This window comes from Homalodisca vitripennis, chromosome 1 (assembly GCF_021130785.1).
Source record: "Homalodisca vitripennis isolate AUS2020 chromosome 1, UT_GWSS_2.1, whole genome shotgun sequence".
Classification (NCBI taxonomy): Eukaryota; Metazoa; Arthropoda; class Insecta; order Hemiptera; family Cicadellidae; genus Homalodisca; species Homalodisca vitripennis.
Genome location: NC_060207.1, coordinates 237216315 through 237351771, shown reverse-complemented (window position 1 = coordinate 237351771; position 135457 = coordinate 237216315). Strand labels below are relative to the sequence as shown.

General features: G+C 32.9%; 5 protein-coding genes and 1 long non-coding RNA gene across 11 annotated transcripts; 3 read left to right on the top strand and 3 right to left on the bottom strand.

Annotated features, from left to right (window-relative positions):
• Positions 1-17272: 17272 nt before the first annotated feature.
• Positions 17273-29475, bottom strand: LOC124353183 (stAR-related lipid transfer protein 7, mitochondrial-like). Its single transcript, XM_046803055.1, is given in 9 exon segments — positions 17273-17433; positions 18160-18362; positions 20971-21028; positions 21030-21056; positions 21501-21683; positions 23875-24035; positions 25310-25399; positions 25787-25902; positions 28798-29475. Coding segments are annotated over 8 exon segments (1338 nt in total). The 5' UTR covers positions 29301-29475; the 3' UTR covers positions 17273-17433; positions 18160-18162.
• Positions 29476-58153: 28678 nt separating this feature from the next.
• Positions 58154-63916, top strand: LOC124353182 (transcription initiation factor IIA subunit 2). Its single transcript, XM_046803054.1, has 4 exons — positions 58154-58588; positions 60099-60203; positions 62745-62874; positions 63794-63916. Exons 1-4 carry the CDS (start codon positions 58517-58519, stop codon positions 63826-63828), a joined length of 342 nt encoding a protein of 113 aa, XP_046659010.1. The 5' UTR covers positions 58154-58516; the 3' UTR covers positions 63829-63916.
• A 4802-nt stretch (positions 63917-68718) lies between these two features.
• LOC124353181 (protein D2-like) lies at positions 68719-90387 on the bottom strand. Of its 2 annotated transcripts, none has more exons than XM_046803052.1 (5): positions 90192-90387; positions 78180-78303; positions 75758-75895; positions 71519-71594; positions 68719-68957 (listed from the first exon to the last, which is right to left on the bottom strand). In XM_046803052.1, the coding sequence occupies exons 1-5, from the start codon at positions 90372-90374 to the stop codon at positions 68816-68818; spliced, it is 663 nt and encodes a 220-aa protein (XP_046659008.1). In that variant the 5' UTR covers positions 90375-90387; the 3' UTR covers positions 68719-68815. The 2 variants fall into 2 exon arrangements, with proteins under 2 accessions (XP_046659008.1, XP_046659009.1); XM_046803053.1 differs by lacking the exon at positions 90192-90387 and adding an exon at positions 81794-81986.
• Positions 83133-85937, top strand: LOC124353180. The gene is made up of 2 exons (XM_046803051.1): positions 83133-84387; positions 85111-85937. The coding sequence occupies exons 1-2, from the start codon at positions 83612-83614 to the stop codon at positions 85733-85735; spliced, it is 1401 nt and encodes a 466-aa protein (XP_046659007.1). The 5' UTR covers positions 83133-83611; the 3' UTR covers positions 85736-85937.
• Positions 90388-94002: 3615 nt separating the features above from the next.
• On the bottom strand, positions 94003-118149 carry LOC124353179 (DDRGK domain-containing protein 1-like). Its single transcript, XM_046803050.1, is given in 9 exon segments — positions 94003-94118; positions 94120-94190; positions 96292-96397; positions 111957-112085; positions 112088-112141; positions 112143-112223; positions 113812-113942; positions 115816-115920; positions 117940-118149. Coding segments are annotated over 9 exon segments (843 nt in total). The 5' UTR covers positions 118028-118149; the 3' UTR covers positions 94003-94040.
• A 7375-nt stretch (positions 118150-125524) lies between these two features.
• LOC124353178 lies at positions 125525-134934 on the top strand. Of its 5 annotated transcripts, none has more exons than XR_006921575.1 (4): positions 125525-125634; positions 128855-129692; positions 130343-130460; positions 134656-134934. It is a non-coding gene; the product is annotated as an uncharacterized LOC124353178 (long non-coding RNA). The 5 variants fall into 5 exon arrangements; XR_006921578.1 differs by lacking the exon at positions 125525-125634 and adding an exon at positions 125723-125864; XR_006921576.1 differs by lacking the exon at positions 125525-125634 and adding an exon at positions 125778-125926.
• The last annotated feature ends 523 nt before the right edge of the window (positions 134935-135457 follow it).

The following is a 135457-nucleotide window of genomic DNA, read 5'->3' as shown; positions in this document are numbered from 1 at the left end:
TTTTATCCGTTTCCCGATTCAGGATTCCGCCCCACTGGTTACAGAAATACCCGTAAGAAATGCATTGCAGCAAACATATGTTATTAAGTGAAAGAGTCTTTTCAAATTTTTAATCAGCTGTTCTTTGTAAACATATATAATGCGACAAAAAATATATTTATATATAAATTTCTTTACACTTATAGTTTTTAAAGCATAGAGTAAGCTTAAGAGAAACGACAAATTTTGTTTAAACTGTTTCTGCAATCATAATATATAAAAATGAATGTTTGTGTGTTTGTCCTTTATAGACTCAGAAAACTATTGGACCGATCACTATGAAAATTTATATTTTTCTATGTAGAAGGTTTATACGCAATGCCCATTGATGTAACTAACCACCAGGCTGTACTGCAAGATATAAAAGTTATCAAAGCGCCTGCACATTATAAACTGCAATTACAACACAGTAGTTACGTATATTAAAATATCCAAACACTATTTGAAGGCAAAGAAATATACGGGCAAAGCTTAAGAGACGCGTGCGAAGCCGCGGGAAACAGCTAGTAATAATCTATGTATATACAGATTCCCCCAACAATGCTTACTTGAATCTTTTTATATAAATTTGATTTCCTTTGTGATTTATTGTGCAAAAAATACAAAAATATCCTTATTGCAGGTGACTTAAACATAAATGTTTTAAATAAGGATAAAACTTATAATGCCTTTGTTAATATTTTACGTTCTTATGATCTCGAGTATAAAGTAGATTTTCCTACCCGAGTTACATCAGAATCTGAAACTGCAATAGATAACTTTATCACTAACATTAAATGTAAAAAGTTAAAAATATCGGGTATAATAACACACTTGTCAGACCATGATGGACAGTTGTTGGACATTTATGGTTTGGAAAATGAGTTTGGTTATAAAACTAAAAAATACTGTTGGAAATTTACGAAGGCTAACACAGATTTATTTTTTAAACGTCTGGCACACGAAAATTGGTTAGATGTTTATCAAGCTACTGTTGAAACTAAATACAGTGTTTTTCATTGTAAATTTGCTTATGCCTTTGAAACTAGCTTTCCCAAACTACTAACAATAGAAAAAAATAACATTGTCCATTTTTAAATGGATTTCAAATGATGTTAAAATTAAAAATGATGAAATTGTGAAACTTGAAAAAGAGTATAGATTGCTGAAAACCGATATTTTAAAACAGAAAATCAAACAGTTAAGAAGGGAAGTTAAATTACAAATTAATAATGAAAAAAAAAATAATTTTTGGATAATAAAATAATGAATTCTCCAAATAAATCAAAATCTACATGGCAAATTATAAAATCTGAAGTTGACAACACTACTAAAACAAATGAAAATATACATATTCTTGTAGAGGGCAAAACTGTATCATAGCCAAACCTTGTCAGCAATATTTTTAATGATTTTTTTGTTGTAAATGCTGTAGATAATTTAGTAATTCCAAACATCCAACCTAAAATTGTTAGTGAGTTGTCCTTTAAAACACAAAATTCAAGAAGATCCACTTTTCAATTTGTTAATGAAGATGCAGTAAAAAGAAATTGTTATGGCTTTTAAAAGTAAATTTTAGACTGGTATTGATGATATTTCTTCAGTGGCTTTGATAAAAAAAAATCGTTCCCGCTCATCTCCAGGCCACACACGCACATTATTAATTCATCATTAATTTCTGGTTTTTTCCCATGTCAATTAAAAATTGCTAAGGTAATACCTCTTCATAAAAAAGGAAACGCAAAAGACCCGTCAAGTTTCAGACCTATATCATTGTTACCCGTATTCTCAAAGATTTTTGAAAAAGTAGTTTATAATCAGCTTATGAAATATTTAGAACTAAATCAGTTACTTGATAACGAGCAACATGGTTTTCGACCAGGCAGATCCGTAGCTACAGCAAGTGTAAAATTTATTGAATCGATTATAGACTCAATTGACAGAAATAAAAAAGTTATTGGAATTTTTCTTGATCTTACCAAAGCATTCGATAGTGTGTCACATGATGGGTTGCTTAATGTCCTTAGTGATTTAATATAAAAGGCACGGAATACAATTGGTTTAGGTCATATTTGAAGAATAGACAGCAGTGTACTCAAATTCAACTCATTTGAAACTATGCTGGAAGTCAATATAATTACATTAGAACCTATTTTTCAAAATTTAAAAAGTAAAACATGGCGTTCCTCAAGGTTCTATCCTGGGCCCTCTTTTATTTCTCTGTTATTTAAAGGGGCTCCCTGGGACGGTTCCAGGTGGAGGCTCAATATGCCTTTATGCTGACGATGCAAGTATTACGGTTTCAGGTAATAAACAGGAAGACATTGAGTTTTTATCTTTTTTAAACCTTCTAACTGAAAGATTTCCTGAGTTCCAAAAATCTCTTGCTAAACCCAAATAAATCAAATTTTGTATCGTTCAGTACCAAATAATCAAGATTACAATTTGAGCTAACTTCAATCAAGTAGACAATAACAAAGTTTCTTGCAATAATATTAGATCGGAAATTTAGGCTGGGGGAAACATGTTGATTATGTGGTAAAAAAAATGTCCTCCGGTCTATTTGCTTTACGCCCAAATGTCAAGGGTGTGTAGCATTGAGACATTGAAAGCCATCTACTTTGCTATGGTAAATTCCCATTTGTCTTACAATATAGGCATATACAGAGCCACAACTAAAAGAAATCTGGACAGAATCTTATTACAACAAAAAAAAGCTTTAAGAATAATTTTGAAACCTAAAAACAAAGAGATACAGTGAAACCATTACTTTTCTCAACTTCAAATTTTGACTGTATATGATCTATACATTTATGAAACTGTTTTATACGTAAAAAAAAATACAACAACCCAATTAGTATTTTAAATCATCATGATCACAATTTAAGACGTAGCAGATATGTGGAACATAGGCTGAAGTTTTATGAAAAAGAAAACTAGTTTCATCGGTTTTTTTTTAACCTTCCTCTCAATATTCAAAATTATGAAAAATTAAAAATTCAAAAAACTACTTAAAGATTATTATTAACGTTATCCTTGTATTCTTTTGAAGACTTATTTTGTTTCAATATATAAATAACTTTTAAGTATTGTTGGGTATGTTTAGAAATGTATAAAATTCCCTTAAATTAATAATCACCTTAATTAATAACTGCCTTGATGTAAAAATTGCTTTAACTTACTCTGTAAAAGGCTACATAGCCAAATCTTACTTTTTTAGTGAGTGTCAAACTGATTTTTATATTTTACTATATAAATGATAAATTTATATTGCGATTTATTGTGACGCCGTTCTTGTAATCTGTTACATGTCTGAATAAAGAAATTTTGAATGACCTTTATCATGGTATAAAGAAAGAAAATCTTAAAAATACCTTATACACTCAAATTAGGTTCAAACTTTTTTTTTTTGTAAAAACTGAAATTTTTATAAAGCAAATTTTGTTCCTAACAATGTCTCATATTTTTCATCTCATTAGAAAAAAACAACAAACTTAAGAAAATCTCTTGGATAGTTATGTTTTACTACAGCTATTTTCCCAAAAGCTTATACAAAAAAAAAAACAGCCTGGCACTTTATGCATATGACTTGGGGAAATGCCAGCGGCACTCAAAGGGTTAAAATATATTTTAAGTAGTCAGATGAGAAAATGTATTGACTGATTTAACAAAGTGATCGCCAAAATCTAATTTATTTACATACTTGGAACTCTGCATTTTAGTTTACATATACAAGGAGATAACTAAAATGCTTTTAGACTATTTTCAAAATTATATGAAATTTAGTATACCAAGTTTTAAGTCGAAGCCCTTTTATCAAGAGTTATGCCACAGATTTATAGAGAAACAGACCAGATGGACTGCCCTTTACCTTTTGATCCCAAAATCAATTAGGGTTCCTTTTACCAAGAGCTGTTTATCCAGCTGTGACAAATTATATTGAGTGCTCTACAACGTTTTATATTCAATCTCTAAGCACTGAAGAGCAACCGAGTTTTCTACACAATGTAGTTGGGTGGAAGGGATTGATTCCATGTGAATGTTGGGTACTCCAGTTCACTTTTCTCTTGGTGCAGCATCTGGAATGTGGCGATGTCACAGTCTTCACTCCTGGAACCTGCAGTCATGTTCGTCTAAAGAGATAAAAAAGGGTTTCTTTGTTGGCAAAACGTCATTTTGAGCTTTGCCACCGACACGCTTTTAAACTTAATTAAATTGATTTTATTTCTACTAAATAAACTCGTTTAAACAGAGTTGGGAGCTGTAAATAAACAAGTTTTTGAACTTTGAGGTATATTCATTTTTATACTATTGGACATATAGTACCAGATTTTGGGTTACTTTTATGCGAATCATAACATAAAATATTTCAAATTAAATCTTTTATTTCTTCAAAGAACAGAAAATAATTTTAACCTTTGGAAAAACAGATTTTCTAAATATGGTAGGAATGAAATAATTTTTGCTGATGTTAATAGGACAGAAATATTCCTTGCAAAATAAAAAGTCGTATACTTGTCTCACCTAGGAAATGTATCTTAAGTGGCTGAAAAACTTGCAGGAATTTGAAAAAACCCAACTGTTAAGTCGCCCAGTCACTTGAAAATGTTGCCCATTCTATACAAGCATTCCACACCGTTTTGGAGGGGTTAACTGGAGACCAATTCTAGAGTACTCACTTAAGAGAAAAAGTCTTATAATCAGCAGAGAGACTTGTGTGTTGTAGACGGTAAAGGAAGTGAAATGAATAATTTTATACTACTTTGTTTATACGATTACATAAAACATTTCTGATGTCATTGTTAGGTGCTATGGGAAAACCTAATGGCTTAAAAGTTAACAAAACATAGTTTGAACTTAAAAAATGCAGGCCAAGTTTTTTAAATTTTGCCTCTGTATATAAAGGCTTTTTAGTTCTGAGCATTTCAAGTATTATACCTATGCAGGTCTTGATGTAAAGTCTGTTGCCTGGAGGTTGCCAGAACAATTACTTTGTAGATGTAGAGACTCGCCACTGTCATCAACTTCAACTCTGAAATACCCTCTACAACTTTCTATCCCAGCCTCGCCGCTTTTCTCTGAACAATGAATATATGTTCTACGTTATGCTGAGAATAAGCAACCTCATGTTGCTCTCAAAGAGTAAAGTATTGATATTAAATTTTGTTATATATACTACTGTATACATTTCTGAAAACAGCTTAAAATTTGGGGTTAATTCACACTCTTCAGAGCATTAAAAAATGTTTTACATAAAATACTTTAAAAAAAGAATTTCTCTGTTTTTGAGACAAGTTTTGTATAATATGACATTTGGAGCATTGGTTATAGTTTATATAAACTGTAGAAACGTACATGAACGAGTACAAACACCTTACCACTATAGTAAGTTTTTGCTTGTCACTTCTAGGGTTGATTCTACAAAGAAACATGTTTGCGAAAACCTTCAATTGTACTAAGAACACTGCTTTTTGTGGAGGAATTCCCACACAAATTTAAATTGTCTTGTAATTATAAAGCCTTGGTTTCCAATTCATCAAGAAATATTCCCTTGTACATTTTTCTATTTACATTTTTTTTCCAAAATTAACCCTTGAGATAAAATCAAATTCATGTTGAAAAGTGCCAAAGGTTTTTGGACAAAAATGCAAGGTTTTAGAAAAAATGTACATAAAATTTATTTTTGATCATAAAAAGCTCCTTTTTACTTCTTAATACAGGTAAATTGAATTACGTACCAAAAACCATTTAACATTCAAATTTTTATATAATTTTTTAAATTTAAAAATCACTTTAAACAGCAACATTTCCATGGAAACAAAATAAAAATAGAGTTTGAGGTGAAATAACTTTACTGTTATGAAAAAATATTTTGAAATTTCAATACTTTCATGATAAAGAGAATTTTAAAACAACCCAAAATCATGTGTAATAACCTAATATTGTACCATAAACAAAATTTTTTAAATATTTAATTGCTAGAGATGTTTACTCAAATGCAAGGTTTCAGATTCACCTAAAATTTACTTTTGATAATTAAAAGCTTCTTTTTAATTCATTTGAAAGGTAAATGAATTGTCCATCAGAAAATGTATCACAATAAGATGTGTATATAATTTTTAATAATCATTAGACGATGACTTCAAATCAAAATCAAAATGTCTTTATTACGTGAACATTAAGAACAGTAATTTGTCAAAATATAATACATAATGCAAAGTTAGATAATTACAGTTTAATAGTGTCATCATTGTGAGTTTAGGAGGTTTATGCTTCAATTTTTAAAATCACGTGGTTCCAGTGTTAGCAGATTCCAGGAACTCTTCAATGGTGTATACAGGTCTCTTCAGCAAAAACTCTCGAAGTAGGTTCTTTAGTCTGTTTCCTGTCAGGCTGCGGAGGTAGTCTGGTAGAAGGTTTTTAAATTTCCGGCCAATGTATGAAGGTTTCTTCTCGTATAAAGCTGTTCTGTGTTGAGGTAGGGTGAGCCTTGAGGCATGGCGTGTGGGGTAATTATGGAGGTCCATGTGAGTCTGCAGATGTAGTTTATCTACGTGCAAGATGGCTTCATAAATGTAAAGTGCAGGTACTGTAAGTATGCCTAGGGTCTGGTAGGCCTGTCGGCAAGTTTGTAGTGGCTCAAGGTTTGCAAGGGTCCTGACTGCCTTCTTTTGGAGTACCAGAACTCTCTTGAGGTTTCCTTGGGAGGTTCCCCAGACTATAAGGCCATACCTAATGTGAGACTCTATTAGCGCATAGTAGGCTATTTTTGCCGCTTCCAGAGAGCCTACCCATTTAATACGTTTAACAACGTAGATGCCTGTACTAATTTTATTGCATATGTTGTTTACATGATCTGCCCATGTGAGTCTGCTATCGAGAGTTACTCCCAAAAACTTGATCTGGTTAGCCACTGGTATATTGGGAATGCTTGCTGGTACCTCTTTCTTCTTGCTAAAGTGTATCTGTGTAGTTTTGTCAGGGTTTATTGCTAAGTCATTTAATTTACTGTAGATTATGGCGCTTTCTAATGATGTGATAGAGTTACTGTACAATTGTTCAGCTGTGTCATTTCTTAGAAGAAGAGTGGTATCATCTGCGTACATTATGCAGCTCGTACTTTCATTTTGAATTAGAGCTGGGAAGTCGTTAGTCAGCAGAATAAACAAAATGGGTCCCAACACAGATCCCTGTGGGACTCCTCTAGTAATTGGTTGAGGACAAGATCTGAACATGCTAGTGACGCCAGATGTAGTATGCTGAATCTCCACAATTTGGGATCTCCCTTTGAGATAACTATCAAACCACTTGTTTTCCAGACCTGTTACTCCCAAAGCTGTAAGTTTTTTAGAGATGAGGCTGTGTCCTAAGCAATCAAAGGCCTTACTGTAGTCTAGGAATAAGGCAGTGACAAATTGTCCCTCCTCTATGCTGTCAATTATAGATTCGACCAGACTTATGATGGCAGATAAAGTAGATTTTCCCTTCTGGAAGCCATGCTGGCAGTCAGTAATTAAGTCCTGTTGTGTAAGATGCGTCATTAGTCTCTTCAATACTATTTTTTCAATAATTTTTGAAAACGTTGATATTAAGGAAATGGGTCTATAGTTTTTTGGGTCAGTTTTTGGTCCTTTTTTGTGCTGGGGATAGACCTTGGAGACTTTAAGCTTTGTTGGGAATTGGCCCAGGGAAAATGATTTATTTATAATTGATGCAAGAGGATGAATCAATTCCACTGCGCAATGCTTTACAACTTTTGATGAGTATTCGTCTGTACCACTCGATGATTTGTTTTTTAGGTTGTGTATTACTTGACTTACTTCTTCCCATGTTGTGGCGGTCAGATCAAATGGTTGTATTAAAGGGTGGTTTAAGAGGTTTAGCTCCTCTTCTAATCTGCTGTCTCCTGGCTGTTGGTTGTTTTGCTGTAATGTCACTTCTGCTATCTGAGTAAAGAAAGTGTTTAGTTGTTCAGCTACCTGAAGAGGATTGTCTACCACTGCATCGTCAATGTTTAGCTTAGGACACGTTTTGCTAAGTTGTTTGGCATTGGTCTCTGTATGTATTATGTCCCATACAGCTTTGGATTTGTTGTCAGATGTCATTATTTTCTGTGTATTTGCATTTTGTTGCAACATCCTTAGTTTTCTGTCGTACTTCTTTTTTATGTTTACCATAGTTTCTTTATCTTGTGCCCTTCCGGTAATTTCATAGGTGTTTGAGGCTCTTAAGTAGGCAGCTTTTATCTCAGCTGATTCTTGGTCATAGTAGTGAATTGGTTTACTCTTAGTTTTATTTTTGCTCTTCTTGTGAGGGCAGGAGATGTCAAGGGCAGTTTGCAGCACTCCTTCGAATATGTTATATGCTGTTTCCGCATCTTCAGCATTATAGACAGTATCCCAGTTTTTTATGGAAAGCAGTGACTTGAGCTGGTCAAGGTTTCTCCTTCCCATTTGTCGCCGAAGAGTTTGCGTGATGTCGTCATTTTTACAAAAGTCCAGGCTACATATTTGGGCGGTATGATCCGATAGTCCAGTTTGTAAAATTGTTGCACTAAGGTCATGTTCTGGAATATTAGTGCATATACAGTCAATTGAAGTGCTTGTGTCAACTGTAATGCGAGTTGGTGGCAAAGGGAGCCTTCTTATGTTGTGTGTTGCCAATTCGTTGTCAAACATCAGGCTGTCCGGGTTGTTGGGTTTTAATCTGTCAATGTTTATGTCTCCTGTCAGAATAAACGACCTATTATGCACTTGACTATTGCCCAGAATGTTTGATAGGATGTCCAAGCTATTTTGAATGTTTACCCCGGGAGGGCGGTATACGCCAAGGAGAAAGAGATGCTTCCCTTTGATTATAATATGTGCCATTGCAGCCTCAAATAGTTTTTCTTCGCAGTGGTTACTCATGTCTATGGCCTCTATATTGTTTATTAAGTTGTCTCTACAATAAATAGCAACCCCCCCCAGTCTATGTTCTTTTCTGCAGTATTCAAATACGAGAGAGTATCCTAGAAGTTTTGTGGTTTCAATATCGCTTTGCTTGAGACCGTGTTCTGTTAGAACCAAGAGGCTGGGGCATACTTCACTTAGTAGATGGTTTAGCCGGTTTATTTTTGTATTGAGACCTCTTATGTTTTGATGACATATTGTCAGGTAGTCATTTTTATCTGCTGAGTGCTGCCTAAAAAACAGTTTGTTTCTGTTGAAGATGACTCTGAGCATTGCGGAATTTTTATATTACTATTGCAGCTTGACATGTTGGTATGGTCTAGAAAAGAATTGGAGTGGTGTACGTCTGCTTGCACCAGGATCTGATGTCCAGGTTCCTGTGGAGATGGTGGCGGTAGAGGAAGGTGATGTTTAGGTGTTGCCAGGGCTATTTCATCTGTCTCCTGTCCTAGTGTTTCCAAGAGAACTGGTGAGATCTGAAGCAGTGCCTCAGAAGAAGTCATTGGCATCATGTTCCTAGTGACTGCAGAATTTTCCTGAGTTTTAGTCATAATCTGAAGGTAGAATTGAATATTCATTGCAAAAAACTCATCCAAACTTTGATTTTCAGGCTTCAGTTTTGCATACATAGGTGGCGATTTTGTAAATTGTGTTTTTTCCTTGTCTGACTTACATAAAGCTGAACTTACAGGGAAGATGTGTTCTCTTACTTTAGTCAGTATGGATTCAGTGTTGTTAACGCAGATTTGTCTGGCTTCTGCGGTCAAGTTGTGGTGAGGCATAGTCCTGGTTGTCAATGTTGGTTCAGTGTTGTTAACGCAGATTTGTCTGGCTTCTGCGGTCAAGTTGTAGTAAGGCGTGGTCCTGGTTGTCAGTGTTGGTTCAGTGTTGTTAACGCAGATTTGTCTGGCTTCTGCGGTCAAGTTGTGGTGAGGCGTAGTCCTGGTTGTCAATGTTGGTTCAGTGTTGTTAACGCAGATTTGTCTGGCTTCTGCGGTCAAGTTGTAGTAAGGCGTAGTCCTGGTTGTCAATGAAGGTTCAGTGTTGTCCGAGGTCAAGTTGTAGTAAGGCGTAATCCTGGTTGTCAATGAAGGTTCAGTGTTGTTTACGCAGATTTGTCTGGCTTCTGCGGTCAAGTTGTGGTGTTGTTCAGAAGTGTGATTCACACTTTGAGTGCTAGCTTTGTACTTAGCAGCTTGGAGTGATATACTGAACAGGTTTTGTTTTTGCAAAGTGTTATCCAGTTGGCTGTTCTTCATGGTCCTGGTCATGTGACCTCTAGCTGAGGAATGTGGACTTTCCTTTCTGTCCAACATGGATGTAATTTTATTATTCCCTGGTTTATTTAAGTGGGTATTTGAGTCAGAGTTCATAAAGTTGTCAAGGAATGAATTTGTGTAGACTTTAAATTTGTTTATCAGCTCAGTAAATCTAAACTGGTTTTCCTCTACTTCTTCCTCCGTTTTTGACAAAATTACTTTATAGTTCTGTAACTCTTGTTCTGTCTCTTTCCCTCGTGAAATTAATTGAGCATTTTCATTTCTGAGAATGAGAATTTCATTATCTGCCCATTTTGTGGTTTTAGCTAATTCTGCTTCCAAATATTTTATTTTTTCCTCTGACTTAGTTTGCAACGTTTGCAGTTGTTTAAGTACAGCATCACTACTTTTCTTTTCTTCATCTGCCTGTGCTAATAACTCTTCTTTTAGTCTTTGTTCCTTAGTGAGCTTTCTGCTTAGGTGGTCATTATTTTCTGAAAGGTCGCGAGTAAAGTCCGTTAGTGCTGACACTTTATCCCCCAGTTCTTCTATTTTTCCTTCCATGTCTTGCTGTAATGAGGATTTAGTTTGATTTGCTTCTCTGAGCTGAGATGTAAGTTTGTCATTTAGCAGTTTGAGGTCAGTAATTTCAATCTTTAGAATATTGTTCTCGTGAAGTAGAGCATTCCCAGCTTCTGCTGCTAAAGTCAGAGACGTTTCTAGGTCAAATTCATCAGTTTGCTCATATTTTCTGATTTTGTTTTGGACATGGTTTATGTTTATGGTATCTTCAGACTCTATGGAGATAGCTACATCAGAAGGATTACTAAGAGAGGCTATATGCGTTTTTGTTACTGAACCTATGGCTGTGTCAGCTTCTTGTAGCGCCTTGTTAAATATTCTGTTTCTAGAACTATCTGTCTTGGGTAACCCATAAATATATTTATGCTTGACATACAGGAATAGGTCTTTGGATTTTATGTCAGCAGTTTTGTTATCACCAAAGAAAAGAACGTTGTATTTTGGAGATTTTTCTCCAATTTGAGGAGACATTCCAATTATTTTTCCAGGCCAGTGTGGGTAGCATTTAAGCTTGGCAAAAACAATGTCTCCAACTGAGAAAGAATCACTGGTTGTTGCCATTACTAAACAGTGCTACAGATGAGTATAGGATTTGCTAGAATGAATAATTATCACAGCTAGCAAGGTGGTCGAGGCAGAGCAGTTGTGTGTGGTCAGGTGCTGAGGTTGCACTGTCAGCAGATGCTGGGTCACCGCTCCCGTCTGTGACCTCGCTCTGTACTGTATGCTTCTGCTGTACAGCTGGATGCTATTACAAAGTCTAATACGTCACTATTTCTTGTGAGTTGGCTGTCCTAATGACGTCATTAAACCATTGTATGTGAGAAATGGTTAGTTGTCTTATATCTTGAGTCACTGAAGTAATTTTTTTTTTCTTTAAATGGTCTTGATAGTGTGAAGAAAAGAGAGAAATTGTTGTTAATTGTTGTTAAGAGAAGTATTAATAACAGTTTGTGGGTTATGGCAGTTGGAATGCCAGCTCAGTGTGTAGCAGTGATTTATGTTTTTTAGTGATCTTTATGTGAGTATATAGTGATAACTTATTGCTAGTTTAACTCACAGTCTCTATGTAAATCTGAGGTGAGCATTTTGTGTTCCCTAGACATCTTTTTCTAGCTTTAAAACTCACTTTTCACTGCACTCACTAATTCTTGATGTTTAATAGGCGGCCATGTTTGATGATTTTCTTCTATGGAAACAAAATAAAAATCCAATTTAAGGTCAACTAACTAATACAATACAAATTTATTAGTGATAAAGAGCATTTAAAATCACTAAAATCATGTGTAATAACCTAATATTGTACAATAATAAAAAATTTTCAAGTACAGAGGTTTTAATGGAAAAGACATTTTTCATACTTCAACATTAATTAATTTTAAAAGTGCTTTCGCCGGTTAAGGCATCATCAGTTAAATATTGTTTACAGAAAAAACATATGTGTAAAATAGAAAAAAATACATATGATAAAATAGAATAAAATTTAAAACTAATTGTAAAGACCAAAACTAATAAATTATAAAAGAATTATGTAGAAAAATATGGTTTGTAATTCATAATTTTGGAATGGATTTCTTCTTTTACTAATGATATAAAAATATCACTGAAATTTACGGAAGGTTGGGAAATACAATTTATCTTTTAAAAACTGTCATACACACACTTTCAATTTTATTTCTTTTGGTCCAGGAAGATTTTTCAATGTTTATTCAATAATTATAAATATGTTCTTTTAGCCATTTAATGATCTGTCATTATAATGAGTACATTGGAGGAGTGGATATAGCGGATCATTACATTGCCACATATTCTTTTTCCAGAAAAGTCTATAGATGGTGGCGGAAAGTGTCTTTTTGGGCATTGGAGGTGTTCATTGTAAACGCCTAATTTTGTGTAATAACAGACCACCAGGAGCTAAGCGCATTCAACAAAGACATTTTAGAAAAAGGTTGATAGGAAACCTAGTGGTTATGTGAAAAACATACTTCACACAAAAGAGGATTATCTTCTATGGATGAGGGAACAGAAAGATTAAATGGAAATTTGCATATCCCTGTTATTAGAGGCTAATAAATCTAAAAAATGTGTAGTTTGTAGCAAGAGGACAGTCCCGGGAGAGTAAAAGGACGAGATTGTACTAAGAAACCAGGACTACATCTGGGTAACTGCTTCGAAAGATGTCACCCGTTAAAAAAGTACAAAGTTTAATGACTGTGTTTGAACACTAATAGGTTAGTTTTATTGCCTTTGATTTGATTTGTTGCTATACTTAGCTAATGTAACCATTTTTTTCAAATAAAAGTTGAAGTTTTCATTGTATAACTTGACTATTCCTCCCCACCAAAATAACATAAATATAAAATAATTTATTCCACAATGCAAAATATGTAACATTACTAATATGATAATAATAACACCTTTTTTTTAGTACACGTGATATTTAAATTGGGCCTTTTAAAATGTACATTTAGATCAGGTTATGCAATGACTTGTACAAACATGAAGGGGTTCAGGCAGCAGCATTGGTCATTTAAATACATTACTGTACAAGTAAACAACTGTGGCCTGGTATCATGGACTGAGAAGTGCAACGCCCTTTAACCCTTTCAGTATCCTCTGAGTTTTTCAACTGCCACCAAAACACAGCTGATGATCAATTCTTTCTTAGAATATTTTTTTATTCAACTTGAATTAAGAAACCAGTTATTTAAAGTATAGACAGGTAAAAAATGGACAAATATTTTACGTAATTCATTTTATTAAAAGTAATGACAACAAGATCTTTGTGTTCTAACAATCACAAGAAATCTATAATACTATCTATCTAAGTCTATAGAGGACTAAACTATAAGTCATTTGTCCCATTCTGCTCCTTACTATTATAGACAGACTTGTACTGTGGCTGATCTCACCACCAGAGAGTAATGCCCAAGTTTACGTCACACAGAATTAATTAGATATTTTACTGCAGTAATTCAGAATCGTTCGTACAACACAGCTTCCTTTGCACCGGTAACCCAAGGGATTTGTCCCTGTTTAATCTACCATTCACAAATTGTCCATCTACAAGTAAGACTTTTCAGTTCATGTTAAAATGGAATGCTTCCTAGGAAATTGACTGGAATTTCATTCCACCCTCATTCATCAATTACTTAGCCAAAAGGATCAAAAGCAAATTTTATCATAACTGCATAGGAAAAAAGGCGCTATTCTACAAGTTAAAAAGTTTAAGCTAAGGCAAGGTTGATTGAATTCGTAGAATTTGTGTTTTTTACTTTAAATTTAGCCTGTAGAATGATAGGAAACGTTTACATAAAAATGTGCACTTAAAATTAAGTTCCCATTTTTAGTCACTAGTCTATTTTGCAACTATTATCTGCAATTTTGTGGATTATCTGTCGATCAACTATTGGAATAATCAAGAATGTACTGCATCTTTAATTATTAAATTTTACTACTGATAGTTACAAACCAGATTTGTATTATTTTTATGTTTATACATTTTTTAAGATTAATAAATAAAAAAGGGACTAATTCTGGCATGGCTGAAAAAAAAATTAATCTTAAACAAATTATTATATTATTCTAATTTGGAATAAATCTAACCAAGATTATTGTTACAAGTAAGACAATTATAAATCAATTTTGCAAAAATAAACATGGCGCTTTAATATGTCAAACAAATAGTTTACATATATTTAGATACTTGATCTGTTTATTTATTGACAGTACTTACAGTAATGGTTAATATGACATACATTACATATTTCATACATATGAGATCAGCAGTATTGGGTAACAAGTGAATACTTTGTTTGTTTTGGCCATTATTCATATTTTATTTAGATTAGTTTATCTGTCTGATTATAAAATCTTAACATATTCACAGTACGGAATTATCATCTTCAAATCCTGTGATAAGAATATTATTGCAACCGATTATTTTCCCAATTTCAAACAGTGCTTTTATATAATAATAAATTGCAGACCAAGAGTAATAAATTAAACATGATACACAATACATCATAGGAACTTAAATGTACACAATATTATGAAAGATTATGTGAATAAAAGAGCAAAAACTCTGTGTAAAGAATGTTAGTGAGACAACCAAGTGATGAATATGAGATTAACCCAACAACTGGCAATTGGACAATCTCTCTTGGCAGGAAATTCTTTCTAACTTTGAAATTGAATTTTATCAAAATACTAAACAGTATTCGACTAATATAGCTTGTCATGTATTGCTATTTTAATTTTTTTTACTATTTACGTAAAATATATTTTACGAATCAATTTAGTTTTGAATTATTTATTTTATTCAGGGGACAAGATCATGCCCACTAAATTGTTATAAATTTTATTAAAAACGTAAAAACTAATATGTATGTATACAGGTTTTATTTTAAATGTTGGGATTTTGAGCGGTCCGTTAGTTAAAGATAACTAAACGATTTAAACCTCAAATTGAAGTTGAAATAACTACATTTTGTTTTCCTTGTAGCATGGGAGGAAACATTGACCTTGGCATGCACAGAACAGCTGTGCAATGGCAGTATGCTATTGTGACCAACACCCCTGGTGCCAGTCGCCAGTACGTTGTTTAAGGCGCAACAGAAGGCACAGTGTTGATAAAAATTGTTAGTGAGCAGCGTCAGTTTCGAGTATCGTATCGTTTAACCAGTTTCATTACACAGGAGTGTACTGAAAGGACATTCAACTGGCCGGCTAAAACTAGTGATGACAAAATAGAATAAATCTGACAATCTTGCATCAGAAGCCCAAAATAGATTGTCCGACGAAGTCCAGTTAAGACATCAAGTATCCAAATTGTTGGATAGGCAGGGGTGCACCCATTCTCTAGCCTCCTAGGAGTCTGGATTGAACTCCTTTGGACTTTTTTGGGAAGGTTACGTAAAGACATTGTTTATGCTATAAATTTACGTAATTTGGCACATCTACGTGGGCGAATTTCGGAAGCAATCGTAAATATGACACCAGAGATGCTACATTACACTTTGTGAGAAATCGAATACCACTTTGATATTTCAGGGTTGCTACAGGAGTCCAATAATGAAATTCCCTGATTTCCAAACCAAATTTTTCATTTTTCCCTGACTTTTTTCGACGCAATCCCCAGGGTTTTTGGCAATTTTTGGCGTCGTCTGCAGGCTTGGACTCGGTGCGGCGGCAGTAAGTTTATTTGTGTAAAGGGATTTTATATTTTTCCCTGACCAACGTCGAAATTCCCTGACTTGAGACCGGATTCCCTGACTTTTCCCTGATTTCCAGTCCTGTTTTTTTCCCTGACCTGTAGCAACCCTGTATTTCCAGAACTAGAAATACAGGTCACATCAAAACGTATTAAGGTATGAAATAAAATATGTTCTTTTCTCTTCCATCTGATGATAAATTGTTTAATTATCTTGAATAATTTTTAAATAACAGCTGTTAAAAATCCCAGCATTTTTTTTCAGAGGCCCTGTATATAAATCCAGAAAAAGTATGCATATTGATATAACTTAAGATGAATCATTTTTCTAAAAACGTTTTTTGCTCTAAAACATGTAAAATATGATAAATATGATGTATTTGTTTATTGTTATATATTTAAAATAAATACTACACAATACATTCAAAATTTCACTAAATAAAACTGCAAATCATGTAAGTTATTTGCAACACGAATTTAAACAAAGACACTGGAGGTTAGAAAAGAACACATCAATAATGGCAAGACAAAAAACAAAATTCCATTTTTCTCTGTCCAGTCTTTCTATCGAAGGTGGTTTGAATACTAGAAAACTATTTGAATTGACAAATAAATAATTAGATAATTCTTCAGCAAAGATAATCGTTAATATATTAAGTAGATATTTTTAGTATTATTAAATTAAGTAATAATATATTACGTGGCAATGTTTGGCCATAATGTTTGTGATCCTAGTTGTTGGGTAAAATAATGTAATACTGACATTATGGAGTGTACAGTTATATTGATAAAATATTTGAGACAGCATTGTTAAACAATAAATATTTCTAATTGTTAGATTTATGCTCAAACATTACAGTACCAATATTTTGCTACCTTTAGGCAATATTATATTTTAGCAAAATAACACTATCATACTATGGTAAGAACAGTTTTACAGATTTTCATTTCTTCTGCTTTATGGCACAAAACTACTAATACAAACTACTTTCTAACGTTATTTTTACAAATACCACTTTGTTACCCCAACACGAATCAATAAGGCAAGCACTTGTTTCTGTTTACACAACAGAACATTATTTATTTTAGAATTATAATTGTGCAATTAAGACGAATAATGAAAATGTCTTCATTAAATCAAATATAAGTTATGTAATCTGTAAAAGTTAATTTTAAAATTAAAACATGATAAAACAATATTATGCATGACACAAACATTCGTCATCTGTAGTGAAATGAATCAGAAAAAATTCACATGTGATTTCACGGACTGTTTATTTTGTACATCTGGAATAATAACTGTTACAGTAAGGAACATTTTTTTTGTTGGAAATTAACACCAACTTGAATAAATGCTGGGTTATAATGACTTGATGATGACTAGAAGAAACAACTCATACTGCTCAATTGTCTGAAACAAAAATGAACTCATTTTAACTCATTCAAATGATTAAACTCCTAATCATCTCAGAGTTAACTTAAAGCCAGCTGATTGAGGAAAAACAAATTAATAAGCAAGTGTGTTACTTACAAAATATCATTCCTTCTTGAAATTCAAACATGAAATCCACATTTAAATCCATATTTGATAGTAAGGTACTAATTAATATCTCTAAAAACATTAAAAAAACAAGTTGAAAACTAGAATTTATATTTAGAGCAATAAATTCTAACAAAAGCAAAAAAACATACATATATATTAATATTTGGTGAGAATAAAAATTATATTCTTATTATTATTGTTATCTATTTTTAGTTACTAATAGTTAATAGTATTGTAATTCATTAACGAAAGGGCATTAAAATTTTGGTGTAGTTCTTATTTTTCTACTGATACTGTGATTACATTTCCTGAAATGTTTTTATTTCTTGCAAAATTATCTGTAATTAGTGCCCACATATAATGATACAAAATTTGAAACCAAACTGTAATTTAGATAAATAAAATATTTATGGACTGAATGAATGTTTTAAACTCTCAATTTCTAGAAGTGCTCTATGATTGATCAAAAGTATTCAGAAAGTACAATTGTGTGGAATGATCCCTCGTTCAAGAAAAATGGAATGTTTTGCATAAAGTTAGCTGGGGAGTATATGAAAAACAAACCAACGTCTTCTGTGAAAATCTAAAAATCACCTGTTAAAACAAGAAGAGCGTGGCTCTGAGGCTCTCCAGTAGCGTGGCGGTTGAGGAGACTTGCTGAACATGCGCGAGGGTCATGGCAGCTTCAACCGCACATACGCTGCTGTCTCGGCTAGCTAGAGGGCTTGGCGCATTTCCACGCCGCTTTGCTACGCCCAGAGCAGCCAGCCTTAATTTCTTCAGATAGTCCGGCATACCTACAGATCAAATACAAATACATTAAGTATTGAAATGATGTCAGGTAATTTAAACAAAAACAAAATTGTTTAAGTAGTGGTTCATTGTCTTCTTTCATGGAATTCAGCCACTGAGCAGAATGGATTGCTGATTAACCAATCATAAAGAGCTTCTTCAATCTTCCTCCGGAGAGACGTCTTATTTTCTCTGGTAGTAGGTTATGCAGCTTCATGCCAATGTAAGAGGATTTCTTCTCATATTTGGTGAGCTGGAAGATGGTATCTTGTGCTATATCGGGTGTTGTAGGTATTAAGATCTCTACTTTGTGTCAAAGATTGTCCAACAGCATACATTAGAAGTTCTTTTACGTAGAGGTTTATTACAGTCAAGATCTTTAGTTGTGCAGAAAGTTTCAAGGTATTCAGGCAAGCCATTTTAAACAGTATAAATAATACTGATCCCAATACTGAACCCTGAGATACTCCTAGGTTTACAGGTAGAGATCAGTTATCATCCGCAGAATCCCGCCATATATATTCATTAACCCATTGCCATACCTCCCATACCTGGTGGTGCTGGGCCCTGTTAAGCCAGCAAATATTACACAAATTGTAGTGTTTTAGATAAATAACCGTACAAATAGTAAATATTAACATATTTACATAAAACTTTTACTAAATTGTTCAGATTTACACTGACTTTTATATAGACATCTTTAAAAATTATTTAAGAAAAAACTTTTTTAAATACACAATTTTACAATTATATATTTTGAAACAAATTTTTAAAGCAAATATTTTTCTTCTACATTGAAAATAATATATGCCCTTTAAAAACTAATTTATTTTATAAATTAAACATACTTTTATGTAAAAACAGGGCACAAATGTTAATTTTGCTATAAAAAATATTTTTTAAACATGAAATAAAAATGTTTGCGATTTTTTAAAAATTCAGCCTAACTTACACATTGTTTAGTAAACTAAAATTTATCATTCTCAAAATCTCTTCTTATACGTTTTTGACTCATTATGAAACTCAAAATAAAATGAACGTAAAACAATAACATAACCTTGTTAGCGCGAACCGGCAACTAGAACTACTGAATTGCGATGTAGACGGCAACACAGCTGTCCGCTGCTCTCAGCTGACCTCGGCTGTTGCATTGTTTATACTTTATTGTTCTCATCAATGACGTAATTTATTTTGTTTACAAAACCTTTTTTTAATAGATAAAGTAATGTAGATTAACAGACAAACATTAATTTTTATGTTTTTGTTTGTATTAATAATATATATTGGATTTTATTAACGTATTACACAACTACGAGATAACTTGTAGTTGTAGGCCAATGGGTTAAAATATAACCGCAGGAAATAAAAATTACATATAAAAATGACAATTTGCAAATTTCGTGCATCTTTTCCTCTTCTTTCCACAGAAGAAATTAAAAAAAAATAATTTTTGAATGTAAATTCATAGCATTATAATATTAAAACATGGACTGTTTCAAAATGAAAACAAAATAGAATGACAAAACTTATGAAGTATACACATTTAGAGAATATAGACTTTTAATTATAATTTTAACACAATATTGAACATATATTAGTACATTCTCCCATTATTTTGAAATGGTAAAGGTTTCCATTTTTTCTGAGGTCCTGTCAGTGGAAACTTAAAAAAACTTGTTTTTACTTCAAAAACATCCAAGATCTGAATATAGGCCCAAAGAATTATGCTATAGTATGCATATTACCTTAAAATGGAGTCTACAACATAAACGAAGAATATTTCCTCATTGTTTTTGCATTAATCATGAAATGCTTCAATCTAACCTATTAGCTATTGGAATCAAAAATACAGAAACAAAAGAATAATACTTTTAACATTGGATGATTGGTTTGTAGTCAATAAACTCCATGATTATGTCTAAGATTTTTAAGTACTGGAATAGAATTTAAAACTGGGATTTAAAATGTATAAATTCTTATGGAATTAATATATAAATTTAAGAGTCAGCGACTTTTCTTAGAACTGACCATAAATTAAATTGCCATTCTTCCCATATTTCAAATTCGACTAAAAACTTGACATTTTTCAAAGTTGGAAATTGCGTTATTTAACATTAAATAAAAAGGTACTGTATAGAAAAAGTGTTAAGTTACTTGGTATAAACACTATACACACCACACAGGTGACCTGTCTCATCTTTTAAAATCATAGTTAGAAATTTGCCCTAACTATCTTCAAATAAGATATGCAATAATATGTTTATGAACATTAAAAGTTTTAAAATAATTCAGGCTTCTGTACAGCGAAATTTGAGTTTCAAATGAACTGGAGGTATAGGCACACACCTACCCTCAGTAGCAATCAAGACAACAACGGTAGTTTGTATACAAATTGAAAACAGTGATCTTTGGTAACAAGTGTTCCAAATTTAAAGAGCTCTTTTGGAAATGTATTCAAATTTGTTTCACAATAAAATACTTTGATTCCTTTGATCTAGATTCTAGAGTGAAAGGAGATCAGATATTAGCAATCAATTATTATGTCTAAAATACATTTCAGTTTTTTCATCAATTTATTTAGTCACAAATTAATTTTTATACACAGAAACCTACCTGAAACAGTCACCCAGAAAGTGAGCGAGGAAGGCACATTCAGTCCAGGGTTGTCAAAAATAAGTCAAACTGAATTCTATACCAGGCTGCAACACAACAAAACATTGTTACAAGTAAAATCAATAAATAATTAAAAATATCAACAAACTGTTAAAATAGAGACAGCAAAAAAGGAATAAAACATGTGACAGTTAATTCAATACAACTAGTGTGAGAGTCGTAAACACAGTATATTATGGATAAAAGGGACGTTATAATAAGGTAACAGAAAGATATATCCCTCTATGTCGTGGGTAGGGTTAATTTAATTACACCACACCTCTATAGACAGACAGACAATAGACAGACAATATTCTTTATTAACATATTCTTCAAGAACAGTTTTGCGTCAAATATAACATGTGGAATAAATTGTCCCTAGAGAATGTATTCTAATCTATTCCGTTTAACTAAAATGGCAAACACTGTTTTTAATATCAAAGATAAATGATTATACACTTAATACTGTCAAGTTTCCTCAGAGTGCTTACCTTGTCAAAAGTAGTCTGTGGCTTAATGATCATGTATGACCAGTACTCAGAGACTCTCTGCTTGGATGGCACCACGGGACAGGATGGATGTTCTGTAATTCGATTCACTAAGTAGATCAGATTCCTCTTCTTGTCTATTCTATAGCGACGCTTGAACACGTAGTCTCTGTTGCTGAATAGTTTCTGGAATAAATTCATTGTATAAACTAGTGATTCCTACATGTAAAGCGGATACTGTACACCTAATATTCTTCTGTGTGACTGTTAATACAAGAAAAATTGTGCTTAATTTACGTGGAGATATAAGTTCAATCCATCTTTCAAAATGTAAATTATGTTCCAAGTTTTCTGCTTAATTTTTCTACATTCTGATTTAAATAAAATGTGTACAAGTCAGAGCTAATCAACCAAACAATTCAAGATGTAAACACTTTCCACTTATCAAGATATTATCTGATCACTTACAATGAAAATGCGGCTATAATTAAATAAATTTAAGTACTTTCCAATGAAAAAAATATAAATTTTGAATACAGTAAAACCTCTCATATCCGGCCTCGGTTTTACCGCACCTCGGTTTATCCGGCCACTTCCCGGAAGCCAATATTGAAATTTATTTACCACGGCTTGCAGACGCGCAGTTGCACGCACTAGTCTCCCACGACTCTTGCGTTATTTTGGTGTATCTATTTGTTTACATTTTCCTGTGTTGTCCTCAGTTGAGCTAATAGGTTTAACCTGTAAACAGTTCGTTGATTATTTCCAGTGCGGTTAGTACAGTACAGTACAAGTGCTGTGTACTGTAGGTTGGTTTATCCGGCCGAATCGTTATCCGGCCAGGGGCTCGGTCCCGTGGTGGCCGGATATGAGGGGTTCTACTGTACAAATAAATTAATAATAAGTAAAAAATTTTAAATCAACTTATTCATTACCTGCACAAAGAAGACATTACCTACTTATTTTTCTTTATTCAGATAATATTACTTATGTAAATTTTTAAGGGTAACTAACAATAAGGACTCGTAACAATAATAATAAACAATAGTTTGATAGCATATAGAGTGTTAACCTCAGTACTCCAGCCATGCTAAATCTCTTAGGAGTCCGGTTTTTTGTGAATGATGCAAGCCTTTTGTAAACAAGTCGCAAAAAATACTGGACCTATTTAATATAATATGCATTGTAGCACATAATTTTTTCCTCATGAAATGTAGTTTTAGAATCAGTTACTAAAATGTTATGTTAAACTATGTGTTGGCATGAGAAGAATGAAAACCGGGAAAACGTTTTTTTATCAAAAGTTTAACTTTAAACACTTTTTAGCAGTTAAAAAAAAGATGTAACAAAAATTCCAAATAGCGACAATGTGTAGAATATTATGCAGATAAAGAAAAAAAGAAGTAAAATTAGAATTTTCTGTAATACATTTTGTAAAATACGCATAAGTTATAAAATTTGTTAACATTTTACTCTAAGGTTTTTTTGCCAATATAGAAGTTACTATTATGCCAATGGAGGATTAAAGAAAATGCAGATAACCTACATTTTTAAATTGAACTTGGTTAGAGTGTTAAAAGTATTTGTCAACAAATAAAAAATAAATTTGCCCCAAACAATTGGAATTTTCCTATAGGAATCCACCAACCCACACATTATGGAAGAATGGACAACTGTAACTCACAGGCCACTTAGTCTCCCAGTAGATGACATTATGGAAGAATGGAGAACTGTAACTCACAGGCCACTTAGTCTCCCAGTAAATGACATTATGGACAAATGGAGAACTGTAACTCACAGACAACTCAGTCTCCTAGTAAAATATTACATTATGGAAGAATGGAGAACTGTAACTCACAGGCCTCTTGGTCTCCAAGTAAATTACGTAATGGAAGAATGGAGAACTGTAACTCACAGGCCACTTGGTCTCCAAGTAAATTACGTAATGGAAGAATGGAGAACTGTAACTCACAGGCCTCTTGGTGTCCAGGTAAATTACGTAATGGTAGAATGGAGAACTGTAACTCACAGGCCTCTTGGTCTCCAAGTAAATTACGTAATGGAAGAATGGAGAGCTGTAACTCACAGACAACTCAGTCTCCTAGTAAATATTACATTATGGAAGAATGGAGAACTGTAACTCACAGGCCACTTGGTCTCCAAGTAAATTACGTAATGGAAGAATGAAGAACTGCAACTCACAGACAACTCAGTCTCCTAGTAAATATTACATTATGGAAGAATGGAGAACTGTAACTCACAGGCCACTTGGTCTTCCGGTAAATGACATTATGGAAGAATGGAGAACTGTAACTCACAGGCCACTTAGTCTCCCAGTAAATATTACATTATGGAAGAATGGAGAACTGTAACTCACAGGCCACTTGGTCTCCCAGTAGATGACGTCACTGTTGGTTGATGGCTCGGAGTCAATGAGCCTCAAGTCCACCGCATGAGTGTCCCACGACTGCCTGTACTCCAGGTCCACCTGAGCCTCCAGGAAGTCATATGCAGTCACATCTCCGTATCGCGCATACACTACAACGTTTAATTAATTTAACTGCTTGAAAACTATAATTCTGACATGAAAGTTTAGTGCTACCAACATCACTATTAGGTGTAATAAAATATTTCATTATCCAAATGCAATATATATTATAATTCTTTATATTTTTTATTTGGATATATTCTGAGTTCTCTATAGACAAAGTCCTCCTGCTCCTCAGTGCTAAACAAATTGAAAATAATGTAAAAAATCTAATTGAATGATCATTTCACTGATATGTCCAGTAATAAAAATTGATAAAATGTCCTAAACAGGCTGGCTAATGGCAGTAAAAGATGGTTATAAAATAAGCAAATTATAAGAAACTAAAATGTAACACTACAAGTTAATTAAAGCTTTTTAACCAATAAATAGAGTTATTCATTTGATCTATATCCAATTCCTTCTCAGTTGTACCTTTTTTTATACATTTCTTTAGTATAAATCTCACTACAAGAAATGAACTAATTATCAGAAATTTGTAAATTATTAGTAAACATAAATTTAGACTGGAACAAAAATATGAGGTGTAAAATGGCTTTTCATATCAGGTGAAGAATCATGTATATTATAAGTAGTTTTTGTTAGATTTTAACATTTAGCATTTTTTTTATGTAAAAAATTAAACAATTTGAATGTAAAATACTAGCCTGACACAGTAGCCTAAATATTAGATCTTTTTCTTTGTCCTACATAGAAAAACTTTGTTCTTAGAAAAAGCTTGGATTGAGAATAACTAACTAGGGTGTTCCTTCATAAGAGCAGTTTTGAAGAGTAAAACTTACAAGACAAACTCAGAACTGCTCATATTTCTTATTTGGAACGAAGTGGAAGCACTTTGTTTCTCTAGAATTAATAAAAATATAAAAACTAATAAAATCAACATAACTGTAATCCTGAAAATAGGCATGAACATCAAATTAGTGTTAATATTTACAAAACTCACTTATCTCGCGAATTTCAAGTCTCTATGACATAGTGAAGTGCCTTTTTTTTAGTGAGTGAACAAATCTAATTCTATAATAATAAATACAATGTCAGAACAACATTTAACCGCCAAAGTAAATCTTTTTAGACCATAACATTTTTTCAGTTTTACACCATCACCATTACATTTCTCAATCAGAAACAAAACTAGATTATGTCTGGATCAGCTTGGAATGAAGTAGATCAGATCAGTGTAGTTTTAGATCAGGATACATAGAAGACTTAATATATTTAAGGATATAATTATTAGAATTCATCACAAGATTTTTAAGATACATACTTTTGTAACAGTAAAGACCTTGGCCCCGATGATTGATGTCTTCTCTCTTCCAAACCACAATATCATCTTCTTCTACGAATGACTGCCACTCTGCGTAAAGACTATCTACGGTTAGAACTTACAATGTAATAACCACAGTTATCTACTACATCCAATATATCAATGATAAGATATTTTAAAATAGCTCCTGAAGTAAATAAATTCTTTAATATTAGTTAAAGTTTTTTTCACTTATCAATTTTTCTTCCGAGAAATAGAAAATAAAATTAACTTTGGCAAAGTCTATTTGCTATTTAACTATTTGTATACAGTACATAAAAATATTGGCCAATATTTCAACAAATTCAGAACTTCCAATGATGAAAATTGTAGTTAAAAAAGAATTGAGAAAGAACTTAAAATGTATTTGACCTGAACACAAGATGTTTTGAAAGCTAAAAACTTGATCTAACGCTTCTTGATCACCATTGCACAAACCTGAATCAGTTGCAGAGCACACGGAACAGGTACAATCAGCAGGTCGGCTGTTGCCTTTCAGACAAGCTTTCCTCTTGTCTCTTAAAAACTCTACTAGGCTCATCTCTGCTGAATACCTAAAGTACACAAATGCATGTCAGCAACCAATGAGAATATTGTAATAAATTAGGATGAAGAACAAGGAGAAATCTAACTTGACTTCACATAAAATTTGAATCTGTGTTCAACGCTACAAATGGTAACAGTCGCCTTCCTCCAGGGTGGCGTCTGACCTCTCACTAAGTAAACCGACGTCTTCTTGGGTTATAGGTCTGTCGTTGTTGGTTGGCTGAGTTTTAGCAAAGCCTGTCACTCAAGGGTTGTATCTTGAGAATAAATTGTGCTATAGGATTGAAATTTTTCATAAAGTTGTGCAGAGGACATATTGGGTTTCATGATATGGGCTTTTTTGTGACGTCATTCCCACAGGCCGTGTTATATAGCACAGATACATTCACAGGGTGTTAATAAAGTTCCGCACAGGCTTGATAATTCCCAAATTATTACAGGTAAACCAATAAAAATTAGATCATTACTGCCCCTAAAAATCTACTTTTTGAAGTAACTACCATATTTTTGTCATGTCATAGGGATGGCCTGCAAGGAGTAAGAAGGAAATCTTAAACGAGAGGATAGGTCAAGTAAAGTACAACAATTAGAGGTCTTTACTACAATGCCGCAAATCTGATTTAAAAAGGTTCACTCATTAAACAATTACGCTGGTTTAGAGATTGAAACATTTAAAATGTAAGTCCTGTTGTAGATGGTTTAATATTTTTGTCTCGGATTAAGTTGTGAAAGTTAAACTTAGTAAATGAATACTGAACTTAGAAATAGTTTTTAAAGCAAACCTTTGAACAGGGATGGTTTTAGGCTCTGGAAGTTATGTTTTGTGTGTAGTTGTGCAGATATTTTCAATAAGTGGATCATGAAAAAAATTACAAAAGGCTGATTTTAAATACAACGCATCATGTCCATTCATGAGATTTGGCTGACCTATGAAATCTTATCACTTAGTAGACTAGCACTATTTTCTCTTTTGTATTCCTGAGGGGTGTGCAAATTTTGAAATTTCGCATACAACCTTAGCGAGGCCAGTTACATTATGCATGGTATGGCATACTTTTGTTGATAATTCAAATATTGATTGTAATAGTTTCTTTATAAATAAATACTTTATAAACAATTTTGGTAATTAATTGTTTTACTACACATTTATAATCCAAAATTTTCCGTGCCAGAGTGATCTGAGTTCAGGAAAGCACCAATAAATGCCCCTGGCAATCAGTACAGGCTTCGACGCCATCCTGCGGGAATTTAGGTACTTCTGACGGGAAAAACATCCCTTGATATGAAGTACATCAATTCAAGCCCAGATCATGTTAGCGCTGGTTATACCTTCTTCTATGGGGCGGCCTACTGCCATGCACTTAAGCCTCAAGGGCCTTTTGCGCACCCCGGAAGCACACCATGAGGCTTACCAGTCTATGATTTTCAGCAGTTCCACAAACAACCTATCAGGTCCTCCTGGGGAAATTCACCACCCTTATCCAAACTACCAAAGATGGCATACCACTCCCTTGCTATTGCAGGACAATCAGAAAGCAACCTACCTATATCACGTATCAACAAATAATAGATAGGAACAAAGGATTAATGTATTAGGTTCATTTTATATTTTTGTTTTTTTTTTTAGTTTATTTTGTCTTAATGTAATTCAAGACTAAAAAAGGAAATGTTCACTTTGTAATATATTTCAGTAATAAAAAAATGAAGTTGATAACTTACAATAATTTTAGAGGATTACCAACATTTTAATATTTCAAAACAATAAAAAACACGCTCCATTCCACCACTCAATTCAATGTATGTAAAAAAGCAAGAGAACAACAATCTCAGTAGTACTATAATCATACAGTTGTATTTTCTTAAAGGGCACTTCCGAAATTTGTGTAGTTCATATTTGTGACATCTGTAATGATTTTAAATAAAAACCTCTAAAGAACATTAACTGATTACATTCTATGAAACCAGCTTTGTATTCTGTATCAGGTCACCAAACAATAAAACTAAAATTATTCATACATCAGCATCAATAAAATAATCTAATAAAAACTAGTCTGATTCAAATATTGAATATTAAACATATTATTTACATTTAGTTTTATTAAGAACAATTAAATAACAATATCAAAAGAAGTTAAATAGCCATAATAACATTTTATTCTCATGCAAATTAAAGTGTTTAATCTACCCTTTTATAAGTTAGCTGATTAAGAAACAGCTTTTTACTTCAAATTAATAAAAAAGAAAACAAGATGCAATACTTCTATTTCAGATTCAACAAAGTCAGTCATGTTAGATTCCACAATGTCATGAATATCGCAATTTTGAGGTATTATAATGTTGATAAAACTTTACTTGATCCGAATAAAAAAACTTACCACTTAGAAAGAATAAAAGTATTTGTTTTCTAGCAACAAATCTCCGCTGCTCAGAGGCTAACAACAAAATCACAACATCAAATCTGTGAAAACCATACAAATTGTCAACTACAAAACAGGTTAAAGAAAATCATAGATCCCTAAACATTAAAATAACTCATAGGAGGCTCATAGATGTAAATAAAGTTCTTTGGACTGTTAATGGCCTTTATTGGTAAAATACGAATCAGAAAGTGTTGATCGCACTGTGGAAGTTACACGATTGACACTAAATGAGTCGTTTTACGCTTCCAGGGTTAAATAATATATTGGTTTGGTCAAATAATGCCAGGCATCGGTCAAATATTGATTTTCATGATATAAAAGACATTTAGACTATCGTTTTTGTTTAGTTATTTTAGTATGCTAGAATTGATCTATCAATAAATTTAGTTTAATGTTTTCTGATTTTTTATTGTTAGATGAGTAATTGTAACCAAACACAATTCTAATCTAAGTTATTTATTGTTTCAATATAACTTAACTTACTTTAATATATCTTCATCTGGTATGCGTTCCTTATTCCAATCATAGGCAGAAACAAAACCTGAACCTAACAATAACAAATGTTTACGTTTCTGAAGTTGAGCTTTTAATCTACGAACAAATTGATACAAAGGAATTTCACCCCACAGAGTTGAGTACAAACACAGCATTTGATGACTTCTCCGAATTCTGTGGGCCAAAACATATTCACAACTTTGGACACAGTTCTGTACAATCTTCACCGAGTGTCTCTTTAAAACTTCTGGAATGTTTTTCAGACTATTAAAAAACAACAAGAACATAACATTTGATGTGTAGTTAAAGCTCTTCTGAAGTTGATATCTCATGTTACATAAATTCTGTTTATTTCTAAATCCTAGACTGGATGTAGAATATAATGATCTTGCAGAATTCATCTGGGACAATCTTTGCCTGGGTAACTGTTTACTCGGTATGACCGCATGTGACCCTACTAGCTGAATCAATCTGATACACCGAAAGTGCATTATAGAGCAATTTTAGAGGTTAAGTATTTTAATAACATTGAATACTGTAATTTAAATAAAGACCTTCAGTTCTTGAAATAACAAAAAGGAAATAATTGGTACATTTATGCACATTATTGACTTGTCATACTGAAATTTTATCATGTTAAATAATAGCATCTACTACAAATTTAAATTACCCAACATCCAAAAAACCCAACCCACTCCACACACTCAACACTCTGTCCCGACTCCGAATGCCAGAGTCAGAGATTCAATTTTCAATTCCAATTCCACATGCAATTCCCATTCCGGAATCAATTGCGATGTTTCATACAAAAAAAACATAAACACATGACTTTGACCAATTTCGACCAGCTGACGGTATGTAGTTCATAGAATATAAAATAAAAAGGTGTGGTAGATTATAGTAACCAAAAAAATATTTCATAGAAATAATCGAAATTATAACAATGTTAATAAATGGATATTTGAGTAAAAGGTGGCATGAGTTAGCAAAAATATCGTCTATTTTAGCTCCTTCCTTCTGGTAAACAGCTAGATCGAATAGTGAGCAATATTAGTTATATGCAATTAATATATAATATGCTAGCAATTACCTGCTGCTTCGCAACGCAATTTTCAAAATAGAAGGCTATAGCTTTCTTAGTGAAAGCATTTATGATTTAATATGATGGGGGTCCTACAATTAGTTGAAACAAAGTAGACATATCAGGTACATATCATTTTAGTATTCATGATTGAAATTCAAAACATATATACAATTTTGACTGGTTCCATTCTATATCTTGTTATATGAATATATATACATAAGTTTTTGGTCCAAAAAGTGTGTGTGACTGATGCACAGTCAAAATCGCAGAGTTCAGCCCCTGATACATAGAAGAAGAGCTCAACGTGCTCAAAACCGTCCTGAAGCTGCGGCTAGGTCGGTAGAGCAAAGAGGTGTTGGAGAGAACTAATGCCATGATGTGGACTCCGACCACTGGAGGAAGAGCTACACAGGGCCTAGTGACCAATGAGCTTGGAGGAATGGTGACTAACATTACGGCCTTATTAAAACCATCTGGAAACGGTAACGGCAATCGTCTACCCTCTCTTCCTGACACATCCATTAATGAGGGAGAGAGAAGTGGCGAAGCTGGTTCCGGAAGTTTCAAAGTGGTGGAAAGTGTTTGCCACGAGAAACAACAAAGATACGGGGCCTGAGGGGTATCCCGGCGGAGACTCTGAAGGTTGTGGCGAGAAGTCATCAGCTCCCGTTGCTTCGAATGTTCAATGCGTGCTTAGTGGGCAGTGGTGTTTTTCTGTCATGCTGGAAGACAGCTCGGTTGGCGTTAATCAACTAGGGCAACCCGGACTCCCCGTCTGCGTACAGGCCTCTGTATGCTTGACACGGCGGGGAAGCTGTACGAGATGATGCTGAAGTCGAGGTTTGCAGAGTACAATCGAGAAGTCGAGGTTTGCAGAGTACAATCGAGAAGTCGAGGTTGCAGAGTACAATCGAGAAGTCCGAGGTTGCAGAGTACAATCGAAACCACCCCGGGACATGTCTCACCGTCATTTGAAGAGGCACACTACTTTTACTGCCAGCACGGTAGTGACCCGGCGGTGTTTCAGAGCCAAATCAACCAAATGCATTCGACTCTGCTCGTTGGGTTACATGCACGATGCGTTGCAGTGGAACTTCAGAGTACCCGACAATATCCTAGTCACTGTGCAGGACTATCTGAAAGACCGTAGACTATACGAGACCAAAGAAGGCTGGAGATTGCAGATGGTCACCGGTGGAGCTGTGCAGAAAATCGATTCTCGGGCGAAAAGAATCGTCGGGAACAGCGAGGAGAGAAACCATGCAAGTATGGTAGCAAAGGTGAGACGAGGGTTCCGACGGTCATTGAACCTTTCGTCTCGTCCAGAGACATGAATGCCTGGATGAACCGCGGCCTTAGGAATGTTAACCTGTGTCAGTTCCTGACAGGCCACGACTACTTTAGGAAGTACCTTTACTATATGAGGAAGAACGAGTCCCCTCGGTGTGTGTATTGCCCGGAGAACGATGATGACTCACCATTCATTCTTCGAGTGCGGGCGTTTTCACCGAAACACAAAAGAACGCTTGTCTCCACTAACGGCAGAAACCGTTGTTTTTGGAGTTTGCCGTGCTTGTTGGCATATAGCTTGTCGATCGGTTTGACAATGCCACCGAGGCAGGCATCGGCCGTAGCTGCAGCTCCAGAGTGTTCATTGTCGACGTAGACGAACTTGCCGGCATATAACTTGTATTTCTTGTTGATGAGGCCAGTGAGACAGGCATCGGGTTGACCGTCGACGAATTCACCGGGTCCATCGTGGAGGTTCGCCAGAGAGTACTTGTTTGCCATGTACGTTGTACTTCTGTTGTTTGATCCCAGACAAGCGGTCTGCTGAGGACGCAGCAGTGTTCATTGTAGAGGCCGGTGTGCTTGTCGGCATGTAATTTGCTCTCCTGTTGACCATCCCACTGAGGACAAGACGGTCAGGGGACACCCCCCCCCCCCACCACACTGAAGTCACTGGCTTACTATTCATCGTTGATGTTGAACTTGTCGGCATCATGTAGATTAGTACTCCCGCGTTGAGATTACCACGGAGACAAGCTTCAACGGAAAGGGCTGGGGTTCCACTCAATTGTAGAGGCCGCAGTATGTGGTTGATGTTCCCAGGCTTGATGACATTGTATGTCGTGCTCATTTTCTCGTGCATGCAACCAATCGAAAGAGTGGTTCAAAATATTAAATTTAAAATGTAAATAACACTGAAATAATAGCGAGATTTCCATGAACCCAAATGAGAATGAATTTTTGATTTGAAGACTATAAAATCATTCAACAGTTCAAATTTGTTTTTTATAAAATAAAATCTATATTGTTCTTTATTAAACACAAAATATATACAAACACTATCAAAAATTTTAAAATTAGTACCAAAATTTTAAAAATTTTAATTTAATCAAACTTAATAATAACTTGAATTGAAGGATCAATAAAAATTCATAAAGATATATTTATTGGCTGACTTTTACAAAATGCTGGAAACATGAGAAACAGGAGGTTTTGTAAAAAAAGATTAACATTTAACAGCAGACGGGTTGAGCTAATATTTCAAAAGCGGGGATTAAATAAAGTTTTTAAAAATTTAAATTAAAATTGGAAAATTTTTTTATTAACCATAATATGTGCAAAGGATTTTCCAAATAGAATATTAACCATTAAGAAATCTTACTCTGGCCCGGAGTGATTAAATAGAGACATAAAGTAAATTTCATGGGGAAATTTAAAACCAAAGATTTATCTGGTTCAAAAGGGAAATATAAAAAATTGTTTTAGATCTTTAAAAAGTGGAAAATAAAAGAGATTTTTCAAGAGGTTAATTTAAAATTTCAATAAAATTGTTATATTTGTTTTCAAACAAGGAATAAAAAAATTAACCAAGGGATTTTTTCAAAAAAATATTTTTTAAAACTTTTTTTGGGTAAAAATTCAAATTTTTAATTAGTACAAAAATTAAGGGTTTTGGTTTTGGCACAAATTTTTACATCAGAAGGGGGGGACAGTTAACTATTTTAGTGAAACATAATTAATTCAGTGCTCCCACTAAAATTTTAATTATCAAATTCACGGCTCTTTCAAGGTTTTTACAGTAAAACAAATCGTAATTTCAAGGTCAAAATGTTTTTAATAAACAACATCTGCGAATAACAATAGAAAAAAGATGGTGTTGGGAGTACAAATTTAAGACATCAACATGACTCCAACATGGCGGAATGGTGAAAATTACTTAAACTTTTTCCGTATTTCACTAATGATGTAAACAATTAATGCAGGAATGAATTTATGCCTCTAAAAAAATACAAATTCATTTTAGGCCACAGCTACAACACAAGCACAGGTTGGTATGCGTCCAACGGTGTGGCTTGCTACACATGGGGCTTCAAAAACTCTGACGGAAGCTCAAACACTACTGTTTAAACCCTTGATCTAGCATTCAACATTATAAGGTTGATCTGAATCAATTCATGAGTCACAATCGACATTATGTCCGATCATACATATGCACTTGTTTTGACAGTTCGTAGTACTTAAATCAACACAACTACCACTATTTTTATATACCATTTCAAACAGAAAAAATTGCTGATTTCAATGGTGAAATTTGTTTTGCTTTTTTTGGTAACACTGATGTCACAGTGACGTCATAAACTTTCCAGAATGATTGTCTTTCATCTAACCATTTCAAAGCAGGTGTCTATTATGATTTGGTTTTTAGAATTTAGTCACAAAAGATATTTATTTTCAAGAGATAATGTTAATTACTTAAAAAACAAATTTTTATTAGTAATTTCATGGTTTTTTTTGTGTGATATTGTAATTTTAAGCCTAGGTATTCTAGACTATTGTGTGCAGTGCAGTGAGTGTTTTTGAGAGATACGATATTAGTGATATATCATGGGTACAGTTTGTTATGTTAGTTATAGCTTGGTTAAAGGCTCTTACTTCAATAATGTTCCAAACTTTTACTGATTTTTTTACGTTAGAGAACTTGTTGATCTGTCAGACTCAGAAAATCTAGGCCTTGACACCTAGGTTTCCTTTTATGCTTTCCTGAACCCCAAACTAACCAAATATTTGAGCAAAAGTTCAAAATTAATATTTATAAATTTAAAAATTAATATAAATATTTCCATATCAAAATTTTACTTTTTTAACTTTAATTTTTGAAAATAATTGTACCCATAGTAACAAATTTGTGTGTCCCCTTTTTCCACTACTTTTCAAAAATAAAAAATTTAGAAATTGGTTAATTATTTTATTTATTTATTGGTTTTTAGTGCATATCATTCTCTAAATTTCTGTATATATTTTGGTTAAGATTTAGTGTAAAAATTATATATTTTTGTACATTTTTGAAAAATAATCGTACCCATAGTAACAAATTTAGCTTTTTGTGTACCATTTGTGGTTTTTACCAATATATTTAATTTTTCTCCAAGAGAACCTGGACACCATTATATGTTTTCTGAAACTAGACAAAATAAGAAATAAATTGGCTACATCAGATTCTAATATTTATTATACTATAAAACTTTGGTGCAGCCCCCACTTTAAAACAAATTTTGTTTAGTGTAGTCACATTGTTTTAATAGTTTATGCAATATGTTTTTAATACCATAATTATCTCCACATTCTCCTAAAAAAAACACACACACACAGATTTACAGTAAAAACTGTATGTTTTTACCAAATTTTTAAATTACGGGTACAAAATACCCAAAAATGGCAGCCATATGAGACAAGTGACTGCCAGTTTGATGTTTAAACTACTGTGCCAAAGGGTATTTTTGTTTGTCAGAATGACATTTACATGAGTCTATACTGGAAAAAAAATCAGTTCCTTCTGGATACACTGTTCTTTTATCATAAGTTTAGAAACTTATTTTACTGGTAGAAAAATTGTTTGCCTAGCAACTGCATATAGATGTTTCTTTCCGACTCATAGCATGGTTTGTTCTTTTCGGCAGGTACAAACCATGTCCTTGGTATTCTTTCAAAGCTAATATATTTTTAAAGTAGAAGAGATGACATAGATTTAGCAAGCTGTGCATGTTTGATAAGTTGTGTAACTGAAGACAATTTTCAAATGCGAGTATTTCTCCTAGTTACTATGATCAACAGCCATATTTGCACCTGATAAAATTCATTGAATAAAGACTGGCCAAAAATTGCGCAATGACTTAATTTTAATGGCACAAATTTTATTATACTATTATAAACATTTTACATAAATTATGTGTTGTCCACATTTCACACAAGTACTGCTTAAACCCTTTCAGGGCCAGGACCAAAATATGAGATGTTGCAAAATTTTTTCACATATCATATCCCCTTGTGACTAGTTAAAAGTGCCCAGGCTAAAATTGGCGATTAGATTAAAATTTATAAACTTTTCATAAAAATTAGAGAATTACCTAAAAGTTGCACCAAATTACTCGTATCAACAAAAAAATATATAGATGTAGTTTTAAGTAATTTAAAATTTTAAAAAAATTATAAAATTGTTTTATTTTTTTTTGTAAAATAACTAAAAAAGGAAAAATAATTTTACAGTGGGAAGCTATGTTATTATATTGAAACATTTAGAAAGGAACAACCATACAAAATTTTGTTGTTATTTCTCTCATAAATAAATTTGTTATTGACACATTTTGTATAAATACGCATAATTGTACTTTCGCAACATTTTATAAATGAATAAAGCAACTGACTCTTAACACTGCAAGAAACTTAAAATAAGTATTCACATTATGGATGTACCGGTAAACAGATGATTGTAGGATCCATAAATAGTTTCAATACAGTTAAAAAACACTATTTACCAAGAAATATTTACACAATTGTATTTGAAATTTATTTCCACTTTTTCTATTTACAAATATGCTACTTTACAATTTCATTCCCGTGAGATCGCAAATTGTCAGTCATTGTAACTACTACACACAATAGCTAAGCACGTAACTACTAAAACTACTAATATTTAAAACCACAAAATAAAATAATGAAGAAGAATCCAGCATACAATAGTACGATTACACTAAAGCATAAAGAATTAACAACAATAGATCGAGTCAGCTGATTAATGTCACGTGACAATACGAAATAATGCATAGAACCTCCAAAAATAAAAATGATTATTCATATTAATTATCTACAAATATACCAGGGAATAAAAAAACATAAAACTTTAATCATTTGAACGTCGTATTTATTTAAGAAAACGGTGAATATCAAGGCGACAATATATTGCCGCCTGGCGCTTTTTCCCCTGAAAGGGTTAACCAAGTTATTTTTATGTAGAGGGATATATTTTGGGTTTTATATTCCCATTTCTACATTTCTTTGGTGGAAATAAGTATGTATTAAGTTTAGGTTTAACATGTTGAAATTACGACAGACACCTTACGACGCAGAATAAGATAAAGAGTTGCCAGACTCAGTGAATGTATTAAATAAAGGAATGAGTACTTTAGAATTTTTTTTTTTAATCCATACAGATCGGCCAAAATGCGCTTAGCAGTGTAGAAGTTGCTATATGGACACGATATCAGAAGAGACACTAACTACCAATTTTACACCCACTTTGTGAAATAAAACAAAGAAATAAATTTAACCTTGCTTATTTTAATTTTGAATATTTGTAAACAAAAAGTCCAGAATACACAATTTTACTCTCTTGAAAAATATAAAATAAGTGAATCAATCAAAATAAAATTTTATATTATATATATATGTTATATATTATATATATGTTTGTTATTTAGAAGCAGTTACAATTATATTTTATTGCCTCATTGAAGATTTCAAACACTACTACATTTATTTTTTTTATAATTTTTTACACGATTATGTATAACTTGCATAACGATATATAACACTCTCTAGTATTTTAAAACTACATGTCATACTAAGAAGATTGATATGCAACTATATATAAATTATTATATTATACAGTTTTAATATTTTTTACACATTATTATGGTAATAAAGAACTTGCAACGTACAAGAAAATTGGACCACTGGATTAATACATTTTTGAAAGGCTAGCTTCTTAAACTGTCACTGGATAGCATTATTCAAAATTTAAGACTTAAGTTAAAAAAAATTACATTGGTTGATTTTTAACACTATACATGATATTTCATACAAAATTTAAATGTAAATAGTGTAGAAGACATTTTTATATAGTCAAAAATAACACTAGAAAGTGAAACATTTGCGAGATTGTACATTATTTATTTGTATGTATGATTTTTGTTACACTTTACACATCTTGATATCACTCCCCTTTGGACTGTTTCTTCAAACAGTGAAATTGAATTACAACTCCTTATCAGCAATCCCCAAACAATCACAATGTTTACTCTGACCACACAATGTTTACTCTGACCATGAATAATGACCAGCCTTGATATTATCATTTCACTATAACACGTAACAAATAAATTTACCAGATAAAATTGTGTTGTACACAGTCTCAAAAATAAAACAAATTTACAATCCTTATCAGCAATCCCCAAACAATCACAATGTTTTACTCTGACCATGAATAATGACCAGGCCTTGATATTATCATTTGGCTCTGGGCTAAAATAATCGTCAACTTTATTTTACTAAAACTATAACACGTAACAAATAAATTTACCAGATAAATTTGTGTTGTACACAGTCTCAAAAAATAAAGTAAAATAACCTTATTATGTTATCATAACACAAAATACTGTTTAGTAGCAAAGAATGAAGTCACAGCAGTTAATTATATGACGATATACGGGAAGACAGTATAAATTCATTACATACGGTGACTAAATAGTGGTCAATCTTGGAATGAAATGGTATATAAAATAAAAGATTACTTACACTTTCCTACAGGGTGGGCCATAAGGAGTTCACTACTACAAGGAACATAAATTTAGATACTGGTAATGTGGAAAATGTTTATATATCCTCACCAACAGCATGACTCATTGCAAACACGACTAAAACTGATTACATTACACTACAAAATATAACCTTAATCTCAATATTGAGAACATTCAGTTTTAAATTAAAGAAACCCATTACAAAGACATTATTTCAGACCTGTAGCTACTCAACTGCTTATCACATGTGTACAGACTTGTTGGCTGGGCTGGTCAAGGTCATTGACTGATACATCCTGACTAATAGTGAAACAGAAGACCCTGTCCAAACAACAATATGGAGGTTAGGTAACTAAAACTGAAAGAAGATTTTCTTAATAAGATCTTTATATATTTTAATTTTGATAGTTATATATTAATTGTAGGAATATCTACTTTATTCAACAAATAAACAATAAAAACAATTATACAACTATAATTACAAGAAAAGTAGTCTAGTAACTTAAATAAAAATAATCATATCTTTAATTGGTTCAAAAATATTTGCAAGAGTTTTGGAGGCTATCAAAATTGGTCACTTTTATTCTTCATGTTTTCTTTTTCTACAGAAGAAACTGCTGTTTGTGAGAAGAGATCATACAATTTGGTAAATCCCACAAAATAAGGGATTTCTGTCCCTTCTACATAAATTTCATTCAAAATAAACATACTATTATAAGTAAAAGTGAACAGGTTTTATTTATTAACGTAGTCAAAGAGCATAGTTATAATATATTGAGCAATCACATTTTGAGACAAACCAAAAATTTAATTATCTGTGTTGAATTTTTTCTGTATATGGAGACAAAAATTGTTAGGTTGACTTAAACAATAATTCACTTACAAAATAGAACAATCCAAACTTACTAACTTAGTAAATTATCTGATTTGTAGAAGGTCTGGGAGTATTTGTTATTAGAATGTTTATTACTGATAATTATTATATACTATTTTCAACTCTGCATATTAATTGTACCACTCACAATTGTCCGCATTGATTATATGATTTAATTGTGCATATTGATTATACGATTCAATGATGCATATTAATTATATGATTCAATTGTGCATATTGTTTATGTTATGTATATTGATTATACAATTAAAATGTTCATATGAATGTAAAATGCCCAGGTATTTATAAATCAGGGTAAATACCCAATATTCAAAAATACCTAGGCATTTTGAATTTTAATTCAAATTCCGTTCTCTAAGTAAATTGAGCCTTGGAAAAAAAATGAAAACATACTTTTTAAGTTATTAAAATTAATATATATATATATTAAATTAGAACAAGGACTTAGCACTTATGTTAAAAAGATTAGGAAATAGAATTAAATAGGAATAATTCCCTATAACCTGGAGTTCAGAAAAATGCTTTAGAAAAGAACAATGCTCTTTTATTATTTAAAAGAAGATTCATAAACTTCATCTACTCTGTAATAAAATGCAAAAACTGAAACATTTCCCATTAATTTAAATAATTATTATTAGTTTTATTCTTTCTATGAAATTTGCAAGCAACCTCTGTTCCCATACATTAGTTCCTATTTTCCACTATTAATAAACTTTTGTTCAAGTATTTGAAATGTTTTGTTATAAACAAAAGCAAACTGTAGTAACCTATTTGACAGAGCGTTAGCAAAGCCTCTCACTCGAGGGGTTGGAAAAATTTCATTTTTGTCCATCTGTCCACACAATATGTTCCTAACGAATTGATCTATAGACTTGAAACTGTGCACAAAGCTTCATCTCTATACTGGATGTTCCCACCCCCTATCAACTTTCTTATGAATAGAGATGGAGTGATTTACTTTTGGGGATGTTTATATGCCAACCGAGGAGTTTTCTGATGTATGAATATTTTTAACCCCCTCCCCTCCCAAATGGGGCATTTTAGGGGCAATTCAAAATACTTAAATAGGAGAACCCCTAGCAAGTGAAAACCACATTTTAAAGATATTATAAAAAGAAGAAGAATGGTGCAAACTAGAGGTCTCTAATGTTACTCTATCAAATTTAGTGGTCAATTAAAGTTTGAATTGTTTTAAAAAAAACCCCCACAGTTTAAGTTAAATTTAAAGTTATTGTAAGGCAGATAAAACATTCACTCACTAGTTATTTTGAGAACTTACGACACAAAATCATAGATCAAGGTTTTACAAGAATCAACAAATATCAACAACAATGATTATAATAGCATTTAATAGGTTTTGTTTGTCTGACCTAAGCCCATTAGGAAGTCCTGGGAATACCGGTTTTGCCATGTTATTTCTTATTGGTTACCAGTTAGTATGTGAGACACATTCAGTCCACTTTGACACAGTAACTGGTCTGAACATGTCTCACATATTTTCACCTTTCATTTAAATGATAACTAATTCTTTTAATATATATTTTTTTATATAAATATATTAAACTTTTAACTATCCAAATCTTTTACTAAACTTTATTCAGCTGATAATTGTTTTTAAATTGTTAAATTATTTATACTATTTCAAAACATTTTTTTATTCACACCTGACAATGGCATCTTGGATGTTCGAAGGTCTTGTGAAAAAAATTAAAAACTTATTTTGTAAAATTGTGTGTTTTCTTTTAAAGAAAGTAATTTTTTATAAGAAATAAGAACAGCTCCTCCTCCAATGCAACTTTTCCACTGGTCTCATGGATTTCCATGATGACAATGAAATCATACAATAAACAAATTTACAAACCAGCTGAGTACTGTCATTTGACACTTTAACATAGACTTAGTAACATTTCTTAATGAGGTTCCTTTGTTGGATTGGTCAGTTAGTCGTTTGTTATGTTCTTTTGGGGTACTTCAATACTCAGTTCTGTCAGTTAATTTGTATTTTCGTGTCAAAAGTGTCCTTACAAACCGTTATAATACGCATATATAAGTACAAATTAATAAAAATTACATGTAGTATAAAAAACTATAAATCATATGTTAGAACATTTGTGGCAAAAACAAGACATAGGAGGCTGTAATAAATATTAGTCAGAATTTAAATCAATAATACGTTTTTACAGCACCAAAATTTAAGTTGTTTATATTTATAGACAACATACAGATCAATGATGGTGGGTGTAAACCATGGAGCTCGGTTGAGCATTAGGAAATGCTATAACTGGAAAAATAAATTGGGGTTTAAACTTGAAATGTTGTATATTTTCCTTAGCTATCACTAAGGTCATGCAAAATTCTATGTACTTAAGTGACCATTGGGCAAAGACTCAATTTTATACTAACCTTTCCGCCAGCAACTGACTCTTTCTGTGTTTGTATAGAAAGAAATATTTTAATAAAATATAAGGTAATGAGAAATTCAGCTCTGCTACTTATCTAATGTTGTTTCTCATGCATCATAACAATCATGAGTCACTCAAACAATGCTTTTGAAATTGATAACATACAATTACATCAAGTTTGGTTCAAAACTTCTTCTGACCTCGCATTTTCTTTGGGAATTTATTCAGTACATCCAAAATGAATACTCAACTGTATATATATTTCCATCAACTGAAATTGCATTTGAAATTTTAAACTGAAAATATTGAGCATCACCTTTGATAAGCCAATATATTGGAAAGCCTGTGATGTAGCTGGGCAAAGATCCAACCAGAGTTCAATAATGTTGTTATGAGGCTGATAGGTTTTCGCAACAATGTTATTCATTCATGAAGGCTCTGGGGAAAATTGTGGCCAAAAGTGGTTTAAAAGATATGTTTTGCATGGTGCAAGAAGTAGTATCCACGTGGATCTACTTCTACTATGGCTTTGCAAGTACATACCCTTGCTTATACTGCTTTAGCAGGTCTGATTATTGCAGGTCTAGGGGTTTACAAAAGAACACATGTCTACATACGATGCAGATGCAGTTACCCAATTTTTCTTCATAATCTATCATAGTTTATAAGGATTCATCATTCCATGCTGTTGTTACCTTTAAATTCTAAGAAGTTCTGAGAAAAATCTATATACAGGCCTATATATAAATGAAATGACGACGTTTACTAGCTTTACTAAAACTTGAAATGGCTGGACCGATTTAGGTAATTTTGGTTTTAAAATATTTGCAGAAGTCCAAGGAAGGTTTAAAGGTGAGAAACACTGGAAAAGTGTTTTAGAATATTTAATAATTCTGGAAAATAATTCTAACATTTATAGCACGTAATCCTAAGTTAATTGATCCTAAACAGCTGTTGACACTTTCAGCTAAGTTCACCAAAGTGGCAGAAACATTTGTTTATATTTAAATTTTAGAAAATATTGAACACAGTGCTTGATCAATAGTTTTTATGCAGATTGCAAAGACAAATTTATATAATTATTTATTTCAATTTGCACCAGTGACAACTCAGATGCTGACCTAAGGACTTCAACAAATACGAGCAAGGGCTTTCCCAATGTCTTCATACACAGAGGAAGGTTGTATAAGGGTCAAAAGCCAACAGTATGTAAATCATTCATTCTGTATTATCCCTTATTTTTGGAAACTGTCTGATAAGTGCCTTCAAATAAATAAATATGCAATATGTCGTGTTGTTCTGATACAAGAATTTTACCCCCTTTCGATCTTAAATGAGGGCACCAATGGTAGTTTCCAAAAAAGCTTTTCTCATTGTTTGGTTAGACTCATTCATTGCTTCTAATCTAGTGTTGTCAAAAATAAAATTTAATGTAAGTAATGGATCTATGACTTTTGAAGGTTAAAAATGGCTGCCATTTTGATTAGAGATTTCAGATCTTTGCTGTCTTGGTCTTGTCTCATTAACGCCTTAATTTGAGGTGCTACTTGATGGGTCTTTTTTAAGCTGTTCCCTCAACAACCCATTTTGGGCTAAGGAGATGTAATTTTTAAAACGTGCAAAACTTCAGGTCTCAACCACAAGCAACAACTACATCCACAAAAGTGGGCTATGAAATAAAACTCAATATTTTGTATTTGTCCTGTTTCTGTAAATACAATACTTGAAACAGTCTCTTCCTTCATGCAGTCACTGGACTTAGTACACACACCAGAACCCTTTAGGTTGGATATGAAGAAAGTGATACAGGTATATACGGATAATTCTTTCCTCTCTAAAATAGCTGGAATTTTCCAAAGCCCTAACGTACACAGCACCAAATTTCGGAAGCAGGAGAGAAATGTCTTCTAAAATTGTATGGAAGTTTACAAATTTTGGAAGCAGGAGAGAAATGTCTTCTAAAATTGTATGGAAGTTAACAAATTTCGGAAGCAGGAGAGAAATGTCTTCTAAAATTGTATGGAAGTTTACAATTGATAACTTGGACGATTTATGATAATGCATTCACAGAAGTAGTGGCAAAAACAAAATTCCAGCTTGCCAGGTTGCTCCATACCAGATACATTGACCAGTGCCAAAAATACCACTCCTTCGTGACCTGAACCTTGATGAATTCTTTGATTAATTTTGTAAGCAATTTATTTTATTTTTGTAGTATTTTTTATAGAATTGTGTCTTGTTTTGTTTACTTCAATCATCTGGAATCGATTGGAAACATAACTCTTGAGTCCTTTTAAAAAATTGAAATATAGACTTGGAGTGTTGCATACAGCCCATTCATAAATTGAACTAGACTTGGAGTGTTGCATACAGCCCATTCATAAATTGAACTATAGACTTGGAGTGTTGCTTACAGCCCATTTATAAATTGAACTATGGACTTGGAGTGTTGCTTACAGCCTTAAATAAAATCTACGTAAGCCAGACTATCACATCGGGAAAACAGGAGTAATTATTTAACCTTCCTTGGAGTTGTTTATGATTGTTCAAAATATCCATGACTGCTGTAGTTGTTTATTTTCCATAGTGTAGATGCCCGAATTTGAATGTTAACTAAAATATAACTAATAGAGCTAAAATTACGGACTATAATAAACAAGTTTAGAGTCTGTAAGAATGAAAAAACAATGTCATTTTTACATGTGGTGTTTTTTGGAGGTCCACAGCCCATATGAAAAAAGATGATGGGAAATGGTCAAATATATTAAAACAATATTTAATTATTATAGCATCCTATTCCAGTTAATGACACGAGCGGGCCATGCATGATTCGAGTGTAGTGTACAACGAATGGTCATGCTTTGTTGCTATGACAGCAGCGCTTTTGCGCCATGGCTGACATGTATACACACGAAAACGAACTTTGAAAGCTTCTATCTTGTCATGATGTTGGTAACAGTACTGGAGATTTTTTGAAGTTTTGTTATAGTCAGATTCTCTTTGGAATGAAAGACATTTGCAAAAGGTTAAGTATAATCAATTTAAAGCATCTAATAGAAAGGAATTCATTTCAATGAGATTTAAATAGTGGAGTTTACAAAAAAAGAAGGTTACAGATTTAATGAGGTTGGTTAGATATGACCTGATTAGTTTTCTATAGATAAACTGTTGTTAAAAGTAACTTGTTTTATAAAAAATGACTACATTATTTTATTTTACATTGAGAGAAGTCTTTTGTATTTTTATTTTTATTTTTACAATAAATTTAAAATGTAGTTTTGTAACTAAACTGCTTTTAATCAAACCACTTTAAAAAAATCTCATCTTTAAATTATTGAGGTTTTTATTACTTTAACGACAGTATTTTTATCCCAGTAAATATTGGAGGCTAATGTATTAAAGAACTTCAGACTTTTTTTTGATAAGTAATATTGGAATACCCGGTGAACAACGATGCAATTAATACGTGCTACATGACAAATATTTTTGCTATAGAGTCTGAAGAGCTTGTAAGATTATTGCTAAGAAAATGTTCATCTCACCTTACGCCCTGAATAAGCACACAATAACAATCATCACAATACAAATCCTCCCACATACAGAATTGACTTTTAATTGTACAGAATTACCATTAACTGTATGAACAACGTAACATTACTTCACCAAACACAACTTTCTTCAGAAACAAAACAAATGCTACCTTTATTTCACTATTTAACACATTCACCAGTTGAAAATCCAACCTCCTGCTCTGCCCTGATTCACTGTCTCAGTGCGAGTCGCAAGGAAGGTTGTGCTGCTTACCGCGTATAGTCCCGGTTCCGCTGTTTCTTTTTGTGCAAACCATTCTCGGATCACATCTTGGTTTGTTTTCTGTTAGGTGATTCACTTATCGTACTCTAAACTGTTATTATTTATAATTTACTTTGGTATTTTTATGTGTACTAGGCTATAAGCTTTTGAAATGCTGAAGTATGTGAGTTCATAGTTAAAAGTAGAAATAGCAAAAATAAAACGCCTCTCCACTTCACTTCAATTTTGAAAGTAATACTTTCAAACTCTTCATTGCTGCCAACTTGCAACACAAAATAACTCTGCTATACATCAATGCATCCATTATCTCTATAGTTAACTGGCGATTTCTTTTCATGATGAATGCTAAATAAATAAATTTGAAAGTGAAGATTTATTGATTAGCCTACATGGCAATGAGTGGGTACTAATTTGTAAATATTGATTGCAAGTTTTCATTAAAGGTCAATAAAAAACCCCTCTTTGGTGCAATAGAAGTTGAGTCACTACTAAGCTACATCATCGTTTTGAAAATCAACCAATCAAAAATTGAGCTGAGGTATAATAAACTCGCTATTAGTAATACCAAAGTTAAAGACAACCTTTGCAAGTGCTCATGTGATCTAAGCTGAAATTTGGGGTACCATCTCGAAGGTTGTTTTTTGTCTCAGCCAAAGGGCGCTCCCAAAGCCTGCACTGATGACCAGGTATGTCCAACATCCCGATGTCATATCGGATTAAGCTGAGATGATGAAAATTTTCTTAGCTAAAATGCTACAAGCTCTTCAGACTTTTTAGCAAAATTATTTGTCCTGTAGCACTTATATAACATTGGTGTTCAGTGAAGATTCCAATATTAATTATCGAAAAACATTCTGAAGTTTTCTAATACTTTAGCCTGTAGAACTAATAAAATTACATTAATAAATAGACTGTTATTAACTCTTCGCATGCCACAAATAAATCCATTAATTTTTTCTATAACGCTAAGGCAAGTAAAAACAATTTGTTTCTTTAAGTTTAAAACTAATTTTTAAATATAACTAAATTATTAAAGGTAAAAACAAAACAAAAGGTATAAAACAGGGTATTTTATTTAAAATTAGCATATTTATTGATTAAAAAATAAGAAAACTATTCAAAAAACTGTTTATTTCAAATACCTACATTTTATGTTTATTGTAAAATGTAACTAAATTGAAAAGTTTAATTACATTTAACTATAAAACAAGATAAATACCTAAAACTAATACTACCACATGATTAAGAATAATAACGAGATAGTAGACAAGCACTTGTGACAACTGAGAAAGCAGTTACACACCGCGTAGGCTAACTCAATATATATATTTGGTTGTCTCTGTCATCGCAACAAGCATGGCCGTTCGTTGGATACTACTCTCACATCAAAAAGTATAGATAACTTAGTTTGAATGCTTACCACAAACTAACTACTTAAGTGAGTTCAAGCGTACTAGAATTAACTAACTTGAGCAAATTATAAATTTTGCTTGTTTACCTATTTCTGTATCTAGACATATAAATAAAATTGTTTACATACACTAAATTTAAGTTTTTTATGACAGTAAGAACAAAAGTGGTGCTGTTTTGTGGCGTTTTCAACCAAACTGCAATTTTGAACATTCATAACCAGGAAAACTTGTAATTCTTAAGACCAAAGTTTTATATACAATATATATACAAGTGTACTTATTTAGAGTATCTAATTTTAGAATTCTTTAATTATATGGATAAGAGTTGTTGTCCATTGAAGAATTTCTGAGCTGGAGAACTCAATGGACTACATAAACCATTATGAAAATCTTATTATTTTGTATTGACGCTAATGTAATTTCTCTAAGAATGCACAAATAAAGAATATTGTCTATTGTCTATATTGTCTATTGTCAAATAACCATTTTTAACTTTTATTTTTAACCAGGTTCGGCATTGGATATGTAATTTTTATTTCAAAGGTCATTTATTTGTGTAAACACAATTTTATAACTATAGTTTTCAAAACCACTTTAATTGAACAGATTTTGTTGATTTACCGCAGTTGGTGCCTGCTTGATAGAACGCCCAAACCGTCAGATTGTCGAGGGCGGTGTTGTGATGATCGTGCGTGGTTCACTGCAAGAAGAGGCTGTAATAAATTAAATATAGTTTTAATATATTTGACCATTTCCCATCAGCTTTTTTCATATGGGCTTTGGACTTCCAATGGCAGGTTTAACAATGAATAATTAATTATCAAAATTGCAGGTTAGCAGTAAAGCGCCAAAAACCGGAACCTTTTTTCATTCTTACAGACACAACACTTGGTTATTGTTTGTAAATAATTTGCTTTATATGTCTAAGTGCAGAAGTTCAAGATCAATTTTAATGTAACTCCTGTAAATTTAGCTGTATTAGTTATTGTATAGTTAACGTTTCAAACTCTGGTATCTATACTTTTTGATCCGAGAGTAGGCAGACGTTTTCAACCAGAAAGTTTGTCGTCTAGCAGTACGGTAAAAGTGTTTAATATTTTATAGACATGAAATTAAATGTGATGACAGAATACATAATTTTATAGTATCATTAAAAAAAAATGTATAATCCTATAAAATGTGATGTACTTTTCACTGCTAGTTGTTCTTCTCGCTTTCGTCACAATTTTACAAGAACTTTTCCCAACAGCGTCACACTTTCTCGACTCATTTTGCAAAATAAGATCGTAGCTTAAACCCTGCTAGTAACAGGTTACTGGAACGGAATAACTCACAAAGTTATTTTGGTAGTATATAGGTTATTTTCAAATAGACTAACAGTATTTCCAGTGTTTGAACATAGAGCTTGTGTTGGCTTTTCTTAATTCAATCACTATATTAAAAAACACAACACCAATACTGTTAACTCTTTATTTTGTCAGGCCTTTCAATAGCAAGGCTATCTTCTTCAGTGATGTGAATTGACTTTTGTGCTGTGACTGAAGAAGACAGACTTAATATTGAAAGGTCTCACAAAATAAAAAGTTATCATTATTGGTTAGTGTTTTTAAATATACTACTTCCAATGTCTAGCGGCCACTACTCAAACACCATGCACATGATTTTACTTTGCTTTAATAAATTTTCAACAATAATGTTCAACTCAATTATGTTTTTTTTAAGATTGTATCAAACAATATTGTTATTCTAGAAAATAAAAAACAGTTGACAATTATTAATTATGAATATCTAATAGGTCAAATGTTTTCATATTGAATAGTTGAGATATTTCTAATCGATAGAATACTATATTCGATTGTCGTAGTGACTACTTATTATTATATGTAGCCCTCAAATACTATACAAATGAATTTACTTTGTTTAGATTAATTTTGAACAATATTAAGGTATTATTCAATATATTCTGTATTTTAAAAAACTGGGAGAATTATTTATAAAAAACTATAGATAGAATGTCTTTGTATTCCATAGTTTAGGTATTTTAATAATTTGATATACACTATTTTTGATTGTGGTGGTTGCCTCTTAATATACTGTAAATTACTTTGTATTATTCTTTTGCTTCAAGTTCACAGTGGACTTTTAATGGCAATTTATGTCATAGCTTAAGCCTACACATTTCTGTTTTTTCAACATCTTAATAAACACATAGCCTAACTTTAAACAAACAAAATGAATATTGAAGTAAAAAAAGGCTAGTCATACTTAAAACACCAATTAGGTTAATTAAACAAAATTATACTAACAATTCGATAAACTGATTTAGTCTATATAATAATAGCCTAGTACTTACATTCTTGTTCTAAAGGGCTGTTGTAAATATTAGGAAAAAGGTGCTCAGCCACCAAAAACTCCTACCATCATTATTAACACAACAAAAGAGTAAACCCCTTACTCCATTCCGTTCAAGTTCTTGGAAACAGTTGTAAATTCACAAAATCCTGCCAAAATTTATATAAAACAAACATGAACACAAATTATTTTCTACCAAAACTGTAATAAATACCAATTTCTACCATTTTCCTATGACATACCACCGGCTAACAAATCAGTGGGGTAGACCAAGGTGAAAATCACAGACTAACGCATAAAAAGAAACAAAGGGTCACTATGACGTTCACATAAGGCTTGCAGAAGATAGACAGGCAGGAAAAACGGAGACGTCGATTACAGCTGCACCCTTAGGAAAGTTACAAACAATGCCTGCCCCCCAAGTAAGTATTGCATCATAATCTGAGAAAATCTCTTTAGAACGAAATAACTATTCAATAAAAAACTATTCACGAAACCATACAATCATTTTTAGGGGAGTAGGGAATTTGGGGTTTTATAATAATTAAAGAATATTTCCTGAGATTCCTGCAAAGTGGTTTATTTTATTTATTTACATTTCAGTGGTTTAAACAAATTTAACAAAATGTTACATAATAACAATATATGAAGAACAAGAAATAAGAATGTGATAAATCTATAAGAAAACCCATGAACTTACGAACAATAACCAATAACACATTCTAAGCTTACAAACAATAATAACAAATACAAACGATGAGCAACATACAAATATTAATACTGTGTAAAATATTTGCATCAAATCGAATAATAAATTTAAATAAAATCAACAATAATAGACCAAGCAACACCGTGGGTATATATTGTGTCACTATCAAAGGACACTAATAACACAAGCACCACGCGCGCGCGCATAGTTTTTTTATTAAAGAGAGAAGAATTCAATTTTTCAAAAGTAGTGCTGGATTGGTTAAGTTTGTAGGGGTTTCGTCACAACTTATCTGGTCAGAAGTCGATGGCCAGATCTTGGCAATATAATTAATGACCAAAACCGTAAATATTAAAGGCAAGGTTAGGTATACTAAGGTATAATTTCTACCTGGGATGACCGTTCTAGTTCGTTTTGATTCGTGTTATGGGGGGACCACGCGAAAAGTACGTGCTACGCATCATCATCGATCACCGTATAATTTGGGCACTCTATGAATTTCTTGCACTTGTACTAGTTGAAATGAGCCCTGAAGCACCAGTATCCTGACAAAATTTGCGAAAAATGGTTGCTGACTTTGCTATTTGAACGGTTTTGTCCACTTCTTCATTGGAAGGATAAGACGATGTGTCCATCTTCCCTTTATGGATTCGCCCCAACGTTTCTGCCATCGTCTTATGGATCTACTTCTTTCTTCAGTCTTAATGACCCCTTCTTTCTAGACTTTCGCTCTTCTTTGAACCGACTTCCTTCGTTTCTGCTCTTCCGTAAGGATCTCAATTGGTACAAGTCCGGAGATGACATCTGCTGCGTCCCTTGAGATTGTGTGAAAAGCAATTGCTACCCGCAGTGCAGTGAGTCTACATACAGATGTCATCTTCCTGCGTGTAAATTGCGTTGCTAATGCATCCGCCCAAGTAGGAAGGCCATATTTCATGATTGAACTGGGTACTGACATCAGAAGAACTCGTCTGTTCTGTTTCGGACTCCTAAGTTGGGCATAAGCCGTTACGGGTCGTTTATAACTGTAGCCGCCATGGTGCTTGCATGCTGAACTTGCCCCTTAAAATTAAGACAGGAGTCTATCATTACTACCTAGGGGTTTATTGCTTTCTAGTAGATTATGTCGTGTCCGCCGAATCTGAGGTTTATGTTTCCAGAGTGGCAATGAGTGTGGCTTCCGTGTTGTGTCCTGCAAATCTTTGTCACATTTCGTTCATCTAATCAGTGTAATTCTTGAATGTGATCTCAAAAAATTACCAATACAATGTCACCAGCGAATGCTACTGGAGTTACGACAATAGTATTTACACACTTGGTAATCCATCGTACATAATATTTATTTATTTATTTATTTATTATTATTTCAACGGCATCCGCCAATATACAATAATTTCACAACATTTTCATGCAACTTAAATATAACATCAACAAAATAAATAACAACTAATTAAATTACAGAAAGTAGTGATTATGCAGTGGAATAATAAATAAGTATTAAGATTTGTGAAATAATGTTACAATAGTGAAAAATCACAAACATCATCTCCAACTGATATTAAGGGGGAAAAAACTCTATCACTCATTACTGTTGCAGTCTCTTTTTAAGGTGTGCGATGCTGTCATAAAACATATCACCATCGGAAGGAATGCTGTTTCCACGCCTATGAAGTCGAGCAATAGGACCGTGATAGCTGTAATTGTTTGAGTGGTGGCAGGTTGAAAACATATTCCTGGATCTGGTTCCAGCAGGCACCAAGAGGGATATCCTACTCAGAAGCTCTGGTGAATCGATCGCCCCGTTGATAAGCTTGTGCAGGAAAATAATATCAAACATTCTCCTTCTGCACTCCAGCGTAGGCAGAAGAAATTCCTGCTCAAGTGCGGGGACAGAGACCTTCCGATAGGCTGCACCTCTCCGGACTCCTTGAAGTCTGCAAAATTTGTTTTGAATACTCTGTAGTATTGTGAATATGAGATGCGTAATGAGGGGACCAAACAAGAGTACAATATTCCAGATTAGGCCGAACTAAAGCCTTATACAAGAGCAGTAGTGTCTCGTCACCGAACGTCCCTCTAGACATTCGAAAAATGAATCCTAGCATTTTTGTTTGCCTTCAAAGATACCGCATCAATGTGTGCATCGGGTGACAAATTTGTAGTCAAACTTACTCCAAGGTCGTTTATCGAGGTCACTCGCTTGATGTCGCCGGATACAGTGTAATTGAAAGCAACAGGATTCTTCAGACGACAGAAGGTGATTGTAAGACATTTGGTTGAGTTAATGACCATCTTATTATCATCGCACCACTCAGCAATTAGGTTCAGATCACGTTGAAGATTGAGACAGTCATAACGAGAGTAGATTTTCTTTGAATATCTTGAGGTCTATATATTAGATATATATAATATATTAGAGGAGCGGTCTCAGCTATGATTCTTATGGTTCTCCTCGAGAAACGTGGTATTCCTGAAATCCGCCATCTGTGTCGTACTCCATGATCCGTTCACTGAAGTGACATAACTACTACCTTCTGCAGGTAACTGGAAACTTCCATCTTAGACAATGTCCCCAGGATGCGATCCCACCTGGCAAAGTTTATCGTATTCCTCATAACCAGCGTGACCACAGTGTCCAACATGCACAACGGACGGACGGTAACTTGGTGCTTCGTTCAGTAGTTTCTTCCCTTCGATAGAAAAATCAAACTCTGCCGCTTCCACTTGGGGGAAAACCTCTCTCCTGCAGACACCTGTTATAAATGGAGCAGAACATCTCCCGTGCTTCTTCGATTTTTTTCAAGTGTAATATTTATGATGTCGTCCATTCCGGGGGGCTTTTGAGTTCGCCATTTCCCCGTAGTTTGCCTTCAGTTCTAGCAATGTCATTGGGGGTATTTCTCCCTTGCCATTTACACAATGTGATGTTTATAACTACGATGATGTGGGAACAGTTCTATCACGATCTTGTGCAGCATCCTCGAACACGCGGGCGGGAGCATTAGTTGGCTTTCGAGGCTCTTAATAAAACATTTATAGGGTGTTTTCCACGGAACATTATTGACCTCTACGACAAGCTCCTTCAGCTCTTCGTTTTCGTACAGGTCTTGATTACCTTGGCTAGTTTAGTGAGCGCCTTATTGTAGTTCTTAGTTCTGCGTAGTTTGGCCTAGTCTCAGCCACGTTACTTTCCTCCTCCTAAGTACACACCCCTGTCGTAGCACTGCTATCATATTGTTCCACCAATGCATTGACGAGTGTTGATTGCCGTGATTTTTTTCGAGGCATTGTCGTGTATCAGGCTTTGGTCACCTGCTTCATCGTTTCATCAACATTTCAGTGACTTTCTTGGTGTTGATGGATCTCCTTTCCAACGTAGCAGTAAAGGACTCATGGTCAAAACACCAGCCTTCCAACCTCGTTGGCCTTTTTTACCTGCAACGATTTCTTCCCGCCATCTGTTGGTATCTCCCAGGTTATCTGCCTGTAATTGCTTAGGTCGAAAGTATCCGTTACCGTGCAAGAGCTATTATTTCACGTCACGAGGTTGGGACTTACAAATGACAAGTAACGGAGCTCTTTCCATCTCTTTCATAGGTCCATTTGTTTCGTAATACTATATTTAGGCTGGATATTGTTTCTGACAGGGATTGTGACTCCTGTTAGTTTGTTTGCTTTCCCAGTTGACTGACCATGCGTTGAAGTCACCCGCGATAGCTACTGGGAAGAGCCTCTTGGTGTAGGTTGTCATGTTGTCGGAGGAACTCATGAACGTGATGTCCCATCTAACATCGGGTAGCTTGGGTGGCACATAACAGCTAAGAAAGTGAACATTTCCCAGCTTCGCTCTCACAAATCCTTCGTTAGTACAGGCGATCTTCTGGAAGGAAAGAAAGAATGAAACACTTCTTTATTGAGGCGAAATTAGGACCATATGGTCCTTTCTTACATTTCACCTCTTAAACAAAATTAATCTTAATAGTGCAAAATAAGGCTTATTAACTAAAACTTACACTTACGGTATTCCGTTCACACGGTCACGACTCAGAGTAGCCACGATCATCCGGTCCAGGTATCTTCGTCTCAGCTCCGCCACAAACAGTTTACGGCTCTCAATTTGTGTGGCAGGATCTGGTAAGGAGTTCCATAATCTACAGCAGACGGTAACAGTGAAGGATCGGTTATAGGTTGTGGTTCTGTGTATTGGAATGGGGTGTGTTTCTTCAGACCATTATTCCGGCTTTCCCGTGACGCCAATTACCCCTTATAGGTGTCGGGATTCTCATAAGGCTCAGATATCAGCAACAGGTCTGGTCTAACTTTTGACACCGACTGCATTAAGAGTTTGAGTGCTCATATGCAGTGATTCAAATTTTGCTGCCAGACTTTCATCTTCTTTGTTTGAAGAATTCTCTGGTCTCTGAAGTGACCGAGCATCTATACCTTCCAGTTATGTGTTCCCGCGCGTTGTGTTTGTGTCGCGTTTGCATGCGCGTGCGCGCGGGTGTGTGAGTTTTGAATTACATTAAATATTATTATTACTTGAATGCTATGAGTTATGCTGGAAGAGTTTTAAAAGCTGCCTTCAAAGTTACAGGACTGCAGAAAAATTCAGATAGTCCGATGGAGAGTTTTATTACCGCAATTACCTCACCATGGTGCTACTAGCATATCAATGCACAGAACGTGGTAATTGATGGGTGAGAGAAGGGAACTGTAAAGGGGAATTTTTGCCTTAACGTGTTCTAAAATTTTTTGTCAGTATTCCGATTTCTTGATCTATTTTAGATTTAAGCGTAAAGGTGGCCCTGAGTGAAAATGTTTTTTTTTTTATAATTTACTTTAAACTTTTCAAATTTCTGTCCAATATGTTATATTTAATTGAAAATTCCAACGGTTTCAGGAACAATTCGACACTATTTTAGGTTTACCATGGGGGTATCCTAAATCTAAAGGAGACTAAAGTTGAACTGTTTAGTTATTCAGTTAACACAATCGTGATGTAATAAATAATGGCGTTTTTTTTACCAAAAGCTTCTGCACGTAACATGGCATTTGTAAAGTGTAACTAATTTTTACAAACCAATAATAAAGAACACTTCTTATCGCCTGTTTAAAAATGTGTATAACTACATTTTACAATTAAAACTTATTAATCTTGACTTTACAGGTGAAAAACCACTTACTATCTGCTGATTAAGCTGTCTATAAATATAATAAATAATGGAGTGTTAAGGGAGTTTTCAAGACCAGTAGGGCGTAGAGCGAATAGATTTTCGAAATAAGATTATGTTTATGTATTAACCAGGAAGCTCAAGAATGTCCATGTAAAATTCAGTAGAATCAGACCAGTAGTTGTTACGTGAGTGGATAAAACACGCGCAGAAACAAACAGAGCGACACCAATATTTTTTTTGTATATAATAGTATATATGAATTTCTACATGATAATTAAGAAAAAACAGTTTCACAAAACAACAAAAATTAATTGTGTTCAACAGTATGTGCAGACACTAGTGTAAGTGGAATTTGATGTCGAACATCGCCACAACTATTCTTTATTCCTAGCCCTTGAGTGATGTTAATGTTAATGTTTTTTGGTTCTTGAGGCAATATCAACAGGACTGGGTTATTGCTCTGGTGGGAAGATACTGGATATTAAGAAGAAGTTATTTTGTTTAGATGTTAACCTATCCGTTATATACATCCATGTAGGTTGTAATAACTTAAGAAAGGGTTTCAGTGGAGGCCCAGGATACAATGGAGAACGTGTAAAGCTGGAAGCCCTTCATAGTATGGCAGACCTGCTTTACCCTGTTATAAGGTTTTTTTCCCCAAATCCTAAAATATTTCTGACAGTGTATTATTTTTGCGTTAAGATCTTAACGCAACAAACGCAGCTTAAGATCTTTTCATGACTTCCATTCACAACTTGAAATCACATGTATAAAATTTTGATGACATAATGAAAGTTATGCTCAGATTATTTTGAAATAATGAACTCCTTTACATTTACTGTATATATTGGGTGGGTGAGGTCTAAATCGCTGATTTTAGTCACCAATTAATTAGTAAAATAATTTTGCTTATACGAGTTTATCAATATATCTCATTTTAAAGGAGTGTACTAAAACATCCTTTTGGGAGTTAAACACTTGATTATGAAACCTTCTAAGAACACAGCTATAGTCCAATAGCAAGAGTTTTCTCACATGAATTTAGAAACAAAACTTGAAACTTTGACATGAAAGTAAATTTTTTAATTCACAGTAGGCTTTATAAGAGCTTAACTTTTAATTTGTCTGACTTGACAAAAATAGCCTCTTTTCTTCCCATAAATCGCTCACATAAAAAAGAATTTTCCAATTCGAACAGGTTTAAACTGATAAATGGCATTGCTTTCATTGGTGAATTCACGTCAGACGCGATCTAAGCACCAAAGCATCAGATTGTAATTTATCACAAAACATTGCCAATCCCTATACTTTATTTGTAACACGTTGCACATTTTGAAGGGGAAAGTTTTTTGAATATTACATTTTGGAATTAGAATGATTTTTTATGTTTTCTTAGGGTTAACTCTGCTGCCGAACAACAGAAGCAGCAGTTAAAAAAAACTTAAAGTAACAAAAATTTAATTTTTGTTTTTAAACATAAAACTGTTTAGAACGGTGAAATTTGATGTTGGTAACAATATTTGAATACATGCTAAATTAAAAGAAAATTATTTCTAAATATAAAAAATACAGGTGTTTAAGTATACTTTGTAAATTAAAAAAAACTACCAATCACCGAGAAATATTAAATTTGGCACACGCGTTACTCGTCACATACATAGAAAACAGTGGGGCTGGTGTTTATTTGATTTTGTACCGTGGGCTGTTTACTGCGATGAGACCCTCATTGTGGGCCGTGTCTTGTCACAGTAAATCTGCTAACAGTTATTTAATATTCGATTTAAATAGCTCTGGTTTCATCGTATTTTTATACATGTACTATACATGTACTAAAAATTGTATTGTCGTAATTCTTTCACAAAATTACTTAATTTAAGACATATAAATGTTTAAAATTTTAACGGACGCCATTTAAAAGCAATCAAATAATATAATATTTTTGTATTTTTTATTAGGTTTTAAGGTTATATATATATATATATATATATATATATATAATATATATATATATATATATATATATATATATAATATATACTTTAAGTATTATATATATATATATATATATATATATATATATACTTAAAGTATATATATATACTTTAAGTAGACACATTTAACCGAAGTATACATTTAAACTCAACTTCTTCGGCCGGCAAACGTTACTACAGCAGCGAAATTACTCATACCTTAGACTTGAAATAAATTGTTTATCTTAGGACAAGAAGCTGAGAAAATACACTTAGTCCTAAAAGGACCTTTTACGCTGCTTCCGGGGTGACCGATTATTTCGGATGTATAAGGTTTGGTAGTACGGCCTGCCTCCTATCGGGATAATGAGGAATGCTTTTGGACCTCACTCTCAGACATGTCTAGTAACAAGAAGGAGAGGCCAGCTCTGTATCAGTCTCTCAAGTCAAAGCGGGCAGAGGTGGCACACCCTACTGTCTAGACTAGCAACAGCATTTCACACTTAGGGAGCCCCACCAACGCCAACAGTAATCCCTCGCAGTAGACTAGACCTATAGATTTATCCTTGCACCCCAATACCACGAAATTCCCTGTTAATGAGGTTTTGCACCCGGATATCCATATACCCAGATTTAAATTACTCATCGGTTTTTGTTTTAACCAGTGTAGGTTCCAAAGTATCCCTTTGGGCGTATATAACACTGACTGGAATTATACGCTTTTTTTCTGAAGTAGACTTTTCAGAGAGAGTATATATATATATATATATATATATATATATATATATATATATATATATATATATATATATATATATATATTTATTTATTTATTTATTTATTTCGCCATGGAAACAAGGAAACTAACAAGGGATTTTATTTACCTTTTAGCAATGCACATTGGAATAATACGGGTACCATAAACATGTCTATTTCCGTTTAATAGTTATTTTAGAGCTCTAACATACTATAGTAACTAAGTGGGGCTCGGCGCGGAAGAGGTGCTGCCTAGTAATGTTTTCTAATTAATTAAAATACACATCACATGTTATTCCACTAAGATTTTTACAAATTTAGTATTCCTCCACTCTGGGCTTAAATATTTCAAGTGTTACTGAAATTGTTGGAGCTGTTCACTAAAAAAAAACACACACACTATTGAATTGCTGTAGATGGAGCTTATATTGGCCACTTTTAACTTAGATGAAAAACATAAAACCAATATTTAAGACTTTTTTATTGTTTTGTACACAAAACAATAAAAAAGTCTTAAATATTGGTTTTAAAACAATAAAAAAAGTCTTAAATATTGGTTTTTATGTTTTCCATCTAAGTTACACTATTGAATGTTGGAGAGAAATTTGTGTATTTCATTATTTCACTATCGACAAAATAATTGTGTTTTTTTAACAGTTTAGTTATTCTTAAATTAATTAGGTTGTTTGGATTATTTTCCAGTGACAACCAATCGTTTACACGAGTGTGTATTATCGTGTCATTACAAAGGTTATACCTATAGCTATTTAATCGGAAACCGTGTGAAAATCAGGGTAACTGCTAGTCAGTAATTAAAAGCTTTGACTGTCAATATTAAAACTAGTTAAACAAATAATGAAAAAACCGCGGCATATTTTTACAGTTGGTAGACCTGTCAAATGAGTTTTACATATTTTGAACAAAAAAAGATGGATTAGATTTCGGAATTTTACAGCTTAGGATTGGATTTGATTATTGAATAGGTTAGAAGAGGGGCGATAGACGACGGATTGAAAATTTTTAAAGAAAACTAGTTTTGTCAAAGAAAATAAGCCGGGTAGTCATACAAAATACTATTTGAAGTGTCTAGTGATCTAGTTTAGGACAAGTTTTTGCGTTTCTATTCCTAATATTTCAGTGTTGTGGAGTTTTTTTTTTTTGCAGGATATTTTATAATATTCCATTATACATTAAAAGATATAGTGTGGACAGATTAAAAAAAAGTTAAACTGCGTACAATAATATATACCTACTTTAATCTGAAATATTTTAAAAATGACCTACCAACTGTATAGAAACACAACAATTGGAAACACATTACAGGAAAGTCTAGAGGAACTTATGCAGGTAAAAACCTTTTTTCCCCAAAAAGCGTTTTAAACTTTATAATGTATTATTCAGTAAAGCTTATTTTACTAATAATGAGGCAAGCCTAATGTGCGGTCACCCCTCAGGCTCGGGGTTTGGGCCATTTCCCCGTATACATTTTTTTTTCTTAACAAGTGTTTCTAAGGCCAATAAATAATAAATAGGCCTATATGATATTTTACCATGTGACTCTTCTCTTAGGGTGAGTAAGTAACCTCCCTGTTTCTAAAACATGTTTCAGTGTCTTAGCCTATTTTCTAGAAAACTCATCAAAAATAATCATCCCCTAAGTAGGCTAACATAAGGGAGGTCAGAGGATCCCACTAAACGTAATAGGGGCATGGAGGTAGCCTACAAGTAAGTTACCTGTAATAGTTCCACAAAAGCGATATTGTACAAATAATAAATTCATATTGTACGAAATTTAATTCAATAAGGGGACTCTGTTTAGGTAGGGTACGATAAGAGGACCTGGTTTTTTTATATCGAAATTGGCAAACGATATTACTTAATCATAACCGTCTATATACCTAAATCAATCGATACTAATTAATTAATTATTTTGAACTATTAACTTAAAATCATCTATATCAACAGCTGTAAACACTTTAAAATAATAGGCCTACATGTAGGGTAATATTTCAATTTACATAAATAATTTTTATTATTAAAAATGGCAGTCAATTTTACAAAACTACACAACATTGCTTTGAAAGATGATGACATGTTTTTCGTGGTTTTCAACAGGTTTGACTAGTACCAAAAAACCCATTAAGTGAAATTTGGGGAAAGAAATAACTGTAACTGTAAGAGGAGCAAATATGGTCGTCTTCAGTTTTCCTAATTTTGATTATAATAATTTTTTTGATCACTGTAAATATTAAATTCATATTTTAATTTAAAACGTGTGATTGTTATTGAGGACTATAGGTACTTTTATATCGATTAATAGTCTAGGATTTGAGATGCGAATGTTAGGTATCGATGACTACATTCTTCGATATAAAAAACCGGGTCCACTTATCGTACCCTACCCCTCTGTTTTTCATAATGATTAGTATAATCATCGATTACTCATACAGGCCTATCACATACGAGATTATCAATCGCTATCAGCCTATCTATAGTCATAGTTACAATCGTGTTTTAAAATTAAAATAGCCTAATTAGTTAAATAATATACACAGTGACGATCTCATAAATGATAAAGGATCCTAAATTATCAAACAAATTATTAGAACAGGAAAGAGGAAACACTCAAAAAACAATAATCAGTGGGGTTATTGATCGGGATAGCCAATCAAGATTTCACTGTTATTAACGTATAGCTGCTCATCCTCCTGAACAAAAATATATATATGGTTTTAGGGGTGGAAATCACAAATAACTTGATTTTTTATAATTAAAATGTAAATTTTTTAAATTATGCTAAGGCTTAGTTTTTATGGAATTTCTCTACAGTACTATTGACGTATTATTTTTGTTTCAGTATGGCCAAATAACACCTGGACTTGCAATGAAGGTTTTACTTCAGTTTGACAAATCCATCAATAATGCATTAGCTACCAGAGTCAAGTCAAGATTGACATTTAAGGTAAAGTGCTTAAACATTGTTAGTGCAGTAAATGGTATTTGATTTATCTGTCGAGTTAATCAAAATTTTCAGTGAGGAAATAAATCAATGGATTATTGAACATTTGGAAACAAGATTAATGTGGTCAAATTATGTTACTTTGTTTTATGTATATATATATAATTAGTATTATATTTTTTATATATCTTGCAAATAAAAATTTAAATGTATACATCTTTATAAATAAGTAAAAAACAAGTTTTTTAAATGTAAATTTCAGATTTTGTAAATAAGCTTATCTTTATTTTACCAATAAGTAAGTATTACAATAATATTAATAAAATTCCTGATATAATAAAAGCAGAAAGGAAGTACAATAAATTTTGTAATAACATAAAAACATATTTATTACAGTGAATGATATACATGACAGAAATACATTGTCTGTAGAGTTTAAAACCAAAGCCTGTCCTTTTTAAAAGTGTTCCCAGTTGGTAACATAATTTACTGAAATTCTGTCACTGGTTTTGGCATCTTTATTACATTAACATATTGACTTTAATACAATACTGTATACTCAAATATACTGTATTACTTTATTCCGAGTCACTTAGCAATATTGGGGTCGGATGTGAAGTGAATTTTGTAGATTGAGATTTACGAGGTGTGTCCAAAAAGTATCCGACCTTGACGTCTGGCATGAACTGACGTTACTCGGCGGCAACGGCAATCTGATCCCCTTCAAAGTACTCCTCTCCACAAGCCACTATCTTATTCCAACGCTCCTCCCACTTCCGGAAACACTCCTTAAATTCATTGTGCGGAATGGCTAACAGGACCTTCGTCGCATTTTGTTTTATTTGTTCAACATTGTCAAATCTTTTTCCTTTCAAAGGAATTTTTAATTTCGGAAATAGCCAGGAGTCACAAGGAGCTATGTCAGGACTGTAGGGAGGCTGTTGTAGTTGGTTGATGTTGTGTTTGACAAAAAACGCTGAATAAGATTTGAGGAATGAGCTGGCGCGTTGTTGTGGTGCAGGATCCAGTCACGGCTTGTCCACAGTTCAGGTCGTTTCCTTCGCACTGCCTCTCATAGCCGTCTTAGGACCTCAAGATAATACTCCTTATTCACTGCTTGGGCTCTTGGAGCATATTTGTGATGAACAACGCCGTCCTGGTAAAAAAAAACTGTCAGCATTGTCTTGACATTGCTTTGACTTTGTCTTGCTTTTTCGGCCGTTGCTCTTCGCGAGTTTTCCACTGTGAAGATTGAGCTTTTTTTTCAGGGTCGTAGCCATAAACCCATGGCTCATCATCACCAGTAATAGGCTTTTTTAAATAGCCCTGGGTCACATTTTATCAACTCCAGATTGTCCTGTGCGATTTCAAGTCGACAGTTCTTTTGGTCTTCTGTCTGCAGCCGAGGAACAAATTTTGCCGAAACACGGTTCATTTTTAAATCTTCGTGTAAAATGTTACAAACTGACGATTTTGGTATTCCTAAATCTTCTTCCAGCTCTCGGACAGTCAATCGACGGTTTTCATTAATTGCTACACGTTCAAAATGTTCAGCGTTTCTGGCCGTTGAAGGCCTGCCAGATCGGTCATCACTCTCCACTGATATGCGGCCATTTTTAAACCGCCTAAACCACTCTTTCATTTGTGTATCGCCCATAGACACGTCACCATAAACTTTCTGTATCATAGTAATCGTCTCTGATGCTGAATGGCCAAGTTTTGGGCAAAATTTAATGCAAATGCGCTGCTCAACACGTTCAGTCATATTGAAATGCGACACACACATAGCAGTAATGTACGGAACAGAGCGCTGTGACTCACTGAGTGACCGGATTGTACTCAATGCCTAATATGGGAAGGAGTAGGCTCGCTCCTCCCCTCCAATAACCGGTTCAAGCCGGTCGGTTACGCCGCGGCCACCTACTAGTCGGCGGTTGGATACTTTTTGGACAGACCTCATAGTACTTAGTAGTTTCAAAATTCTTATTCAATCACAACTTTAAAATGTATCACAAGTAATTCTATGAGTATCATTACAATAACTGAAAACAATTTAAATAATTTACTTTCCAAATTGCAAAAATATTAACTTTTTCAAAATGACAAGCTTAGCATGATAGTTTATTTAAAATTATGTGAAGACCTAAACATGAATGGTTTTCTTATTTTTTTAGACAGAATATCCACTTTCAAATTACATATTTCCCATACTTTAATATATTGTAAATAAAACCGATACAGCTTGACTGTGGCCAGATACGGGACTGCAACAGCACAATTAGGCAACTTCATCATGGTAACATTATCACTGCTTTGACAATGATGTTGTAAAATCGAAACACATAAGCACAATAGCTTTTGGATGGAAGGTATTTAAATACCGATAATTGCAATTCAGGGGCTATAACATGAATCTTGATACGCAGGTCAGTCATTACTCGTAGAGTATATCAGTGATACCAGCATAAATTAAAAAAATGTTGTACTGTTAATGTTGAGTTGTATAATTTTAAATCAGTTGTGTTTTTGCGCAATTTGTTACAGGCTGGCAAACTGAATACTTACAGGTTCTGTGATAATGTGTGGACTTTCATGCTGAACGATGTGGAATTTAGAGAGGTCCAAGAGGTGGCTCGAGTTGACAGAGTGAAGATAGTTGCCTGTGATGGGAAAAGTAAGTACCGTATCGGGAAATACAATATGGTTATGTATTTCCATGAGAAATGTGTATGTATAATTATTTGTAACGTTATTAATGACAATTTTTTTTTTTACCCAGCAGGGATCACTTCTGGCTGGTTTATACCTACCAGTTGAACATACCACTGGGCACAGCAAAAACTGATGTGCCACTTCAATCTGGGCAACCTTATGGATGTCCAGTAGCGGCACATCACTAACCGCAAATGTTGAGATTCTGGGGTTCATGGGCAATTCGATAGGTTTAGTCTGCTGTGGAAGATGACTGTTGGAGTTGGTGGGGTTTGTTCCCTTACCTCAGAGGTTCTTGTTAACCTCAACAAGGGTGTGCCACCCCCTGCCTACTTTGACTGGAGAGGCTGGTTCAGAGCTGGCCTCCCCTTCTTCCGGGATGACTTTAAGATGTAGTGCCCTAATTCTTCCTCATGGATCTCGATAGGAGGCGGCCCCTACTCCCTAACCATACCCATCCTGAATATCCTATCACTCTGGAAGCAGCGCAAAGGTTCTTACAGGACTAAGTGCAATTTATAAGCTTCTTGCCCTAAGAGAAAAAAAAAAAACAAAAACAATTTTGCTGAGCTATGTATATAAGTATCCTGGAATTTGTGTATTAATTAATGATAGAACTAAATTGGGTTTTTTCAGTCAAATCGTGCGAGATATATCTTTAATCCAAGCTATGTGATGCAGGAAAAATTAATGCTAGGTTAAGTAGAAGGTGATTAGTTTGAAGCTTCTGTGATCATACAAATATGGTGTGAATTACAAAACTTGTAGTATATTTATGTTTGGATAGTCACCACCTGTAATCTCCGATAATTGAGGTTTTACTATAGGAGTATTTATGGAATTGTAGCAGTGTTATCACTTCTGTCCATACTTTGTTACAGATGTGGGTGAGGAAGCTGCTCTGGCCAGGCGATAAACCGATCCACTTTGTGTCACTGCATTTCTTGGTACTGTTTAACTCACAGATTCATCTTTTTCATGTAAAATTAAACTATAATACATTTTTTTATTGTTTAATTAAGACAACCATAATGTACCTCCTGTTTTTCCTAAATATTAAAAAAAGGAGTTTTTAAAGTAAACTCCTTGTTTCCATCAGTATTATTTTATAAAATATTAACAGTTACACACGACTTTCCGTAAAATTTCCTGCTGAAAATAAGGACAAATTTCTTTTTAAATGGCATTCTAAACACTCTTGAGATAGTCACTGAGAGATATTTCACTCCTGATCCATTTTAGATTTGAGTTGAAAGAGCAGTGTTTTGGGACCCTGAAATTGGAGAGCAAACCAGTTTTTATTAGTATCTGTGAATTAACTCTTAATTTCTCTCCAACATTCCATGATATTTGATTGAATAGCTTCAACAATTTCAGCAACAATTGAACTATCGGTAAAGGATGTAGCCAGTGAGGGGTCCAAGGGGTCAGGACCCCCCCAAGTTTTCAATTCTTTTTCAATTACTTTTTAGCAAACGATTATTATAATTTAAATAGTTGACTGTTACTGACATGTACTGCTGGAAGATCGTTCTCAACAAAGACAGTTCATATTATTTCAGTGTTCATAGTTAAGAGCTTCGTGCGTTAACTGAAATTGTGAATGGGCCTTATTTTAGACTTTGTGCATGTATGAGCACTTCTGGGTGGAATTAATTATACTTCCGACATCATTAAAAAGGTGAGTTTTCTAATAGCCTTCATATACATAGTAAAATATAAAATTGTCACTTTGTCCTTGATATCTGCATTACACTACTGACCAAGCACTGCATACTAAATGTTTGCTGTAATTTTTGGTTAAAAGTATATTTTTACTAAATTTTCAATTTTTTTAGTTGGATAAACTATGAACTCAACAATGGTTACAGAAAAGGATGAAATATTGAAATAAGAAGTGTTATTTTCAAGCTTACCCGCTGACTGCCTAGCCCGGACAACTAGGATGGTGCTGTTTTAGTCATTCAATATAGGAGGAAGTAGTGACAAAGATGCAGTTGCCAAATTCTTTTTTTTTTTATAGTCAAGTGAACATAAATTTACTGTGCATCCAGTTAAAACTGAAATGAGGGAGTATTGCAAATTTCCAAATCTGTAGCAAATGTTAAGACAACATACAGGAAGGTTTTTCCAATACTTAAGGATGGACATAGAAACTTTTGAATACAATAAAATTTCAAAAATCATGGTATAATGTTCATGGTAATCTGACAGAGCAGGAAGAGGGACTTGCACTAAGATTATGTTTTTTAGTTAAAGGTTCATCATTCAAACATTTGTCATTACCATACAGTATGGAACATCAAACATTGGGAAAGATCGTTAAGGAAACTGTGTCAGCATTATGGGGTGTATCGCAATCCTTGTTAATAATGGCAAAGAAAGATAGTTTGTTAATATATCAAAAGATTTCTACAAGATGTGGAACTACCCCACCTATGTGGGAGGTTTCAATGGAAAACATGTGAAAATGATTGCACCTGCAGACTCAGGACTATGTTTTATAATTATAAACACTGTTTCAGTAGCTTTACAATGAGTGGCTTACAGAAAAAAATTTGGAAAACAAAATGATGGAGAAACTTTCCAAATGTCAGATATTTTTACAAAATGCTTCTGAACAATACCTAAGTCCTTCCAAAAAACAAATGTTTACTTTTAAAAGACACAAAAATTTCTTTTTTTTTTGCTGGAAGACAATGCTTAACCTTCAACGACTCATCTTATGAAGCCTAAACATTTTGTCTGAAGAAAATCAGTGGAATGCTCCTCTGGCATTTTTTATCCATAGTGATACAATTTTTAAAAGCAATTAAAACTGACGAGTAAACAGCTGTCAAAGTAACAAAATGTAGTGTGTAGCAAAATACTGCCATTGATAGAGAAAGAGATGAATACCACTTCAAACAAGTAGCTTTTTCCTAGTAAAATAATATGTTTGGATAGATGTGAAACAAGTAAGAGATGTATTAAAAATGTATTTTAATGCTAACTCTATTTTATAGAAAGAGTGATTAATATTCTTGCCATTAAAAAAAAAATTGTATCCTCTTATTTGTGGTAAATTGTTGAGTGAGAGATAATTAAGTGTTGCTAATATATAAGTGAAGATTCATGTAGCATTTAAAGCCTGCAGATCAATTTGTTATCAAGAAATTGTGCGGACAGACAGACATTTGCCAACCCCACAAGAGATAGGCTTCGTTAACTCTCAGCCAATAATATATATTTATGGAAAACATCTATTTCTGTATTTTAGTCTGAACACTTTGATGTATAATGATGATCAGGTTAATATAACATTTTTAACAAAAACCTACGAGTAGCCCTAAAACAAGGTACAGGTACAGGAAATTCCCATACCCGGTCTAGGGTCAAATGATTCTTAGGAACTGCCTTTTTTTAAACAAAGTAATTAATGTAATTTTTGTCTAGTTACTTTTAAAATAAATAAACACTCAGTTCTGAACACCACTAGAAAACAGATAAAAGACCTTCCCCTGAAAAGAGAATGTTACTATTACGGTTTAAAACTTAGTCCAATGTTTATATTTATTACTATTAATATTATTATTAGAATACTGGGTGAGTCATTCTTGGGCATTAGCATTTACTCAGTATAATTTGACTATAGTTGGAGCTAGTACGCTGTCTGTTAAAGCAATACGGTTTTCTTTGTTTGAAGTTTGTTTTCGACAATGGAAGGATTGTGAAGGAAACAGGATTTTTCCGGACATTTGCCATCCTTCAGTGATAAAAAAATCAGTAACACTAAGTTTTGAGATCTGTAATCTAATCTCTCCTTCAGGTAAATAACTAAACTAACACATAATTACAAACTAGATTAAAATAAACAAATAATACCAGAGTGTTGTGACACGCATAAGTCAGGAATCACAACCACCATGTTGTGTGTCAACTTCACTAACTCTAAAACATGCACTTAATAAAAACTAAGCACAACACTAATTATTAAAACTGAACTACAGAATACAGGTCACAATAGGTCTGCATTCGTGGACCAACCGCCTACGACTGACCAGAGGCCAATAGCAAATGGCGATCGTCACAGCAGAAACAAGATGGCGGCAAGAAAAGGAAGGGGACAGGAGCAGCTCTTTTTTAATTATTGGTTCATGCTAGATGAACTTCCTAAAACTATACTGTGACTCCACCTGTAAGTGACCATACTGGTTTATTACAAATATTTGCTCACCACCTTACTTGGAGCTTTATAAACAATCAAGGTAGCAATTCTTCCTGCGGTCAACTAGATAACGTGCAAGGTTCCACATGTCTGTGCACGTAAGCAGCTGTGAGACAATTTCTAGATGGCAGTAAGTCATATGTATCACTGTATTGTTTCACTGTGCCATGTTTGTTTATTTCACTTGTTAAACAAAGTGCAATCTTTGAGTCCAACACGGAGATTGGCTTTCCTTTCTGTATGAGTCGATTCACAGCTTCCAATCTAATTAAAACTTCAAATTCTCATACAATATATTTGAGTGAATTCAAAGTGCTTTCAAACTACAGTAGTTATTTCCAATTTTTCTGTATGTGTCATCAATTGTAACAAAATTTTAAAGGATCAGCAATATTTTACTTTATTACCTTTTTATCCTCTTCAGTCTTCATCCAGTCTTCTGTCATCTATTCAATGCAGTCTTCTGCAATTGAATAGATTATACCATGGTTCTATACCAATTTTAATAAAGAGTCAATGTTTAACACGTTTCAATCCCAGTGACATTGTGCACATGTCACACCAGTATTACCGACAATGCTACAGTAGCATCAAGTACAGAGGTATAGCATCGATGAAGGACACCTAATCTCTAAAAATACTTACAACTTTGGGAGTAAGAGATCTAGAAAACACATTGTTTGTCAGCTACCTAAAAGGGGATCCCAAGTTGTTGATATCCAACATACTACATTTGGCCTCATTACCACGTTCAGATCAGATCTTCAACCAGTCACAAGAGCAGTTCTTTAGGGACCTATTCTATTGTTTTGGTTAACTAACGAGTCCCCAACTCTAATTCAAAACTACAGTACTAGTTGCATATTGTATGCAGATGACACAATTCTCCTTTTAATCACACCGTAGACGGATACATTAGAATGGTAGACTTTAACCAAATACAGATATCTGATGTTATAGATTGTCGTTTGGAGAGTTTTTTAGTTCACAAAAGGCCTTCGAAATGCCCGGTGCACGCTCCGTGCTTATCGCGGTTGCTAAGGAAGTATTTATAAACGACCTTCACTCAAAGGCAGGGGGCGGGAGTGCCCTTTGTCTAACGACCACCTGCTCGTCAGTTCTGCGTCTCCTACAGAGCCATAACCAACATATCAGTGGCGTGTATTACTGCTTTCTCGGTTGTCACGAGTGTGTCTACTACATATCTCGTTATTATTCTTCATTGTGTGGTAGTGTTGTGATTAGTTTGAAATATTTATCTTGTTTTATAGTAAAATGTAATTAAACTGTATATTACAATGACATTAAAATTTAATGGAAATAAACAGTTTTGTAAATAGTTCTTTTTTATGTGTATCAAAAAATACACTGATTTTAAGTAAAATTCCATTTTTTAAACTTTTCTTGCTGTTACTTTTTATAATTTATTTTTAATACAAATTTGCTTTGAACTTAAAGAAACAACACTTTTTTACTTGTGTGGCGTTATAGGAAAGTTAATGGATTTATTAGTCACGTGCGAAGAGTTAAAACATCAGAGAAGACAAGAAAATCTGTTTCCTGTACAACTGTTTGAAGTAAAAGAAAATTTCACATGACTATTTTAAAACCAAGTTTATTGTATAACTTGTTATACAATTGTTGTTAACAAGGGAATTATTAATGAAATGATGTATGTAAGTTTTCGGCTCCACAGTTATTTTCCTTCCAGCTGCTTGTACAGTTTGGGCACATAATCGTCCCACTGCGCTTGGTAAACGTTTCCACCAATCGGATCTCCCAGATTGTACTTGGCTGCAAACTTACGGATAGAGAACTTTCCCCGATTATCTCCTGACCTGTAATCAAGGTTACCAAACTCATTCAGTAAACAATAAAAACAAAAGATGTATTTGTTACACAATGTTTCTTTAAAAAATAAATTCATTCAAAAGTACATAAAATTAAGGTTTACACATATATAACAATAGATATGGGCATCTATATACGATACCATATTTATATTGAATTTCTGAGAAAAATAATGAAAAATCACAATTATTATTTCAAGGCTCTTTATTTTTATAAGCTATATTTTTAACCTAATTATTCATAGAAATTCACTTTTTTATTAAGTATTATAGTTGGTAATTTATATATGTACATATCCTCCTCCATCAGTCAAAATATGTTTGATGGATGTATATGTATACAAGGTAGATTTTCAAGTTCACTGTTGGAGCCAGATGGACCCTGTGGCAAAAACCTTTTTCTATATAACTATAAAGACATCTTGTTGTTTTGATAGACTTTAACCCAAATTTAAGTGAAGCAAAGAGGATAGAATCCTTGTGCAAAAACCTTATTCTATACCTTGCACTTGGATACATTTTTACAAAAATTGACATGAACTTTCTATATGATAAATGAAAACGAATATACATATATACAATTACACCTTGTGGTTAGACGAATCTTAACCAAGACTGGCATGAATGTTTAATGGAACATACGATAACCAAATATAGTAAGCCTCTTTGGAGCCAAGTTAGCAAACCTTCAGGGCCAAAACCGTTTTATACATAGCATAGCCACCTTGACATTAGATAGATTATAATCAACATTGGAATGGATGTTCTATTTGATAAATTTGACTCCAATTTTGTTTTTAGCAACAAAAGTGGTTTCCACACAACTAGCCAATAGAAATTTATGAATACATTGATTGGATACAGGGATAAAATTATTTTAACACATATTAGGCTACCATTATTTTAATGAAACAAATTTCCAAAATATGGCTGATCTATAATCAAATTGAGAACTTTAATTTCAAGGCACCAGAGCTGAGGAGTGCCTATTTAAAGTCGTGTAGCAATCAAATGTCGTACAGAGGTCACAAAATTTCTAAGGTTGGAAGCTGCTAGAAGCTGGGAGTTCTTAGGGGGCCTTGAGCTCCCAAAGGCTACTTGCTACCACAGACAACCCTTCCCACGCCGTAGACGGATGTATTAGAATGGTAGACTTTGACCAAAACACCAAACAGTTATATTATACATAATGTCTCTTGGACAGTTTTTTAGTTCACAGAAGGCTTTCTAAATGTCCGGTGCACGGTCCGTGCTTATCGCGGGGTTGCCAAGGTAGTATTTATAAACGACTTTTCAGTTTAATTATATTCTAAAATGAAATTGAAATTTATTTGAAATAAACAGTTTTATTTTTATCAATAAATGCGTTAATTTTAAGTAAAATGCCCTGTTTTATACTTTTTTTTATTTTATCTATTATAATTTAGTTATAATAAAAATTAGCTTTGAGCTTAAAGGAACAACATTTTGGTACTTGTCTTGGCGTTAAAGGAAAGTTAATGGATTTATTTATTAGTGGTGTGCGAAGGGTTAACGGCTGAAAGCACTGGGGGTCAGGTGCTTAAAAATGGCAGGAGCTGCCAAATATCAGACCTTACCAAAGTTGAGAGCTGCCAGAGGTCAGGAAATGGTGGAAGCTGCCAGGGGCTGTGAGCTCCAAGAGGCTGAAAGCTCTTAGGAGCTGAACTTGGAATCTTTTAGAGTTAATGAAACTCACACATTTTAGAAGCTTTCAGCAATTAAGTGGTTCAAACATTGCCCTTAAGTTTCAATATTCCAGTCTTATGAACTGCAACATAAATCTAACTCAATCTTGTGGCCAGTGAATCAATAGTTCTTCATTTCTTATCATATTATGTTTACAGCGATAAGAGTATTCATATTTCCAAATCATTATTCCAGCTTACATATATCAGGATCTTCTTCAGGAGATAATGCCTCTCAATTTTTATGCTTATACCTAACTAACTCTATTGCCCATGTTTTCAATAATGTAAGCTTCATTTTAAGCAATTTTGGTAAAAATATTTTGTTTTTTACAAACTTTTTTTAAGTCTTGGAATAAACATAACCTGAAAAAATTCAAAAACCATAATTTATGTTTTGATTGGAAATTTTAACATAGTGTGCAAGATAATAAAATGTAAATATTATTGATACTGTTTATTTATTTGTATTAATATTCTTTTAATTCTTTTTTATTAATAGGCCTAAACAAAGTCATACATGGGTAATTTTTTTACTGCAAAAGTGTAAAATATTTCTGTGTTAATTAAAAACACTAACCATTTTAACCCTAAAACTTTACTTAATTAATTTTTTTCCCATATAAAACTTTATATCCTAACTAAAAATCGTCACTATAAAAACAATACTAAAAAATCCACAAAACAACATAATTTTGCCTAAACATATTTTTTTTATATTCCCACAACATCTCAATTCAAAAACTTAACGGATATGGATCAGTGAATAGTAGCTGGTGGTTTAATACGATACATTAACATCAATAGTTGGTTGAATTTATAAATGAAGGTAGGTTTGTTCACCTGTTTGTCAATCGAGGTTCATCAAATTTCAACTTCCCAGGTTGCTTGTAAACTAGAAACACGTAGCGGTGAAGGCCTGTAAAACATCAGTAATTATAAACACAAATTGTAAATACTTTTACAAAAAATCCAACACTTAAGTAATTTTCTTACATTTATCTTATATTATTATCTTCTTTCTGTTTTAACATTAAATACCTAATTAATTTTGTTTTGTAATAAAACCATGCTAAAATATTACATTTTTATACAAATTCATTCTCAAGTTTTAAAATTTAGAATTGTATAATAATAAAATATGCGAAGGCAGTACACATTTAATAAGTGATTTTGTTTTGACTTCAACATGAAATAACTAATTTTAATGAATACAAATATGTAAAAGATGTGAATACCTCAACACTAGAAGTGTCTAAAAGCATAACCAAAATTGATAACATGTGCATACCACTATTATCTTATGACAAATAAGATGGCAAATAAGAGACAATGTTTCTAAAAGGCAAGAATATACTCGTTTCAATAATCCTCACAATCGTAAAGAACATAAACTTTCAACAAGCAACTTTGACAAACTACATTAATTTTTTTCATGTTAGTAAATCACATGGAAAAATCACAACAGGAACTGTAAACATCTAAGTTTATAATTTTCTAGTGAAAAATGTTTTTTAACTATAAAATGTTTTTATGTCATAATATGAAACTTTGGATCTTTATCTTTCAACTGACATCAAGTTTTAATCCAAGCAAAGAAAGCATGTATAGTTTCTGTGAAATTTCATAATACAATATAGTTAATGCATAAAAAATAACTGCTTTATAAAAATATTGTTAATGCATCGAAAATCGCTTAAAGACAATTGCTGAGTTAAATTAGTCAATTTATTTAAGTAAATATGAATGTAAGATTCTGACTAATAAATATATAGCATCATTAAATATTGATAAGAGCATCATGTTTACCCAATTGATAAGAGGTTGTCTCCTTCTCTTTTCTATGATTAGTACAGAATAAATTTATCATTAAGAAGAAACATTTTCTCATTAGTGTTGAAATAAACACTATTCTAAAGATATCCTTGTCTCATAAAGAAATTAAATTGGATACAAGAATAGTTGATAACAGATGGAATCTGTTTCAATAAATAGATCCTATCAGAATGTAAAGTCAAATGATTGTACAGGGTGTAAATTAAGTCCTGATACGCCTTGGTATATTCCAAACGGATTGAGATATCAATGTACAATCTTCACCATGCTTATTAAAATACTTCAGTGGATGTTTTTGGAAGGTAACAAAATTTTCATTCCCTTTCCAAAGAAGGTAAAAGGGGATAACTTTAAATTTTCAAATTTCAGCTCCTATCTTGTAACATGATATTTTAAAGGTATCTTTAATATAAACACAAGCATAAATCAGTTGCTCCTATCAGCTGAGTTAGATTTCAAACAGTTTCTAAGCTATTTTGCTCTATTACAAAAAGATACCACGACATATTTCATTCATAAAATAAATTTTACTAAGCAGTGCGCATGATTAAGCAAGGGCTGAATCTATACATTAAAATTTAACTTTAAGACAATACACAAACAATATTTTTGGAAGAAGAATGTGAAACCAATATTTTGTGTTGGAATTCAATGTGTTATTTATGTATACAATGTATTTAAATAATTGTGTGTGTGTTTTTTTTTTTTTTTTTAAGAAAAATAATCATTTTATTTATCAACGTATTTCTGAAATAAAAGAAAATATGTCACTAATTATTGTATTTCCAAACCATATTTGGAGCATGTAAAATTATTCTTTAAAAATTACACACACCCAAAACGCTTTTTAAGACATTAGCTTGGTATACCTTAAGGTTAAAAAAAGTAATCAAAGAGTAATTGAATAAGAGATGGCCAAAATAAGCTCCAACTATGGAGCAAGGATTCTTTATTTCAAAATTATTCTTGATTCTGTTTGTAAGTCTGATTATTAATCTGCACAATCAATACAAAAAAAAATATATATATATATATATATTAATCTTCAATAAGAAATCTTCAAATGTATTACAGTAACAGTTTCTATATTTCGGCTTAAGCCGTCTTCAGGAAATTACAAACATATAAATAGGGCTATAAGAACATAATAAAAATAAAACAAAACATCAACACAGAAAATGAAAATTAAGAATGAATTATGTAGATTAATTTTATAAATTCACTTTGTTGACTAAGTCACCTCAAATTTAATCCACTTGGAAATTTTGATTTAGTGACGAGTTGATGGGCTTGTTCCATGGTTCTTAGACTGTTTATACTTAAATTTTCTGATTTTTTTAAATTGGTTTCACTGAATATGTGTCTTCAAAATTTAAATTATGTATTAAACCATGTGCCACTAGAGGTTGATCTGTCTTCTTATGTTTATATGCATACCTGTGCCCTGTCATCCTTGTCCTAAGAGAGTTTATCGTTGAGCCAATATAATCTTGAGGGCATAACTTGCACTAAATTTGGTAAACAATATTTTTTGATTCGCATGTTAAGTCTTCAAATATACTGTATGATTTTTTTGTAGAACTACTTGTAAATGTTTTTGAAGTAGAGCACATGTTGCAAACTAAACACCTGGGTTTATTGCACGGATGTGACCCAACTGTCATGGTTTCTTGGTCTTTGTGCTTAGGTAATTTTGGATGGACTAAAATATCTTTCAAAACTGGTGGTTTTCTAAATCTTATTTTTGGAATGTATTTGAAAATGTTTTTAGTTGAAGCAGAGCTGTCCAATAAACTGTATGCTACTCGAAGTATTATACATCAATTACAAATATACATCAAAATTACTGTTTTATAAAAAAATCTTATCTGCTTGGTTACAAAATAATGTTTTTGTGTAACAATGCACCAGACATGTTATCTATCCCTGTCCATGTTAAAGGTTATCATGACAGACATACAGTTATCAATAACATAATGTATGTAAGTCACATAACAAATAGATATAACCACTAATTATGAGTTTTGCTCATTTGGTTTGTTTGTGATTACAAAAATACTTTACAGCCAAAAGATCAAATTCTTTACATTTGATCAATGTTTGATTTTATGTGGAATATACCGGAACAGTGTACTTCTTTCTAAAATTAACCTATTTGGGTTAGCACAAAAAAAAAGTTTTCCCTCCACCTCGGAAATGCATAAAAACTTGTTGTAAAACATAATAAAATATTCAAAATTTTATACCTCCCTTGTTAACCATCTTTGCAGCTCAAAAAAAATGGAGTAATGATTTTATGTACAATATATTTCTAATACAACTTAATATAATTACTTTTGTAATTATAATTCAATTTAAATTCACCAATCATTCTTGAGGAGAAAATTCATTTAACCCTAAAACTGACAATGGTGAAACTTAATTCTGGCTTTTTTTGTATATTTTCATAACAAATATAATTATCATACTTACTCCCTTCATGTTGTGTTTTGTTTTATTTACAAGGAAACGTTCTTTTATAACACATCATAATTTTAATTAGTTGTAACCATTTAGTCACACTTTTTCTGTATACAATGAGAAACGTATTTTGTCGTTGAACCAAGATATAATAAATTTTAGACCTTTAAAAATATAGTAGCAAAATTATATAAAAAAGATGGCAAAAACTTATAATTACTATAAGAATCACAAATAAAATGTATGTAGCAAAAGTAAAATTTTAAAATAGTAAAATTTACCAAATTATCAAAAAGTGTGTTGGACCACAAAAATTATGATGGTTTTACTGAATAAATTAGTGTTTTTTATTTTAGTTTCACATTCAAATCAGCCATGCTCTTCCAGAAAATTACAAAATACTGAAATAAATTATTTAATTTCAGTGTATAATACCAATTACTTTAGTATTTTTAAATTGTTTAATAAATTATTCAAAGGCAGTGTGAACAAAATATAATCTAAATATCTGGAATTGAAATTTCTAAATAAACCATGCTCTTTGATGTAAAAATAAAACTGGTTTAAAAAATGTTTTAATACTTTTTTTACTTGACATTTCTTTATAACTAACCTTTATAGGTGACAAATTTGTCCAAAAGATATGGATTGGAATAGATTGAATCCTTAATTTTATCTTGCAACAGAAATCTGTTGCAAATGGGTAATAAATCTAATTAAAAACAAACCTATTCCTAGGAATCTGCTACTTATTTAAAATTATTAAAATATACTCTAATTCTTTACCAGTGCCTTTAGGAGGGCCAGAGCCAACATACTCGGATAATGTTTCTCCAGCCGATACGTTGTGGCCAGGGATGTTACCCACAAGCCAGTGATGCCACTCTCGGAACTTGGGCTCCAAGCGGCTTGGCGCATCTGGATCTGTCGGACATAAATAACATTTTAGATGTTATAGGGTGGGCAACTACCCCAATTCACATTTAACTACCGTTTTAAATGTGAAATTACAATGCACCAACTATAGCTAAAATAGATCAAAATTTGAATTAATGTTTTTCCTTTCTATTCTAGCAAGTCTACATTGCAGTTAAGATGTATAAAATAAATTTGTTTGAAATATTTAAAAATAAACTGTTTTCAAAAAGTATCTAATCCTAATCTTGAAAAATATTATTGAAAGTTTATTTATTCATTGACATATTTTAACAAGTGATCGATCTCTTTCAAAATAAATATCTTGACATTCTAAACTATTATTCCAGCACTCCCACCGTGTTTGGAAGCAAGTCTTGAAGGCCTCATACAGAATGGATTTCAGATGAGCACTTATGTTTTGCATTATGTCATTCTTGGTCTCAAATTGGGATTCTTTAAGGAGCATCTTCGAATGAGAGGACAACCAGAAATAATATAGTGCCATATCAGGGCAGTGAAGAGCTTGACGTAATTAAGGGATGCTTGGTTTTACTTAAAAGTTTTGAACACAGTGAGAAGAAAGCAGTGGATTATAGTTCTGAGCAAGCTGTGGAAGATTTTGTGGTCTACAAGATTCATGGTTTACACCATACTGCATCACAAAGGTTATATATAATCTTTTAAATATGTATTTAGTGATATTCTGACCTTTGGTACATACTTATGATAAACTATTCCATTGCCGTCAAAATACAGTCAGCATGACCTTGACTTTACTTCAAACTTGACATGCTTTTTTCAAATTATGTTGCATGTTTCCACTTAGAAAACTGTACTTTGATTTCTGTGCCATGCACCCATGTCTGTTATGACTGACTGACTTGAGAAAATAAGGATCATTCAGTGTACAGTCTAGTGTTCAAGTTTAAGTCGTACCTGTTACTTTTGCTCTGCTGACAAATTCTTTGCAACAAACTTTACAGCAACTCTGTGCATTGTCAAATCTTGTTAAAATTGTATAAACTGAACGACTACTGATGCTCTATAGCTAGCTCATGGACAATAACACATCAACTCCATCACTTAGACGTAAACTTAATGAATAATTTCATGATTTTGACTTGTTTCCATATTCCAGAACAAGGTTCACTGCCCAGTAAAGTGCAGCCATTTTTAAACCTGTTGTACCATTTATTTACCTGTGTCACACTCAAAGCACTTTCTCCAAGATCTGTTAAATTTTTTGGGTTTTCAACTTGAAAATCCCAAAGTTTTGACAAAATCTAATAATATATGCCCCACATGTTTCGCCTTACTCCGGTTTTGTTAAGTATTCTCTTATCACAAATCTAGAAAAAAGGAACTTTTGGTGTTTATGACCAGCTCTAAAATTACATATTAAGTTTAGTACGCTGAAATTTAATTTAACAAAAATTGCAATTGACCACAAATAAATTTTTCTGTGCTTTCCTCTTTACCACAAAAAAAAAAAAAAAATTTTAGGGTTTGCTCAATTAAAAAAAATCCAAAAATGCATCAGAACCCTATTGTTCTATCTCTACAGTTATGGTTATAAGTAAATTGCTATAGGCTCTAAACTATATTTTTGTGTACTTATGTTTACAGAAGAGATATGCACTTATCTTGAAACATGTATCTTCTTAAATACGCAATTAAGCTTTAGGAAAAATCCTGTAGTCTCAGAGAAGGTGATAAGACCAAGCCTCTGAGGATAAAGCTTTTTCTCAGGCCACGCTGTGTGACTTGGCACTATGCCAGTCTTATTTCTTAAATGAAAACTCAGTAATAAAAGTAAGATCCAACCATCCGATCTTATTTTAGGCAGGCAATACACCTAAATTAAATCACTTGTATTTATCTTCATTGTTTGGACTGTTCCATGTGTATGTGTGGAGTAATATTAACTTCACCTATGTTTTTAGTTTTGTAACAGATTTAACAATATTAAACTAGTCCTTACTAGTAAAAAATAGGGTTGACAACAGTAAAGTTAAAAGGTATGCATCAATCCAGGAGGCAAAACATTATAAAACAAAAAGACAACGGATGAAATAGAACACAGCACTTTCTCCAATATAGCGTTTGGCTTTGCCAGTAAAGAGATGTCCTTTCCAATAGTAACATCGGAGAGTATACAATACTTATTACTAAATTACCATATATGAATGAGTGAAGACCAAAGAAATTCTTAGAGTGAATCAAAGTTTTGCCACAGAGATGAAAATCCGTTTCTACATTAATACTTCCACATATAGCCCTACACACATACCTGTCATGCAGAGAGTGTAATACTCATTGGGGTTTGCAATATATTTCACCTCAGGAATGTTCTTTACTTGGGTTGGAGTCAGTTCGTTGCCTTGTTCGACTTTGTGCTTCCCATCGTAGGTGACCTGCAATTGTGTTACATCAGTTAGTTAATTAGCATACTATTAAAATGTAAATTATTCCTAATAATATTAGTTGCCAACTTGGAGGATAATAGGCAGGAAATAATACTCTATTTGTACCGTGGGACATCACCCATTAGGATGGGAAATAGAGTTATACAACCAGTCTTAACATAAAAGAGTGCATACAGTAAACTTTAAGGGGGTTCATACATATTCAAAATATGTTTTACATTTTGATATTCTCCATTTCTCTTTCTTTAATTTAATGTATGTATAACACTTGGGGTTTCACGAAAAATTTACATTTTTAAAATTATTTATTAAACATACTTAAAAATGTGTCTACACAGAAAAACACAAAATCTGAATAAGTCGGTCAATTGGGTTCTCAAATCATCTAGTCAAGGTTGCAGAAAAAGTTTTTTTATTAAAAAAAAAAAAACTGTTGCTATAGTGAAGTGCAGAGTTTTAGTGGCTCTGAGCTTGAAACCAGGAGAAAATTCATGCAAAAATTGGATTGAATCAGAAAATGATGTGCTGACCAAAAGCTAGACAAACTGTTGAGGAAAGAGGAAAGACAGAAGCAGCTAAAAGAAGGTTGTAGGAGGAGTTAGAAGCTGCTGACAAAGAAGCTCCAGTGGAGCCTACTAAATAGCAGTCCATAAGTTTTAATTCACAGTTTCTGAACATTAGATAATTTTGAAACGTATATCTGTATCTAAGAAACTAAAAGAGATATTGATCAAACATTTTTACCAAAGCTTTTCCTATATATGAAGGAAATGCAGGGTAGGTTTTAGATGGATTACATTAAAATAAAATTACTATTTCTAAAAGGATTTTATGTAAAACATTTTACAAAAAAGTTCAATTAAAAAAAATTAACTCATTCAATTTTTTTTCCATTTTGCCCTTTACTCCGTGATTACTAAATAGTTATTTTAGCATGTTTGAAAAGTTTCACCTCTGTAAACCTTACAGTTCCTTAAATACAGGTACATAAAAAGTGCTAAATTAAAATGTGAAAGCTAGGACTGTGTAGTGACTCTCTTAACCATAGAAATGAGCAATTTTATAAGCATTTTTTTATGGTTATCACTGTTAATAATATATTGAATGCTTTTAATGCTTTAAAAAAACAGACATACATAACCAAGGTACACACACTTCCAAATCACTCTATCGTTCAGGAAACACTGTTATTAAAAAAATATAAATGATTACAGTAGTCTAAGTTATTACTTTACAAGAGATAAAATTAAATATATTTATTAATTTTATACAAAAAATGCCTCTTCAACAATTTTTTTCATATGGTTAAAAATAATCCAAAATATAAAAAGATTTCCCCAATTTAATGAAGAGTGAAAACAAATTAGGGTACTTTGGGATTATACCGACCACACTAGTATGAAGAACACAAAAATAGAAATTTATAGAAACAAACATGATAGAACGAAAAAAAACAACTCTTCAATTACAAAATTACAAACTTACAAGCATTTCCAGGTATTGTGATCGCTGTTATCTTATCTTTCTCGAGAATCCTGATTACGGCAGGCCGCGCGGCATCACGTGATTTGCACGGTACATAATTGCCTTTCCATTACAATTCAATTTATATTTCTGATTAGCCCCTCTAGAATTTGATATTTTACTGATAGGTACTATCTCGAGGGATGTTTTTTCTTTCGTCGACATCAGCGCGGGGCAGCACCGAAGGTGCTGTCAATGCCCGCGCTGATGGCCGGAGGCACTCGCATTTTGGGTGGCGGAATGTGATCAAGAATAAAAACAAGTTTTTAGTGTTTTTTTAATAAAGAGTTTAGTTTGGTAAATGTTTGTTTTTGTTGAAATTTTGTGTTTGGAGAAATGTAGAGGTAAAACACGGAAGTACAACAAAGCGATGCACCAGCTGAACGGGCGGCGAGACTCTGCAATCACGTTATCTACTAGACGCTCGACTTTGACCTCTGTCTGAGGATGGGGAGGGGTTTGCGATAAGACAATTCCTGTTTTATATGGACGAAATATTGTTCTACGCTAATCTAGTAATCAGTAGAAACGAAATATGAAATAACGATTCATGTCTGGGTGTGTGGTCGGTATAATCCCAAAGTACCCAAATTAGTTTTTTAACAATATTAATTACCAATTTATAAACAATTTTGTCGATCCTAATTGAATAATTCAATTTAAAAGTCTAAATCCCTACTGACCAGGTTAAACTGAACCAAGTGTTACGTACTACACGTGAGACTGCTTTGTGCCACTAGGCGAATAAAGTTTTGTTTGGACTTAGGCGCAAATAAAGTAACTAATAATGCAAATTTATAATTCCTAATCAATCAATAGTGTTTTAATTTTAGTTATAAAGCTGTAATTCATCAATTTTTTAATTTCATTTTATGCTAGAGTTGTACCCTTGTCAGAGGATTGTAATAATTTTCTCACACAGATTCGGGGCTGCCCACACGGAACCCTGAATACTTTTCTCAAGTTCAAAATCGAGAGAGAAAAAGAAGAGTGTAATGCAGGGGCTTTTCAAAAACAGCCGGATTAGTAAAACTAGACCAACAGTGTCAACTAACTCTCTTTAGGGATATATCAAAGAACAAAAATAAATTTGTAGACCTATTGTAGTCGTACAGTGAAATTCTTTCCCACACCAAATACTGTAATGCTTCTTTTAATTTGGCACCCTCCCTAAATTATACCCCATGTAGGGGCACAGGCCTGGAGTCGCTTCTGATTACATTGTATAAATACAATTTAATCATTTTGTAGTTCATTTTTACTAAAAGTTATTACAGTGCTGGAAACTGGGTAGCAGTGATACACATCCAAAATGACAGATCTAACCTGCAGTTAATCTGCAATAGTCTATACCATAAGAGAGAGATATATGATTGAACTAATATAGGAATGAATATCACAAAGACGATTTGCAGTCTACAATTCTCTATATGTTAGATAAGAAACAACTGCACAGCTTAAAACGACTTTATTTAATTGTGGAAAATGCCGGACAAAGGGCATATAGGTGTATGTGCCCTTTTTCCGGCAATTGCTTTATTGGATCCGCCATGTTGTTTAGAATGTGCCCTGAAAGTTTGAAAAAAAATCTCTATTCTTTGGTTTCTGAGAGAATTTTTTTTGCAACTGTGCAGCTGACAAAATCCAAAACAATGACATCTAACATCAGTGCTGTTTCTATTTTCAGTAAATACAAGAGTAATAACATTATAATAAAGTTTATAAAATATTCCAGTACAATAAATTTTAAGCACAGGATCCTTTAAGTGTTACAAAATATCTTTACAACTATAAACTTTAAGAGCCGTTTCCCGAAAGTACAATATCTTACTATGTGCCCTTTGTCCGGCAAGGTCCTCAATTGTATAACTGCAAAAAAGACGAGAGACCGGTCACTGACAGTAAGCACTCAATACAACCTTGAGAGTTTGATACCATGATATTACAGAATTACCTCTATAGTTTCACCAGGTAGTTTGTCCACGACATCAGGAACTAGTTCCAATTTGTCCATTTTGTCGGAAATCAAACGCCTAGAAAAAGTAATTGGAAGTTGTTTTAACTCTGAACTCAATAACCGAAATCTAACGACTGCTCGCGATAAGGTTAGACTTGAAGTAACAGTCATGATTTGGTTTGGTTATAAATAGCATTCAGTGTTGCCAACAGATCACGACCCTATTTTACAGTAATTTATCTTGTTTACAATAAAAACTAAATACCCGCATCCCGTAAAAGCATTTTTCCACTAGGTGTTTTTTGTGTCTAGGCTATATTTAGACAAACAGCAAATCTTTTTTACGACAAGCTGGAAGTAAAATTTATGAACATATAAAGCCTGTTAAAATAGTATATTTAATGGCATTTTATAATAGTATACACAAATATCTTTTTTATTTAGGGTGAAAACAATGTTATTTATCTAATAAAATGTAAAATAGCCCAAAAATTGCATTTAGACTTGATTTGGTTGAAGTTAAAATAAATAACTCGTCGTATTTTTTCAGATATTGCTGGATCTCAAAAGTAAAAATATAGCTCTAAGAAATTAAAGAAAAATACTAAACATCCTCTCTTCTTCAAAATGTTCTATAACAAGGCATTTTATAACGGAAATTTTGTATTGAAATCATATTTGAGAACAAAAAACTAATTATATTTGCAACTTTATAAGATCATGTAACAAAGTTGCCAAAGATAAATGTAATCTTTATTTACTCTTGAAGGTCTATTATTAATCTTAAGCAGGAGCTTTTTTTCGACAGGAAACTTCGTCAGCTCTTACCTCATTAAATGTGGTTGAACGCTGAGGACAGGAATATTTATGACATCGGGCTTAGAGATTAAACCAAATTGAATTGAGGACGCAAAGAACCGAACCGAGATGAGCTGTTTTAGTACCGTATTACGGGGTGAATAGGGACGCCGAGGTGATTAGGGACAAAAACGGAAAAAGTTTTGTTTTATTTTGTTACATACATGTTTTTTATCAAATAGTGGTAAACAAAGTGTCAATAGTTAAGCCATAACATACCCTACGAAAACGTGTCTGAATAAAACTTTGTTGACATTTATTACTCTATGTTTACAACTTCTGTGTTTTGTTGACTTTTTAGGAATTTGTCATAACCTCAAAAGTTTGTTGTGGTGTGAACCAAGTTGATGTTTTTATGAAACAAGAATAATCTAGCCTTTTTAAATACCTCAAGGTGAGTAAAATAACGTAATATAAGTAGAAATAGGATAATAATTTATTATGTTACAAATTTTAAAACAAAAAAAGCGTACTTCGAAGAAAAAAAGTGGTGAATGGGGACATTGTTTGTGGTCAAAGCCAAGTGATCTAACATAAAATAGTTTGTTGCGTAGGTTACCTTCAATGAAAGAAATTGCTTATTAGATGTTTTTATAATGATATTTATGCAGTCTTAAAGTATATTTTTAAGACTTAGCCTAATCTGTGTCATTTGATTTCAGATGCCGAGGACTTATAAAAGAGATCCGAGGGCCAAACATCACCGCCCTGTTGATGAAGAAGCCATAAAACGAGAACTAGATGCCGTGGCAAAAGGCATGTCTATTAGAAAAGCTGAAGAGCAGTTTAAAATTTCAAAATCAGCGCTGCACCGATACGCAAAAAAAGCAAGAAGTGGACGAGAGTTGACTTTTAAAAAGAAAGGGGGACAGACCGCGTTGGACTCAAAGTTAGAGCAAGAAATCAGTGCTAGCTTATCTAAGTGTGGTGAATGGGGTTATCCTCTGAGTACATTTGATGTCCGGTGTTTTGTTAAGTATCATTTGGATAGAGAAGGGAAGAATGTATCAAAATTTAAAAAATAACTTTCCTGGTGCAGACTGGGCTGATGGGTTTTTATCAAGACACAAGGCCATTCTGTCCCAAAGAATGTGCCAAAACATTAAAAGAAGTAGAGCGAAATTATCTCCAAAAGTAATCAATGACTATTTTGATGAGTTGAAGGACACTGTTACAGATGTTCCTCCCGATATGATAATCAATTATGATGAGACTGCGTTGTCCGATGACCCAGGCCGTCGCAAACTAATTTTTAAAAGGGGTTGTAAATACCCTGAGCGAGTTATGAACAAAAGTAAGAGCAATGTGTCTGTGATGTTTGCTGCCACTGCTTCTGGCAAAATGCTGGCTCCTTACATAATTTATAAAGCCACTAACTTGTACGATTTATGGTGCCAAGGTGGACCTCCAGGATGCTTTTACAACCGCACCAAGTCAGGTTGGATTGACGGAAACACATTTTTAGATTGGTTTCAGAGAGTTGTTATCCCGTACTGTCGCAGATCAAATGGGAAAAAAGTTGTAATAGGTGACAACCTAAGTTCACATTTGTCACCGGTTGTTATTCGGCTAAGTGAACAAAACAACATCCAGTTTGTTTTTCTGCCGGCTAATTCAACCCATTTGACACAGCCCCTGGATATAGCACTGTTCGGTCCCATGAAAAAATGCTGGCGTAATGTTATGGAAGAAGCAAAATTTCATGAAAGGAATAGCAATGCCTTTGATAAGAGATATGGTACTTTGGGATTATACCGACCACACCCAGACATGAATCGTTATTTCACATTTCGTTTCTACTGATTACTAGATTAGCGTAGAACAATATTTCGTCAATATAAAACAGGAATTGTCTTATCGCAAACACCTCCCCATCCTCAGACAGAGGTCAAAGTCGAGCGTCTAGTAGATAACGTGATTGCAGAGTCTCGCCGCCCGTTTCAGCTGGTGCATCGCTTTGTTGTACTTCCGTGTTTTACCTCTACATTTCTCCAAACACAAAAATTCAACAAAAACAAACATTTACCAAACTAAACTTTTTATTAAAAAAACACTCAAAACTTGTTTTTATTCTTGATCACATTCCGCCACCCAAAATGCGAGTGCCATGCCTTCTCGCTGATGTCGACGAAAGAAAAACATCCCTCGAGATAGTACCTATCAGTAAAATATCAAATTCTAGAGGGGCTAATCAGAAATATAAATTGAATTGTAATGGAAAGGCAATGATGTACCGTGCAAATCACGTGATGCCGCGCGGCCTGCCGTAATCAGGATTCTCGAGAAAGATAAGATAACAGCGACAACAATACCGATCACAATACCTGGAAATGCTTGTAAGTTTGTAATTTTGTAATTGAAGAGTTGTTTTTTCGTTCTATCATGTTTGTTTCTATAAATTTCTATTTTTGTGTTCTTCATACTGGTGTGGTCGGTATAATCCCAAAGTACCAAAGATATTTTCCATCTCATGTGAGGAAAGCCCTACAAAAACTAGAGCCTAACTTACAGAAAGACATCATTGCAGGTTTTGACAAGGCAGGAATTTTTCCTCTTAACCGAAAACGTGTGTTGGACCGGCTGCCCCCTGAGCTGTGTGAGGATGAAGATGTTGATGGCAGTCAGGCTAATAGCAGCACTAGTGTAAATGACAGTTTAACAACTTTCTTGAAAGAGATGCGTTATGGTGATGGGAGGGAAAAACAAGCAGTAGGCCGAAAAAAGAAACTGAACATTCCGGCTGGCCGCAGCGTCACTCTTGCAGATTTTGATGACCCTGACGAGGAAGAAACAGAAAATGAAAGATCTGAAAACGAAGATCTACCAGACAATCAAGAATTTTCTAATTATGATTCTAATGAAGAAGGTTTTGATATGGAAAAGAGCGATGAAGAGCGTTCTGAAGATTTAGCGGAGTGCATCAGTGAAGGAGACTGGGTGAATGTGAGATTTACGTATGATAAGGGGGTAAAGGTTTTTATTGGGAAGGTTTTAGGAATCGAAGATGCAGAATTTATTGGGACATTCCTTCGGCAGTCCAGTAAATGTGACAATATTTTTTTATTTTCCCAATGTGCCTGATGAGTTCCCATTTAACAAGGATGACGTTTTGGCAGTTTTAAAACCGCCACACTCACAGAGGGTACGGTATATTTTTGAATCCGACCCCCTAAAGTAGGCCAAAACAAATGTAAAAAGTGTGTCTTCATAAATTTTATTATTTTATATAGGCCTATTTAAAAACCATTGAAATGTAAGTAGCCTACTGTAAAACTTTGTTACTTTACAAATAAAAACTTGTACTTGTACTTTGCAACGATTTTCAAAATCATTTATCCTTATTTATGACAATATGTTTACAAAATAATGGTTAACAGAATATCTAATCATGTTTAATAACTAAAATGGAATAAAAAAAAACATAATAAGTGTCCCTATACACTCCATAGTAACACCCAATAGGCATTTTAATGTAAAATAAATAGGTGTCCCTATTGACCCCAACCCTGGGGTGAATAGGGACAGTATTAATAAAATAAATATAAAAATCAGTATTACTGATTGAGAAAGGAGAGGGGTGTGATTAGATGCCTAGACATTAGTACCAACTATTAACCATGTGAGTTATGTCAGATGTCATTTGGATGTTAAAATATTGTTAAATAACTTTAAAAACTGTCCCTATTCACCCCGTATTACGGTACCTACCAATTCTGTCGTCTGTATTGTAAGAGCAGAGGACGCAGCAGGAGTCAAATAATTTACAACAGCAATTTAGCTTACGTTGTAAGACTTAATGTAGCGTTTAATATGAATTAATTACGAAGAAAAACAAAGAAAAAGGCTAACGTAACAAGTGTAAAAAATAATATATAGGTATTTCAATTAGTTTTTGAGGGACATTTTCATAATTTGCACATGTAGAAGTGTTTTTAATGTATGAAAGGGAGGAATAAACTCACAGTTGTCAGTTAATGAATTTAAAACGTAATATATAGCTTACATTGTAGCTTATATTATTTATAACACTTCTGCAATATATTTTAGTCAAAACCTCAGTTATTGAAAAAGATAGGGTCTACAATCCATCATCTTATGGTTCTATTACTGACTATCCCCTAAATGAGTGATGCTCCTTTCATATGAAATAATAGATGTAATGAAGTAGATATCCTTATGTACTTTATAAACATTTAATTACTGATTAATGAGCAAAAGGGTAAATTTTGGAAAGGAAAACGTGTTTATTGTAGGCTATTTTACTACTAAAATATTAAATTGAATATTAGCTGCTAGCTGGTTAAAAATAACTAATTACAAATTATTGTTGAATTCAAAATTTCTACACTTGCTATTTACAAGAAAGTTAAATTAATTAGCAAAACAGTCATTATTAACAATGTAGTTATTGTTAAAGTTTGTAAGTACTTCTATAAAAAATATTTGTGAAAAACGTTTATTTATTTTACCCAGTAGTCTCTACTGTTACATTCAAACTACCAAAAGAACATTGATTTAAACATTTTAGTATTTTATGTGTAATCTACAATTTACATCTATTATATAAACAAGTAATACAGATATTTTGAATTTATAGGCATAATATTAGTAAATAATTTTATTACATACGATAGTATGTAGTAATACATATTAACTAAAAAGATATTTTTAGTTAATATGTATTACAGAATTTTAATATTTCAGGTCACCCTCGAACACCCCCCCCTTTATCGCAATAGTGACTTGTTATCTAAAATTTCCTCTCTTCCACATTATCATATTGAAACCTGATACCTAGCGGTATAATTAAAAATGAGCTGATTAATTATGCTATTACAGAACATTGATTCAGTTAAAATCTTGAAAAAACTGCTACTGAGTTTTAGGCCAAATTTGTCAGATAACATTGTAGGTAAACTCTGAAAACTTTCAAGTTTGACTCTTATTTAAAAACGAAGCTTGTTTTACATTCCCAAAGCAGAGTATTACACTATTTTATCATGATGGGCAATCAATAAATAAGGTATTGCAGAGTTTTATGCCTTAGCTGGTACTACTATTTTTGATTCATTAAAAAAGTCAGCATTTTCTATAAAAACTACATAGTAGATAAAAATATAATATGGAGTGTAAAACTTTTGAAATCTTTAAAACAAGAGTTTCCAGGACTGTTTACAGTTTAGTTGAAACTTAGCTCTGACTATCTTTTTTTAAGTTATGAATATTTTGTATGAGTCCACAGAATTCTCTCAAAATATTATTCTATACCTCAGATGTGGATGAAAAATGCAAAGTAGACAGCTTTATTTTTTTATAAACTTATTACAGGGGAGATAGTTCTCAGAGCAAAACATGCAAAGCTCAGTTTACCTTAAAGAAAAATAATGTATCTCTCCATTGCAAATTTCCGCCCACTACAAATCCGAGAAATTTTGGAAATGGCTTTGAAAACATTTTTTCAGCAAGTAATATTGTTAGAAATTATTGTAAACTGATTATTTACTGGTTTACCAACCCATTAGACCTAAACCACTTACCTGCCTTACTCATCACTTAAACCAGTGAACGGACCAGGCATCTGTCTATTACAGTCAAAGATAACAAACTGAAGCATATGGGAGTATGTGTAGGAAGTCGTTAACATAGAGCAATAAACGTATAAGACCCAAAGCATATCCCTGAAGAACACCCCTGTCATTGATAAGCCAGTTTTAGAAGAGTGTGGTACCAGATGAATAAATCTCTTTTGCGTTTGAAATAACAGATACAATGTCAGCAACTCCTTTCCCAGGAACCATTGAAATCTAATCTCTAGAGAAGAATGATAAAGTACATACAGTCAAGTTTTTGAGAGGTCAAATCATAGATTATACATTAATTGATCCCTAGTCAAGTGACAGCAAATCCAACTCTGCCAATTTAAAAATAGCATGACTTGTTGAGGATCCTTTTTGAAATTCAAATTGGCATTTATTAAGGATTTGTTTATATTTGAAGAAACTCAATACTCCTGTCAGAAAATCTTTTTAGGAATATTTGAAGGAACTGTTTTGTCAGAAAACCCCCTTTTCAAAGATTTTAGACCAAACTGATAAGATTGCAACAGGACAATAATTTATTAGAAGTATTGCTTTTGTAATCCTTTTTTAAAAAAAGTGGTTTGATTTCCGACCACTTTAACATTTCTGGACTCCTTTTTCTAATAATAAATTTATTAGTTTTGACAATGAATGAGAAATTAGTTGGCTGACAGCATCCCACCCAGTTGAATATGAATTCTTAAGGGAAATTATTATTTTGAAAACCTACTTTGTGTTGACAAATTTTGAAGATGCAAATTTAAAGCATGTTTTTCGAATCCTAAGTCCTTTACAACATTAAAAAAAAAAAAAAAAAAAAAAAAAAAAAAAAAAAAACTTGATAGAATTGGTGATTTTTATGTAATTTATTATCAACCCTTTATTTCAAGCTGTATAAGTTCATCATTTTCCTTTACAATTTTTCTTGTCTCCCTATGTACTCGTATAACATTTTTACAATGCTTTGGACTTGCTCTCCTCCATCAGGATAAATTTAGGTTTTTCCTGAAAAACTGTATGAATTTATTATTAATTTGGATTTGATTGTGGTGACAGGGAGACAAAGAAACATTTCACTATCAACATTGCATTTTGTGATAACTACTGAATTTATTTTCTTGTGGCTACAAATTAGTCTAATATCACCCACATACCGCATAGTTACTTGTGTCTAGTTCAGAGATGAAAAGGGGAACAGAAGGGGACTACTACTACTAAGAACAGTGAATATGTGAATAGTGGTTCTGAAAAAAATCTCCTCATCCCTAAAGAGACAATTACAATATATGGATACTTGTACATAATGGCTCTGTTACACTATTACTTACCTATTTATGTAAGTGCTGAATAAATTTAATAGCAAGGATGTAGCCAGCAAGAGAATCCAAGGGGTCCAAACCCTCCCCCCAAATTTTCAATTGTCTCAATTACTGTTTTAGTAAATGATTGTTATTATTTAAACAATTCAGTATTACTGACATGTACTGCTGAAAGATCGTTCTCAACATTGATACGAGTCAAGAACTTTTTAAGGAACAAAATGGGGCCTTATTTTCTGTCCAATTTGGGAAATATCAGTTGTCTCGACCCCCTTCCCCCAAATTTTGTCCTGGCTACGTTATTGTTTAATAGAAATTCCAAAGATAAAAGATAAGGCCATAAGAAGAGCTCAGTTCAAAGGATACTGGACTTTTAAGTTTGAAGCTTGTTTATTATTAAATTAGTTTTAACGTGTAATCTACACATTCAATTTTCTTTTGGATTGAAATTCCAAGCGAACACATAAATAACTATAAAGAAATCATACCCCACTGATCACTGGGCTTTTTACTGGGTATGTGTAAAAAGCCCAGTGTGGATAGGAACCGTAGATTTGAAAACTAAACAAACATAACTGAAAATAAATATTTGAATTAAAAAATCAAAAGTTCTGAGTTAACTGAATATTTTTACTGTACCTCCAAAATTTGATAAGGAGCTTCTTTCAGCATGTAGGGGACCAGCTCAAGTCTCTTTAACGCATAGTGCCAATTTACCTTGCGGACCTGCATTTTCCTCCATGGTTCTTTCCGATAATTTATTTTTGTATTGCACCAATGAACGCAACACAACACGACGACAACTAGCTTGGAAACTAACATGGGATTGAGATAACATCTAAATAATGACATTAAGTCACAAAATGACAGATTGTGCTTATCTCTATTGTTTTTGATAGCTTGACGAGACATTTTATTCATAATATTGAGTAAACTCTACAATAGGCACTTTTCTCGTAATTAATAAATTTAAAGATCTAATATAGTAAATAGTGCAACATTTTGCAACAAACTTTCTTTCTTCGCATGCCAGACATTGTACTTTGGTTTTTTCAAACTAATAAAGGAGTTCCGATCAAGTCTACATTGAGACGTTAGGTTTACATGGTTCCCTACATTATGCCTCTACCCAAAATCAAAATGAACGCATTTTAATCCATTTATTTGGGTAGTGGCTTTCTGCTCAATTGAACTGGAATAAAGTAACGCAAATGCTCTGAGATTACTAAAGTTATTATTTCTTAAAATTCTGGTTGCAACAGCAACTGGACTCTTAATAAATTTATATTTCCACTAATTACACTTTTTAGGTATCAAATTAAAGTTGTTAATAACTTATTTTTGTACACCTAGCTTTTTTACACATTTCACCCCTTTTGTTTTTAATGTATAACTTTTTGCACACCATATTCATTCTTACAATACAATGCACAAAAGTAACACTACAAATAACTACTGCAGGTTAACAAAATCCTTAAATAGTGTTATACTATGTTAAATTTAGAGATTTATAATGGTTTGGAATATCTTATGAATAAGTACGATGAAGAATTACTTTTAAAACGATTTTTTTGTTGATTACTTGATAATCCTTTCTATGCTATAGAGTTTGTTATGCTTGAAAACATTAAATTTAAGATTGTTGTTTAGTGTTCTAGATAGGCTCTTTTTAAAATAATTTTATTTTGCATACATAAAGGCTGTGAAATTCCATTAAACTGTTCAGTGTGTTTTAATATAGATTATATATTTGTATGATTTCTAATGCAGGATTAAAAAATTGTCTTTTCTGTGGTTTGTTATAGATTGGTAAATTTGAATGATTTTAATTTTCTAAACTTCAAATAGTTGTGGAGTGTTTGCGAGTTTGCTTAGGCTAATGTTGTGACCTGGCTTGTGGCTGTGATTTTGACTTTTGTCAATAGTACTTTTATTCTGTAGACAATAAAGAGATTTCTATTTCTATATGATTGTCCTCTCAGCTTGCGGGGCCACTATGTGTGGCCAGAGCCGTTTCCTCTACCCAGAGATTTATAACCATTTCCTTTCCATCAGCTCCAGCCGACTCCTCATGGGCCTCGCTTTCTTGTTCAGTTCTTGGGCTACTACGTGTGGTCCGTTGTATTGCAGTTATAAAATTCAAACATTATCTCCAATACAATGTCTACGAGAATACATTATCTGCAATCCTTTCCCCACAATAAACAAAAGAAAATTCCAGTCTTTTTAAAGCACAATTTTTATTTACTGTGGTTTCAAGTGCTTGTATAAGGTGGTATCAGAAAGTTCCCAGACTAGATCAGTTAATTATTGTTTTCTTACCTGGACTATTATTAGCTGTTATCCCCTTCAAAATAAACTCCATTTGAGTTGATACAATGATCCTAGCATTTTTTTCATGACGGGAAAGTGTCAAAAAAACAGCTTTTCCGGTAAGATGTTGAGAACTTCCTACGTTTTCTTTCCTACGTCTTCAACATTGTCAAAACGCTAACCTTTCACATGCATTTTCATTTTTGAGAAGAGAGAAAAGTCACAAGGAGTTAAATCTGGCAAATAGACAGGATGTGAAATGGTAGCCATGTTGTTTTTGGCCAAAAACTGTGTTGTTTTCATGAAAGTGTGAGCTGGAGCGTTGTCGTGATGCAACAGCCATTTTTTGTCTTTCAAAAACAGAGTGCACTGTAGTATCAGGTGGCACAAACTCACGAAGGACAATGCCTTTAATGTGAAAAATAACCACAAGCATTGATTTTCTTGCACTTCTCATAAGTCATTTATTGTCTGATGGAGGTCTTCAGGACTGAGGTGCCGAATTTTTCCAACAATTTCATCTGTTTTGCTCGTGGGAGGGTGTCCTTAACGATGATCATCTTCAATTGAAGTTCTGCCAGCCTTAAAACAAGCATACAATTCAAAAACCTGTGTTCTGCTCAGTGAATGTTCTTCTTGAAGCACTGCAAAATATTCCGTTGGTGAATTCTTAAGTTTAAAACAAAACTTGAAGCAAGCACATTACTCGAATTTATCAGCCATCACAAAAATCGCTACGTAATGATAACACTCAACAACACAGCAAAACTTGTAGACATAATGTAATCATTCACAACAATGAAACTCTGCACAATGCCTCAGCAGCTACTGACACGCCAACTTGTACAGTTGCATTAAAAAAAAATGGTGAGTAAAGTTCGAAAATCTTCTGATACCACCTCGTATAAAAAAAACTTGATGGAAATCGTGTACACAACCGTAAGTGTTGACTTTTTTTAACCCTTTCAGGGCCAGGACCAAATATGACATGTTGCAAAATTTTTTCACATATCATATCCACTTGTGACTAGTCAAAAGTGCCAGGCTAAAATTGGCGATTTTGCAGTCTCTTAGATTAAAATTTATAACTTTTCATAAAAATTAGAGAATGACCTAAAAAGTTGCACCAAATTACTCGTATAGATATATACTATCAACAAAACAAAACAAAAAATATATAGATGTAGTTTTAAGTAATTTAAAAATTAAAAAAAATAATGTTTTAATAGATTACATTAAAAATTTTATATTTTTTTGTAAATAACTAAAAGAGGAAAAATAATTTTACTGTGGGAAGCTATTTTATTATATTTTACATTTAGAAAGGAACAACCATACAAAATTTTGTGTTAATTCTCTCATAAATAAATTTTTTATGACACATTTTGTATAAATACGCATAATTGTACTTCGCAACAAGTGATAAAGCAACTGACTCTTACACTGCAAGAAACTCAAAATAAATATTCACATTATGGATGTACCGGTAAACAGATGATTGTAGGATCCATAAAAAGTTTCAATACAGTTAAAAACACTATTTACCAAGAAATATTTACACAATTTTATTTGAAATTTATTTCCACTTTTTCTATTTACAAATACGCTACTTACAATTTCACTCCCTTGAGATCGCAAATCGTCAGTCATTGTAACTACTACACACAATAGCTAAGCACGTAACTACTAACACTACTAATATTTACAACCATAAAATAAAATGATGAAGAAGAATCCAGCGTACAATAGTACGATTACACTAAAGCATAAAGAATTAACAACAATAGATCGAATCAGCTAATAATGTTACGTGACAATTATTACAAAATAAAAATGCATAGACCACCAAAATAAAAATGATATTCATATTAATTATCTACAAATATACCAGGGAATAAAATAACATAAAACTTTAATCATTTGACGTCGTATTTATTTAAGAAAACGACGAATATCAAGGCGACTATATATTGCCGCTTGGCGCTTATCGCGTATGTCACCGCCGGCAATATATTGCCGCCTGGCACTTATCAGACGCGATCTATGGCGGCAATATATTGCCACCTGGCCCGGAAAGGGTTAAACTTATGTTATGGAATTTTTTATTTTGACATTTAGGAGAAGATATTAAAGAAGCTAATTTTTATATGTTTATTTCGTAAAAAATATTCTGGATTATGTGGCAGGAATCAAATTGATGAGTCTGTTGCTATTCTCTGCCAGCTCGGTAAGAGAGACTCGGCCACGCTGTTTTCACGAATTTAGCCACCTTCTCTAATTCTTCCTGGCTGATGTAGATAAACTTTCCTCGATCATCAATCACCCCTGTGTGAACACAAACACTCTGTTATATTATATAAAAAACAACATAATCTTAATGTATTCTTAGCAATTTGATAAATCAATATAATTTTTAATTTTATATTATTTAAAACGTCTTAATTTATATGATTCTATTAAAAAATGTGTAGTATAGGATTGAATTACACAATATACGTTATTTCTGTTCATTTTCCGAAACAAATATTTCATTTTTTATTTTTTTTTTTTATTAAAAATGTTATTAAATATAACACTAGGTAGTTGGGCATTGGAGATATTATAATGCTAAATTATTAAAATATTATGTCTTGTATTTATTTGCCTAACTTTTAATAAATTATATAAATATTGTGGTTAATTCAAAGCTATGTAAAAATGTAGTTTTGTCAATTGGCATTTGCAAAATGTTAAGAGGATTACATTTTAGTAACATAATAAATAACCATATAGCTAAAAACAACAAATCTACTAAAAGATATATCACAAACACACTACTGTACAATAATATCAAAGTAATTTGTAAGACGGGAGAAACAGTGTGTACTCTTGCGTAATTATTTAAGCAGTTTCACTTGGATGCAGTAAGTGGTATATTATACATCAACTATTATAATATTATCTGGTTATTTATTGTGTTACTAAAATGTGATCCTATTAAATTTGTTCAAACGCAAATTTACAAAATCTATTCTTTTTATGTAGCTTTGAATTAATCACATTACTTTATCTTAACTGGTTCAAAAGATATAATTTTTTTGGTGAACAACACATACAGACAGATAGACGGATAAACTAAAGGCTATAGGACATACGAGGGGGTACCCAAAAAAAACCGGAATTGTATTGCTGGCAGCCGGCAGCGTGTAGTACACATTCCTGCCGCTAGGCGTGTGTCGCGCAACCCATTGCGAGGTCAGTGACCCCAGTTCCGTTGTCCTAGTGCATTCTGTTCGTTCGTTCGTAGTGACTGTTTTCGCTAACCCTGTTTTGTTCTTGTTTCCTTTTTTGTCATGGCAAGTTTAAGTGAACAACGAGCAGCTGTGAAATTTTGTTTTTTACTTGGTAAAAATGCTGCAGAAACTATTTTAATCTTGAACACAGCTTACAAAGATGATGCTATGGGGAAAACTCAGGTCTACGAGTGGTTCGCTCGATTTAAAAATGGCGACATGTCGATTGAAGACAAACCTCGTTCTGGACGTCCATCAACCTCTCGAACGAACGAAAATGTTGAGAAAATTTGTGAACTTGTGCTCACCGACCGTCGACAGACAATTGAGGAACTATCAGAGAGTAGTGGGTTAACTTGGAGCTCGGTTCAGCGAAAAGTTCGCCAGAAAAGACCCGATTTGTGGCAGACTGGAGACTGGTTCTTCCACCACGACAACGCACCGGCACACACAGCCATCTCAGTTAGGCAGTTTTTAGCCAAAAACGGCATGGTTCCGCTGCCCCACGCACCTTACTCGCCTGACCTCGCTCCATGCGACTTTTTTTTATTTCCACACATGAAAAGAGGCTTGAAAGGTCAACCATTTGACAGCGTTGAAGAGGTTAAGAAAAAAACGAAGCTCGAGCTTGCAGCCATTTCTAAAGATGACTACAAAAAATGTTTTGATCAATGGAAATACCGTTGGGACAAGTGTATTAGTTGTAATGGAGATTATTTTGAAGGAGATAAGGTCGTATTGTAAAAAATTTGATAATATATAATTTTTATAAAATAATTTCTGGTTTTTTTTGGGTACCCCCTCGTACGTTCATACAAACTTTTTTGCTCATTTTTATGTGTATAACAAAATCCCAAAGTATTGGAACACCTTTAATGAACACCCTGTATAAGGACACAATTAAAAAAAGGTGTTCAATGGAATTAGAAAAGAGTATTAGGAAATGCATTAGTATTAATTTAATTTATCTAATACAAATTAACCAACCAACAATTATGTAAAAAAAAGTGATTGCAAACTCTGTGCAATACTTCCAGTTACCTTAATGGAGTCACTACTTAATCGTTAAAAATTTTTTTCTTTATTGTTGAGTTTAAATTTATTTAAAATATTTTTTCTTTTTCCGTTATACTAAAAAAACTGCAGGAGATTACCTGTCAAACGGCCCTCTGCCTGTAAATCGTGTATCCTGTCAATGACAAACTGCGTTTTCAGTTTGAACTCGGCTGCTAAGTCTTCGAGAACGACCACTTTATTTTTCTAAAACAAACAACAACTTGTGTAAAGTAAGACTGAATCGTACAGATCTAATACTGTGTCTATTATCTATAGTCGGACCTATACTTCTGACACAAAGAAGCAACTTTTTTTATACAATTACTTATACAACAAAATATAAAAAATCAAATAATACAGTCATTTAATCCATGTACAAATGAAATCTTGGTACAATGAATCCCTTAAAATACAAAAAGGTATTAAATAAAAAAAGAAATTGATTTTTTGAGATAATTATAAATGGGGAAATACCACATCATAATAAAAAGTTGCTTCTTTTTATTTAATAAAGCCTAACCACCTATTATATTAAATCATTTTAAAATCTTCCATACAAATCCAAAATGTTTACAATATTATATATAAGAAAAGGAATATTAAAAATATTGGAACAAAATGTGAAAGAAACCTTATTACAAACTTCAGATAAAGAATTCAATATTGAAGAATGGAAGGTTTTTGAAAAAATGTACCGGATGTCTTATTTTTCCAGGTGAAGTTGAGGCTAAGAAACGCTCTCTAACTAACATTTAATCTGAGGACCACCATTTTAAATGTGACTTCCGTTACAACCACTAATGGAAGAGCTGGTGGGTTGTATCCAAGGAGCAGCCATGTTCCGACATTCTTTAAAGGGGTTACCTTGTGATAACTGTCGTACCGCTAGACTTTGCAATTAGTAATACAAATCAGAAAAAGGTACATACGGCAGAAATTTGTACTTAATTCGGTTAAGCACAACTGTGTAAAAATTATAATGTTAAAACTACATATATTTACTAATTTCAAATAGAAGAAATTTGCAAGGTCAAATCCAATATATAGCATATATCATAGGGGGCAGCTCTTTTACTCTACGAATCGTTGTCTTAACGACCCTATTTTTATATTTGCAATATTAGTGTTGGGTCTTTTACACTACTAATCGTTGACTCAACGACCCTTTCTGAAAAAATAACAAATAACAGAGGGTCTTTTACTCTACGAAGCGTTGTGACAACGACCCGATTTACTAAGAAAACTAAAATTTCAATCAAAAGGTTCTTTGTCACAACGACCCTTATACAGAATATAAGGATAGAACTACAAATGGGTTCGTTGACACAACGACCCTTTTTCCATTATTTTTATCTAATTCATTTAATTGGGCCGTTTACACTACGGATCTTTGTATCAACGGCCCAAATATAAATTAAAAGTTGAAAAGTAGAAAAAGGTTCGTAGAATCAACAACCTAGTTTCAGAATAAGTTGAAATATATGCATTAAGGGGTCATTGACGCAAAGACCCTATAATGCATCTAACCTCAAATAAGACATTCTAGGGCGTTTACTCAACTGATCATTGTCTCAACGCCCCTCCGTCCCAAACAAGCGCTTTAAAACGAAACAGGGTCAATCAGTCAACTCCTGGCCCGGTAGGCATGAAGGCGCTGCCGAGTTTAGTCCTAACATCTGGTATAAGGGTACCTAAATACTTTGTACAAGTATTATATGTAAATATTTTGTTTATTATACGTGTATATTATTGAACTATATTTAAAGTCTGGTAACAGTTGTATTTATAAAATATAAGAAATATTTTTAAGACATACATTTCTGGTTATGATTCCCATTTCTTGTTTATGTATTCAAAATATATTTCACTCATGTACATAAACTAAAATAATGTAACTGTCATTCATATTTCTACTTCTGTCGGAAACAGGTTGAGGTTTCTAATTATTATTAAATGGTTAATCAAACCACGTTACCCAACGTTCAAATTAAAGTTAAAATGAAAACACTAATACTAGATTTTGACAACTTCAGCTCGAAACATGCACTATGAGGAATTCGATTGACAGTGCCGAAGCCACTCATCTAAGAAGGACAAAAATGTAATTTCTGTATGTCTGTATGACCGCACAATATATCGAAAACGAATTGACTTAAATATGGTTATTGATTTATAGCGATCACTTTTAAATTACTATTGCGGTTAATCGTACAGTGACGGGAAAATCGCAGAAGAAATAAATTTGTAAGCAAACTGTGTACAATCATATGAAATTTTTAGATGTGGCATGGTAACACAAGTACCCTATCCATCCGCAAGATATTTCTAAAAATATCTTTTTTATATGCTTTCAATTTTATATGAATCTTCATTTATACATAGACAAGAAGGAGCTCCATTTCGGCGCATGTATACTCATTTTTTCGGTCGGCTGAGCGTAATATATTAGGTATATTGTAACATATACGTACTTGAATTCTGTGCGCTCCACTACCCGTATGTTATTTGTATTATATCTGATTGAGTTCATTTATAAGTCTAGGTGAGTTACTGTAGTCGACACTATATACATCATCTGATATCAAAACTTTCTTACCACTCAGTAGCTAATCCCATCGTGTAACTGTAGAATATTTAGCGTATCAACTATACCATGTAATCGATTTGTTAATTACATGTATAAGTTGTTGGAAGAGGTTTGTTTGCATTGGATAGTTTTAACAGTTTAAATTAATCTATGGTCAAATATAAATGGAATGAAACTCAAATATTCTAACTACAACTACAGAAACAACAGTGAGGTAGTCTCAGGTAAAGGCTCGGGTGAGGTGGTTCCTTCCTCGAAATGGTGTCGTTAACAGACAATCGTTTTATTGCAACCGGTCTCGAGTTTGCGTGTCCCTTCTGAATGGGTCTAATGAAATTACGTGGAAGGGGTTATAAAACTATTCTCAGAAATTCGTGAGGGGTATTGGGTAAAGAGATAAGTCTACACAATAGCTTTTCTTCCATATTATAACATCTGCTCCTACCTACCAGGTGTCAGCAATAAGATACATTTCTCAAGCCTCAACCACATCTGACACTGAAATATTAGCAAAAATTAGGGAAACCCCAATGTCCTAAATCACATGACATTTAAATACAATACAACCATGCGATATAATAACTCTAAATAAGATTCACATACCCTGAATAAATTGAGTGATTACAAAAAATCCTCAACAATAGTTAAAAACTTTACAATAGTAAAAACATTGATGACACATTTGAAAATAAATTGTTGCAGATAAAAACAGAAATAAACAGAATGCAAAATAATGAATGAAATTTAAAATAATTAGTTTTTTAAAATATATGTGAGGTTAAAAAAAGTATATCGTTAATTAGCCTACAAATTTTACTTATTATTTTCATGGATATAAGAGGACAACGTCATTTAAAAAGTGCGCAAAAGAGAAGCAGTAATATTTATGTTATAACTTCTGATATACCTGGCAGCAACGGAAGTTGCACAACTTCCGCATGCTAGAATTTTAAGCTATCACTTGTTATAATGCTTTTAATTTTTCATGTTTTAAAAAGAATGAAGCTTTGGAGTACCAAATTCCAAACAACGTTTGAACATTTTACGATGGATACAAATCTAGTTTAGATAACCTTGATACTAAAAATATAAAACCACTTGTCACTCTAATGTGAAACAGCCCTTCCGACCATAGTGTAAGAAGAGCTGTGTTATGTGTTGTCAGTCTAGTTAAGATTCATGTAACAATTGATTTGATGAATAAAACATGTTTATTTTAAAAGTTAAACTCATGTCAATAAAATCTATTCAACAAGTTTGATAGTGCAAGTTTGTTAAAACAGACTTTTTATTTATTTACAAGCAGCTACACGGCTTATCGCGCAATTACTTAGGCTTCTTAGGCACATGTGTGAGCACTTTTGGTTCGAGTAAATTATATTTCCGACGTCAATGTTGAGTTTGCCTTGTTACATTGGCTTGCCGACATTTATTGCATTGAATTTGGTAAATCACATTTTTAGATTCACAATACTAGTTGCCAATGATAGGATATGTCTTACTTGTTTTGCTACTAGTGAATTTTGACGAATTTGGTTAAGATTTTACAAATCATACATCTTGGTTTGTTACATCGATGTGATACTTTTTGTTTTTACACAAACACACACACACATACATATACTTTAACCGGTGTACAAAACACATGGATGTATAGACATTTTGTGAATCACCACTACCGAGCGAAGACTTCCGTTCTCACACGGTTTCGAAAAGGAAATTCTCCCACGCCTCCTAATTGCTCACCCGGTTTTGGGTCAGTCTAGCTCTAGATTCTGTAAGGGTAGGTCAGTCTATGAGTATATTTTTAAAATGGAGGAAGAAGTTATTGAGTGTGTAGGCATTAAAGGCGGGAAGTTGTTTTCAAGTGGTGATGGATACTTTTTATGTAGTGTCTGTGAAGAAAAGTGCTGGAATAAAATACCTTCGGTGTAAAACTCAACTTTGTCGTGGTGGCGCTAAATTGGTTCAAAATGGAGATAGAAAAATTCTCGAAGCAACAACCCAACATTCTGATGGATGTGAGCCAGATGTCCTTTTTTTAGACAGTTTGCGTGTAAGAAACATTATTATGGAACGCTGTTCGAAAGAAACAACGCCATTGAAACGCATTTTCAACGAGGAGTGCAACAGGTAAGTTTTAGGTTGTACTGTTGTAGGTAAAACTAGAACGTTCGTACTGAACATGCAGTAACTCAGTACACTTCTAATCACTGTAATCAAGACATGTTAATTCAAAATTGAGTTACATACATTTATTCATGCTCACCATAATAGTACCAAATATGACTAATATAGCTAATAATCAATATCAAATTAAAAGTTAATTGAATTTTATTCTTAACTTTGTCACTTATAATGATAAATTAGGTTATTATTGATATTTATTTAACTGTACACAAATCCGTTAGTTTATATTATTACTCGTAGTTAATTCTATTAATAATCATTATTACTTACTTTATGTCATAATTGTTAATTCAACCTTCTTTCTTTCTCTTAATAGAAAGAAGGTTGATTTATGTAATAATACAATTTTAATGAATTCTTAAATTAACATTATCACTCATATTTATGCATATTGAATAATCAATATCAAATTAAAGGTTAATTGAATTTTATTCTTAACTTTGTCACTTATAATGATAAATTAGGTTATTATTGATATTTATTTAAGGCTTGTTGTGATATATATATATATATCACAACAAGCCTTAAATAAATATCAATAATAACCTAATTTATCATTATAAGTGACAAAGTTAAGAATAAAATTCAATTAACTTTTAATTTGATATTGATTATATATATATATATATATAGAGCTAGTGCTGATATATAGTTAAGAAAACATTTTAATTAGCTATATAAGCTTTTAAAAAATAATATTTAAAAAGGAATAATTAATTTAAATGAAACACTGCTGTGTATTATATTTTTTTACTGCGTAATTTAATCTGTTTAAAAATAACAGACATTTCAATAGTGGTATTATAAATCAAAACTTTCATTGATATTTTACTTCTTTTAGTTTTAAGTCAAAGAGTCAAGATAATCTTTAAATTAGTAATTATTCTTAAAAACAGTATACTTACAATTCTAAAGGAATTTAAACATTATTTTGTTCCTAAATCCATTTAAATTCCAACCAATCTTAGTACACCTGCTACAATACTTATATTCATAGCCTTTCGAGGATGATACACTATTTGATTGAAAAGTTTTGGTGTCATTTATTTTTGGTATTGTTCATTTTTAGAGTGGCTCCAAACATTGCTGCGCAGTTGTCGTACTGTCCAAATTGTCAGTACTATGAAACGAGTGAGGAGGAAAAATGTTCCTCCCATTCCAACAGACTACCGGCAACTTAATGAGTACATGAACGGGAGATTTTCAGATGAAGACGGAACACACTACTACCATACTCTTTTAGGAGAAGAAGATACATGTATGGTATTCGTAGTGGAGCCAATCATTGAGGTTCTACAAAATACTAAGGAGATACATATAGATGGGACATTTAAAACTGTCCCAATCCAGCCAACAAGTAATCAACTTTGTACAATTATGGCAATAAAAAAATGAATATGTAAGTGGGTCAAAAGTTACATTTCGCATAGTTCCAAATAATATTTTTTTACATGTGTAGATTACCCTTATAGATTTGAGTTATTTAAGTATGATAATTTTAATCTTTATATTTAACTAAAACACATATTTTGTGATTCTTCATTACAGACTGCAGTTTTATTTTAGTATTTACTGTATTTCTAATATTATAAACTTGTTACAGGCGTTTCCTATTGTGTTTTGTTTAATGAAAAAAAAGGACGATATCTGCTTATACCACACTGTTACGGTTTTTGATAACAAGATACGGAAATATAGCTCCTAATCTCGTAATCTCAGATTATGAAAAAGCGATCAAGAGCGCTGTGAAAGAAGTGTTTCCCGCTGGCAATCCACAAGGGCTGTTGGTTTCACTTCACTCAGGTATGTTATTCAATCTTTAAAGCATCAAACTGTTAATATTGTTATTAAAAAAGTAAAACACGAATGAATTACCCTCTAGCTTTCAGCCAGTACTAGGTGTTAAAATACGTTTGGTATGTTGATGAATACAAAAGCGATTTTCTAATTACTGTTTCAGTCAATTCTAAGGAGAATCAAAAATGATGGACTGATCAACTCATATAATCAAAACGACTGTGTGAAAAAAGCTGTTCGAATGTTGATGTGTTTAGCACTTCTGCCCACAGACAGGATTTTGACTGGATTTCATGAAATCGAAACCTATTGCGAAGCCAATAATATACATAATACCCTATCCGATTTACTAGCGTAAGTATTCCATTGGTTTATATGTGAGGTTTTATTTAGAAAAGATTAAGTTACTTTTATTAAGGCATTTGCCTTTAAGTTTTTGTTGAACTTATAAGTACAAAGTGAATTTATCTTCAGGTGTTAACCTTCAATTTTTGGTTGAAGCCGTTTTAATCTGTAACTTCCATTTGAATGTTTAAAGGTGACATAACAACCCATGTGTTATGAGTTTACATTAGAGTTTTACACTCCAATGGTAATCATATTGGAGTGACGTAGATTGTGACGATGTAGGGGATTTTGAGATTTGAAAAGGTGGAGGTTTTTGTGAACAAATGTCACGCAGTACAAGATATAAATCGATGGGAAATGTTAGAACCTTTGCCTCCCTAAAAAGCGACCTACAAGAAGCTCTACAACGGTTTCCCAAAAACCGCTCTCAACGTCCAGAAAAGGGCGTTGAGAGCGGTTTTTGGGAAACCGTGTAGAGCTTCTTGTAGGTCGCTTTTTAGGGAGGCAAAGGTTCTAACATTCCCATCGATTTATATCTTGTACTGCGTGACATTTGTTCACAAAAACCTCCACCTTTTCAAATCTCAAAATCCCCTACATCGTCACAATCTACGTCACTCCAATATGATTACCATTCCTGCCCATAGAACAAGTTTTTTTGAAAGACATTTATTAAACCAGCGGCATTAAACTATATAATGCACTCACAGACTCTATGAAAACAAAAACAAGTCCTTCTTTTGAGAGGGAGGTCAAGCGGCATTTGGTACGGCGGGCTTACTACAGTGTCAGGGACTTTGTCGAGTGCTCTGGTCAGACTAGCTTATGTTAAGCTTTATGTTAAGACCAGCCACCTATGTAAGCTTTAGTTTGATTTATTTTAGCATTGACAAAAACTTTAGTGCTGTTTAAATTAATCTGACGTTTTTATATTAATTTTATTGGGCTATTCTGAAAATAACTTAATGTAATTAACTATTACATAATATTGTTGACGCTATTTTGCAGTGTTCTACTGTCTGACAATAAAGAATATCTGATTTCTGATTTCTGAGTAGGTAAATGTTTAAGGTGTAGAACGTTTTTTAACTACCGATTGAAATTTTTACGTGTCAGGATTTTTATATGTATATGATAGTGTAAAAATTGTCATTTTAAATACTTAATTCTATAAGTTCCCTTTAATGAGGAACGCTACAAGAACAAACAATAAATTCAATATATATCACTTTATTGAGAAGAATCAACTTTGTAATAAAATATTATGAAAGGATGGGTATTGAAACATAATATTGTTTTCAGATATTTCGAAAATCAATGGATTAATACTGTAGGACCCACTTCATTCTCTGTGTATGGACAGCCCCGCCGGACCAACAACTGCTTGGAATCGTTCCATCACCAACTGTTTGATTGTGTTGGTAAAGCCCATCCAAATATATGGGAGTTTACAGGTTAGGAAATATTTATATCTATATATACCAATTTGAACCTTTCAATCCAAGCCGCTTTAAAAAATGTCAATTAAAAATCCGAGTAATACAGTTTATAAATTTACCGAGAATTCCGCAACTATTCTGTCCTTTACCAAATTTGTTAAAAAACTATTTACGTAGGACATTTTTTATTTCAATTTATATTTTAACTGAAAGTGTTCGCTTACACAGCAGTGCTTGAAAAATTCAAAGGAAATAGATATGACATAAAACCAAATTTAGTGAGAAATCCTCACTAAAGAATAGTACAAAATTAGAAAACGACTAGACCTATAAATCAAATAACGTAATGCTCAGTCGACAATAAACTGTGTACTTAGTTGTCATTTAAATTCAGAAGCCAGTGGCAACACAACTGATATTTAGTTCTGTATAACGTTCAGTTCTCAACTGTATAAGACAAGTCTATTCTTTGTGATACATCAAGTAAAAGTGTCCCTACTCTATGTATTAGTTAACAAATTATATGTTAAAGACCTAAAACAGGATGTGGGGATTGTACGCAAATATATTTTATGTCTGTATATACGGATGTAGAAATTAAGTACTTACTTGGGTAATGGTTCTTATGAAATAAAGAATTCAATCAATAACTGTAATTTAACAGTGCGAAGGGTTCTAAGTGTTAGCTGATACAAGTTTATATAGCATTCGTGTATTATTATAATTTATTAGTGTATTATAACGTATTCCCCACATATACGATTTTGTTCTATCATTTTAAATTTATGTGACAGAGGCGTTACGTGGTGTTGCTGGTTCTACGGTGCGTGACTACGCTAGATTACAGAAAGGAATTAGGCTCATCCAGTACAGGAAGAGGAAATGGGTTCTTCAAGATCGAACCATCATGAATGCTCAAGAACGAATTGTCTTTGGCCAAATATCTGTATTTGGATTTCTAAGTGAAATGAGTCACCACGTTGGTGTGCAACGCCCACTAACAACAGTTGGAGGTGCAGAAGATGAACAACTTGTTTCTCTTGGTGACTGTCTTCCAAATCATACAGTGCCTTCAGAGGGTAATTGTTTATTAAATAACATTTGGTTATATTCATAATAAAATTTAATATAAAAAATTTATTTAAATATATAAAGTAGGTTGTATCATATTTATACTATGTGGCTGTACATAAGAGATAATCAACATTATAATTCTCATGTAATCAGTATCCAGCTTTTCATAATTAACTTTTTTCAATAGTTACATTTTAAAATTGATTTTTACTTCATTTTATACAAATAGTGGGAAATAAAATGTATACGGAATATACCAATACGGAGAAAGAAAGTATGCATAAATACGGTTATGTTTGCTCTTTTGTAGAGAACCCAGGGGAGCAGAATCAAGTTTTTGATGAAGAGGTTTTGGAGCCTAATGTTGCTGGAAGAGGGCGTCGGAGAGAAAACATCTATCAAGTTGAAGGTTAGTATAATCAGCTATGTGACCCAATAATTTAAATCATTACTGCCTGTTTTAATTTCATTCATCATTTGAAAGTAACAACCATTCTTGCTAACGTAAGTTTTCAACATAATTTATAAGTAGCAAATTTCATTGTTTATTAGAAAACACAAACCAAATCGACGGTGCTAATGTATTGGGTCTACCGGAAGCTAGAGCACGTAGGCCGACGAGCAGTAGAAGAGGAAGGGGCCGAAGGACCAGAGGTAGAAGAGGAGGTAACCACCAAATTGAAGGTTAGTGCAAATAGATAATTTCTATAAAACAATTAATTCAGTAGTACAAAGATAAATCAAACATAATAACTAAAGACTATTTTTTCGTCCAACTAGCTTCATCAACAAAGGCGAATAGATACGTTTTTTGAGAATTTTACTTATATCGCATAATATCCTCACTTTATTTAAACTCATTTATTTTTTGGTTAGTTTACGGAATTCCAATTTGCATTGTAAAACTCTCCTGTTTTGATATATTTGTAAATGGCAACCTTCGTTTAGTAACTCTCGAAAATCTACTTCAGTCTGAAAGCGACTACTTCCGGCCCTTGTAATTTACTTTCAGCCTAAGCTTTTTCCAGTGCCATAGATGAGTTTGTTTTTTTACGGTGTTGGGGGAATTCCTACCTACTTCCGGCATAAGAGGGAAATCCTTATTAAGTTCAAACAACATTCTAAAATAATCGTTTATAAGGTTTTGCGTTGTGAAGTCGCGTTTTATCGGCCTCTTATCTAGGAAAAAAATGGATCGTTGAGGCATATTAGTTTTTGTTTATCTGTTTTTGCTTAAGCCACTATTAAAATTCCATATACCATATCAATGCCAAGAGTACAGCATTTAAAAATATTTACAGCATTTGCTTTTAAATAATATTAACAATTCAATAGATGCTTTAAATTTGTCACTGATGCAATCTGGAGTAAAAAGTTATATATTATTAACTTTGTATTTGCTCCCTGTTCAAGCACTGTATTAATATTTTAAAACATTTAAATGTAAACAGATATTTAGGTCTATATGTCAAACTTCAGCTGAAAATGTCAACAGCTCTTTAGGGATTATTTTGTTAAGATTGCTTTTGACATAGTTGAACTACATTTTCTCATGCAATTTTTCAGATGTGACTCCGCCACTGGCTGAGATGCAGCGAGCACAATCCGACGTAAGACCATCGCGGTACATAAATTACAGGCTCGTGCCGACCATCAATGACACTACTGAATTCATGACATCTCATGAAATCGAGCGGCAGATTAGCGAAATAAAAATGGGCCTCGCTGTAAACGACGAAGGGGCTTCAGAACCAGGAAGTGGAGACACGCGTTGCAACGTGTGTCTTACAATGAAGGCAACCAGGATGGCCACACCTTGTGGACACAATGTAGTGTGCAGGCCGTGCGCCATCTCTATGACCGAGGATGAAACATTTCATCAGGTCACAAATGGCGATGGAACTATTTTTACAACACATATACGCCTGCCACTAACATGTCCTATTTGTAGAGCAATTGTTGGTGCTTTTGTAAAACCATTTTAATCGTATCTTTACCGTTTTAAAACAATGTAGGCTAACTGTAAAATATATTGTTCTATTAAAAGTGTCTAAGAGAATGGTTTGTTTCTTTGCACAACTAGTTCGTAGTTACCCGTATTACGAGTATGTATATCTTGGGTCTTTTTCGTTTAAGGGCCAGCACCTTACAAACATACTATACCTGACTGACATTGCATTTAATCGTTTTTTTTGTATGTTATTAGTTCCTAGGGCAGTAGTCCAGGTACTACTTCTAGTATAAACTCGTCTTATCTTATCAGTGATAAACGCGCGCCGCTTATCTTTTGCCTGTAATGAAACCTGCGTTAGTTCTGTCTGCGTTTTGTGAGTCATGGCGTGATCTGGGCTTGGACTTTGCAAGCTCGAGTTAATTTTTTTTCTAAAAGAGCAAGCAGCGGGCAAGCATCGCGTTATCTGAGTTTTGAATAGGCAAGCTAGGGTCTTTTGTGCTAGCTCTTAAACGAAAAAGACCCTATATCTTATATTTATTGCAGCGTTTTATATATTTTTGGGCTATCTAATCCTATAATGTATATATCTATTATATATAATATAATTTCAGTTTGTTCTCAAGATGTCCTGTGAACAGAAATAAATTATATATTTCCAGCCCTCATAGGCTTTACTGCGTTCGGCCAATAGACACCTTTATACTTTAATTGCTTATTTATGAAACAGGTGTAAGCATTATTACAGATTTTGAAGACTATTTTATTTCATCTATACTAATAGATCCAACTCTAAATAGCGAAACATTATCCGAAAACACATAAATACTTTTCCAAGTTTTTTCCAAACTGCAGACATAAGCATTTTCACAAACTAGCTATTAGCATGAGCTTTTTATAAACAAACACATGTTATTTTGGAATAAATATTAAAATAAAAATAATTTATATATACTATCTGACATAATTAGTTTATATAGTTATTGACAGTAAACTTTTTAAGAAAGGAAAAGTTATTTGTTAAAACGCCTTTAACATTGCAACATTAAAACAAAAATATTTGAAATGTTTATCTATTTAGTCAACTTTTTTACTATTTTCGAGGGAACTGCAGAGAGTAAGTTAACTGTTAAAGGTAATAATTTTAAAATTTATGTTATTGGGGGATATTTTCGTTTTCTAGCCATTTTCCAACTTCTTTTCTTTACATAATACTATAGGTTTAGTTATATTTAAAACATTTTCATAAAATGTGCTAAACATGCTGTATATATGTAGAGTTTTTCAATTGGTAAAAAAATAAAATAATTAAAGTACAAAACATAAAATTATAACTGTTAAACGTATAAATTTTAACATTTTGGTGATTGTGTTTGGAAATGACGAGTGTATCAAGGGAAGTAACATAATCTAATTTAAAGAGAATGTAATTAGAAAAATATTGATTGAAAACCGTACTTCTAAAATTAATATTAACGTCGGGAAGCTGGACGAGATATAGCCAGACATTTGTCTACTTCGTAGTTGATGAGAGAGAAATTCGCTTTATTTGTATTACTAAATACACTGACTGAAATAACCTACTGACTAAATTATACACACCCAAACGTGTTTTCACTGCTCAATTGTATGTAACCGCATATGTATGTAACGGTTTAAAAAGGCTCAATACTTAGCCTACTACTGCATTTTTCAATAATTTAAGTGATACAATTGTATCAATACTCAATGTTAATTGTTGTTGTCAATTAATATATTTTATTTGTTATTTATGCTGGTTATATTTTAACAATTTCACGTTTAGTGGGTGTTATTAAAATATGAGTACAATTGGTTGCATGTAAAACTAGCTACCCTTAGATTCACACGCAATTTTGCTCGCATGACAGATGCGTCAAGGAGACATCCTTTTTTAATGGCAAAGCAGGCATTTCCGACATAAATGGTGTTATGAAAGAAAATTCCACGTAAAAATCCATTTTACACTAATTACATGTAACAGTAAAGATGTTTTAGAATTCTGAAGTCGGAAGTGAAACATTTCTATTTGCACTATTTAAATAATTGAAATTTTGCTTGCTTGATCAGTTTCAAAGATTCCACTATTAATGAATTGTTAATAAATAATTTCAGGTCAATGGGTAGAATACTGAGGTCTAAGTCCATAGCCCTTTTGCAGTGGACTCTTGTAGTACAGAGCCCTTAATTAAAGCTGGAAAGTTAATATATAACATGTCGTAATTCTTTAATTATTTGTTCCTTTAGACTAAGTATATGGTTAGATCTCTGGTGATTTGAAAATAATAAATAGTATTTAGTATTTATATCTTTTAATTTAACTATAAACTGACAAACCAAATAATAAACCCCAGGGATTACATCGAATCATAATTTTAAGAGCTAATGCTAGAATCACAAACTAGCAAAGAAGAATAACAAAATGCTAGAAGGGGCATTTAAAAATTATAATAACATTTTGTACCACATGATTTCTATATGGTGGTTTGAAACGGAAAAAAAGAAGTTTTATGACGTAACTTTTAACATATTTTTAGATTCCATAATTCATTTTTAGTCACATTCTCATACATTTAGCATGTAACTTTATAGGGATTATTTTCAATTCTCCTTTTTAAAAGATGTATTGACGACACATTCTGTCGGCATAGTCGAAATGTAATTCTCCTCATTTAATTCATTTTCTACAATGAAGAATGGTTAAATGATGGTAGCCACTTAACCTATTCTTACAGTTAAGATTATCCTTAGACTACTAGATACGATTATATCTTAATATATTAAATCTTAATCCTCTAAAGAAACTCTCCATGACTTCTTTTTCACCTCAAACATTATTAATAAGCATAAATGTGTATATCAATATTCCGTGCAGGTATTAGAAGCATTTATAAAACTTCAAGTATCAACTTTATTCAATCCACAAAGTAAATTATTTATAAAATTAAGAGATACAGATAGAGTTAATAACATATTGAAATTAGAAGAGGAGTGAACGAAAAATAAAAGAACAATTTTGCTGTGAACAGCACTAAAAATTCTATTCATTTTTTTAAATATTACAAATAAACTAATTTAAAAAAATGATATGTTTATTTGACATGAATTGTATACTTTATATAGAGAATCAAACTAATTCGTAAAGCATGTAATGTAAGTTTTAAATTATGAACATTTACGTTTTAATAAGTCATTGTATACAAGCTAAATAACTACTGATTACTTTCAAAATTATATGTAATTTTGATCTACTATTATTAATTTGATCTATATTCTTGATATTTAGAATTGCTATTTATCGTTACAATTTCCATTTTTAATATTTATTTGTATTCCATTTTTATCACTCTTACTTGGTAATGTGTTATCATTACTGCTTATAAAGTATATCTGTAATGAAAGGGGTTTATATTAATATAGTTTTAAATTAATACAAAACAAATTATTACACATTAGTGGCAAGAGAATAATGTACGCTACATCAATACGGGCGCAACATTCAGCACCGTACGACTGTTGCGCGGCAACATCTCGCCACATTGTCCGGCTGTACACATTTGACACATTGACCCTAGTAGACTAAAAGAACCTCTGAACAGTTTTAAAGTAGGTCGTTGTCTCAACGAACCTCTTACTATATTTTATCCATTTAATTGAAAAATGGGTTGTTGTCGCTACGACCCTTCTTCACATTGCTTATACATTTCTCCATTTTGGTCCGTTGACACAAAGAATGGTTGAGTAAAAGACCTGGTTCTCTCAATATAAACATTTAATATAATTTAGGGTCTTTGAGACAACGACCCGTCTTTTGAAATATTTAACTAAACAGCCAAAAAGTGGCGTTGTTGCTACGAACCCAGTTGAGTAATTGACCCTTTTCATTTATTTTACTGGGTCGTTGTCACAACGAACCTATGTAGAAAATCTTAAATATCAAAATGGGGTCGTTGTCTCAACGACCTGTAGACTAAATGACCCTGTCTTATTTGCTATTTTCTCAGAAAGGGTCGTTGAGTCAACGATTAGTAGTGTAAAAGACCTGGCACCATATCATATATAACATTTATAATATATATTCCAACACTGGAAGTTGGAATGTTGTTATTCATATTTTCACAGGATGTTTTTATATACACATACCAGTTACATGAACAATTTATAAATTACTACACCAATAAATTATTAAACTGATAAAATATAATGCAAACTTTCTAAATTAATTATGTTGTAACAACGTTGTAAAAGAAAAGAAAACCAGTTAAAACATCTTAACTAGAAATAGATCGTTTAGTTGTAAAATAAATTTATAGTTAGTTATATACTTTAAAAAATGTAAAATATCATGTGTTGACTTACTTGAATATAGCTTATAAAATCTTGCAAGAGGTTGGCTTTGTTTTCTTCGCTTTCAGCTTCGTCAAAACCTTCTTGTTCGATACTAAAAGCTTCTTTAAGTTTCAAATACTCCTCATGCTCTTGCCTTTTTCCTTTTCCTCTTTTGCTCTTTTTTCCTCTTCGAGCCGTTTTTCTTCCTCAAGTTTTTTCTTTTAACTCAGCCCTTTTCCTTTCTTCTTCCAGCAACTCTTGTTTACGCTTCTTTTCCTCTCTTTCCCGTTCTTGAACCTAGAAATTAATAGTATTACTGCAACTGAAAATAAACTGATCTGAACTTTAAAGTAGCTTTATCCTTCAGTTATACAAAAAAGAACAAGGCAAATAAGTAATTAATGTACAAGAATTATTAATAACCAGTGATAAGACCAGAAACTTCTGTTACAATAATAATATTGACAAAAAACTAATCCTAAATATATTATAAATGCGGAAGTTTAGATGTTTGATACCCAATCACGAAAAACTTAGTGGATAGATTTGGATGAAATTTGTCATTTACGTTATTAATATAACATAGTTCTAGGCATATTTTCTGTCCGTAATACCACCCAAAAATACTCTACAAAGTAACTTAAAGTAAATTAATTTACTGTTAAAATAGGTATTATTTTTGTCACAGAATACAACATGCCATGCAGTGTACCAGTATTTTGTATTTGTATGAATAAATATATATTGTAGTTTTGTATGCATATATAGGTAATGACATATGATATTATCCAACTTTTATTACAGATAGTAGCAGTGACGAAATTTAACCAATTAATTTACTCTGATTTTACCTAACGAACAAACTTGATGAATTGTAAGGTAATAGAAATTGGTTACCTCTGACATTATAGGAGAACATATTTACAGTAGTGAAGGAACAAAAATGTAGTCCGTGCATTAACATGATTCAATGAAACATTTGTTCCGTTTGTGCAATTTTAGGAAACAAGTGAGCACACTCATCATAAAATCATAGCAAATGCAATAAAAAAAAACAATACACCAGACACTCCATGCAATTTTTTATGACAGAAAATTGTTGGGAGGACATCACGTCCGTTTTTTTCACTAATGATGCATACGATACTCATAAGGTTTATAAATATTGATATAATTCCTGGACTGAACTACGGAAATTGGATGATACAGCGAACCGAGAACATATATACTATACTGTATCGGGTTTGCATACATTCATTTCTTCAAAAAACGAATAGAGGTTACAAACAAAGGCAGCCGGTTAGGTGGCCTGTATACATTTACCTGTAAGGAATTAAACTTAGTAAATATTATAAGTAAATCAGGAGAGTTTGAAAAGTTCATGGTTTTATGTGAATGCCCACATAGGTTTGTTCACACATTATCATGAAAACCATTTGATATACTGTAAAGAGATTTAGTGACAATGTAGGTCAATTTAAGAGGAAGGCACAGCCGAAAATTTAGATTTTTCACTCTACCCTTATACCCAAAGTGGAATACAAGTGTGCAAGTAAATGCTTTTTGGTTGTAGTAGGAGCCACTGGAGTTTACTTTCTATTCCTATATTAGAATTTTATAGAGTATCCAACTTAGGAGTGCTTTCTAGTCCACAAAATAGTGCCCTCAACATTGAATATATTCTACTGTTGTAAATAACTGAAAATATTAATTACTTCTTTATTCACAACTGACCTAACAAATAATACATAACTACAGTTCCCCCTACCCATTCCGAATGTTCTTTCTCCCTGAAAGCTGCACACAAGATGTTTAGGTTAAAGTGTACTAGAAGCTTCTTTAGGTTTTTGCCCTAAAGACACAGAGACTGAAGTTTTTAGCTTACCTCTCTCTGAGCTTTCTTTTCAGCCTTTGCTTCCAATTTAGCTCTTTTCTTTGCTCCTACTTTGGGGTCAATATCCAGATCAGCAACTGCCGCAGCTTCTTCTTCAGCCTCGTCTTCGTCGTCATGATGTCCTACATGAATTATCTCATTAGTTAATAAAAAATGAGATAGAAATAGATATTTATCTAAGGAGTAAAATAGGTTATAAAACAGCACTTTTGAAATAAAAACATTATTAGAAATTACAGTGTAAGGAGCAGCTCACAGCAAAAAAATGTGTAACCCATAAAAATCTTAAAAGATTGTTTTAGAAATCAAAATGAAACATTTTTTTAAATTTGTGTGAAGACATTATGCATTTTAGGTAGATTTTGTAAACAAAATGAGCCAATTGCAATCGGCCTCATGGCAGAAAATTAGTGAAAATTTCTACATAGCTTCACCAAACTTAACCCCTACAGCCCAAAACCATGGGCCCCATTCAAATTGTTGTTATTTAAATGCTGTATAATTCGGCTTGTGGAAACGGTAACTCTAGAAAGAAGTTGAAACTTGTTCAAAAACTTATCTAACAAATGTCATCTTTCATTTCAACATGGCTGTATAATTTCTTTTAATTCACAACTCTGTTATTTGTGAACCTAGAGAAAAAAGCAAAATAAGTATTCTGTAAGTCACATAAGATATACTAGATTTTACAATAAGCAATTTGTTGGTACCTTGGACGGTTTTTGAGATATTAAATGCAAAAATGCAGTAAATGCAAATCCCATGAGAATAAATGAATAATATTTCAGACGCAGTAAAAAAATCTACCAATTTCTTCCGACTGAACTGGAAGGATTATTTCTAAAAATATTTTTGGTATTCCATAAGTCAATGACAATATTTAAAGTGGTGATAGGTCAGTTAATCACTAATCTTAATTAACAAAAGTATGACCTTAATAATATGACACTTTTTTGAAAATCACAAAAACTGCTACTTTAGATTAATATCTCATTTACTACTGCTCAAATCTAGGAGTTTAGTTATAATGTTATTTTGAATGAATGTTAGATTTTTTTATTTCAATGGTAAATCTGGACTCCTTTTAAGCCTTAAAGTATTTTACCCATCCTCATGGGCCACTGGCCTGTGCGAGGATCTCATCAAACAAAATAAGTAGGAGAGTTGATACAATACAAGGCTGATGGTACCGAACAAGTATCTATGGTCAAAGGTAGGATTTGAACCTGCATTATCTCTCACTCAGATCCAAATTCTAATGCCTTAGATTGCTTGGCCTTATCTGCACACTCAATGATACCTAATAAAAAATACGTGGTGTAAAAAAAATCTGTGAAGTCCATAAATGTTATCTCATGAAAATAAAAGTTATTTCATTTTAATGTATTTCACATAATTTTCCAATTCAAAAATTCATACCGAAATAGAAATCTAATAGTAAAATGCCATTATGGTTAAAAAAAAAAAAATTGTGGATTTCAAAAACTTCCAAAAATCCTATTTTTCAATTCAGAAATAAGAGTGTTTATTCCATTTTATTAAAAAAAAACTAAGCACTTTCAATTGCTTTTCAAAACATTGATAACAGTAATCTAGGGACAATTTTACTATTTTAATTTACAATATTACAATAAATTAAAAGACAAATTTTTGAATTATGAAAATAATTACATCAATTACTTAAAAATAAAAATATTTTCACTTCAATGAGGAAATAGTGATGGTTATTTATAAGAAACAATGTCTAAATTAATTAATTCTATCAGACATAATAACAATTATTTGATGTGTTTTAATTGGCTTAATACACAAGTTTTTATAGAAAACATTTAGAAAATTTGAAGTTTATTTAAATGTGCTTTAATAAATAGTTTATTCTGTTATTGACATCTAAGCTATATTTGTTTTTCTATGTCCACATCAAAATAGACTACAGTGTATTAAATTAAATAAAACTTTGATTTTGTCAAAATAAATCATCATTATTGTTAGTACCTGCTGCAGCCCTGAGACGAGCTCTGGCATTCCTAGCAGCAACTGCTCTCCGTGGCACGTCTCTAGGAGCCGGTTGTGGTCGTCTAGCAGCAGCTGGCTTGTCATCTGTACAAATTAATTACTTAAATAAAAATGAGCTTAATTAAATACTACCCTTACATAAATAGTACCCCAACAAACACGTGCTCACACACACATTATTCTTACTACCATATAAGGAGTATTTTTATATAACAGCAAAAGTAAAAATTAATGAATTACATAATGAATAAGCATCTTCTGAATTTAATTGAAAATAGATTTGGGCCAAAGTGGAATAGTTTGGATAGTATGTAGTTTTAGGTCCTTTTCTCATTAGATGACATGTAGTGCAGCATCACATCACTTAAGAGTAGTCACTTTGGCCAAAGTCTTAGCCATCACTGACAAAGTCTGGACTTGAGTTATTGCGTATTGGTTGTTGCAATTTTTTGCAAAATGCTAAATATTGACACTGTCAATAAATTCATTTTGCAAAATGAGGTCTCACAGACTGGAGATTTCTGTTGATGTTTTACAGTCAGGGTTTCTGTATAGGTGTTATAAAACTATCTATGTGTATTTATTCGATGTAACAAGGCAACGTAAAACTAAGTCCTTACTATTTGGAAGGATAAGCGTGTATGTCTGCTTGTGACATAAATAGCGTAAGTTCATTGCCATTGTAGATGCGGTCATTACTCAAATACCACACAACTGATTTTACAAGGGTTGAATTTAATCAATACTGTTATAGTACATTAAAACAAATATCTTTAATTATTAACTACAATAAGAATGGATTTGTATAATTGATATGTTAGGTATTTCTAATCGATAATTTGGTTCGGTGATTTGATTGTTTTGGTGGTCACTCATTAATCTGCCACCATTTAGTCATGTTTATCTCCATTTACTATTGGAGTCTGGTTAGTTCTCAGTGGTTGGTTGTTCAGTGCAGACCTATTGTGACCTGTATTCTTTAGTCCGATTTTAATAACTAATTAGTGTTGTGGTTTTATTTAAGTTATGAAGCTATTTCATTGAGTTTAAACTATGATTGATGCCGTAATTTATTTGTATAATTTTAAATGTAATTGTACAAAGTATATGAATAAAGTTTTTTTGAATTTGAAGTGTAAACTTTAGAGATAGTGTGTATGGAATGAACACAACATGTTTGTAATGATTCTTGACTTACGTACTAATTATCCGCAATTATTGTGCAATTACGTGTGTCTGGTACAATAATTTATTTATTGTATCCTAGATCGTAGTTATTTATTGGGTTAGTTATTCGTCTGAGGAAGAGATTGGATTGCAGATATTGAAACATTGTGTTCCTGATTACAACAGCAAATGTCCAAAAAATCCTGTTCCCTTCACAATTATGATCAAAAACAAACTTTAAACAAAGAAAATAATAATGTACTGCAACTCCAACAATTGGTAAATTTCACTGAAACCCTGAAAACGCTTTTGCATATTGCCTAAATCAAGGACAGGAGAAAGTCACTGGCTGGAGTATAATAAGCGGCCACAGTCACAATCAAATCATTGATATTCATAATGATCTAAACTAACGAAACCAGAATGTCAAACCAAATTACGATTTAGGTATTTGAAATAACAATAGGCCTATAGTTCAGTTGTTTATATATATAAAAAGTAATAATTAAATGATGAATAAAAATTTATCTAGGCTTATGTGTATTTATAAAATGTAACAAAACAAAACAGTGTAACATTTGGTTACTTTTTACTATTTTGAAGGATAAATGTGTCCAACAGCTTGTGACACAAATAACACATGTACTTCCCCATTGTATTTGTGACCATTAATACATCAAAAACCATACAAATAATTTTTACTATACATTAGAAAGAGTTGGCAATAACTTATTGTAAATAACTATATTTAGAATCTTTTAGGTCGTGCTGCTTACTATCCTATACTGGTCAAGTTACCATCTGGTAGACTAGAAAACACTATTTCACTTAAATTTATTTACCTTTATTAGATGATATTTAAATTACTTATAAATAGACACACAACCTAATAAATAAAATAATGTGTAGTATATTATTTTTTTATAAAAACGTTACCTTTCTTGTTATATTGAATAAAAACAAACAGAAAAAGGACACATATTACAACTCCTGAAGCTAGAGCTAAGATTATTGTTAGATCCATAACAAACTTTTAAATATAAAATAATAACTCAAATAAAAATAAATAACAGTTATATCACTGTTAACTCTGAAATAAATCTCCTAACCTCACTCTCACTAAGAACAACACTAAAAACAACACATGCCAAAACCACAGGACAGGAGAGGGGGAGTACCTTTTTTTTAAAAGCCTCAGCTTTATTAGCTACGTCGGCTGCGAAGTACACTATATTTATGTGTCTACATAGAATATAAGTGCGTGTTTACAACATCATTATAATTTTTGTATTTATTTATTTATTTATTTATTTATTTAACGGCATTGCCATTTTTACAGTGCTTACAAAGTGTGGTGCACAACAATACTATATAGTATTACAATACTGTTTACATGCCTAAAACAATATCAGATAATAAATAATAAATGCTCCAGTATCCATACTTACATACACATATATATAACCAAATAATAATAATAATAGATAATAATATATAAATATAAATAATAATATATAGATGGATATACCCATGATATATAGATAATAAATGAATACAACATGTACATGTATATACTTACATACGTAACTAAACAACCAACAATAATCAATATTGAATAGATAATGCGCATAACAACAACAACTACTACTACTAGAACAATAACAAGAATAACAACAACAACAATAATAAATAGTAATAAATAACAATAAATTAAACTCTACAATGCAATACCTAAAAACAGAAACACTTTAACCTAGACATAATAAACTAAACAACAAAATAATAAATGTACCCAAATTACAATCATAACGACGAGTAAATGGTGAAAATATTACATATTAATTGAAGAGGCTCTGGAGACGGCAGCGGAAGCTGGAAATGCTTGAGGGGTGGAAGAAGTCCAGATCTTCAGAAACTGAATTGCCATGCCTCTGTACTCTAATGATAGAGCTGTTCCTCATGTAATTGGTTCGTGCAGATGTTGTGACGAAGAGGTTTTGCGATCTTGTGCCGCAGGTTGGTACTCTGAGAGAAATTCTCTGAAGAAGGTCAGGGCAATCGATGTCAGCCGTTACTAGACGCCAAAGAAACAGGATATCACTCATGATACGTCTAGTTTCGAGGGAAGGAAGCTTCATGAGGGCGGCAACATCATCCAGTGGGACTTCTTGGTACCGGTACCCAAGACGGGTCCCGATGAGGCGGAGAAAACGACGCTGGACCGCCTCCAGAGCGTCCTTTAGGTAGACCTGGTGAGGTGACCATATGACTCCACAGTATTCGAGGTGGGGTCTTACAAGGGTACAATAAAGAATCCTTAATGAATGAGGGTTGGAGAGGGTTCTGGCAAGGCGATGGATAAGACCCAGATTGCGCAGGGCCCTAGAACAAGCCACACCAACATGGCGATCCCAAGCAAGAGACTGTGTAAATGTGATCCCAAGGTCCTTAACTTCAGCTGTTCTTCTGAGAATGGTGTCATTTACGGTGTACTCTCGTATTATGGGAGCTCTGCAACGGTGGAAAGTCAAAGTTACACATTTTTCCACGTTCAAGGCCATCTTGTTCTTTATACACCAATCGGCGATGTAATTGATTTGGGTCTGACGCAGGTCTTGGTCATCCACCGATGCAATCTGCTGATAAAGTTTCAGGTCATCAGCGAACAACAAACAGCCACACTTTATAATAGAGGTGATGTCGTTAACAAAGATGTTAAATAATGCTGGACCAAGTAGGGAACCCTGGGGCACTCCGGACGTGGCAATAAAGGTCTTGGACAATGAACCATTATAGCGAACCTGGAGGATTCGTCCACACAAGTAACTGGACAACCACCGAAGCAAACCCCCACCAAAACCGCTAACCTCCAGTTTCCTTACAAGTAAGCAATGGTCAACGCGGTCAAAAAGCTTTAGCGAAGTCAAGCTCAATGACATCCACCTGCTTGTGATCGTTGAAAGCGTCAATGATGTCGGATTGGAAATACCATGAGGTTGGTAGCAGAGGATCTGCCCCGCCGGAATCCGTGTTGGCGGGGGGTGATAATCTGGGAAACTGCAAAGTTAACTCTACTGAGAACTAGCCCCTCAAATACTTTGGCAAGAACAGGCAAGATAGCAATAGGTCTGTAGTTTTTTATGTCGTCTGTGGGACCTTTTTTGTGGATAGGAACAATAAAGCTCTTCTTGAGTGCGTCAGGAAAGACTCCAGTGAATAATGATCTATTAAAGAGCTTGGTGAGTGGATAAGCAATGAGGTTACAAATGTGCTTAATGGCTGATGAAGGTATGAAGTCAGGTCCACATCCCTTTGAATCGTCCAGACCAAGTAGAGCTTGCCGTACTTCAGGAACATTGAGTACTATTGATGATAATAAGGCAAAGGATGGAGGGGTGGACGGGGGATCATCAGCAACGTCATCATCATGGTTGAAAGCTGCAGAGAAGAAGTCAGCAAAGAGATCAGCTGCAGTTTGGTCTGAAGTTGACGTTATTCCGTCCAATCTAAGGGTTGTGGGGAGTAGAGCCACTGCGATTGAGATTCTTTACATATGACCAAAAAACTTTTGGATTGTGCGGGAGAACTTCTTGGATGTGATCTGCATACGCCGTGAAACAGTCCTTGGCTAGGGCCTTGCATTGAGCTCTTATTACGGCAAAACGCTGGTATGTTACTTCGCATCGCGTGGACTTATATTCCTTGTGGAGAGCTTTCTTCAGAAATATTAAGTTCTTTAGATCACGGGAAAACCAGGCTGGAAAGTTGGAAAATCCCCATTTCTTCAAGGGCGAGTGCTTGAGAACAGACTTACTGATTGTATCTATTAACACCCAGAAGGACTCATTGATGTCATGGATAGCATCCAGGGAGGCAAAGTCGAACGTGCAAAGATCGTCATGAAGTGTGCGTAGATTACACTTAGCAGGATTTGGAGCAAGATTGAAAGTCAGCGCAGCAGGTGCTGGTATAGGGACAAGGCAATTGAGAGATGGATGGTGGGCATCTTCAATGAGGAGGGGACATTGATCTCGTTGAACGTGAACATCAAGCGAAGAGGTAAGAATAAGATCAAGTAGAACTCCTCTATGGTTAAGCACGTGGTTGACCTGCGTGAGTGCAAACATTGTAATGACATTTGAGATTATGGCCATCGGTGTGTTCACATTGACGGAGCATGGGGCATTCCAATCAGCATCAGGGATGTTAAAGTCACCAAACACATGGACCTGAGAAAAGGTAGCAGAGAGCATGACTTCTTCAAGATTGGCTGCAAAATCAGAATAGATTTGTAGAGGCGATGAGGGGGGAATATACACAGCCACCAGTAGAACATTGTTTCGTGGGCTAAGAGAAGTATTAACAAAAATAACTTCCAAATTGGATGAGGTGTAAATTGTGGTTGACCTTAACTGTTTGGTAGTTGCAACCAGCACACCACCTCCGCTGGATTTGGAGCTAGTGTCAAGTGAAACGATCTTTTCTGAAAATATCGTATTTTGTTGGTGAAGCCAAGTTCGGTAGATGATATTTGGGAATTTAGATTGGTTTCGGTCAGTATTAGGACAATCGTGTGTGGAGGTGGCCAGAGACAACCGAAGCTCATGAAGCTTTGATCTTAATCCATTGACGTTTTGGTAGTAGATTTGTAACCGCGACTGACCACTGCACGTGTCTAGTTTTTTGGATTCTTTACAATTTTAGGAGTACCTTTTACAAATTTGATAGTTAACCCAGATTCACCTTCGTTAGTTCTCTTCTCAAGCTGATTTCGAAGTTCAGTTAGATGTTTGCGTTCCTGTTGAGTTCTGTCACGAGAGACAGTGACGTTGGATATGCGAGGATCAGCAGGACTTTCTGTTGAGAATTTCTTAAAGAAGTCTAATGCTATATCAGAACTTTGCAGAATTACTTTTATTGGCCTTGGTGTATCACTTAATGGTTTCCCAAGTCGAAAGAATGAATATTTTGAGGTTTGGAAGTTGACTGACTCAAAGATGCAATCAATTAAGGTCCGATCATGAGCTTTTTTTTGGTCTGTTAAAGTACTGCTACTTTCGGGAACTCCGTGGAGAATGATGTTGGATTTTCGGAGGGAGCGGTCATTTACCTCGGAGTAGACCTCTTCAAGGCTGAGTGAACAGTTTTTAGTTTCGAGTGCAGTAATACTACTTTTAATCGTCTTAATTTCATCTTCAGCTTTAGATAGCCGTGGCTCCAGTTCTGAGATAGTCTCAGATAACTTGGTCACGTCCTGCCGTATTGCGGAAATGTCATCAGCAATACCCTTAACGTCTTCTTTAGTGGCCAGAGAACTAATCTTTTTTAGTATTTCATCAAGGGCTAGCGAGTGTGCCTATCAATTTTAGTGGTAGTACAGTCTGCTCTGTCACAAGTCCAGGTCTTGATGACACCATCGGCAATTTTCTTGTACTCGGCAGCTGACAACTGGACACAATCAGGGTGGAACCATCGTTTGCAAGTGCTATCGCATTCTACACCTTTGTTAGTAACTTTCTTGCAACAGACGATACATAATTCCTTGTCGTCCAATATTGACGCCATATTGCTAAAGCAGTGAAATCAAACCAGTTATATAATTAGTTCCACCTAATATATAGTTACAAATGCTTGTCGACAGCTACTCAATCCACCATCGATAAATCAGCATTTGTTATAGTATACAAAAAGACTTTGTAGATGTAATTGTAGTGGCAGTGGATCTTGAAAAAACTGGCGTGGATACGTTATAAGAGTAAAGACAGAACTGTCACATTGGTTAGTGACGTCACATGGGATATGTTGAGTGATTATTTAGTAAGTACTTTGGTTAAGGGCGAAACAAGACAGAAACACAGAATTACAGCCGCTTACAGTTATTTGAAGCCCTCAAATAGAGTAGAATTTCTCAGCTGAGTAGAGCGAATGAGTGCTATTCTCAAACCGGCTCACGAGTAGGCAATAGTTACGTCAACCATGTTGTGCACTTTTGTGCACTGTATTATTATTTATTCATTTCAACGGCAAGCCATTACAGTTAATATAATATACCAATACATCCATATGCATACCAAAAACAAATATGAAAATATGACAAAATAAATCACAATTACCTAAATTAAATACTTATATAAATACAATAAACAACATATTACATTCATCATTAATAAATAGAACATTAGTAACGAAGAATGACAATACAACTAAGGAACAATAGATGATAATGAGGCAAATAAATAGTGACATAACCAAATCAAATCAAATTCTTTTATTGCTCAAAATAAACATTTTCATGCATTAGCAACGTCATTAAAGTATACACACAGGGCTAGCTTAACTAACTTATACAGTGTTACATGTTATGCTAAGTATACATCAAAGAAAAAAAACAAAAACTATATTTAGTCTACTATTTACAATTTATGCAAAAAATCCTGGACACTGTAAAAGGAACCGTCGATGAGGAACTGTTTTAAGTTATTTTTGAACAAGGTTAAAGAACAATCCACCTTTAAAGCATCTGGAAGTGAGTTGAAAAGTTTAATGCAGTTGTAAGTTACGTGTTTTTGAAAAAAAGAAGTAGAATGTTGTGGAACTGGAATGTTAAGCCGGGTTCTAAGTGAATAATCTGAATTGGTGTTAGCTAGTGTCATAAAGTATTCATTCTTTTTAAAAAAAACTAAAGATTCATAAATAAATATGCTTGGGAAAGTAAGAATGTTGTTGTTTTTAAATACATTTCTACAAGATTGATGCCTACTTAGCCCAAAAATAATCCGCAAAGCTTGCTTCTGCAATTTAAAAATGAAATTGGTTTCTGCAGTTCCTTCCCCAAATGGGAACTGCGTAAACAAGATGAGAATAAAAGCAGCCATAGTACAAAGTTAGTAGTAGTTGTGAATTAGCGAAAGAAAGAAGCCAATTTTCTCAGTGCAAACAAACACGAACTTAGTTTTTTTTATATGCAATTCAAATGTCAGGTTGCAGTCAAGTTGAAGACCTAAAAAGCTCACTGAGTCCACACATGATACCATGCACTCCCCTAGCATTACCTGTAAGTTGTCCACAAAACTACGTCTAAGTGTGAAATTCAGAATATGGGTCTTGTCTGTGTTCACAATCATGCCATTTGAGGTAAACCATTGAAGAAGAGCATTGGATTCAACAAAACCATTGATCTCTAAATCCGCTTGATTGTGAGCTGTGACCAAAAGAGATGTATCATCGGCAAAAATACAAAGATCATAACATTACTTTATAACATAATGGCTATATTATAACAATCAGAAACATAACAGGTAAGTAGTATCTTAATCTGGTATGAAACTTATTATGAAGCTTATATTAGGGATTGAAGTCCACCTCCTTGCAGATAGTGTTACTCAGGTGCAGGATTCTTGCCAATGGTCTGTGGAAAGCGTATGCCCTAGAGTGGTGTTGTCTCCACAACAATTCTTGAGAGCGAGTTCTTGAAGGGATCCATATGTCCAATCTCCATCAGCAGTTCAGGAAAATTAATTTTCCCATTTAAATTATAGAGGAAGATGAAATCGGCAACAGCTAAATAATCAATTCAATGACGCCTGTTTTCAAGCTGGTCCTCTTGCAGACAGCTACACTATAATAATATAGGTCAAAGTGTTAAACAATCGTACGTCACACTATCTGCTCACGGAAGATTTGGATTTCAAAAGCAGAAAAGCACATTAGATGCTGCGTTTTATATTGTTAATAAATTAGTCTCTTGACACTCTTGACAAAAAAAAAAAGTAAAAATCCACCTGTTCGTCGATCCCAGTAAGGCTTTTGACATCTAAACCTTCTTTTATATAAAATGCAGGTGTTAGGAATTAGAGGCTTTGCATATTATTAGTTCTCTTCATACCATTTTGGATGTGGGAGAGAAGGTTGATATATATATTATATATATATATATATATATATATATATATATATATATATATATATATATATATATATATATATATATAGTTGATCACCTTTGCTAGATTAGAACACAACATTAGAAAGTGAATGAAGTGTGCTGAAATTTGAGTGATACAATATTCAGTTCTGTTTGAGACCGCGATTGTTCTTGATTTTTATCAACGCTATTATATAGACCATGTGAATAATTCAACCTTTGTTTTCTTTGCATGGCCTAGGAGTTTAGTAAGCGCTCTTAATAAATTAGACCTAAATTTGAAAAGACTTATTGAATCGAACTTGCTCTTTCAAAGGTTTATTGAAAATGGTTATAGGTGTATTTAAACAGGCATAAAATTCAGTGGGTAAATATCAAGAACAGAAAGATGACCTGCAACTTTTTGTTGGTGAATATTTGTTTTTGTACAAAGCGTGCAGATTTGTAAGGATAAAAATTTGATACAAACGAATCTTTTCTCCTACCACAGAAAGGGTGATACATATTTATCTACAACCGAATTCACTTTCTTTCAATTCTCTCTGCTTGGTGTAAATTAGTGATGTTTTTCTTCTAATCCCAACTTTTTCAACGTCAAAATAATGAAAAACTGGCGGGAAATACTGAGTACAGTCAAAATTCGTATAATACTATTTCCATTTGTTTAAGGTTCATAGTGTAATACTTTTGACAATACTTATATCAATGTAATTATATTGTATAACCAATAATAGTAAAGTTACAACGTAATTAGTAAGATTTTAATTTATGTACTATTTTCTATGAAGGACTATTGTTCTGTCTATTCTATGTATTAGGTTTATTGTGATTAATAATTTGACTGGACGTGACAATTGAAGGAGAAAATGGAAGTGATATTGTACACGTTTGAATCGTAGCATTGTATGAAGTAGCCCAGATCAGATACAGTTTTGAAGTGTGTTTGATTAGTTAAACAGGCTCAATAGGCGTAATAGTTTTGATAGATCGAATTTTGAGGTTAGGGTTTAAAGGAATAGGGATTTATTACCTGACCATGAAATCTAACTGTAGTATATTAAGACAAGCCTGGCCATTTGGCATTATTATTATTATTAATAATGTAAAAAATGTCAATTTAAAATTGTGATACTATTGTTATCACAAAATCTAATCTTCTATACTTGTGCGAAGTTTAAAAAATATATCTCAGGTGTAAGTGCATTACGGTTTATTTGATACAATTTAGGCTTCCAATAACTTATCTAGTACTATTGATGATTATAAAATTTTGAAAAAAAAAAAAAACAGCGGTGAATGGAATTTGCTCAGGAGTTACTAAATGAAGCAAAAGACTATGCAGAATTACTGAATCATTGGTTATGGATATGACGTCGAAACTAAAGCTCAATCATCTCAGTGGAGGTATTCTGTATCAACATGTGCAGTTGAATTAGTAGATTATATTCGCTGTGTTCTTCAATTTTAATGGTATAGTGCATTTTGAATTTTTGCCACAAGGTCAAATGGTCAGTAAGCAGTACTATGTGCAAGTTCAACACTGTTTGCGTAAAGAAAATACCCTGATTTGTGGCAAAACAATTCATGGCTTGGTTAGAGTACGATAAGTGGACCCAGATTTGTATATAGGAATTATCAAATGAAATTGAATTATTATACCCATCGATATTATCAATAGTAATTAATTTGGGTAGGGTACAATAAGCGGACCCGGTTTTTTACATCGAGGAATGTAATCATCGATACCTAATATTCGCATCTCAACTCCTAGACTATCAATCGATATAAAGGTATCTTTAGTCCGCAATAACAAATATATGTTTTAAATTAAAATGTGAATTTTAATATTAACAACAGTGATCAAACAAATTATTACAACCGAAATTAGGAAATCTAAAGACGACAATATTTGCTCCTCTCACAGTTACATTTTTTCACATACTGGGTTTTTCGGTACGAGTCCTACATGTTGAAGCCACGAAAAAACATGTCATCATTTTTCAAAGCAATGTTGTGTAGTTTTCTAAAATTGACTGCCATTCTTAATAATCAAATGCTACTTATGTAAAATTGAAATATTACTTTACGTGTATTATTTGAAAGTGTTTACAGCTGTTGATATAAGGTACTTTGGGATTATACCGACCACACCCAGACATGAATCGTTATTTCACATTTCGTTTCTACTGATTACTAGATTAGCGTAGAACAATATTTCGTCAATATAAAACAGGAATTGTCTTATCGCAAACACCTCCCCATCCTCAGACAGAGGTCAAAGTCGAGCGTCTAGTAGATAACGTGATTGCAGAGTCTCGCCGCCCGTTCAGCTGGTGCATCGCTTTGTTGTACTTCCGTGTTTTACCTCTACATTTCTCCAAACACAAAAATTCAACAAAAACAAACATTTACCAAACTAAACTTTTTATTAAAAAAACACTCAAAACTTGTTTTTATTCTTGATCACATTCCGCCACCCAAAATGCGAGTGCCTCCGGCCATCAGCGCGGGCTTCGACAGCACCTTCGGTGCTGCCCCGCGCTGATGTCGACGAAAGAAAAACATCCCTCGAGATAGTACCTATCAGTAAAATATCAAATTCTAGAGGGGCTAATCAGAAATATAAATTGAATTGTAATGGAAAGGCAATGATGTACCGTGCAAAATCACGTGATGCCGCGCGGCCTGCCGTAATCAGGATTCTCGAGAAAGATAAGATAACAGCGACAACAATACCGATCACAATACCTGGAAATGCTTGTAAGTTTGTAATTTTGTAATTGAAGAGTTGTTTTTTCGTTCTATCATGTTTGTTTCTATAAATTTCTATTTTTGTGTTCTTCATACTGGTGTGGTCGGTATAATCCCAAAGTACCTAATAATCAAATGCTACTTATGTAAAATTGAAATATTACTTTACGTGTATTATTTGAAAGTGTTTACAGCTGTTGATATAGATTATTTAAGTTAATTATTCAAAATAATTAATTAATTATTAGTATAGATTAAATTAGTATCCATTGTTATGATTGAGTATTATTGTTTGCCAATTTCGATATAAAAAACCGGGTCCGCTTATCGTACCCTACCCATTAATTTGAACAATAACTGTCATCTGCACCAACTTTACTCACAGTTTCATATTCTAAACACAATTTGTTCCATGAGCGACTTCTTTTAAATTAAAAAAAGATAGTTAACTTTAGAAAAATTATACAAAATAACACTAACAGTTTGTTTACTGTATCTTTCTCGGTTTTAAGATATACATGTTGGTATATTATTTTATTGTGTTACCTTTATTATTTAAATGACATTTTGCCTATCCCCTGTCTTAATTTTATCATTTGATTAATGGTTATGCTTTCTTTATTATTTATGACATTGTTTAAACTATTTCTATTAATTTGAAACATGTTGACTTTAATTTAGTATTTTAGATACGTTGATATCAATTGATAGTTCTGTTATTCGATATTTTAAATTACAATTATATTAATATTATATATATTATGCACAATACACAATATTTTGAAGATGACAACATTAATGCTGATAAATAAATAAATATTTAAACAAATGAAAATTCCCATTTCTTTTAGAACGTACCTTTTATATTTTTAACTGAACTATTTAACTTAGAATTTTAGTTTTGTTTAGTACAGTATTTAATAGTTTCATTTCTTGACATGCGCTTACATTGTAATGTTTTCGTGGACTAATAAATAAATAAAATAAACAAAGAATCATTGTGTGTCAATCAAAGGGTTAAACACAAATATTTTAGTAATATAATTAGGATATTTTAGAACAGTTATAAAAACAACATTCCCTTTGTTCGATTCTAGAAAACTGACTTCATTAAGTTATAAGGCTTTTTTGTTTATTATAACTAATGAATTCTATTGTTTAATCAATTTGTTGCAGGTTTCAATATGCTGGAACATTTGATTGAGGAGTTAGAAAAGATTCTATACGAAACCAGCAAACTAAAGGATGATTTGAATAACAGCTGTGAAAGGGGTTGGAGTTTACTTTGCCCTTCTGGATCCCAAATCAATGGATTTAAAATTCAGAAAGAACTGCCGCCTTCTGATAAAGATGAAAGCTCTAATGCAAGCAACATTTCACCCTCACTGGGAGGTGTATTTGATAAAGTTACAGAATTAATAACTTACGGAAAGGAGTTGCGAAACTCTGCAAAACTGGAAAATAAAAAATCAAGTTCAAATGTTACTTTAAATGTTAAAGGAGATTTACGGAATCAGCCACAACTAAATAAATCCAAAATTACTTTGACCAAATCTGGATCAAATTCTATTCCAGTAGCACCAAGAGGGGGACACAAAGTAAATAGATGTAATTTTAAAAGTAAAAAAAGTTGCAGATCCAAAACATTCTTCAGATACTTTAACAAGTGACAAAAACTCTTCATGATCTTCCATTGTCTTCTTCTGAAATCAGAAACAGTGTTAGTATTTCAAATGCCGAGGATCAAGAATGCCCTGACAACGTCACAAAAACATACTTGCTGAAAGATAATCAGATGTTAACTAAGGATAGTAATAATGGTAGTGCTCTAACTCCTAAGTATTCCCATACATGCTCTGTAACTTTATCCGACTTGGTAAAAACACTGAAAATGCCTGAAGATATGCATCACTTGCTGAAATGCTACTTTCAATATCAAAATTATAAGTTAAAACGTCATGTTAACAAAGAAGAACATAACTCTCTTGACTTTTCAAAAAGAATAAATAATTTAGTAAGTATTATAACCAAAATATGTTGCTGATTTACTATGATTAATTTTGTATGCAAGATATACTTTGTGTAGTAAAATGTCCAATCCTAGGCGAAGAATATCATTCAATATTTTTTCGTACTTAATGTCATGGGTGGCTCATGCTGCACATAAACTATATTGCTTTCACAGTTTTTCTCATATGTAGCATGAATCACCAGTGATTCAGATGTGTACAATTGTTTCCCTGTTTCGCACCGATTTCAGTTGCATGTCATGGGTGCCTCATGCTGCACATAAACTATATTGCTTTCACAGTTTTTCTCATATGTAGCATGAATCACCAGTGATTCAGATGTGTACAATTGTTTCCCTGTTTCGCACCGATTTCAGTTGCTGTCATTGTCTGCTACGCTATTGCACCAGCCTCCGAGTTTCGGGGAGGTTCCTCTTCACATTTTTAATGTTTAAGAGGTTTATTCAATAATTGAGTATTGATCAGATTGATTATAACCAGTTTATGACACGAGTCACAGGTGCTTATAAATTATAGAGGAAGTAATTTTGTTTCTGTATATTTTATAATTTTTTGTTAGAGGTGCTTTATTAGATTAGTAATAAATTTATAAATTTACATACACATTGTATTGTATTTCTTGTCAAATTTACAGGCAAAGCTTAAACTTGGAATTGATTTGAGAACAAATGTAAAAGAAAGAGACAGACATATGAAATATTTGGATGTTGCTGATGAAGTTTGTAGAAGCGGAAAAGCAAGGACTGTTTTAGGTAATTTGAAACTTGTTGAAATTTATCTTGTATACAGATGTTCTGCCATTCTTCATTACAAGAGAAAAATTGTTTTAAGTAAAAGAAATTGTTCAATTTTAACTCTTTATACAAAACCAGTCATTTTTCAGAGTACTAGTCAAAAATGCTGAGTTTTTTGAAGTGTTATCCAAAATTACCTAACCAGTTTTAGCAATACACGTACAGTGATTTAAAAAAATTTTTATCTTTGTGACAAATCAACTAGTTTTTTAACTGTTGTTTTGTGAAAATGCATCTATATTAACACTTTATATACTTAAAATCTTGAAATACAAAAAAATCTAAATCTTACATTGAATTTTTTCAAGGTTGGGCCCAAAGAACTGGTAAAATATCCTACACGCAGTAAAATCAATTCATACTATAATGCCACTTTATTTTCAACATGTCTACTAGTTTTGATCAAGTTATCTCCAAAAATATTGTTTTCTTTTTTTTAATCATTGTTGTCCAGCCATATTGATTGTTGACTGTTATCACTGCTACTAATTGGTTAGCTGTGTGTACCCACTATATAACACTGACTTATATTCATTCAATTGGAAACTAACATCATGAGTATTTTGTCTACAAAGATTGCAGTCACATTTATCTAACCTTGACATTTCCAATTACTACTATACAATGTACGAGGGCTGTTCAGAAATAATAAAATATAAAAGGAGGTTTTGAATATAAAAATTAACAAAATGAAAATAATTTTTATTATTTACATTCTGGAAAATCAACGAGAATTACTCTCTGAGCATTCCAAAAACACAAAAAGCCACGATTTTTTTTTTGTGACAGCGTTTGCACACACTTTCTCTGCGCCTTGGGTGAATGAGTGTGTCCCCATTCCATCGACTGCTGTTTTGTTTTACAGTTGTCATGCTTTACCCAAGTCGTTGCCGGTTACATTGTGATTGATGACTTGGTTTCCACTTTTGTCGTAGTCTTCCAAACAAGTCAAGTCAGTACTGCAGCAAGCTCTGTTTTTTTTATAGCCTTCATCCATTTTTTAAATTTAATGCACCACTGCCTCACGTGGCTTTCACTCATTATTCCTTGACCGTACATCACAAATCTGGTGATAAATATCTAGTGGTTTGTGATTTTTCACCGATAAAATTTTGTCACAGATTGCAGTTCACGACTGATGTTTTTTCAATTGCAGCGCTTATTTCATCTCTCTCTCTCTCTCTATATATATATATATATATATATATATATATATATATATATATTATATATAATTAAATTAATATATATTAAATTAATTTATAAATAAATTAAATTAAAAATATATAATTAAATATAATATATATAAATAATAAAATATATAAAAACGGCCAAATACAAAATAATTGAATCGGAAAAAGTAAGCGCTCTGTGGTGTAATGGTAGCACATTCACCCGGCAAGTGAGAGATCCGGGTTCGACTCCCGGCGGAGCAAGTACTTTTTGCGATTTAATGTTTATTGAAATTAAATAAGGCTATTGCCATTTATACAATTTAATGTAAATAAAAGTCGTTTGACAGGTATTTGGTCTTCCGATCATATGTTAGTTTGCTTATTTAAACGCATATGTGACAGATACGGCCAAATACAAAATAATTGAATCGGAAAAAGTAAGCGTTTCTGTGGTGTAAATGGTAGCACATTCACCCGGCAAGTGAGAGATCCGGGTTCGACTCCCGGCGGAGCAAGTACTTTTTGCGATTTAAATGTTTATTGAAATTAAATAAGGCTATTGCCATTTATACAATTTAATGTAAATAAAAGTCGTTTGACAGGTATTTGGTCTTCCGATCATATGTTAGTTTGCTTATTTAAACGCATATGTGACAGATACGGCCAAATACAAAATAATTGAATCGGAAAAAGTAAGCGCTCTGTGGTGTAATGGTAGCACATTCACCCGGCAAGTGAGAGATCCGGGTTCGACTCCCGGCGGAGCAAGTACTTTTTGCGATTTAATGTTTATTGAAATTAAATAAGGCTATTGCCATTTATACAATTTAATGTAAATAAAAGTCGTTTGACAGGTATTTGGTCTTCCGATCATATGTTAGTTTGCTTATTTAAACGCATATGTGACAGATACGGCCAAATACAAAATAATTGAATCGGAAAAAGTAAGCGCTCTGTGGTGTAATGGTAGCACATTCACCCGGCAAGTGAGAGATCCGGGTTCGACTCCCGGCGGAGCAAGTACTTTTTGCGATTTAATGTTTATTGAAATTAAATAAGGCTATTGCCATTTATACAATTTAATGTAAATAAAAGTCGTTTGACAGGTATTTGGTCTTCCGATCATATGTTAGTTTGCTTATTTAAACGCATATGTGACAGATACGGCCAAATACAAAATAATTGAATCGGAAAAAGTAAGCGCTCTGTGGTGTAATGGTAGCACATTCACCCGGCAAGTGAGAGATCCGGGTTCGACTCCCGGCGGAGCAAGTACTTTTTGCGATTTAATGTTTATTGAAATTAAATAAGGCTATTGCCATTTATACAATTTAATGTAAATAAAAGTCGTTTGACAGGTATTTGGTCTTCCGATCATATGTTAGTTTGCTTATTTAAACGCATATGTGACAGATACGGCCAAATACAAAATAATTGAATCGGAAAAAGTAAGCGCTCTGTGGTGTAATGGTAGCACATTCACCCGGCAAGTGAGAGATCCGGGTTCGACTCCCGGCGGAGCAAGTACTTTTTGCGATTTAATGTTTATTGAAATTAAATAAGGCTATTGCCATTTATACAATTTAATATATATATATATATATATATATATATATATATATATATATACAAAGTATGATACACTATGGCTGGTTGTTTACTGAGTTTGGAACACTCTGACACCAATATGGCGATGCTAGTTCCCACTCATTGCCGCACCATGTTAAAACATCTCTTACTTTCTGGATAGCTCTTTTTATATTTTTAATTACATTGGCCACCATGGCTGGTTGTTTACTGAGTTTGGAACACTCAGACGCCAAGATGGCGATGCTAGTCCCACTCATTGCCGCACCATGTTAAAAACATCTCTTACTTTCTGCTCTCTTATATTTTAATACATTGGCGATTTCTTTGTTTAAAGTTTGTTATTGGCAATGGAAGGTTTGAAAGGATTTTGGACATTTGCCATCGTTATATTTTGCAAAACGTATAACACTAAGTTTCGAGATCTGCAATCTGATCTCTTCCTCAGGTATATATAACACATAACTATAATCTTGGTTAAAATTAATCATACCAGAGCTGCTTGGAGTCCAGTTCAGGTGTTGTCCTGCACTGGTGTGACGTGTAATTGTGAGCTTTGACTTCTTGTGCTTGCGACTTACTATTATTTATAAGAAAAAAAACTATCATGTTCAGATAGGAGTCCTTTCTTAACCCTCCTTCTTGCTCCAATCACTTCCTTAGTGCGGTATTAGACGAGAATCAGTATGAGTTTATGTGTTTAGTACTGTGCCAAGTTTCTGTTTTGTATTTATATGTATTGCATTTGGTTGTGTTACTAAAAAATAAATCCGTTAGAGCGACGTGTTGTACAGTCAATTCAATTATCTTGAATTCATTTTTTCACTATGCCACAACTCATGGTAAACAACCTAAAATAATAAGTTTTAAACATAAATAATTATGATTTTTTTTGTTTACAAACTCTACAGTGTTTGAATTATTACAAATATTACAACACATTAGGCATTATCTTTTAGTGCAATAATGCATATTACAAATCACTTTGAAAAACTGTATATAAATGTTTACATGTGATAAATAAAGTACCTGACTATATACAGTTTTATCTTAGTATAACAAGATGCATTGTGTACTTTATTTAATAAAGTAAAAACGCTTTCAATTATACCTTTATACTAAACTTGAAGTTGGCAATTTTAACTTTGTGTAATCAAAATATATAATTACTCCAATTTTTACCAGTACATTCAGATACATCATACACATATGTATATGCATTTTTAATGCATGACAATAAGTTTGCATTATTTTCCTTTTAAAAAAATACAATTATTTTATGATGCATGATTTTAATTATATTTCTCAATTACTCAGCATGTTCATGCCCACTAATGTATGTATTATAAAAATGTCTGTGCTCTAAAATATTCGTTGTTTTTGTTGAATAGATAGATCTTCCATTATTTGGTACCAGTCTAAAGAACAGTTATGCTCATATGAAGTTAAGTGCCAGCAGTTGTTGGAGCTACAATTACAGAGAAGACTGATGGCAGTTCTTGAAACGTGTTTAAAGTAATTTACCGACACAACTGATACACTGTAAATACTAAATTTACTACAGCTCAGTAATTTTAAAATATATTTCTATCAACTATGTACAGCTAAATAAAATTATTGCATTATATTTTTTTAGGAGTATTAAATATAAACGGTTTTGTAACAGTAAATCGCTTTTTAATTTTTGAATCCATTTTATCCATTATTTTGAATTTTATCTACTGACATATTAGTAATGACATGCTTTACTCCCTGGTTTTGCAAGAAGCTTAAGATCTGGCTACTTGAGCATTACATGTGGAATTTCTTAAGGAAGTGTTGCAATAGTGCAAATATCTTATCAATCAGTTTTGATAATCTTTTATATTCTTTGTAATATAGTCTGGTTATTATTATATGATTAAAAACATTGTTCTAATGCGGTTCTTTATTTTACTATCTGTATTTGTATTTATAATTTTTCCTTCTTAATACTAGAGTATATTTGTTAAAACTGTAGCTGACGCCACTGAGCTAAATACTTTAGTTATTATGTTACTGGACTCTCAGTTTGTCAACAAGCTTATTGACTATTTATCTATTTTGTGCATTTTTTATTTGATTTTTTTCTAAATAGCTGCCACATAGCTTGATAATGTGGTAGTTTACTTTTTCAAGGATTTGAAAGCATCGCTACAACTTTACAGGTATAAA

What these genes read in the sequence shown, in the direction of transcription:
- LOC124353182 (XM_046803054.1), top strand. Translation starts at nt 58,517, where the DNA reads ATGACCTACCAACTGTATAGAAACACAACAATTGGAAACACATTACAG. An exon ending in GTCTAGAGGAACTTATGCAG is followed by an intron (nt 58,589 to 60,098) that starts GTAAAAACCTTT and finishes TTTTTGTTTCAG; the next exon opens with TATGGCCAAATAACACCTGG. An exon ending in AGTTGCCTGTGATGGGAAAA is followed by an intron (nt 62,875 to 63,793) that starts GTAAGTACCGTA and finishes ACTTTGTTACAG; the next exon opens with ATGTGGGTGAGGAAGCTGCT.
- LOC124353180 (XM_046803051.1), top strand. Translation starts at nt 83,612, where the DNA reads ATGTCCGGTGTTTTGTTAAGTATCATTTGGATAGAGAAGGGAAGAATG. An exon ending in AGCAATGCCTTTGATAAGAG is followed by an intron (nt 84,388 to 85,110) that starts ATATGGTACTTT and finishes AAAGTACCAAAG; the next exon opens with ATATTTTCCATCTCATGTGA.
- LOC124353181 (XM_046803052.1), bottom strand. Translation starts at nt 90,374, where the DNA reads ATGTTAGTTTCCAAGCTAGTTGTCGTCGTGTTGTGTTGCGTTCATTGG. An exon ending in CTCCTTATCAAATTTTGGAG is followed by an intron (nt 78,304 to 90,191) that starts GTACAGTAAAAA and finishes ACACAATTGCAG; the next exon opens with GTCACCTACGATGGGAAGCA. An exon ending in TGGCCCTCCTAAAGGCACTG is followed by an intron (nt 71,595 to 75,757) that starts GTAAAGAATTAG and finishes GATGTTTTACAG; the next exon opens with GCCTTCACCGCTACGTGTTT.